The 113,959-nt window shown below is 41.1% G+C and overlaps 1 protein-coding gene and 1 non-coding gene across 2 annotated transcripts; both read left to right on the plus strand.

The window, feature by feature from the left end:
• Positions 1-5,507: 5,507 nt before the first annotated feature.
• Trnaf-gaa (transfer RNA phenylalanine (anticodon GAA)) lies at positions 5,508-5,580 on the plus strand. The gene has a single exon. It is a non-coding gene; the product is annotated as a tRNA-Phe (tRNA).
• Positions 5,581-5,965: 385 nt separating this feature from the next.
• Dct (dopachrome tautomerase) lies at positions 5,966-90,019 on the plus strand. Its single transcript, XM_058582788.1, has 9 exons — positions 5,966-6,075; positions 54,875-55,306; positions 62,751-63,050; positions 65,207-65,307; positions 66,124-66,290; positions 69,501-69,680; positions 71,173-71,308; positions 82,416-82,617; positions 87,126-90,019. Exons 2-9 carry the CDS (start codon positions 55,012-55,014, stop codon positions 87,296-87,298), a joined length of 1,554 nt encoding a protein of 517 aa, XP_058438771.1. The 5' UTR covers positions 5,966-6,075; positions 54,875-55,011; the 3' UTR covers positions 87,299-90,019.
• The last annotated feature ends 23,940 nt before the right edge of the window (positions 90,020-113,959 follow it).

Below are 113,959 nucleotides of genomic sequence, written 5' to 3' on the forward strand. Positions count from 1 at the left end.
ATAAAAAAAAAAAAAAAGAAAAAAAGAAAGGAATTTGATGAAAGGTGAAGAGTATGTTTTATGGGTGAGCAGTCAGTTGTGTATCAAATTGTGTAACTACTATAGATTGGATTGTATCCCCCACATGCCCAATGCATATATCTCAACCCTCAATGTGATTATTTTTGGAGATAGGGCTTTAGGAGGTAATTAAGGTGAAAGAGGTGGTAAAAGTGGGGTACTGATCCAGTAGGAATGAATGCATGTTCTCACACATGCATGGAAGGAAAGAAGGCACTGTTGGCAAGTCAGGAAGAGAGCCCACACCAGAAACCCAATCATCTGGCTTCCTTGATCTTGGACTTCCTAACCTCTGAACTGTGAAAATATTAACTTCTGATTGTCAATTTTAGTCTATGATATTTTGTTATGGCAGCTCAAGCAGACTAATACAATAAATCGCAGCAAGATACTCAGTGTTTCTGGACCTCCATATCCTAATATGTAAAACTTGTGGATCAGGCTAAATAAGCCTAAGTTTTCTTCATGCTCTAACTGAAATAGTTTTGGCTTTAGAAGACAGTGAAAAATATTTGTATTTTTTTTTTTAAATCGAGTTTCAAATTCTCAGAAAAGTTACAAGATGGCACAGATAAAGAAATTCCATACAGATTTTACCCAGATTCATCAACTTTTAATATTTTCCCTATTTGTTGTTTCATATTTTCTTTCTCTGTGTATGTATTTACATATAATATGCACACATTTATTTATTTTCTGAACCATTTAAGAGTTAATTATCCTTGAATACTTTAGTATTTCCTAAAAAAAGACAGTTTTTTGCCCATGGTTGCCAACTTCATGCAACTTAACAGTGATATAACATTTATCTGATCTACAACCCATGTTCCAGTTTCAAGAATTGTCCCAATAATATCCTTTAAGACATCTCCCTCTGGAGTAAAACCAGTACAGGTTGAGACACTGCAATAGGCTGTCATGTCTCTTTAGCCAGCTTTCAGAAGGGGCAGATCCTCAGCTTTACTTTCATGATCTTAATACTTTTTGGTGAATACAGGCTAAAATGACTTTTATTTGGGTTTTGTTTGATGTTACCTCCTGATTAAATTCAGCTTTTGTACCCCTGACTGGATACTCTAAGTGTACGGTGTCCTTTTTAGGGCATCACATTAGGAAGTGCATGCTATTTGTCCCTTTGTTGGTGATGTTAATTTTGATGACCAAATTAAGGCATTGTGGAGTTTCTCTACTGTACAGCTGCTATTTCCTCCCTTGAAGTGTTTTTTTTTTTTTGGTACCAGAGATTAAACTCCTCAGGGGTGCTTAACCACTGAGCCACATCACCAGTCCTTTTTTTTTTTTGGCGTGGTGGATATTGGAGTTTGAATTCAGGGGCACTCAAACACTGAGCCACATCCCCAGCCCTATTTTGTATTTTATTCAGAGACAGTGTCTCACTGGGTTGCTTAGTGCCTCACTGTTGTTGAGGCTGGCTTTGAACTTGCAATCCTCCTGTCTCAGCCTCCCCAGCCACTGGGATTACAGGTATGCACCACCACGTCTTGCTGTTTTTTTGTTTTTGGGTCCTGCTAAATTTCTTAGGGTCTGGCCAAATTGCTGAGGCTGGCTTTGAGCTTGCAATCCTCCTGCCTCAGCCTCCCGAGCCACTGGGATACAGGCATGAGCCACCATGACTCCCCCTTGTATTATTAAGCAAACTATGGAGAGACACCTTGGAGCCATGAGCTGATGGCCTCATAAAACTTCCTACCCCAGACTTAACATCCATTGATGATTCCTGGATGAATCAATCATTACTGGTGTTTGGAAAATGGTGATTTCCAGAGCCACCACTCCCTCCACATTTATCATTTGACCCAACTCAGTCAGGTACAAGCAAAAGCCCTCACTTGGCCCTCACCTCCCTTCCTAGATATTGCACTTGTACTCATGGGTTGATTCTCATTTTACTTAATCCCTTTATACTCCTTGTTTATTGTGATGTTCAGAAAATCCCGGTTTGGGCCCACAGGAGCCATTTAAACTGCTCTTTGTCCTTTTCATATACCCACATCATATTTTTAACCCTTTTGAGAAATACTGAATAATTAATAGCAGAGGCAAATAAAAATAAGTGCTCTGTGTGTCTACATGCTATGGGGTCCCAGGAGCAAAGTTAAGGGCAGATAATAAGTTTACAGCAGTTCAAAAGTTGATCAGATGTTTTACCCATATACAATGTACTCTCTTTACTTTTATTAGATCTACATAGTTAGTTCTCATAATTAGTTTTCATAGGTAATTAGACTGGAGCTGGCCAAAATCCTTGGGCTAATTAGGAAGACAGGACTGCAGCTTACAAAAAGTTCTTTTTTTTTTTTCAACTTGGCGTCTTCAATATTCTTACCCTTATTTTGAATGCCAACATCTTTATCATCTGACCCTTCTTACTGTGACACATGTGCACAAATTTTTGCTTCACTTAGCGCGTGATACTTGGTCTCCACAGATGCTCTGGAAGGTAGCTCTTTTTGCCTTTGCAACTGAGTAAAGCAAAGTTTTCTCCCTAACTCTAACAATTTTCATTCATGAACTTTCTCTGCTCACAATGTTCTTAGTGTCTTGGTATTTTTTCCTAATGCCCCCAGGCCAAAAGAAATACCCAACACTTCCTTTTATTAAGAACTTGGGCCCAAACAGCTTAATAAGTATTTATGTCCCACAGTTATGTAGCCTCTTGAAAAAAATTATACACATAAATTGAAAGAAATGTTGTATTTTCATTCAATTCTTAACCACAATTACTTATCATTGGGATGTGTGTGCACCTTGGGTGCAAAACTTCTCAGGCCAATTTCACAGTTTCTCAAGGAAGAAGATTCGCTGCCTCCACTTGAATTTCCTAATTCCCATTGGTTTTCATGGGCTCTTGCTTTTTATCATGACTGTAGACAGCCTAGCTTTAGCAAAGAGATGGCATCCCTGAAAGAAATGTAGAGTGACCGATGGCTGAAGCTATCAACTGCCTGAAACTTTGCAGTGTCCCCAAGGTGTTGAATATGGCTGTTTTTGTAAGGTGTTCTGTAGAATCCCTGTGGATTTACTGCAGTAACCCAGGACACATGGCTAAATAGTTTAAGAACTGCTATAGTTTGAACCTATGGTATCCCCCAAAGACACATGTGTTAAAGGCTTGCTCCCCAAAATGGAGCTACTGGGAAGTGATAGACTTATAAGAGGCAGGGCCTAGAGAGAAGTCTTCTGGTCATTGGGAGCCTACCCTTGACGAGAATAGTGAGACCCACCTCTTCATCGTGGTCATGAGGTAAATGGACTTCCTCTTCATGTGCTCCCACCATAATGCACTGCCACTCCCAAAGCCATGAATCCACCAACCATGCACTGGAAAACCTCCAACACTGTCAGCCAAAATAAACCTTTTTTTTTTGAGAGAGAGAATTTTTTAATATTTATTTTTTAGTTTTCGGCAGACTCAACATCTTTATTTGTATGTGGTGCTGAGGATCGAACCCAGCACCGGGCACATGCCAGGCAAGCGCGCTACCGCTTGAGCCACATCCCCAGCCCCATAGGGCTAAGTCCCAGAAACTTTCAGTTTTCTTTGTAAAATAACAACAGCAAATATTTGCTTGGTATTAAAAATCTTTGAGCTGATCATGAAACCTGTGTAGTTCATTGTATGATAGCAAACTGAAGTCTTTTCTACAGTGTTTATAAATCAGCCCACTATATTATTTATGTTCTGGTCATTCCAGGGCATTTTAAACTTTTAACAGTGAAAGGGGTACTACCATAGTGGGATTCTGGGACAATACATGTAATAAGGAATATCCTGGAAAAACCAGGACACTGTGGCACCCAGCTTACCCATGACATGCATCACAACCTTACATTCTGAAATCAACCTTTACTCAGCATATGATCCCTATTACAATGTAGTTTCTATTGTCTCATAATTTGCCACAGGATTTTATTAAATTGTAAAGACAATGTTATTGGTTACACTCTTTCTTCTTCATGTGTCTCTTACTCCTGTTCCTCCATTTCCCCTCAGACCCTACACTTTTTCTTACCCCCTGTTCCCACCCCAAATCCCATCAAAAGTTACCTGCCACTTTTTTAGTTACCTAGGGTTTGATTTTCCAGGTAACAACATGTGAAGCTACTGGTTTGCTTGTGTGGCTAGCAGATCAAGAAAGGGCAACACTATGACCTGGATCTCATGTCTATTATTGACCCCCTCCATTGACATTCATCCAAAATACATATTTTCAGGAGAGACTTCCTAGATTAAATGTTAACCTGAAGACATGAATTGTAAAAATCTAAGAAGTTCAGCTACGGCATGATTCAATCCAGGCAGGCAGTTAACAGTAAAGAGTTGCCAACTGGGAACCCAAAGAGTCATTGAAAATAAGTCAAGTCTTTCCTGCAGTATTTTCAGAATGTGAAGGGGACATTGTGAACATGTAAGAAAACCTGTAAAACTCTTCTTTCTCTGCTTCCTTTTAAATGTACGATATTAAGGCGACTGCCCCAGACTTCTTCCACTCTAAAGCTCCCTAAACCTCTGAACTTCTCTAACTCCAAATTCTCTTGGGTCTCTCCCGCCTTTACCCACTGACTTCTAAATCTCAGGTTCTTTGTGTTTGGATATGGCACAACCAAGGAACTCAGAGAGAGACTCTTTTCCAGAAGGGGAGGAGAACTGGTGGTAACAACAGAGACTGCAGACGCTTCCAATTTACTTTTTCTTTCCCCTTTGAATCCATCCATCCATTCATCCAAATTGGTTGAGAAGCTTCCACTTTAATGCAAAGCTCTAATGAGCAGGTTAAAAGGGCGGTAAAGTGAGAGATCCTTGCCATGAGATAAATCCAATTTAATTGGAGAGGATGAAAAACAGAACATAACAATAGGATGTTGGGAGTTGCAGAATGTCCTAGCTTGACACTTAATGGGTACTTGAGGAATATTTGCGACTTGCGTTAAGAAGTAGCACTGACATTTGAGTACTCGTCCTTCGTGAGCTGGCCTAGCTTTTGCCAAGCAGGCTCCATTCAAAGAGATGATAATCAAGGCGGGCGCTCCCGCACCCAGGTGCACCGGAGGGTGCAAACTCCGCACCTGAGGCTGGCGGAACACTATTCTTGCCTCCAAGGCCCTGTCCACTCAATACAACAGTTTTGCGCCAACACCGCTCGTCGCGGGGACCCTGGAACTTTCCCGCACAGTGACGCACGTGTAGCAGGGAATCGGCTCCCTAGGACCCCCAGTTCCAGTCCCCGGCGAGCCATCGCCGGGGCTGCGGGCGCAGAGGTGGTGCGCGTCGGATCCGGGCTGGGGAATGGCGGGCGGGAGGGCGGTTACCGTGGAGCAGGACAAAGAAATCGCGGAACTTTGTAAGTGCTCATTAGAAAATGCAGGTGTGACAATTGGACGTGGAGTGCTCAGTAAAAGCTTAGCCAAAGAACGCTGCAAAAGGCGCCGAAATAGCTCAGTTGGGAGAGCGTTAGACTGAAGATCTAAAGGTCCCTGGTTCGATCCCGGGTTTCGGCAGTCAGGTTTTTAGTTTTAAACGGAACTTCATAAAACCCCCACGTCCAGAGTATCCTGGTGTATTCATTCCAGTCTGCGAAAGGACGGGGGGACGGGGGGACGGGGGGACGGGGGGACGGGGGGACGGGGGGACGGGGGGACGGGGGGACGGGGGGACGGGGGGACGGGGGGACGGGAGGGCGGCAGAGGAACAGACACCGCGGTTCTCAGCCTGGAGGAACGGCAGCCCCTCGGCACGGCCACTTCCGGGTCCCTCTTCTCCGCGTCCGAGGCACTGGCGCGCGTGCGCAGTGGGGAGTCCCGGCGCCGTTAGGGCGGCCCCTTCGCGCTCGGGAGACGGGGACGTCCCTCCCCCTGGCGCGCGCCGCCGCCGCCGCCCAGCCCTTGCCTCCGGCGCGCGCGTGGATTGACGGGGCGGGCTGGCTGGTGCTAGGAAGGAAACACTGTACGCTGGGGCGACAGGACAGCTTCGTCCCAGATTTCATTCCGTTCCCGGTAAGCATCTGCCTTTGAAGAAACAGCAAAACGCTCCCGCACACTCAAATGGGCCCTTCTGGCATTGCCCAGGAAGGGAACCCGATTCTGGCTAGAGGCCCAGGAGCTCTGGCTTTGGTGGCGTAACCACATTTACTTGTCCAATGATAAAAGAGTGGCAGCTCTGCAGCCCCTGACCTTTTTTTTTTTTTTTTTTTTAAGAGAGAGAAATTTTTGACATTTATTTTTTAGTTTTAGGCGGACACAACATCTTTGTTTGTATGTGGTCCTGAGGATGGAACCTGGGCCGCACGCATGCCAGGCGAGCGCGCTACCGCTTGAGCTACATGCCAGCCCCTCACCTTTTAAACTAAGCAGAACTGGTGATTCTTTAGAGTGTGAGCAGCAGCAGCAGCAGCAGCAGCAGGAGCAGGAGGAGGAGGAGGAGGAGGAGCAGCAGCAGCAGCAGCAGCAGCACCGCCTGGGAACTAGTTAGAAATGTGAAATCTGGGCCCTGTACCTGGCATACTAAACCTGTACCCAACATCAGGTGTTCAAACCAATTCACTAGGGAGTTCTCATGTAGCTCAAGTTTGAGATCCACTGATCCACACTTTCCTTTTTATACTAGCATTTTCGTTTGCTGCCCTTTGTGCTACAAGTGTGAAATAAAACTCGGATGCACGCTTTTTCTGAGTGTTTTACCTTTAACATTGTGTGGGAAGCTGGTAGGGTACACGAGGGCATCAAGTTCCCCAGCTATCCCATAGGAGCCCACCCCAAAGCCAAAACAGGAGTTGAGAAGTAAAGAAACTGGAAGCGTAGCTCTTGATTTTATGTTGTGTGACCCGGGAACTGAGCCAGGATCCAGGGACAGAAATTGCAGGGATGTAGATTTGAATTAAAGGAAGAGGAAATTTCAATCTATTGGAATCACTAGAAAATGAACTAATCAGGTTAGTGTGTGTTGGGTGAGCAGATGCAGTTGAAAGATAGTCAGTTATGGGATTTATGCATTGGACCTCGCTTATTTTCTGTTTTGTCATTTTGAAAGATTTAGGAAGTACCATGTGCTCTCTGCCATTCATTCCCTCACTAACTGGCCATGACCTCCAGATATGTGCTGGGCATTATTTGCTGTCACTACCAGCCTGTGCAGTAGTTGTCATCATCCTCATTGTACATATAACAGCCATTCTGGAACTGCAAGGATTAAGCCTGTGTTAATCAGTTTTTTGTGCTCTGATGAGGACAACTTAGAAGAGGAAAGGTTTATTTTGGCTAATGGTTTCAGAGGTTCCATCCATGGTTGGAAACATCATGGCAGAAGGGTGTGGCAGAGGCAAGCTGCTCACCTCAACATAGCCAGGTGAAAAGTTTGTGAGTAACTAGGGACAACATATAGTCCCCAAGTGCACATCCTCAGTAACCTATATCCTGCCACCCTGCTCCACCTGCCTGTAGTTACCATACAATAGTCTACTCCAATGATTAATCCATCAAATGGATTAATACACTGGGGAGATTACAGCTCTCATGATTCAGTCTTTTCACTTCTGAAATTTTCACTGCATTGACTAACGTGAACTTCTTGGGGGAACATTCTTATTTCCAAACCACTTGAGGGTGGTTACACAAGAGAACTACAAGCCTTTGGTTAATCAGAGAGGGTTTTATGGGGGAGTGGGTCTTCTCACACAGAGAAAGATTTCTTAAATATGGAAAAACTTAACTGGAATGCAACTGGCTACCAGGGGTCTAACTGTGGGAGCTGAGGGTGACAAGTACTGCTCCTTTCAGACAACCAAACAGGCGTAAGCACCCTGGCTGGGAGATTAAGTAAAACCAGGCACTAGCTACTGGTGTTGTGGGGGAAGGCTGGAGGCATGCACCTGGTTTTGTCAAAGATAAACAAAGCCAGACACTAGTTAATCTGTAAGGACAGCTTTTAATCAGTAATAATAATAATTACATAAGCAATAATAATTGCAGTAAAGAAGAGGGTCTGGCAGGGAACTGAACTCCCACTTTTACAGAGGTGACAGCACCTTTTAAAAGAGAGAATGAAGGATTAGGGGAAAGGACTAGGGGAAGCTTAGGCAATCAGGGAAGTGAAAAATTTCAAAGGGTTGGTCACTGTAAATGCTGATTAGGCCAGCTGTGTCTGTTGGATGGTAATTATTGAGGTTAGGATTCAATCCTCCCACAGAGACTGAGAGAGACAGGCCCTATCCTTGTGGAGGATACATTTCAAAGGAATGGCTTTCAGGTCCTTGAGAAAGACATTCTCTGAGTAGTGCAGATACGCAAACATCTCAAAGGGACAGAGGAAGGATTCACAATTGTAAGCCCTTTTTAGTTAAAGCTCTGAGAAAATGATCTGGGGCCTAGTTCAGATGTTGGATCGATTTTTTTTTCTTTCCTCCCAGCAACCTTGGGTTTCCTGGCACTGTAAGGGGTTAGGGTCATCCTAGGGACTTGGCCTTGAGCTGTTAGAAACTACATTAGTCTTTTCATGTAGGAGGAAGGCGGTAGACAAAATCATTTGTTCTGAGAGTGGTTAGTTTATAGACCAGGTTGAGGCCTGGTGGGGAAGCCTGACTGGTGTTTAGGAGAGAATCTTTATCCTTAGAAGTGGGCGAAGGCAGGTGGTTAGGCAGGCCTCCACGGGAAGAGTGGAGGTGAAGGGTTTCTTAAGGCCATGTGACGGGGAGGAATGAATGATCAGAAAGCAGGTCACCAGCATCACACACACACACAGGCAAAATAAAGGGAGACCAACCAAAGCAATACCAAAGCAAAGGCTGCTGATTAAGAGGGTCATAGCATGACCTAAAGGCTGTAGCATGGGGACCGCCACCATCACTTGAATTTGGCAGGAACTCAAAGGTGGACAGGAGAGTGGGAGAGCACAGGTATAAAGGGGCAGCTTCAGGAAGCTCTTGGCCTGGGGAAACTGAGGCAGCTTAGTAGAAGCAGGGCAGCCTCTATGATTGGTTAGAGGAGCATATTTGGCTCTCTCTGACTGGTCCTAAATTGGAAGTGGGAACAGAAATTAGGAAAGCTGTGAGTTATTAATCTAGTTCTGTCCAATTGGGGCCAATTTGTTGCAGAAATTTTTGTTTCACCTCATGAATTACTGTTGGAGGTAATAACATGGCTCCCTGCAAGGCTGACGCTTAGCAGGCTGACTTCCAGGGCTGGGTTTTGTAGATACGGCATGGTGGTGTGTGTCCTAAGCAGGCTGCTCTAGATTGTGCCAGAGTTCTATTTTTATAGACTATTTTATAGTGTGACCATGGTCCATTTCTACACTCAGTCTCTCAATACATATTTTATGAAGAGGTAATGTCTAAAAATGTAATCTGATAATTTTTTTTTTCTTTTCCTGTGGTATGGCCTGCGCTGGTAGATATCAAACACTGTCACCTCTCAGAAGAAAGGACCAAAAAAGATGGAACTGAGGCAGGAGTTAAGCAGAAATGGGGACCTTAGAGAATGGGCTCCCACCACCCCAGATCAACACCCTAGGCTAAGGCCTGTCTTATTGTTTGATTTTGGCTGTCTTACTGGAGGGCCCCTCTCACTCTTGGATGCCCATAAATTTAGTTGTCATCTCAGGTTTCCTGGACTACCCTAACAGTCAACCCTAGAGAGTTGTTTTGAACCCAAGCAATTCTTTTGTTTTAAGGAACAAATATAGGACAAACTCTGGCTAACATTAGACCATCTCATTATGGGAATAAGAAATTAAAATTTCATACTTTTAATTGAGTCAGAAAAAGAAAACAATCAAGATATACTTTCCAATGAAAAAATAACATGTTTATATTTTTATACTGTTTTTATAATGTTTTATATTTTTATACTGTTTTCCTCATCAAAACAGTATAAAAATCCAGAGAGCCACCAACTATCCTCTTTGGGACCTCTGTCATGCGATAGGTGCTTTCCTTGCTGGCTTCTAATAAATATGCTACTGAATTCTCACCCTCTGTCGTCTGTGTACTTCATTCTTCAGGTGCATGCAAACAAGAACCCTCCAGTGCTCATAGGACCCTGTGTTACAGAATGTCATATGTCCCCCAAGGAGCCCCACTGACGCCATGCAGCTCTGCCATAGTGCTTTGTAACTGAGGAAGCTGTGAAGGGTGGAAGTGTAGAGTCAGCTCTGACTTTAGAAGAGACAAGCTTTCAGTGGAAAGAACAGCACTGTCATTAAACATTCATAGGTGTTAATGCTCAGCTCAGCATAGTGACTGCTTCCGCTTGCTTTGGTCAGTTTATCCAGGGTTGAAGAGGGTTGAAATCTCCTTAAATTTCCTTGCAAAGCTTTTTAGAAAGAAACCTGGGACATCCGGCTCACCTAAAGAATTTCTAAGGCAACATGCAAGCATATCCCTGAGTAAATGTTTCCTTCTTCATCATTCTGGGTACTTTATTCATTTTAAGCCAGAGCTATGATACAGTGAAGCCATTATAATTGTTACACACGGTAAAACTAGATGAACATTTAATTATTCATTGAGGCCCTTCATGTAATAATGTGTACATACATTAATGCCCATTTTATTAGTCTTGGATCACAGTTCTACTCTTTAAAATGGATCATGGTTTAGAGTCATTTACCTTCATGCTATAATATTTGTCATATCTCAGTTTCGTTTGATATGAGAAACTTAGCTAGAAAAACAGCTCCCACTTGGATTTGTCTCAGATTCCAGGAATAGGGCTGAGGTTGTGGCTCAGTGGTAGAGCACTTGCCTAGCATGTGTGAGGCACTGGGTTTGATTCTCAGCACAACATATAGATAAATATGTAAATAAATGGTCCAGTGATAACTAAAAAAATAATAATAAAAAAATTCCAAGAGTATATGAATTCTGCACCATCATCCTTAATATGTGGTACTGGTGGATTACCTCATTTCTGGCTGCTCACTAATCCAGCTGGTGATCTGGTGGGCCTTTACTGTATTTATTTATTTATATGTAGTGCTGAGAATCAAACCCAGTGCCTCACACATGCTAGGTAAGCACTCTACCAGTGAGCTACAACTCCGGCCCCCAGCTGGTGATCTGGGAGGTGTGTTTGCAGGTGCTGCTTAATATTTGGAAGAGGGCCAGCTGATAGCCTGGGGAATAATTCCAGATACCCTGAGTAAGTGCCAGGCTTCTCAGACTAGAGCACCAAGTCATTAGTTGCATAAATTTCAATTTTCATATAATGAATTGTCTTAAAGCAGGGCTCAGTGGTAATCTACTCTTTTCTGCTGAAATATATTTTACAATATATCTCAAGCCATGTCCCCCATATATCCTAAGTCCAAAATATCAAGAATAATGATGGGTACCATTTATGGGGTGCTCTTTATGGGCCAGGCATTCTAACAACTTTCCATACATAATCCCATAACCTTACCAGGTAGGAAGCAGAGTTGAATATAAATTTAAAAATAACATGTTACACACCAGTGCTGTTGTGAAAAGCCAGCACAATTCTGAGATGTATTAAAATGAGGTATGAGTCATGACATTGAAGTCCTAGTTCTTTTATACATTGCTTAAGTGAGATCCACTGGAGAGCATTTTGTTCAGGTTTTGATTAACTTTGATTAGCTGTAAGAGGGTTAACAAAAAATAAAAGCATGATTAAGGAAGAGGAGATTAATTTTTAAAGGACCACAATAAATGAGCATGAAGTAGATTTACTAAGAAAAAAGAAGCTAAGGGTAAACTGATGAGTGTTTTCAAATTATTGTTTAGGAGTAGGTAATTTTCAGGAAGATAATGCAAGTATAAATGAACTTGGATGGAAGTTGGAGAGATTTTTGTTAGATTAAGACAGGAGCTGCTTGGCTGGGATGATAGGACATTTGATCTAGTTTTCTGATGGATAGTGTCTATCCAGGGGTAAATGAGAAAATCGCCATTGAGTGGATTTGAACGTATAGGGCCTCTAGTCAACTTTTGGCACTTTTAAAAATCTTTGTGTTGGGCTGGGGATGTGGCTCAAGCGGTAGCATGCTCGCCTGGCATTCGCGGGGCGCTGGGTTCGATCCTCAGCACCACATAAAAAAATAAAGATGTGTCCACCGAAAACTAAAAAATAAATATTAAAAAAATTTTCTCTCACTCTCTCTCTCTCTCGTGGTTGTTGCTACTGATAGTTCAGGAAGGAAGGAGATGGGATGGCATAGTGTGTGGACAGTGGGGCAAAGATTGCACAATAGTCTCACTGAAGTGAATCCTGTTATCTCGTGTGTCTTAGCACTAAGTACTGCTGTGTAACAACATTTTGGTTAGTGATGGACTGCCTCTGTAAAAGTGATCCTTAATGATGCTACAGTCATCTCAGTTGATTTATACCAACTCTGTAATGCTTGCACAATGATGAAATCATGCAACAACATATTCCTAAAAACTTATCTCTGTAGTTAGTGATGTATGACCAAATGCCCAGAAACAAATCTGACATCTTTTCCCAGGGCTGTGGCCAATTAGTGTGCACTTCACAATCATGCAACTCATTGAGGTACAAAAGTACAAAAAGCAAAACAAAAAGCACTTTGCATCGTGAGGTTAACCAAGAAAAACTTTCCCATAGGATCTCCCTGTCCGGTTAGGGTCCCCATAAAAAATGAAGCCACAAGTCTTTCCTGAAAGAGATTGATTCTGCATCAGTATTTTATGCATATTCAGTGTTGTTGATAAGTGATGATCATTGTAGAGAAAATGCTGTGACAGAATTGCTATTTTCTCATCGGAAACACTGTTGACATAGTAACATTGTTCAGCTGTGTGTAGATGTGGGCATGTTTTGATTTTCTGGCTTATTTCAGAAGTTCTTGTTTGTTTTTGTTGTGTGTTTACTAGTCTTTCAAAAGCCTGGACTGGACTCCCTTGTTAAACATGAGTGCAACTGAGTTACTTTTTGCTCGGCTCAGTGCATTTCCCAGAGCTGATCTCAACACCAAATATCTGCTTAAAGATGGCCTCAGTGGTAGAAAAGTAAAAATCTGGGATCTTCAATTGAGTTTCAGGCAAATGGAAACTAGGGGAATTGAATGCATGAGGCAGGAAGCAGTATGTGTGAGAGTTCAGATTTAAATTAAAAAAAAAAAAAAAAACATAGTGCCATCTCATAATAGCTGGTGACCTTGAGTGAAGAGAGTAGGCATTTAAAGATGGAATGCTGCCAAGCACAGTGGCTCACACCTGTTATCCCAGTGACTCAAGAGGCTGAGGCAGGAAGATCACAAGTTCAAGGTCAGCTCAGCAATTTAGTGAGACCCTGGAGCAACATAGGAAGACCCTGTGTCAAAAAATTAAAAAAGAGTTTGGGGATGTAGCTCAGTAGTAAAGCACCCCTGTCCCAGTAGAAAGGAAGGGAGGGAGGAGAAAAACCCTTGAGAATTCTTGGTAGGTTTGGAGACCTGGCAATGTTTAAAGTGCGTGTGTAGTAATGCATGTTGTTTCGTAGTGAAGGGGAGGAATACCTGTTGCTAGTCTCTTCCCTGTTATCATTTATGATTACCTGGAGGGAAAATTGGTCAAACAGGACTCCATCCTATTGATTCAGGTGTGGACATTCACCATCCGGAAGGCAAATGAAGCTGCAGGGGTTTTCTAAAATCCAGAGCCCTCCTCTGGATTTTGTTCAGCTGCAATGGCCCCGTGCAGGATTAGGCAGAGCCCTTCCTCCACGGTTCTGTGGTTCTCTTTGAAATTTGAATCCTCCCATGATATTTCTGCTTTACACAAATACTGTGTGTGTGTGTGTGTGTGTGTGTGTGTGTGTGTTGTTGACTCTGCTCCTCAGCCCAGTCCCAGGGCAGGGGTCTTTCCCACACTTGAACCAAGTGAACAGAGGGTTCCTTTTTACAACCCTTGGTATCCAGAGCCGAGCAGCCGTTTCATGCTTTCTCCTTTTCTTCCTCCCATTCTGTCTTCTTTTATCTTTCTTTCCCAATCCAGAGGGTCTAGTCTCACATCTAAGCATTGAAAATTCAAAAAATTATTTTAAATTTTTATTATTTTTAAATTTGTTATTCTCACTTATTGTTTTTCAGGATTTTTCCAAAGCCATGAAATTATAGAAAAATATGAACTTTAATGGATATATAGCATTCCATAAAATATGTATTACAAATAATTTTGTAACAAATTTCTAGATTAAATATATACTCAAATTTTGGTTATTATGAATAATCTTATCATAAAAAATCAGTAAAGCCAGATAATTTTCAGTACCTCTGGTAATTTATTCTGGATAAATACCTAGAAGGCATTAATTAAACAGTCATATATTTACATATACATACACACTATGTATATTAGTAATTCTTTTTATAAAACACATATTTTTATTTTAGATAACATATAAAGTACAAAGAATAAAAAGTAAAAAAATTATTACCCACAACCCAGAGAAAATATTGTAAATGTATTTATTATTATATAATAAGCAGATCTTATGCACATGCTATTTTTTAAAAATTTTTGATTAAAAATAGGTCCTAATCATTATTGTATATCATTTATTAATTTTCTCCAATATAATTTCTATATTTATATTCCTTTGTATAACTTTTCCTCCCAGCTTCATTAAGATAGTTGACAAATAAAAATTATATTTAAGGTATACAATTCTTAATTTATTTTTTAATTAGTGTATTATAGTTAGACTTTAAAATGGAATTCATTGTGATATGTCACAGAGCATAGTTTGGTTAATTTCACTCTGCTGTTTCTCCCCTTTGCCATACCTCCTGCTTTCCCCTGGATCTCCTTCCTCTACTCCACACTGACTTCCTTTCTATCTTATGAGGTCTGATTCCCCCCCACCCCACCCAGCTATTAAATTCTTTATTTATCTATAGCTTCTCTCTAGTTCCATCCAGCAAATGACATGATTTCATTCTTCTTTATGGTTGAGTAAAATTTCATTGTGTTTATATACCACATTTTCTTATCCATTTGTGTATTGATGGACACCTAGGCTGGTTACATAACTTGGTTATTGTGAATTGTGCAGCTATAAACATTGGTATGCATGTGTCACTATAGTATGCTGATTTTAGTTTTTTGGTCAAATACCAAGGAGTGGAGTAGTTGGTTCATACTGTGGATCCATTCCTAGTCTTTTGAAGACTCTCTGTACTGCTTTCCACAGTGGATATAATTTGCACTCCCACCAACAATAGATAAGTGTACCTTTTCCCCCACATCCTTACCAGCATTTATTATTATTATTATTATTATTAGTTTTGTCCTAGAGATTTAACCAGAGGTGCTTTACCACTGAGCTACATCTAGCAGTCCTTTTTATTTTATTTTATTTTTAATTTTGAGATAGGCTCTCACTAAGTTGCTGAGGCTTGCCTTGAACTTGCCATTCTCCTGTCTCAGCCTCCCAAGTTGCTGGGATTACAGATGTGCACCACCATGCCTGGCTTATTATTTGTATTTTTATGATTGCTAGTCTGACTAGAGTGAGATGAAATCTCAGTGTAGTTTTGATTTACATTTCCCTGATTGCTAAGGGTGTTGAACATTTTTTCAAATATTCGTTGGCTATTTACATTTCTTCTTTTGAGAACTGTCTCTTTAGTTTTTTGCCCATTTGTTGATTGAGTCTTTGGGGTTTTGATTGTTTTTGGTCTTAATTTTTTTAGTTCTTTATATATTCTGGTCGGAGGAGCAAAGGGCAATATGTTCTCCCATTCTGTAAGCTCTCTCTTCATGCTCTTAATTATTTTTTCTATGCAGAAGCTTTTTAATTAGAAGCCATCCCATTTGATTTTTGGTTTTATTTCTTGGGCTTTAGGAGTCTTGTTAAGGAAGTAGGTGCCTGTATCAATATGTTGGACTGGTGACCCTATGTTTTCTTCTAGCAAATGCAGTGTTTCTTATCTAATTTCAAGGTCTCTGATACACTTTGAGTTGATTTTTGTGCAAGGTCAGAGATAGGGGTCTAGTTTCATTTTTGTTCATATGGATATCCCAGTTTTTCTAGCACTATTTGTTAAAAATGCTATCTTTTTTTTCCCAATGTGTTTTTGGCACCTTTGAGGAGGATCAGATGACTGTATCTATGTGGGTTTGTCTCTGTGTCTTCTATTCTATTCCATTGATCCTCCTGTCTGTTTTGATGCCTGTATCATGCTATTTTTGTTACTATAGCTCTGTAGTATAATTTGAGATCAAGTATTGTGATGCCTCTTGCATCGCTCTTCTTGTTCGGTATTGTTTTGGCTATTTTGGGTCTTCTATTCTTCCATATAAATTTTAGGATTGCCTTTTCTAGTTCCATGAAGACTATCATTGGTATTTTGATGGAATGTCTTATAACTATCTCTGTTTGCTGATGACATGATTCCATTCTTAGAAGATCTAAAATATTCCACCAAAAGACTTCTAGAATTGATAATAAAATCAACAAAATAGCAGCACCCAAGAGCAACATACAAAAACCAATAACATTCCTGTATCCCAATAATGAATCTGATGAAAAACAATTTCATTCACAATAGCCTCAACAACAACAAAATCCACTTGAGAATAAATCTAACCAAGGAGGTGAAAGACGGCTATGTTGAAAATTATAGAACACTGAAGAAAGAAATTGAATGAAGACCTTAGAAGCTGGAAAGACCTACCATGCTTTTGGAAAGGCAGAATTACTATTGTCAAAATGGCCATTTTAGATTTCCTTTTTAAGAATTATTATGTGAAGTATATGGTGAGCTATTCAATTGGAAAAGAGGGTATAAAATGGAAAAAAAATGGTGGTGTCCCTTTAGCTCGGTGCCTAAGTTCTCTTATGCAGAAACAACCTTTGTTGTTTCTGGTGTGTTGTGTGTAATTTTTATATGTATATGTGCATACATTCATATATGTATATCATTTTACACAAACACCATCTTTACTTGTGCACACTGTTGTAAAGCTTTTTTCTAATGATGTTCATTCTGTTCACACTAACAACATCTACTTCCTTTTTTCTCCCTTCCCCACCTATTTTAAACCCTTTTTAACCATACTTTTTATTCATCTGTAATCTTAACCAATAGCAACTCTGTTTGAATCAAATTCTAAAGATAATATTGTGAAGGAATTTAATATGAAATCCATAAGTTGTATTTAAATTTTAATACCCTGATCTATTTTTTCAGGAACAATTAATTCAAGAAAATTTGGTTTATTTCTTATACAAAAGGAAGGGCTGATCAGTTGTATGGGCCCAGCGATGGCCTGTGCAAGTGAAATCCAGGTGTGCCATAATACAGGAACAATTCTTTTTTTAAGAATCTTTTATGTCAAGTTGGTGAACGCTCATAAAACAATTTAAGCAGATGCCCATTTATTGCACATCTTATTTTCTTGTGTCTTGATTCATACCCATCTTTCAGGTTCTTTCAAGTTTTGCATCCTCATCTTTTAAGTTTTACTATAGTTGAAGCTAATATTGATTCCTCTCCACCTTGACCCCCTGAGTGCTGGACAGTGCATCCCTGTCCACTCTGCTCTGGGCCTGTGATCCTGTCCTGTGTTTTACACTTCATTTTGGGTGTGCTCTCTTTCTCATTGACCAAATGTTACATCTCCACAGAGGTGCCTTTGGCCTCGGGGAGGAATACTTCATTGTGCATGCTACAGTAATAAAGAGGGAGTTTTTGTAACTGAGAATTCAACTGAGCCTCAAGATCATGGGATTGTCTTGGTCTAGCAGAAGACAAGTTGAGGCATTTTGGGGACCATGATCTGCCAGGGCACTAACCCAGGTTAATTTAGGTTGTAAACCCACAAACCAGGATCATAGCCATACATTATATGGTTGACAGTCAATTAATGCCTTAATGACACAACAGAATTCTCTCCATTTTTCAAGTTACCTAAGATGTTCTGACTGCTATTTTTAAAAGTAAGGTTCAAAGAACTTTCTAAATAAACAGTGTTTTGAAAAGCTTTCAGATATAACTGAGAGATTAAAAACTAAATGAAAGTTTTGTGTTCAGAGAAATATAAAGAAACCAAACAGCCCAACACAAATAGAAATGTGTACATAGAAACATTTTACTTAATCCACCAATTATTAATTGAGTTGCTCTTGTAGGAGTGCTGGGTGTGCAGGTGTTGGTCTTCAGCAGGTGTTCTGGGGAGGTTCTCTTCTGAAGAGCAGCTGCTGGGCACCACAGGCCTCAGCAGCTCCCAGAACAATGTTCTGCCCAATGTGTGTGTTAAATAATGGCCCCGGCCATTAGACACATGGAATCTTTGGATCTGTCAACCCTGGATCTCAGACTGTGTCTACCATTGGCCTCTGGTTTCTGCCATGTTTCTAAGCAAATCCTTTGTCTGCTGGATCTTAAAGAGAGGGCTCAGTTTTTCTAGATCTGGAACTTTTGGGTTGTTTCATGGCTTCTGAGCTGATTCTTGAGACCATTTCGGAAGCACAGTCAACTCTTTCGCTGAGTCTGGGTTTGGCTATTTCCATCCTCTCTGAGATGCTTGATGAGGAGCTGGGTTGAGTTTCGTTGTACTCTTCAAAGGAAACCTCCCAAGCACACCCACTGAAGATCTCCGTTGGGTGTCAGGAGATGTTTTCCCTTAAAGATGGCAGCGTAGGCTGGGCTATGTTATTTAAAATACAATGTAGTTTTACTGCTGTGTGAAGTATACCATGCCCACGAGAGTGTAGATGGGGTCATGGTACTGGGAACAACTCAACGGTGTTCTAGCTTTTGACTCGACTATTTACTGAGGGCCTCAGCCACCAGAAAGCATGCCACACCCACCTGCCTGGGGGTGTTCCACAGGTCTGTTCTTCACGCTCTGCTTGATCTCATGGGCCCTGCCACAGTTCTGGCATTCTCTAGAAACAGCTCCTGAAGCTGGACTGAGAAAGGATCCTATTATGTCTAGGGAAAGAAAGCAAGTGAGTCTCACATGAGCTCTAAATAGAACAAATTTCTTTTTTCACTAAAGCAGAGTCACAAAGCAGCCAGCACCTTAACACAGGCTCTGCTTACACGCTGTCACTTCCTTGCAGGGACTCTGAGCCCAACTGCTGGAAGGGTACCAAGGTCGGTGGCAAAGTGAGGGCCTGGGCTTCCCTCACACTGCTAAGAGCCCACAGGCCAGTGATGATGGCCAAAGGCTGGCCTGGCTCAGGATTCTCCATGGCACATGGAGAACCTCCTCATCCTGAGCAGACAGCAGGCAGTGCACACAGCCGGCTGCCTGGCGTCCCTGTCATGCCTGGGACAGTGCTCTTACTATTCATTCACAAGGCACCACAGCCCTTGGGATTGGTGCTGGGTTCTGAGAGAAGTGGAATTCTACCGGGAATTCTTGTTCCAGAGGCCAACCTTCCACATCCCAGTCCCAACGGGTTTGAGTTTAGCAGTTTTCCTGTATGGAGCAGTCTGGAAGGACTTGTCTTGTCCTGATAGAAAGAGGGGGATATTAACTCACCTTGCTGAATTTAAATCCGCAGAGGAACACAGAACCCTTTTGCCCTCTTCCTCTTCTACTCCCAGTGTGGCTTCCTGATTTTGTCTGTATGCCTTACACCCTAGAGTTGGGCACATGAATGGTTACTGTTAGCAAATTCTTTTGCTTTAGGCTTTGAAGATAATGCAATATGGTAAAAACTGGAAAGTATAGATATTTTGGGCCATTTCTCCTCAGCTCAGGGTGCAAGGACATTGAATCACAGGAGGGACCACACTGCTGTACACATTCGCAGCCAAGTGTTGGGGTTTCAACGAGGGATTCAAATGCAGAAGGAACTGTTTCTCCCCCATCAGCCAGGGAGGAGTCTGTCTGATCAGTTGTGCTGCTTAGAAATGGCATAGTTGTCAAACCTCACACAGGGGTTTAGCCAGGAGGCTATGAAGAGGGAAGATTTAACAGAGGAAGGCTTTGCTTCTCCAAGAAGTAAGTCATCCCTAGTAGAAGCTGTGATACATTCACTTTGAGGTTAGAAAATCAGGTCCCCTTCCTCATGCTATCTGGTTCCTGGTGACTACATTTTGCTGGCAAATGGAGGTCATGAAGCTCTTATCTACTCTCAGCTTTCTCCAGACACAAATAGCGCATCCCCAATACCTCGGATCTCCACACTCAACTGTGGACAGTGTCATGGTCACTGCGGCTCACCTGTATTACGAAACACAGGGACTCAACTCAGAAGGTCCAAGTTTGAGTCCCAGGTCTACAGGTAACCAAATAGCAATGCAACTTTTACTGACTCCTAACTTCTCTGGCATCATCTTTAAAATGTAAAACAACTGCCACTTAAGATTGTTGTGAATTGTATATGAAATCACTCATGTTCAAAGAAGAGCTGTGGAGAGTTAAAAATGTAGTATGTCTAAACAAGAGAATATTATTCAGCCATAAAAAGGAATGAAGTCCTGATACATGTGTAACATGCATGCTTGAAGACATTGGCTAAGTGAAAGAAGCCAGCCACAAAACCCTACAAGTTATATGATTCCATTTATCTGAATGCCCAGAACAGGTAAATCTGTGGAGACACAAAGTAGACTAGTAGTTACTTAGGGTTGGAGGAATAGAGGGATTGGGAAATTATAACTAATGGGTACAGTTTCTTTTTGCAATAATTAAAATGTTCTAAAACAACTCTAAGTATACTAAAAATCATTGAAGGGTACACTTGGGGTGAATTGTGTGGCATGTGAATGACATCTCAATGAAGCTATTACCTTTCTCCTGACAAAAAAAGGAAAAAAGCAATTGCAATTACCAAACGGTTCTTCAACATGAAATAGTGTTTTTTTCTTTGAAACTCATTAAAGATATTTGGATTCCTCTATTGATTATAATGGTAGTGGTCTTGGCCCATTTTTGTGCTGCTATAACAAAACCTAAGACTGGGTAATTTATAATGAATGGAAATATTTTTTTGGCTCATAGTTTTGGATGCTGGGAATCCAAGACTGGGGTTCTGGTCTCAGTAAGGGCCTTCTTAACACATCATCCTGTGGAGGGCATCACATGGTAGAAAGGCAAAGAGACATTGAGAGAGCCAAGAGGGTGAACTTGCAGCCTCAAGTCTTGTTGAGGCTCACGAGGGTGGAGGCTTCATGACCTAACCAGCTCCCATCAGGCCCCACCTCCCAACCCTGCTGCATTGGAAATCCAGTTTCCAATCCATAGATTTGGGGCATATGTTCAAACCCCCATAGTAGCTAACTTTAACAAGCCCTCATGACATGCTAGGTACAAAGCCAGGCACACCACCAGCATTCTCTGCTTCATTCTCACAACAGGTTTTTGCTCCTATTTTAGAGGTTCATAGCATAATCTCAGAAAGGTTAAACAACTTGCCCTAGGTCATACAGCTAGTGAGTTGTCTGTCAGGGTTTGAGACCAGGCAGATGGACCATTACCCAGGTCTGCCTTGGGTCTTCCTTGAGAACCTGTGTTGAAATATCTTTACCACCTCAGCAGAAAGTCAGGCCTTCTGACTCTATTCAAAGCCTGTGTATAGACTTGTTTCCAGGCGGGTGGGGGAAGTGGGCTAGGATGATTGTTCCAGGGAATCATTTAACATTTTCATCAGATATCTGGGGCCCAGGATTTGTGTTGGAGCTGGCTGTGAATACAAAAGACACAGCGGATGCGCAGTGTCTCCGCACGCCAGCCATCGCCTTCCCCTTTGACTCAGGGTCAGATGCTGTTCCCAGCCCCGTGGCAGGCCTTGCCACCAGAATAGATTAATTTTGTCATTACCCTTTCTCAATTTCTGCCTTTGACCAGAAAAAAGAGGTTAATTGTGTGCCGTTTCTCAGGAGAATGAGGTATCAGCATTTTAATTCCTGATATTTTATGAATTGTGGGCAGCTAATTAAAACTTAAAGATTAGAGGAGCTATTTTAGCTAAGAGGCCATTTGCAGGATTGTGAAATGAAGAGAACAAAGGGTTGTCTTTTCTTTTTATTCTGCAGTTTAAATGAAACTTCATACTGAAATGGAGACTTGAATTGTTTTGCATACTGAGTATTCATTGTTTGATTCTAATTTTAATTTTGCAGCAGATGACACAATATCCAAAAGCTACTGAGGAGTTAACACAGAGATTGTTGGGAATGTTAAATAGCAAGATTCATGTTCTAAGGCTCCATTTGCCCCTTTTGGACCTCAGAGAGACATCTTAAAGTTAGATAGGGACCACTTAAAGATTCCATTAGATGTCCTTAATTACCATCTCAGAACTCACTGTGTATTTAGATCTTCTCTTCTGTTCACCCTCTCAGTTAACTGTTGAGTTGCTCCATAGCAGATCAATGGACTTCAACAATGGTTTTTTTCTTGGTTTTTCTACTTGCTGGTTATCTTTGGGCATCACTGAAATCACCAAGTATCCCTGCCTTTGAGATGTGAATCCAGTCAGCCACCAGCCCCTACTGCATCTTTGTACAAATTAGAAAAAAAAGACATCTTCAGCTAATGCAGGGGTTTTGGGAGAACATAATTAGCAGAGCTGACCTCATCAGGATAATCATGGAAGGTTTCTTGACAAAATGACATTTATGCTGGAACTTAAAAGATAAAGAAGCATTGGTTGGGATGGAGAAAAAGATAATTTCATCCAAATAGAAGAGTGTGGGCAAAGACCCTGAAGCTAGAAAGAACTGGTGTAATCTAAGCATTGAAATAAAGGCGGAAAGAATGAAGTTCCAAGGGAATTGGGCCAGATCCTGGGGGCCTGGAGTCTGTGCTTGGGATTGGAGATTTATCCAATCAGGAACTGGAATCTATTAGAATATTCAGTTTTAAGCAGAAATCTAAAGCAATCAAACTTGTATTTTAATGATTACCCTGGCCATGAGTAATGAACCAAATGAAGGGGGTGAAGGTTAGAAGCAGAGATCTATGCAGAGGCTTTTGCCTCAGCTCAGGCAATCGAAGATGACGAGCTGAACGAGGCATTGGTAAAAAGTGGGGAAGTGTAAATGGTTTTGAGAAACCTCAGGATAGTGAAGTCAACAGGAATTGGTGAAAGACTGGTCAAGGGGATGAGAAAAAAATGTTCTGGTATGAATAACGTCCTCTTGGAGTGTCTTCACGTGGGCAAAAGAGGGTGAGGGAGCTTCCTTTTGTGGGGCACTATTCCCATTCTTGAGGACTCCATCCTCATGACCTAGCTAGCTTCTAAAAGCTCCACCTCCTGATACTGTTACAGAGGGCTTAGGATTCCAACAGATTAATTTGGGTGGGATGTGAGGTGGGGTGGGCACGCTCAGTCTGTACCAAACTCAATTTTATTTTTTTACCCTGTCACCAGATTAATCTTTCCAAAATACAACTCTGATGATGTTACATCCTATCCTAAAATCCTACAAGCTCCTCACTGTCTCAGTCCAACTTCCAGTCTTCTTTGCTTGCCATACAAGGCCATCTAGCACATTCCCAGGTCTCTTTTCACCACCCCGCAGTGAGGTCCCAAATTGAGGTCCAACCATATTCATGGTTCAAGTTTCCTCTTCTCCTGGCCTTCCTGCATTCCCTTCCCTGCCTAGGTCCTCCCTGCTCTGCCTGGTCCACTCCTAGTTATCCTTTGAGAGTGAGCATGGCCTCTCCAAGGCTACCCTGAAGCCTGGTGTCATGCTTCATCCTCTGATGTTGCAGCCCCCGAACACAGAAATTTCTGGTTGCTCAGCTCAGCCAGGGTGTCCCAACTCACAGACTCCAGGGCACCAGCCACTGACTTTGCTGACTTCTTGACTCTGCAGTGTCACCCTTCTGAGGGAGGAAGGGTGTTTTAGTCAGCTTGTTGGCTGCTGCTATGACCAAAAGACGTAACAAGAACAATTAGAAGAGAAAAAGTTTGTTTGGGAGCTCACGGTTTCAGAGGTCTCAGTCCATAGACAGCTAACCTCATTCCTCAGGGCCTGAGCTGAGGCAGAAAACATCATGGCGGAAACGTGATGGAGGAAAGGAGCTGGGAACATACACCAGAAGCAGAGAGAGAAGGCTCTGCTCAACAAGGACAAAATATAAACCCCAAAGACAGGTCCCCAACGACTACCTCCTCCAGCCACACCCTATCTGCCTTCAGCTACCATCCAGTTAATCCCTGATTAGGTTAAGGCTTTCATAGCTCAATTATTTTACCTCTAAACCCTTTGACTCACACATGAACTTTTGGGGGACATCTTATATCTAAAACCTAACAAAGGGGAACAAGAAGATGTGGTTCAGAAAGTTGGCTTGAACTCGAATGTATTGAGCCCATGGACCGCTCCTGCATGGAAGGTTTGGTATGAGCACCACAAGTTTGTCATATAATTCCTGTTTTGCACCTCCTGCTCCTCTGTCAGGCAACTCGCAAACTTTTCACATCAGGTTTCTTTCTGGTTTTTCATCAGAACTGAAAATGGTAGAAGTACATGGCTCTGTAGGCAGGTGGGGATTTGACTTTGAGGCTAGTCCTCAGAGGTGACTGTAAGCTTTTTTTCTTTTTCTTGTCTCTGATCCCATTTCTTGTCTCTGTCCCAGCACCCTGGCTGTCCTGTCTTCCATCCTTGGTCAATAGGAGAGATGGCATAACTTTGTTCATCCTTCAGCCTGACTCCTTGGTAAAGTTTTTAGGGCCAGCCTACCCACAGTTGGTGGGTCTAGAGTCAGGCAATGTCTTCATCCTGGTGGATTTGTCTCCCTGTAACAGAACACTCCCAATAATCTCAGAAATATAGCACATTCTTAATGAGAGCTGCCCATCATTTTATGTAGTATTTCTGAAAAAAACAGATGATTGGAGTTTACTATATTGATTGCTGGGTGTGCTAGTTGTATTTTAAGCTCAGGACTATTTCACAGACTCCAAGAAAATCATAACAAACCATAGTTATTCCTCAATGTGATAAATTCAGGTGCTCCAAGAAGCTCATTGAGTGAAAGTGTAATTTATGTGCCCAGGTAGACCCAGTGTATAAATCCACCAGCCAACCGCAGTGTGGAATGAGAACTGGGAAGTAGCTGGTTGACATCTCAATGGAGATAGGAAGGTGATGCCACTGGTTTCCTCTCTGAAGGTGGGAGGGAGCTGTAGCCTTGGGCAGGACTTACATTCATGGGGCACATTCTTTCACAGGTGACACGGGAATCCAGACAAGAATCAGAAGAAATGAGGAAAGCAGTCCTTTGTTGTTTTTAAAGACTTGGGTAAGAAGTAGCTTAACAGACCAGCACGTTTCCTGAACATGCTTGCGGCCTCTTCCTGGATTTTGCTCATGCTGTTTCCTCTGTCTGCAAAGCCCTTCTTTCTATCTTCTGGATTTGACCTCCCACATGTTCTCTTCAAATCTCATTACCTGCAGAGAAGGGACATGAGGTTACAGTGATCCATGCTGATCTCTTCCTATCCCGGCGTTCCAATGGGCTGGGCTTCTTAGCTTGGCTTTGTTGTCTTAGCATCTCATGAGTTTCTTTATAGTTCCTGCTTGTTTTCACATATATACACAGAGCTGAGTGTGTATATTTGTGTAGGGATGTGTCATATTTGCTGTTACGCTGTGTGGCTATACTCATATGACATATATATGAAAAGCTGACTTGCACACATTCTCTATTATGAATATTACATGATTTTTGAAATGTTTTTTTAGTTGTAGTTGGACACAATGCCTTTATTTTATTTGTTTATTTTTATGTGGTGTTGAGGATTGAACCCAGGGCCTTGCACATGCTAGGCGAGTGCTCTACCTGAGCTACAACCCCAGCCCTAACTAATTTTTTTGAATTGATAAATTAACATGGTCTATGTGAGACTGGGTGGAACATCCCTACACATAGCATTTTGGTGAATGAAGCCATACTATAGAGAAAGTTTTGGTTTCACTGAATAGTTTGCATCCTTTTCTTACTTCTGGTTTCTCAACTGTTCATAATAATTAAAACCCCATTGATATGTTTTTATTTTTAGATGCCAAGAGCAACACTTTCTTTAATAAATTTGAAGTCTTTTTTGAATGTTGTCTTTCTTTGGGTGGTAGTATTATTTGGAAGAATCATAAACTATTACTGTTTTTTGATGTTATTTCCAATTCCTTTAGATTAGAGAACATGCTCCTTAGTGTATCATATGATATTTAGCACAGTGTGGGCACATGCTTTAATGTTATTATTTTAGGAAATGTTTATAAAGTTTATATTAACAGGCAATAGCTGTGAAGCAGAGTGCAGTTTCTGACATGTGGTAATTAATCCATCCCTGCTGTTATTTTAGCATTTTTTTTTCATTGCTCTTACTATGTATCTGGCACTGGGTGGGGCACTAGGGAGACAGATGGGTTAGGAATGGTACTGCCTTCACCAGACTCATGGTCTGATGAGAAAAGTAGACGAAGCAACAAGACAGTGACAATGCTGCGCCTTGAGGTGGGTGATGGAAGGGGACATAGGCAGCTATTAGAGCATGGGAGGGGGGACCCATGCAGAGCAAAGGGTTGCCTGGTTGGGGCAGGCTTCACAGGGAGGAAGGAACCTGGGAGTCCTGAATTAGGAAATCATGTGGTTGCAGGGGAATAGGCAGGGAGCACAGTGTGGCAAAGATCCGCAACCCCGAGCAAGCCTGGGCAGTTCCATCAGCTGGAGGGACAGGCGCAGTTCCCAGGTCCAGACTGGGAGAGAGAGGGCAGCATCCTGTCATGGCCTGATGGACAAGTTAGGACTTTGGCACTTATCTTCAAGGCCACTGGGAGCAAGGAAAGATTTTTAAGCAGAGGAGATCTGCATTCCTCTGCAATAGATTACAGAGGAGATAGGCTGATAAAAGGAGATGGGGATAGAGATTGTGTAAACAGAGAGCAGTGGGGGCCGGTACAAGAGAGATTTAGGAAGGAGAATGAGGAGGAGTTAGTCCCTATGGTTTGGAGAAGAGGAGGGAATTGAAAGCTTTTATTTGTGAACTAGTAGATGTTCACAAATGCTATCAGAGTAGGAAAAATTTTGAACCAATTTTGTGAAGATGTTATGTTTGTTTTGGACACATGAACCCGGAGTTCAAAACAGAAATAGGTGCTGGAGAAACAGTATCCAAGGGTTAGCAGTATACGGGTGGGAAAAGCCATGAGCAGGACGGGGTCACTCTGGGAGTATGGTAGCAGCTCCAGCTAGTAGGAACGTAATATAAGCCCCAGAGGCCATGTAGTTTTTAAAGCACTGCATTTTTAAAAAGTACAAATAAATAAAGAAACTTAGTTTTAATGATATCTTATTTTACTCAATATATCAAAAATATCATCATTTCAATGTGTGCTCAATATAAAAGTTATGAACAAGTAAGTCCACTTGCTTTTTTTCATACTAGTCTTTGCAAGCAGGTGGGTATTTTATGCTTCAACACATCTTGATCTGGGCTTACCACAATGCTAGCACAAAATGGCCACATGTGGCCAGTGGTCACTTGCTGGACAGAGCAAGTACACAGCAATACTTCTGCCCTTTGGTTGCACTGGGAAACCTTTGACTCTCCTGATGCTAAGGATGCCCTCTGGTCTAATCATATCAGAATTCCTATGGTTGGGCCTACAAAGCAGGTATGCTAATTACCTATTCAAGAGAGTATGCCCCCTGTGTGAGGAAGAGCGAAGATCATCATTATGCCAACCCTCAGAAACAGGAGTCCATACACAGAAGCCCATTGCAGCCTGGGCTACTGTTTAGGTCCGCTGTGGACGGTTACTAGTTTGTCTGAGTTTGGAGAGAGAGAACACAACTCACAACTACATACAGCAACTTATGCAAAGTGGACTTATTACTTACAGATAGGTAGAAGGGGACAAAAAAGCTTAGGATCTATTGTGACCTGGTACCACAAGGCTCAAGAAAGCTGCCCAGGGCTGATGGAACATGACTGTAAATGAGCCACTTGGTACTTGCACCGCAGCTGAGGGACTGTGAAAGGCAGCCCTCCCTGGGCTGTATATCTTACGATCAGTGGGGCTTACTGGGCAAAGCTTTGACATCCTGATTCTAGGGGAGAGAGGAATAAAGCTCAGGGTGTCCCAGACAGGTTCTTCCTAATAGTAGATGTTACTTCCCTAGGAGGGATAGGAACAAAGCCCTGGCTATTCTAGGCAATTCCTTCTCATCTTGTGATATTCCACTCCCAGAACATTCTACAGTTATATTACTAAGAACTACACATAAGAAAGTGGGGAGAACAGGCTAGCCCAAGGCCACCTGAAGAACTGTCCTATCAAACCCATGCATTAGGATTTTTTCAAAGCCACCCAGTGATTCTAATGTGAAGAGAGCCAGAGAATCTAAGTCTGAGAATGTCTTTATAGGGGTAGAAAGAAAATGGAAAGGAGATCAAAGAGTGCTCAGAGAACCAGGAGGAAGCCAGTCAAGAGTGATTTCCAAGGGGGAATTTCAAGGAGTAAGCTGCCACCAGTGAGGTTATGCTGAATATTGTTCATTGGTTTGGCACCAGCATGGAATGTTCTTCTCAAGAACAACTAAATTTATTTTTCCCAAAAATTGTTATTGAGTACCTACAGTGGAGCTTGTGATGTAGAGGTAATAGTCAATAACATTTTTGAGCATTTCCTTAGAAGCTAGGCACAGTGTTAATTTTGAATGAATGAACTCTCTCACAGCAGTCTATAAGATGAATGCTATTATTATTCAATTTTATAGATGAGAAGTCTAAGGTTTAGAGTTAAATAATTGGCTTGAGCCTGCATATCAGTCAGGGTAGGCTAAGTCATGCTGATGTAACAATGCAGATCAAATTTAAGTGGCTTAATACAACAAGATTTATTTCTTATTGCTGATGTACATCCATCATACTTGCTAGGGGCTATGATCTGCATTAACCTCATTTTGAGACCAGGTTGAAAATTATACTGATTTTACTTCTTTCATTTCACTAGCCAGAGTGAATCACATGGCCACCTGTGAGAGAGAGAGAGAGAGAGAGAGAGAGAGAGAGAGAGAGAGAGAGAGAGTGTGTGTGTGTCTCCAAGCCTACCATACAGGAGAAAAGTTCCAGAAATATTTAGGTGAAGAGCACCAATGATTTCCCCACATCCAGGAGAGGGGGAGCCAGGATTTGTACCCATTCAGACTAACTCTGGGGCTATATTACCTATCACACTGCATGGCCTCTCACTTATAGGTAAGGACTGGCCAGGATCTTCAGGGAACAAATTTTAGAAAGGTAAGAGTCTTCCAAATTTTAGACCTCATATAGGTCTCTTGGCACTGAAAGACTTTGATAGAACTTTACCAATAATCTAAGTCAGCCCAAATCCTCAAATTCCCCAAATCCCAAATCCCCAATCCCTCTTAATCCAAATCCCCAGTCATTATTTAAGAGTAAGAAGGAGCCACCTCAGAAGGGCTAATGCAGTGAAAAGCAGAAGCTAAGAATTCTTCATAGGCAATCCTAGCTAGAAGGGACTTTCAAGGTCATCCAATTTAAATACTCATCCCCAGCTTTGAGAGCTGGTCTTCCAGTATCCCCTGTAGCACTCTGGGGACCAGCATCTCCCCAAGATCTCAGGCAGTCACTCCATAACTGGGCCACCAAATTAGGAAGTGTTTCTTAATGGTAGCTGAATCGGGTCTCTGTAAACTTCCACCTGGTGGTCTCCAGCCTTCCTTCTCAAAACACCCAATCCTAACTCCCACCCTTCAAACAGCCCTTCTTGTTTGGAAGAAAGTCTTCTTGTTTCTCCTGAGTTTTTCTCCTCCATTTTGAAATTAATTTAAAACACATCAAGCTGTTCCATTTTTGTTACAACACTGAGATTCTTGATACAATTTAAGGTATTTCATTCCTTCTTTGCTTTTTTCTTTCTCCCTTTTCCCTCCTTCCTTCCATTCCCCAATTCTTCTCCCAATGCTGGATAAAAGGATTTCAAATACATAATAGAATGGAATCGATCAATAGTGTCCACATTGCTGAGACAAGTTGGTTACTTGTTCACCTTCCCCAGGGCTCCATGGAACCCACTCAGCTCTTTCTCTGAAGCCAGATAGTACTAGTGAATGCATTTGCTGACTCATCTCTTCATAGAGCTATTGAAGGAATGAAATAAATAATCCATAAAGTGTTCTGCTTGGTGCCAGGTGTGTAGTCAGAATAACATTGTAGTTATTACGACAAATAATTAGGGCAACAATAGACAGTTTTTACCACCAAGATACTACATAATGATTAGCAGTAATCACTTTTTCCTAATGTCACAAATTGCAGCATGTTTTGTATGCCATGGACATATTTGCCGATAAGTGAGGTTTGACTGTCTGTCATGTGAAAACATTAAAATGTGACAGAAGAGAAGTAGGGCCCTTGATGAGCCCATTTATTTTTTGTTTATGATTCAGATGAGCATTCCTTCACTTAGGATGTGAAGGACAGACACTAAAATTTGTAGATTCTTGACTCTGTAAACTAGAAGGGATTAATTACAACTGAGTTAATGTCTTACAGAAGTTTAAATAAAAATAGTCAATGTGGCAGAGATGCAAACTCCACCTGTTTTTCAAAAGCAGGAAGTCCTTTGATATGGGTTGATAGATCTCTACTAAGGAGAGACTTTTCTGTAGCTTACATCAAAGGAAAGGTAAAGTTCAAAGGCCACCAGGATTCCATTCTTAGAATATCAGATTTTTCTTATTTTTAATAACTTTAGACTTGCAGAATAGTAACAAAAATGTAGAGACTTCCTGTCTACTCTTCATCCCAAGCTTCCACTTCAGTTAATACTTTACATGATCATAGTATAATCACCAAAGCTAGGAATTATACTGATACAATGATATAAGCTAATCTGGAGATTTTACCTGAGTTTCACCAGTTTTCCATCAATGTCCCCCTTCTGATCCCAGATGACAGTGAATTTTCATGTTTCTATAGTCTCCTCTGATTCTTGCAGCCCTTAATCTTTCTTTGTCTTCCATGACTTTGACACTTTTAAAGAATGCTGGCAGTCCAACCCCCACTTTTTTCTACGTAAAGAAACCCAGACTCAGAGAGTCCCATACACTAAGATCATAGGAGCACACTTAATGTGCATCTGATGTCTTTTTTTTCATAAGATAGAAGTTAGGCATTTTTGCAAAAACACTAACTACCAAAATGATGCTGTGCTCCTTTTAGCGCATGATATCAGGAGGTACGTGATGTTGGTATATTCTGTGTTATCATTGGTTACGTTAAATTTAATCACTTGCTCAAGGTAGTATCTAAAAGTTTTTTCTACTTTTAAGAAATGATTTCCCTCTTTGTAATTAATAAGTATCTTCTAAGAAAATATTTTGGAACTATGCAAAAGCACTCTTTCATCATGCAAAAATGATAACTGTGGGATTTGTCTAATGGTTGTTTTTTATTTGCATGGTGTGTTTATTAATTAAATTCTGGAGTCTCAGATCTCCCCCTTACTTATCTATTTAGTTATTTCTTAATGGTAGTATGGACTCATAATTATTTATTTTATTCTGATGGGTTATAATCCTTGACTATCATTATTTATTTTCTTGCTGAAATTATTTCAGATTTGACCACTGGGGTTTCCCTCAAGTTGGTTCCTGTGTCCCTTTATTTTGGGGAGCATTTCCTTACTCTCTGGCACCATAAAATGTAGCAGGCTCTTCTTCTCTCTCTTTTTTTTTTTTTTTTACTAACCCTGGATTCAACGATTTCCTCAAGAGCCCTGGTTTGTTTTAAAGGAGAATGGAATTTGGAAATAAAGATTTGGATGCTAGGTGACCAGATGGAGTTTAAATCCATAAAGTAAACACCAGAAGGGAGACAAAAGGCAGTCACTTGTGTTTAGACTCTGTGGTGGCAGATAACAGATGGTCTGTGAATTTCTTAGTACCAAGTGTATTAGTTATCTATTGCTGTGTAATAATGCACCCCCACATCTAGCAGCTTGAAACACCACACATTCATGATCTCACGGTGTCTATGAGCAAGGAATCCAAGTACGGCTGAGCTAGATTCTCTACTTCAGGGTCTAACAGGCAGCAGTCAGGTTGGCTGGGCTGTATCATCTTAAGGCTCAATTGGGAATGGTTTGCTTTCAAGCTCACATGACTGTTGGCAAAATTTGGCTCCTTCTGGGCTACTGGACTGAGGGTCTTAGTTCCTTGTTGGCTGACAATTGAATTCTGCTCTCAATTTTTTGTCACCAGGGTCTCTTCCACAAGTCAAATTGTTCCAACCTAGAAGGCGATAGAGAGAGTTGGCTAGCAACTAGAAACCATAGCCTTTTTTGTAGAAATCACAGTGACATTCCACCCTGACATCTCTTCTTCCACTCTTTGTCATGCCCAGTCTCTTTCTTCTCTCATTATAAGAACAGACCTTGCTGTCCTCACTTTCTTCCTACAGCCAACAAGAAAAATATGCTACCATGGAAACCAAGATGCACAGCTCACATAGCTTATGTTCTTGAGTTAGGTACATGCATTTTTCTGTAACGCAGTTTCCACAAATTGATGTTAGACCAATTCTAGATTCTGATATTGAATGAGATAATAACTGCTGTTAGAGCATTAATCGAAAATTCAGAAATTGTTTGCACTTGACAATAGGGTGATGATGTCTAAATCTTGTTGTACTATTATTTCCATTTTTCAAGAAAGTAGAATTTTCAAAGCTGAAAGAGACCTTAGGATAATGCAGCTTAAAACCTAACTCCTTCCACCTTCCAGATGAAGAACCCAAGACCTGGTAAGATAATGATAGAACCTAAGTCAAGAACCCTAGGCCAGGATACCAAATCCTGTGTTCTCTCAGAAAGATTATACCAAAGCCCACAGGACAACAAAAGGGATAATTTTGTGTGAACTTTTCTAAACTTCTTGGCTTACCATGCTTTCCTTCACTCATCAAACCTAATAGAGCTCACACTGTGTTCCTACACTATGCCACAATGAATGAAGTGTCTTCCCTGTTCTAATATAATATGGGAAGATGCACATAGGAGCACACATATCCTGATGAAAACAAGATACAAGAGACTTACGCATAAGGTGCCTCAGATACAGAGAGAATACCAGTCACTTTTTTAATATTTATTTTTTAGTGTAGGTGACACAATACCTTTATTTTTATTTATTTATTTTTATGTGGTGCTGAGGATTGAACCCAGGCCCTCGCATGTGCCAAGCCAGCGCTCTACTGCTGAGCCACAACCCCAGCCCTACAAGTCACTTTTGATTGTTTTTCAATCACCTAGTGGCAAATGGTATCACCTTGCCATGTCACAAATGTTGCAATGGAAGGCCTTACCACTATTTTTCACAGTGGTGCTTTGGGGCATTTTGGGTGGGACCATTCTGGCTCCTGTCTGTTGAATGCCAGGAGCAAGTACCTTGCTGGATCAAAAGCCATACCCCAGCTCTGCCCAGGCAGGGCTCTGCATTGATTGAGAAGCTCTATCTGTGCTCACAGACAGCAAGAATCTCCCTGCAGTCAAGCTGCTGAGCTCACCCTGAGAAGTAAATAGAAGCAGTATGCAGCTTTCCAAACATTTTGAAGCATTCAGAAAATAGCATGAATTTGGAACATATGATTTTAGCTGAAGATTAATTACATCTCGCTTATCAAACATAAGCATCACATTCTGTAAAAGAGTTAGGATTGTGCCATTTTACAGCAGCATCTTATTAATTTCGCATCTTGCAGATTTGGCTTTGGATTAGGATGGACTAATGTTTATTTTATCCTTGACTATGATAAATGAGCTCACCAAGCAAAGACCATTACCAAGAGAGAAAGAAAATGTTTACCTCACTTATGCACAACCAACACGTTTCATTTTATAGGTAAACAACAAACATGTTGTTCATCAATAACTCTAATTGTTTTGAAAGCCAGGGCCTCTGCTTGATAATTACATGAACAATTTTTAAAAAGAGAATAATGGATTTTTTTTTTGTATTCGTTTCCTAGGACTGCTGTAGCAAATTACCATACACTACATGGTTCAGAACAATGAGAATTTTTCTCTCACATTGTGGCCTGAAGTCAAGGTGAAGGCTGACCTCACTGTCTCCAGAGACTCCAGGGAGAATCGTTCCTTCTCTCTTCCAGTTTCTGCTGGCTCCATGTTTTTGTTCGCTTGTGGTAGCATTACTTCAGTCTCCATCTTCACATGGTCTTCATCCTGCGTCCCTCTTTTTTTTTTTTAGGTACCAGGGCTTGAACTCAGGGGTACTCAGCCACTGAGCCACATCCCCAGCACCATTTTGTATTTTATTTAGAGACAGGCTTTCACTGAGTTGCTTAAAGCCTTGCTAAATTGCTGAGGCTGGCTTTGAACTCATGATCCTCTGCCTCAGCCTCCAGAGCTGCTGGGGTTACAGGCATGCGCCACCGTGCCCAGCCTGTTCTTCTTATTGAAGGATGCTAGTCATTGGCTTTAGGGCCATCCATATCCATCATCTCAAGATCCTCAGTTACATCTATAAATACCCTGTTTCCAAATAAGGTCACATTCAGAGGGAACAGGGCTTACGACTTGGGCATATTTATTTGGTGGACACTATTTGACCCACTTCAGTGTTTTTTAAAAGTCTTCAAGGAATCAATCTTTTCATTAATTAAGCTAAGCTTTCCTTCCTGTAAGCCTAACTTTGGGAGGTCTCACTGGATCTCTATGGCAGTGGGAATTTGAGGAAACTGGTCTTTGCGGCAGCTGGTTCACCACAGTTGGAAGTTGGATCATTGGTCTGCAAGAGCAGAGATGGGCTGGGACTCAGGTTTAGGGGACAGTGCAATGAGGACAGGAAAGGACAGACACAGCGAAGGGTTGGTAGCTGAGAAAGGACTACAAAGATGACTGAGGAATATTAAAACAGAAGGGGGAAGGGAGAAGAACGAGGTAGCCAGTGACCCAGGAAGGAGGGTACATTAAGAAGGGTAAGAAGGGTCAAGAAACTGCAAAGCTAAGGGTGGCCAAGTCCTCTGTGTTCCATCACAATGAGTGTGTCGGCCTCTGGCAGTTGAGTGTTGAGGATGGAGGCCTGAGCCCAGAGGCAGGAGGTTAAGGAGTGAATGGAAAGGAAGTGGAGGCTGGGAGTGTAGACACTCTCTCAAGAAGTCTGGCTGGGAAAGGGCGTGAGGGACATGACAGTACTCATTGGAGGAAGTCAGTCCCTGTCCTTCCCCATGGTAAAGTAAAATGAAAATGGCAGAGATAAGACACAGTGTCAAGAGAAAGATTTCCCAACGTCAAACTAAAGAGCATTTATGAGACACAAGTTGGTTCCATTCTCAACAGGTTCCTCATGGGTCTCAAAGGAGGCCCCAGCCTTGGGTAGCGATGGTGGCAGCACTGAAATGTGCATCTCCCCTGGTTCTGGTCCTGGTACAGAAGCAGATTGCCAGCTGCTATTGTGGGTTTCCTGCAGTGAACATGCAGGCGAGTGCCCCTGGGTCTGCACAATGCACAGATCTACTTCTGAGGCTCATGTGTGTTTATGTGAGGTATAGGGTCTCTTATGGCAGGAGTGGGCTATGGAAAGTGGACATTGTTGTCTGAAGGGAGTGGCATTTGCCCCAAAGTGCTACAGGGAAACCAAAATAGAATCTCACCAAATTGAGGAAAGCAAAGAGATGGAAATCAATCTACAATCTCAGGGTTAGATATTTTACTGGGGTCCCTCAATAATTGTGCTTTTCATATGGAAAAAAGAATGAAAAACCTCAATATCACAAACGCAAAGACTAGAAGTACCACCCAGATGGGCTCAAGAAAACAATCTGCATAGAAATCACATGACTAACAATTTAGAGGAAAAGAGTGTCTCCCAGCAAAGAGCCACGCGTTGTTTGTCAAGGACTCCAAGAGCCCGGTGCTCTGGAACACGTCCTCAAAACAATAGTATATTACTTGACAGTCTTAGAAATAAAGCCACAAGACATGCATTTAAAAAGACCAACTCCTTAGTTTCTTGTAGAAGAAAATGTTGTACTTTATATGAGTATAGATAAGGAATTCAGCTGACTAGGTTTAGAAAATCTAAATAAGAACTTCATAAATGATGTTTTGATTCTAAATTTTATCAATCTAGCTTAAGATGTCAGCTTATAGTAGGGGACAGTAATTTTTACTCAACTAACCTGGTTTATTGTTCACTTTTTTTTTTTGAATACCAAGGATTGAACAGGGACACTCAACTACTGAGCCACATGCCCAGCCCTATTTTGTATTTTATTTAGAGACAGGGTCTCCCTGAGTTGCTTAGCACCTCACTGTTGCTGAGGCTGGCTTTGAACTCTCAGTCCTCCTGCCTCAGCCTCCAGAGCTGCTGGGATTACAGGTATGTACCACTGTGCCTGGCTAATATTCACTTTTGACAGAGACTGTTTCAAGCTAAACAAATATTCCACAAACAGGAAACAGACACGAAGAGAGGAATGGAAAATGTAGGGAGATCAATACCTTCTTCTCTGGGCTCCCATGGAACTTTCCCAGGTGCCTCTTTAGGATTTTGCTATCTCACTTTCGTAGTGTTTGTGTGTTTTGGTCGGTCCTCAGACTTCACATAGTGTGTAGCCCATAGCAGACTCTCAGAATATGTTTGTTAAATGAATAACCAGGAAGAAAGCCAAATTGTGATCAAAACAGGACAAAGCTCTGCTGAATCCTGAGAAAGAAGCCAATAGATGATCTTTACTTTTCTTCTAGCTTAGCAGTAGGACTTTGGTTCTATATAGATAATTGTCAACCAGATATTCATACATTTTGCAATCTTGGTGCTTTATCAGTTAAAAGGGAAAGCTCAGCATATTGAGCCTAAAATACACCTCACATAAATATCTTCTCTCCTCCACACCTCATGTTTCTCTGCCTTAGCACATCCAAATTATATGACTTACCATCAGCCTATATTTGAAGAAGATCAACATGCCACTGTGAAGTCTCTGAGATGGGTGGACATGTTGGTAACCTGCCAGAATCTGTTCCAAAAACAACTTGTATAGAAAGTTCCTTTTAAGCTCTGAGTTGATTAATCTGGATTGTAAAATACAGGGTTCAGAATGAGGTCAGAAGAGTGGGTAGGGTAACAGCAACGTGCCCTGAAGATAAGTGGATGTTGATGGCAGAGTGAATAGGGTATGGAAAGGCAGAGAGAAGCGCCACTTGTCAGTGACTGGAGGCATGCAGGTGTAATGCTTCTTGCTGGGAAGGGCCAGCCTGGACTGTCATTTATACAACAGCCTTCACATGCAGCTTCCCTGGTCCTGTAGGGTCATCTTTGCAGGAATTCTGAGATGGTGCCATGTCAAATTATTTATAACCAGATTTAAAATAAAGACCTCATAATTGAAATATGTTACACTCACTGCTCCAGAAAGTTTCATACAGTTAAACCTTGTCTCCTTCTCCCTTATAATATCCTCTGTCATCTACAATTGTGGAGTGATTTACAGAGTTACAGTGGGTGACAATGAACTCTTAACTGAAAGTCTATACAATTAGTGCCATGACCTCTTCCAAAAAGGACCTGTGTTCTAGTCTTAGTTTCTCTTCACATTTTTGCACCTTATATTTTGACAAGTGCTGCCAAACTCACTAAAATGTACACTCTGATGATATGTGGAATGCATGGTTTTTAGAATAGTTTCACAGCCCTAAATCTCCCCTGTGCTCTGCCTATCCACCCTTTCCTTCCCTTCACCCCTGATTCTCCCCACCAGTCCCCAGGCAGCTACTGGTCTCTACTGTCTCCATGGTTGTGACACTTCCAGGATGTCCTTGGAATCATATGGTACCCAGCCTTTTCAGACTGGCTTCTTTTGCTTCGCAATATACATTTAGATCCCTTCATGCCATTTCACACATGTTAGCTCATTTCTTTTTATCCTGACTTAATATTCCACTGGAGGAATGTAGCACAGTTTATTTACTTGTCTAGTAAAGAATAGCTTGGTTGCTTCTTGCTCCTTTTTGTCCCCCATAATTGATGTACAATAAATTGCACACATTTCAAGTCTACAACTTGGTGACTGTTCACATAGGATTACACAAGTTAAACCATCACCACAATCAAGATAATGAATACACCTACCACGTTCCTCACAGCCCTGCCTGCCACCCTTTCCCCAGGCAAACGCTTGCCAGCTTTCTGTCACTTGAGGTTAATTTGCATTTTTTAGAGTTTTATATCAGTGGAATCATATGGTATATATTCTTTTTGTCTGCCATCTTTCACTCAGCATAAGCATTTCCACTAGATTGCATACACTTGGAGAAGCTGGTAAATCTCCTTGGGATGGTAACGAATAACAAGGGTCAGAGATTCACCCTTGTTGAGAGCCACAGCTGAAGGGGCCACAGCCGAAGGGGCCCCAGCAAACTTCCAGCTGCCAGCAAACTTCCAGCTGCCGGCTGATGATTGGCTCACAGCGGCCCCAGCAACATCTAGCTGATTGGCTCCTCTGTGGTGATGCTCATTGGGCTGTTTCCCTGCCCTTTCAGACCACGGAGCTGCTCATTGGGGGACTTTTTTGGCTCCGCCCACATGACCCAGCCAATCGGCCTCAAGAGCAGGAGGATTGTGGGAGGTGGAGAGAGAGGCTTGGTTTGGAGAGAGAGGCTTGTGGAAAGCCAGTGGTGGCAGTTGGGGCTCTGAGGGTTTTTCCTGAGAGGCTGTTTTGTTTGGCATGTGTGGTTCTAAAAATAAAGTTAGTTTCTTTTGACAAGTGGCTCCTGATTGTGCCCAGCCAGACTGCGGCATTTGGTGGCTCGCACGGGGAGCGACTGAGGGTAAGTGATAAGGTAAACTGCTCGCCCCTGAGGGCAGGGCGAGAGGATGGGTAGCCATTTTAAGATTCCTCTTTTGTTTTGCTTCACTTTTGTTTTAAGTTGCCTGTCCCTGGAGATGAGTGAGATGGAAGAAAAACCACTCACATCTGAGGAAAAACTATTTGCATCTGAGGAACAGATAGGGAGAAAGGTTATAATGATTTTTTGTTGTTCCATTTTTATTTCATTCTATCTCGGTTTTGTTTGGTGTTATCTTGTTGGGTTGTATTATAGTAGAAATACGGGATCAGAAATTAGTAAAAAACAAACTGAAAGAGTGTTAAGTAAATTGTTAGAGGAAGGAGGCATCCCAGTAAAATCAAGAGCAGTCAGGGCATACCTTATGAGGATCAGCAGCAACAAATTGCATATGATCCTGGTGTATATGCACAAATTGCTGTAGATGCAATTAAGGCATGGAAGACTTTACAAGGACATGGAGGTTTACAAGGTCAATTATCTAAGGTAATACAAGGAGCTAATGAACCTTATGCTGAATTTGTAGATAGGCTTATTCAAACAGCTACCAGAGTTTTTGGGAATACAGAACAAGCAATGCCATTACTAAAACACCTGGCTTATGAGAAGCGAATCGTTGGTGCAGAGATATCATTAGACCATGGAAACATGAAGATTTAAACACATATATTAAATTATGTAGAGACATTAATGAACAAGAGCAAGTCGTGGCAGCTGCAGTAAAACAGGCTTTAGATGCCAGAGACATTAATGAACAAGGGCAAATTGTGGCAGCTGCAGTAAAACAGGCTTTAGATGCCAGGCCAAGAACATGCTACAATTGTGAACAAACAGGACATTTTAAAAGGAATTGCCCCATTGGAGGAGGGTTTAACAAAACTAGGTATCAAAGGAGTAGAATACCAGGTATTTGCCCACGATGCCGTAGAGGGAGACATTGGGCTAATGAATGCCGTTCTCAAACCACCATAGAGGGTACTCCATTATCAAAAAATGAACAAGGACCAGGTGTTTATCCACGATATCGTGGAGAAAGGCATCAGGCTCCATTGCCAAAAAATGGACAGGGGGGCCCAATGCTCCGGGGCCCAAAACCACAAATGTACGGAGCACTGGAGGAACCCAGCAACACCATCAGGGTAGTTCCCAGGACACATTGTCCATCAGATCCCTCATCAGACAAACCAGAGGGAGTGCAGGGTTGGACATCTGCGCCTCCGCCAGAGCAGTACTAACTCCAGAGATGGGAGTTCAAATCATTCCCACAGGGGTGAAAGGACCTCTTCCCAAAGGAAGAGTAGGCTTATTATTAGGATGCAGCTCTTCTACTCTAAAAGGACTTATGATAAGTCCTGGGGTAATTGATCCCGATTATGAAGGTGAAATAAAAATTATAGCCAGTTCTCCAAAGGGTATATCAGTAATTTCACCAGGAGATAGAATAGCACAGTTACTAATAATACCCAGCCTACATGATAAATTTTCCAGTTGTACTGTAGAAAGAGGTTCCAAGGGATTAGGCTCCACAGGTGTAGATTGGGCTATGCTTTCTTTAAATTTAGATTCTCGCCCCGTGCTAAAACTAAATATTCAAGGACATGAATTTAATGGGCTACTGGATACAGGTGCAGACATTAGCATCATCTCTCGTCAAGAATGGCCAAAACATTGGCCATTACAACAAGCCACTCAAACGCTTCTAGGCCTAGGAGTGGTGACTAATCCCCATAGAAGTGCAATGGTATTAGATTGGAAGGATCCTGAAGGATGTGAAGGAACTATACAGCCATATGTATTGGATCATCTTCCCGTAAATTTATGGGGACAAGATGTCCTAGACCAATTAGGTTTGACATTAACAAATAACATCAACCAAAATGCACCCACTATTATGACTAGACAAGGTTTTAGGAAAGGAAAAAGATTAGAAAAACAAGAACAAGGTATAGCAGCACCAATACAAATAGATCAAGGAACAGACAGACATGGGTTGGATTTTCAGAAAGGGCCACTGAGACAATAAAAATTACTTGTAAATCAGAAAGACCAGTATGGGTTCCTCAGTGGCCCCTGACTAAAGAAAAGATACAAGCAGCCCATGACCTGGTCAAACAACAATTAGCAGAAGGACATATACAACCTTCTGTATCTCCCCATAATACTCCCATTTTTGTCATCAAAAAGAAATCTGGTAAATGGAGATTATTGCAAGATTTAAGAGCCATTAATAATGAGATGGTTATTATGGGACCTGTTCAATCAGGGATTCCTCAGTTGTCTGCTTTGCCAAAAACCTGGTATGTTTTAGTTATAGATATTAAAGATTGTTTTTTTTCAATTCCAATTCATCCTGAGGATAGTCCACGTTTTGCATTTACTATCCCTGCACTGAATCATGAAGGTCCTGATCAGAGATATGAATGGAAAGTACTCCCTCAAGGGATGGCTAACAGCCCAACTATGTGTCAAATTTATGTTAACAAAGTAATCCAGCCACTTAGAAATCAAAATCCTGAACTACAAATATTTCACTATATGGATGATGTATTATTAGCACACAAAGCTAAAAACACATTGCTAGAATGTTATGCCACACTTACAAACTTATTAAAAAAATATAATCTAGAGATAGCAATAAAGTACAATTAAATTTTCCAATTAATTATTTAGGAGTTCTATTATCCTCAACCATGGTCCGTCCACCAAAAATTCAAATACGAGTAGATCAACTCAAATCACTTAACGACTTTCAAAAGTTATTAGGAGACATAAATTGGATAAGGCCTTATTTAGGTATACCAACGGGAGAGTTGGGACCTTTATTTGATATCCTAAAAGGTCCATCAGATCCAAATTCACCCCGCATGTTAACGCCTGAAGCAAGAAAGGCATTAAAAATCATTGAAACATATATGGAAAATATGCATTTGGACAGAATTGATATAAGTTTGCCTTTATTATTTATTGTACTACCAACAAAAAATATTCCTACAGGAGTATTTTGGCAAGAAGGTCCATTATTATGGATACATTTATCTTATTCTCCTAATACTATTCTTACTAGGTATCCTGAGGCTGTAGGACAATTAATACTCAAAGGAATAAAAGCAGCAAAGGGAGTGTTTGGAATTTCTCCCAATAAAATTATTACTCCATATACTATGAATCAAATTGATGAGTTAGCTAATGAGTTAAATACTTGGGCAATAATCATGTGCAAATCTAATGTTTCATTTGATAACCACTTACCATCTAATCCTTTATTGTCCTTTTGGTCATCGCATCCTGTAATTTTTCCAAAAATGACAAGAAAAACACCTATCATGAATGCTCCAAATATATTCACTGATGGATCAAATAATGGTACAGCAGCAATAGTTACACCTGATCAAACTTTTACATTTTTAGTACCCAAACAATCAGCTCAAAAGGTAGAGCTTAATGCAGTATTACAAGCTTTTGTGATGTTTAAAGATTCTGTATTTAATTTATTTTCCGATAGTCAGTATATAGTTAACGCTATAGTATCCCTTGAAGATGCTGGTAGGATTTCCCCTTCCTCTACTGTTTTCTATTTGCTTTCCACTATACAAAGTCTAATCTGGGACAGAAAAGATCCATTCTTTATAGGACATATCAGGGCACATACAGGATTGCCTGGAGCCCTTAGTTTGGGCAATGATTTAGCAGATAAAACTACACATGACATACATATTTTCTCTACACTTGAAGAAGCTATAAATTTTCACAAACGGTTCCATGTCAATGCTGATACTTTACAAAAGCATTTTAAAATAACTAAGGAACAAGCTAGACAAATAATAAAACAATGTCAAAATTGTGTGACCTTTTTACCACAAGTTAATCTTGGAGTCAATCCTAGAGGATTGATACCTAACCATATTTGGCAGATGGAGGTCACACACTTGCCAGAATTTGGAAAATTAAAATATTTGCATGTTACAGTTGATACTTCTTCTGGATTTTTGATGAGCTCCCTTCATGCCGGAGAAAAAACTAAAGATGTTATAGCTCATTGCTTACAAAATTTTGCCACTGTGGGTGTTCCAAAACAGCTAAAAACAGATAATGCCCCTGGTTATACTTCTACCTCTTTTAAACAATTTTGCTCAACATTTGGCATTACTCATATAACAGGAATCCCATACAATCCACAGGGACAAGGCATAGTTGAAAGAGCTCATCAAACTATTAAAATGTACTTATTAAAGCAAAAAGACGGAATTGGGAAGGGGTACATATTCCCCAAAGATAAACTTAAAATAACCCTTTTTACTCTAAACTTTTTAAATTGGATTCATCAGGACTCAGTGCTGCGGAAAGGCATATGTGTCCAAAAAATGTGCATAAGCCCAAGGTACTTTGGAAGGATATTCTAACAGGACAATGGAAAGGTCCTGACCCAGTGATTGTCTGGAGTCGGGGGTCTGTTTGTGTGTTTCCACAGGGAGAACAGCAGCCGATTTGGATTCCAGAGAGATTAACCAAGGTCCTGACCCAGTGATTGTCTGGAGTCGGGGGCCTGTTTGTGTGTTTCCACAGGGAGAACAGCAGCCGATTTGGATTCCAGAGAGATTAACTAAAGCGATTTCTACAGACCAAAAAGAAGATGATTTGACTCAAGTCCATAACAGCTGATATCCAAAACTCCAGTTTGGCTATCCTTACATCTGCGATAGAACCAGGATGCTTTTTTCAATATCAATTTTATTATTGCCCTTTCCCACATTCTATTTTGTTTTTTGAGCTCATACAGACCTAGGTTAATGTTTTGCTGATCAGTTCTATTTTTTGACTATAGAGTTTTTAAACATTGCAATGGAAATTTCACCTGTAAAAAGTTATAAGGCCTTTACTATTAGGTTATGTGTTGTATGTATTATATGTGTGCACACTTGTGTTTTGTGTTATATGTTTGAATGTACGTATGTCCATATATCATATATGATGAGCGCTCATGAAAAAATGGATCCAAATATATACATTTTTTTATTCATGTGATTTAAATGGTTTAATTTAAATTGGGTAAACAACTGTTGAGGATTGTTTTAATATGTAAACAAAAAAGGAGGTTAACAGATCTGTTTGTTTACTTTCACCTTTCCTTTTCATTATATTTAATAATTCTCTTAAAGACAATGTAAATTATTAAGAAAATTGTTTTCTTTTAGTGCCTTCTGGAATGTTACATAATTTTTTCTTTAGCCATTATTGCCAGAATTCCTATCTTCATCCCAGTGCCGGTGAAGACAATGTAAATTGTTAAGAAAATTGTTTTCTTTTAGTGCCTTCTGTAATGTTACATAATTTTTTCTTTAGCCATTATTGCCAGAATTCCTATCTTCATCCCAGTGCTGGTGAAGTCAAAGATAAAACCAATCTACAGCTTCTGCAATAGTCATCACTGAACTGCTTGCAGAACTTGCCTGGACACATTGTGAACTCACCTGTATGCATTGTGAACTATCTGTTGGTGCAGCGACTTGTGGTAGTGTTGGGGTATTTTTGCTGATGATGTCATCAGTGGTACAATTTTTCCAAAAGGAGCCGTCAATTGGCTTGGTGTATCTTCCTCCCTTCTGCTTGTCATGATCGTCCAGCTAAAATTTGGGGGCCAACAGAGGTGAGGCTAAGAACCTCACCCCACCGCTGGTACAAAGACCTCTCCACAGGTGTGGCTGTACTGGACCGGTAGTCAGTGACGGGTAAGATCCAATTGCAATGGTACCAACCTAACGGGTAAGGACCATATGTACTATTGGACAACCTAAGGCAGGCACGGTCCCTAAGCCACATGCTTTTTGTTTAAACAGAGAGGGGGAGATGTTGAGAGCCACAGCCGAAGGGGCCACAGCTGAAGGGGCCTCAGCAAACTTCCAGCTGCCAGCAAACTTCCAGCTGACAGCTGATGATTGGCTCACAGCGGCCCCAGCAACATCTAGCTGATTGGCTCCTCTGCGGTGATGCTCATTGGGCTGTTTCCCTGCCCTTTCAGACCATGGAGCTGCTCATTGGGGGACTTTTTTGGCTCCACCCACGTGACCCAGCCAATCGGCCTCAAGAGCAGGAGGATTGTGGGAGGTGGAGAGAGAGGCTTGGTTTGGAGAGAGAGGCTTGTGGAAAGCCGGTGGTGGCAGTTGAGGCTCTGAGGGTTTTTCCTGAGAGGCTGTTTTGTTTGGCATGTGTGGTTCTAAAAATAAAGTTAGTTTCTTTTGACAAGTGGCTCCTGATTGTGCCCAGCCAGACTGCGGCATCACCCTGTTATCAAAGACCCCTTTATAAAGTATAATAATTCTGAAAAGAGTCAAAAGTGTTATTTTCTCCAGTGTCATGATGCAAATGGAGTGTCCACTTCTGAGTACAGATATGAAGCATTTTCACAGTTTGATATAATGAACCTCTAAGCATGATGCACCCCTTGGATGCTGCCACCTCTGTGATGGCCGTGTTTTGATATGACTGCCATGGTTTTGATTGAGTGCAGGTTGTAGATTTTCTTTGCTCTGAACTTTGCTGCAAATTATGGACATGCACTTTAAGTATATAATTAAATGGTGAGTTAAAACTAGATTATAAAAATATGTATACGTGATGAGCATCCCTGATATGAACATCTGAAATCTAAAGTGCTCCAAATCTGAAACTTCTTGAGTGCTGACATGATACCGAAAAGTGGAAAATTTTACTCCAAGAATTTTTTTTGGTGGGGGCACAAAATTATTTAAAAATGTATAAAATTATCTTCAAGTATTGTGTATAAGGTGTGTAATATAAATTGTGTATACTTAGGTTTCATCCTCAGTTATCTCATTGTGCATATGCAAATGTTCCCAAATCTTCTTCTTCTTCTTCTTCTTTTTTTTTTAAAGTGACTTGAAACTTGGTCCCTTTGAGAGTGGGTTCATTTTTTTAATTGATTTTTTAAAAAAAACTAAATGACAGTGGAATGCATTACGAGTCTTATTACATGTATACAGCACAATTTTTCATATCTCTGGTTGTTTATAAAGTATGTTGAAACCAATTTGTGTCTTCATACATGTACTTTGGATGATGATGTCTATCATATTACACCATCCTTGCTAACCCCCTGCCTTCTCCCTTTCCCTCCCATCTCTCTGTCTTATCAAATCTAAAAAAAAAAAAAATCAGAAATCTGAAACCCTTCTGATTTCAAGCATTTCCAATAAGGGATACACAACTAGATTATAATTGTAAGCTTACATTAAAAAATCTATTGAAGGAATGAATAATGCTATTTACCTGGAATGGGAAACACCAAAAGGACAGGGACAATAGGAGGTGAATGCAGTCCCCAGCTACTACCAATCATGCTGCTCTGGAGGACCAGGAGGTGTCCGTATTTCCTGCAAGAAGAGCAGCTGCCACATGAGGAGACTCTAATATTAGAGTTTGGTTCAAAGTAAGAATCTAAGAAGGAAGAAGGAGAAGGTCTAAGTAGAAAGAACCCAACCCACCTCCAACTCAGAAGGAAGCAAAATATCTCTCTGGACCTTTCTGCAGAGATGGAGGGGCAAGCAAATCCCTAGTACACCTACCTGTACATTCAGTTGAAGAGTTTATCCTTAAAGGCATACAGCTTCTCTGTTCTCATGTACGAGTTCTTTAATAAATAGATATTGTTGAGCACTTATTATCTGTCCACCCCTAACTACTGAGTTGGCAGAAAAATTAGGTAAGAGGGGCTTTCATACAAGAGATACTTGACACAAAGGTGAGAAGGAAAAATAACATCTATATCAAGGAAGAGATGTTCATATTTTACTTGTCCCTGGTTGGCTGACTGATGGATATTGAGGCTCCGTCACTAACTAGCTCGGTGGTCTTGAGTAAGTTAAATGGGCTTTGGTTTTCTGAACCAAGAGTGATGCTCTAAATGATCTTTAGCTTCTCCTTTCGATGTAAAATTTATGAGATGATATGGCTCAAAGGGACCATGCATAATACTTACTGGAGAATGCTGACTTGGGGCTCCTGGTACTGGCTGAAGAATGTTAACCTTTACGAAAGTAGATGCTAACCCTTCACCCTTTGGAATTTCAGTAAGATTAGCAGAATTCCTTGTGTCATTAGAAAGCAGCTAAGACTTTCTTCTGTCTCCTCAGTTTTTCTTCTTCATCATTGTGGCCCATACTAACACTCTTTCTAAACCCCCCAAATTTGCAGATGTGTTATGGGTGACATGATTCTGAAGAGAATGAGCTTATGAGCTTTGATGCCCATTTCTACCACTTATCATCCATTACTGGCTGAATTGTGCCCCCTCAAAGTTATATATTGAAGTTTAAACCTCCAGTACCTCAGAACATGATCTTATTTGGAAATAGCATTGTTGTGGATGTAATTAGCTAAGAGGAGGCAATTGTGGAGCAGGATGGTCTCCTCATCCAGTAAACTGGTGTCTTTATAAAACAGAAAATTGGATAGAAATACAAACACAGGAAGAAAGCCATGTGAAGATTCCCCAAGCCAAGGAGCCAGCAGAAGCTGGGGGAGAGTTGGAACACACTTCTTTAGCACCTTCGGAAGGAGCATGGCCTTGCCAACTTCTTATCTAGGACTTGTAGCCTCCAGAACGGTGAGATGATGAGTGATTATCCTTCAGGCTGCTCAGTGGGGGTACGTTGTTATGGCAACCCAGGAAACTAACACACCATCTGTGAGGTCTATCAAAGACATGTAGGGAGACTTATTTATTTATTTTAAAAATGTAGGCATTTTTCTTTACTCTTTAACTCTTCACCCTCTGTGGTCCCCAGTCCCCAAGTGTACCATGACTTTACTCACTCGCCGGCAGCTTCACATTCACTCTGGTCTTTGGTAAGGACTAAATATTTCCGCAAGAGGATGACTGCCCTCCATGATGACTGCACTCCTCTACTAAGTTCTGATCTGGTCTTCAAACCCAAGGTTAAATCCATTTCCATGATATAAACAGACAGTGGACTTTCATAAATTCAATTAATTTCATGACTATAAAAATATGACATCATTCTAAATTTCAATTGAGGGTGAATCAAAGTTTCTAGAAATCATCTCGGTTTGGTTTGTACTTACTACTTTTTTGGTTTGTTTTTCTCTTTCACTAGAATCCTTTTTAGAAATGAAAATTTCATAACAGCAGCATTTGCATTTACTAGGCAGCTGTCTGCCATGATTTGTAAGGACATATTTTCTACTGTTTATAAAATGAATTGAAAGTTTAGAGTTTTGTGTGTGTGTGTGTGTGTGTGTGTGTATGCTCCACTAAAAGTAACCGAATTAGTGCAGATGAGATTAAATAAGGACTCATTATCAAAGACAATGTCAGACAGACACCATGGTTAGACGTTTTCTGACAGCAGTTATAAAATAATGAACTTGGTGTAAAAGCATCAGATGCAGGTCAAGAATTTTTTGAAGAAAATGTTCTCTTCTTTTTAATGATAGAATTCATTTTTGTCAGCTCTTGAAATTAATGATTGGTCTCATATGTAGTTTACCCATAGTCTCTGTAACTTACTTAAAGTTTGTCCTCACATATACTTGTTATAATTACTGGTAGAAATTTCTAAGTTCTAAGCCAAATAGAATAGCATCCTGGTAAACATACTGCCATTCAATTAATTCAGCAGAATCTAAGAAAGAAGAATTACTTTCATTTCTGTGTAGAAGTACCATGCTATGGGCAAGAATATTTGAATTATGCTGGAGTTAGAAATAATGATTTAGTTTCCAGAAAGAAAAATATTATAAAAAGTTCTTACAAGTAGATTATAGGATTAGATGTATATATGTGTGTATAAGTGTGTGTGTGTGTGTAAAAGTAAGTTTTCATAGTGGGCGGATTTTTTGATATGCTAGTAGGATTTCCCCACTTCCTGGTTGTCCATTGAAGAGGCAGTTGCTTAAATTGCCTAGAAGGTAATTGTTTCCCATAGGACAAAAATGGTTCGCCAGTGCAGAAATCTGAGTAGATTATTAAATGTCTAGAGACTGGTGTAGCCTCTTGAACAGATTATTACCATAGAGTATGGCCATAAGAGTAATTACAGTCACCGTTTGCTGGGTGCCAGTGCTGACTGTCCCACTGTGCCACACGTTCAGCTGGAGAACATAAAAGGTGCCATATTTCATCCTTACCATTAAGCTTTATGAAGCAGAGATTATACTCTGGGGGTTGTAGATGAAGAAACTGAGGATGAGTTTGGCTCCAGGTCATTTGTCTCTCCTTATAAACTTTAGAATGAATTTGTCCTTGATTTGGGGTTTCGATCAAAATATACTTTTTTTAGCACTTATATTAACTTTCTCTATTTATGTAATGTTATCTTCACAAATACTCATCATCATAAATTTTTAAAAAATATTTTTAGTTGTAAATGGACATAATACCTTTATTTATTTATGTGGTTCCGAGAATCGAACCCAGGGCCTCACATGTGCTAGGCAAGCTACAGCCCCAGTCCTTGAATTTCTTTTATTAATTTTTTGAGTAACTTCTATACGAACATGGTTCAAAACCAAAAAGTATGAAAGCATGAATTAAAAATGTTTCCCTTCCTTTCTTGTTCTCCATCTTTAAGCCCTCTTCCCAGGAACAGCCACACAACACATTTCTTGTGTTTCTTCTATATATTTACGCATGCAGACAGGCACCAACAGACAGACATGGATATGTTCCCCATCCTATCTCTGTACCAGCAAATGTTAGCATAGTGATCTCATAGTCACATGCCCTATGACAATCTTAATGGCACACTTGGAATCCCTGGCATCTGTGCTAGTACCAAAGTCTAGAGAAAGGTATAGCCTCTTGCAAATGTGTAGGTGGTACGTGCTGGGTTTGACCAGAAGTGGGCAGGAAGGGGAGTTGTTCCCTCCCACAGATCTGTATTCTGAAGGAGGAGCAGCTCTATTACTTATCTCAGGCAGTCATTAAATTATAGGGGGACACATAACAAAAATACAAACTGGATGCCCATGTGCCAGGATGGAGGATAAAAACCAAGAAAATAAAATGGGCACTGGAGGGCACAAGTGTGCTCAACAAAGAACTGAGAGGAATACAAAGACGAGCGATGCAAAATGTGAAATTAAAGGTGCGTTTGATGTATACACACAGTCAGAAGGATCCACTACCCATAAAGTCGTGCAAAAGGGAGAAAATGCACTCGATTGACAAAACGGAAACCACACAGCCCATTCCTAACCCTTAATTCCTCTGAAGAACAATTCACACCACAAGGAAAAGAAAAGCTCTTAGATGTAGAAAGCAAAAGCTTATCAGGACAGACGCCCGGCATTTAGAAAACAATTTGGACACAGGAAAAAAATAATCTCATTTCCCCATGATGTGGCAGCAGAGAATAGATCAAAAAGCATCCGACAGAGTCCAGCAGGGGGCTAAAAAATGGGGAGGATTTTCACATTCAGAGGCATGGGAGAAAAGAGCAGGCGACTTGCTGTCAAGCAGAAGAAAGATGTGCACGCTTTCTCATATTAATCTTAGCAACGGCCCTAAGACATTTACCATCCGATTCAATAGCTCACCAGGTTTGGAGCCATTTTTTTCCTTTGAATGTAGGGAAGGCGGGGGCTGTCATCCTGCTCCAAAGTTTTGCATGCCCAACCTGCATCACCCACTCTTAATTCTCTAAAGTACCTAATTCAATTCGTTTCCATCAACATGCATTGAGTCTTTCTTATGGGCAAGATGGAGCTACATGCTGAAATGCAAAATGAAAATGTGCAGGTCATCTTTTTTTTTTTTTTAAGTATTTAGAGTCTTGCCTCAATTTTTAAAAGAGAGGGTAAAAGGAATAGTGAAAAGGGTACTTTTCTATTCAGTTTATTTAGTTCCATAAAATGCAGCTGCCTTTCTTTACTGGGTTTCAAAATTCTTTCTAACAATCCTTGATTTTATGGCTTTTCTTGGCAACAAAAAGTCTCAATACACCCTGAACTACCTCCTGTTGGATTCTGATATTCAATTCCCATCAGAGTCTCCATTATGTAAATAAGGCAATGCTTAATTGCAACCACAACTATGATCTGGGATCTTCTTGGCTTACGTCCTTAGATCTGAGTTTATGGACATCAATTTCTCAGGGATTCTTCTTGAATTCTTTTCTAAGTTGTGTCTTGCTTACCAACAATGATTTGGCTGGATGTTTATTACTTTTAGATTCACATAGAAATATACGTGTGCATTCATGTACCACTCTGCCTCATTTCTCAAAGGATTTGAGACAGCTGGAGAAATACATAAATTTTCAAAAAGATAAAATAAGAATCCCAGAACTCAGGAACACAAGGGAGGGAAAATATCCAACTAAATACTGCAGAAATACTGCATGATGTGGGGGCTGCAGGTTTGGCATTACACCTCCTAAGTGGCCAAGGCAAAGAAAGAAACTCATGAGATTGACAGTCCCTGAATGCTCAGGACAAGCTGGTTGCTATGAGGATATGCAGCTTTTCTGGATACTGAGTGCTGAGAGAAATCTGTCCACTGTAAGGTGTATCAGATGACATAAAAAATACCTTACAAGCTTCCCATATTTTCTCACCCGTCATAAAGGCTGATGGCTTGATATCCAAAGGTAATTCAGTTAATGACAAGCTAGTAGGGACCCCACCCTCTCTCAAGTACCATCAATTTCATCTATCAATATGAGGATTTCTTAGTAATAATCCGATCTGCTGAGGGCTTCTGTAGTGATATTAAAATAATTCATTTAAATTAGAAGCATTTAAATTTAAATAGTTCCTTATAATTTAAATGAGATCACGGAAGGCAATGAAGGAAATTCATCCCTGTACATTGCATAGAGTAGGAGATGAAGAATTTTGGGGTCAGGTAAAACTGTTCTAAGTTTGCTAACTAAGGTCTTGCAGCCTTGGTTTCCTCAACTGTAAAATCAACATAATAAATGAATAACTAAGTGTTATGCAAAAAATAAAACAATGCAATATGGAAGAAAGCGGGTGGTTAGATGTAGGTGTAGATGTGCTTAGATGAGCTGTAAGGGAAGGCCGTGCTTAAGAGCGAAACCCGAATGACAAGGAGGGACAAGGAGGTTTCTTCTGAGCAGGAATATTCCAGGCACAAGGAACAGCAGTATAAAGGTCAAGGTGGAAACAGGAGGGATGCGTGTGAGTAACAGAGTGATGGCACTATTCTGCCAGTGCAGAGCAAGAGGCAGGGGCAAGGGGCAGATCACGGAGGATCTTATAAGTCAGATCTCAAACGGTCTGTGGTAAGGAATTTTTAAAAAACTATTTTTAATCACAGACCAACCTGGAATCCAAATGCACGTGACCATCTACAGCTCATGCCACATGATCATCACTGTGCAAATTTGACAACGCACTAGCTGTCTTCTGCCCTCTTTAATAAGACTACTGATCATGTGCTCAGTGTGTGCCGCTAATCGCTATGGAAGTTTCTAAAGGCTGGCTCTCACTTTTGGTCCTCCTTGTATTTGATGCAGACCAGTAACACACTATTCATGTGATCCACAGACCACAATTAGAGCAATGCATGGAAAGAACCCTGGATCATATGGTAGGTACATTGGAAAGCATATGTGAGGAAGGGGGTAAGGTAAGAGTCAAAGATTCAAGGGCTGTGATGATTCGAATGTTTACTAAGATGGAGAAGACCAAGGGAGGACAAACAGAAGGAGGAAAAAGTCCTGCTTTGAACATTCTAAATGAGAGATGTCTAGACCTCCAAGGGGTCAAATAGGAAGTTGGAAAGGCAAATCTGGGGTTCACATCTGAGGTCAGGCCAGAGATGCAATTTGGGGGAGTCATGACACCCTGCATTTAGAGCCTCAGATGAACTGAGTGATCTAGCATGTGTCATAATGAAAGAAAAGAGGTCCCAGGACCTAGACCTTGAAGGGGGTGGGGCATTCTGATGTGACGTTGCTGCCTCTATCAGTCGGTATTCAAGAAATTTGATTCTCACTTTTCTGGAACTCCAAAGCTTCATACAATGTAAAATAAAATTCCGAAGTGTTACAGTACTGGCAGTAACTAGTCAGAACGAGATCCAGAATGTCCTTCCTACTCTGAGATGTTATGATTATGTGTCATTCAAGTTCTTTTTTTCCCCCAGTCTTGACGTCATGAATTGAATGGTGGTCCCTCCATGTCCCAGAATCTGTGAATGTGGCCCTATTTGGAAAGAGTCTTCTTTGCAGATGTAATTGAGTTAAGATTCTTAAGATGAGATCATCCTGGATTATCCAAGTGGGCCCTAAATCCAGTGACAAGTGCCCTTATAAGATACAGACACAGAGGGGAGAGACACAGACAGGGGAGGGGATGCCCTGAGATCAGAGTGCTGCAGACTCCAGCCAGGGAAGCCGAGGCCCACGGGCAGCCACCAGAAGCTGGAAGGGGCGAGGGCGCTGGAGGGAACGCAGAGTGCTGACACACACCAGCCCTTGCCAACACCTGGGTTGCAGACTTCTGGCTCCAGAATTGTGGGAAAACAAATTTCTGTGGTTTTAAGCCACCCAGTTTGTGAACATCTGTTACAGGAGCCCGAGGAGACTACTCTCAGGCTTCGGGGCTGTACCTCGTTCTCACTCAGTGGCCTGAAACTTTGGCTGTAGAGTAGGATTGCCTAGAGGATGTATAAAAACTGCTCAGATTATGATTCCATGGGACTGAGCTACAGGCAAGCATTGACATTGAGCCTGACGTGAGAACTGCTATTTAATTGGTCACAACAACTCAATATCAATGGTGAGGGACATGGATGTCCAGGTGGTGGATACCTGTATCTTTTTTTTTTTCCTACCTTCAGAATTTGCTCTGAAATCTAACCTCAGTTCTCTTTCTGTCCAGATATAAAGTGTTTTTATGAACACTGAGGCAGTGTCAGTCAGCGGTCTGTACAGACCCTAGGACACTAATACAGTCCTGTTTCTCCATGAAGGAATCCTCAGATGCTCTGATAGGTGGCCACCTCTGTCCCTCTGGTGCTTTGCTTGCGTCCTCCAGGAGCACCGGGGAGGTGCTTTCTAGACTGGCGCTTGATAATGCCTAGCTTTAATATAAATTAGCAGATTCACCTGGGAGCCTTCCCTCCCAATTCTTCCCTGGCCTTTTCTTTGTAACTAGATAATGGCCATCATGGATTTCTGAGGTGGGCTAGATCACGTAAATGTTTTAAAAAGTCTGCTTCACATTTGCACCGAACAGAGAAGAACAAATTATTATTTGGAAGGAAGAGAATTCATAATTTTGAAACAAAGCAACTCATTGTACACCAGTCCTAAATAAATATTTCTTTTTTTTCCAAAGTGTGTGACCTCCCGTGGTGATCTCTCTTGCACATCATGAGCAGTCACGAGGGCGATGTAGTTAGCAATGCGTGCTTGTCTGCAAAGAGCCTTTGACTGAAGAGCTCACTGCATCTATTGACTCCCTGGGAAGTCTGAGGTCACAAGCTTGGCTGGAGCACATGGGTCCAATAAAGAGGATGGTTTTGCCCTCCTGAAACCAAGCCAGAAACTTTATCTCCTTCATTGTGCGCTTTGGGTCATGTGCTAACGATGAGGATTTCTCTTAATACTAATCCCCCTAATGATGGCTTCTCCCAGCCCTTACACAAACCCCACCAGGCCCCGGGCGTGGCGGGCCAGAAAGAATAAAGGCAGCACGGTGTTTGGCTTTTGAACTGAGTTCAAGGCAATTAAAGTCAAGGACTAAGGAGGAAAGAGGGAGGCTTAGAAATAGCAGCATAATAAGTAGTATGACTGGGGCGCTCTGTAAATTAACTCAATTAGACAAAGCCTGATTTAACGGGGTAAGGATGGTGAGAAGTGCTACCCTCATTAAATTGGGCTGTTAGAGGTGCCTCTAATGAAATTAAATTTGTGTTAGTTGTTTGAATCATAAAATAACATGTGCGTGTGCACGTACACACGGGCACACACATAGCTTCTGATTTTTGTGGGTACTTTTTTTTTTTTTTTTTTTTAGAGGAGAGGAATAGAATGCAAAAACGATAAATACCAAAAAAGAGAAAGACTTGACAAGTGGATGTTCAAGGATTCCAGAGTGGAAGGAGGAGAAAGGCAAGACAGGAGGAGTGTGCCGGGTCCTCCCAGTTCTCAGCCATGAGCCCCATGCAGTGGGGGCTTCTGCTGGGGTGCCTGGGCTGCAGAATCCTGCCTGGAGCCTGGGCCCAGTTCCCCCGGGTCTGCATGACCTTGGACAACCTGGTGAACAAGGAGTGCTGCCCACCACTGGGTGCCAATCCAGCCAACGTCTGTGGCTTACAGGAGGGCCGCGGGCAGTGTGCAGAGGTGCAAGCTGACACCAGGCCCTGGAGTGGCCCGTACGTCCTGCGAAACCAGGATGACCGTGAGCAGTGGCCAAGGAAGTTCTTCAACCGGACCTGCAAGTGCACAGGTGAGGCCCCTCTGGGCAGGTCTGGGCCATGCTCAGAGCTTGGTGGAGAGGGTCTCCGCTGAGACGAGACAGTTAACACAGACTGTCAGACCAGGCCTCGGGAGGCAAACGTGTATGTGTTTTGTAGCTCAGTAAGTCCTGGTTATATCATATCCTCCAGTGTATCCAGTTATGGAAACGAAATAAATATCACACGGGCCAAGCCTGGTTTTGAATGCACGCCAGCATACCTTTGGCTTGTTTGTTGGAGGGGAAGTTAAAGAGCTGGAGAGTAGGCTTTGAAACTCAGAACAAGTCCTTTCAGGATGGATTCGGTGCCCTCTCCTGAAATGGGTTCCCACATGCTAAATGGGGTGTGTGTGTGTGCAGCTTGGCATGTGGACAGGGGCAAGAGTGGCAGGCAGGTATTCCGCAGGCCTGGCCTCAGCGTTCCTCAAGATCTGAACGGCTCAAACAGGCTCCGTCTTTCTCACTACAGCTATGCCTGGGATGTGACCTTGCCAGCTCTGGGGAGACGAGGCAAGACGGCGTCCTCAGTGAGCAGGGGGGGAGGGTTGTTAGTAGGTGACAATGGCTTTTTTTTTTTTTCCACTCTTGTCCAGATTTTGAACTGTGCCCATTACCAAATCTGCTCAGTGTCCCTCCTTTAGATGCTGGTCTCTGTCACAGCTGTTTCTTTGGAATCTCTGTATTGCTCTTTCCTCTGGCTCTTCTGGACCTTCTCAAGTCCTCCTCATGGTGTGTCCCCTCAGTTTCTAGCAGCCATGCACCATTCAGAGGCTGGTGGGGCATTTCAAATACAAAATGCAGTGAAGTCCTTGGATGCTGTGCTTTGGTGGCTTCTGCATCAGACGTTTTCCTTCTGAGAACACCTTATCCTTGTCTTCTCACATGATGCTGGAACATAGGAGAATGATCAAGCTACATGAGGGTCTGAGGAGGATTCACTAAGGGAAGGTAGCCGTGATGTGGGTGTAGGCTGTCTTTGTCCCCAAATCCCTAAAATACTTCTATAGTATTACATGACAAAATTCCCATGACAAGATTCCCACTTTCAAAAGTTGGGAATCTCCATTTTATAGACTCCTGGGGCAGATTTTAGTAATCAGATATAATTGTTGACTCTTCTTATCAATATCTCCCTCATATTTTTGACCTGGCTAGCAAATTTATTTTTAAAAGGTGGAGCTGGAAAGAATAGAGCATGCAGGATGGAAGGAACAACTGCAGTTTCCCTTTGCTGGGGACTGTTTATAAATATTCCTCTAGAGGTGACAGGGACGTAGGGTCACAGTGACCTACTGTCAGAACAAAAGGGACCCCCTTCTCCAAAAGACAATGAGCCAGAATTAAGTCCAGGCTGCAAGGACATCACATGTGCACAGGCCTGTCTGAAGGAGCAGAGCTTTCTCAGGGTACGTGGTCTCCATTCCCAGCCACTGTCAAGGCTATGGCCGCCCCAGGGCCCCATCCTTAGGCTCTGGCTCACCTCTTCTCCGTGATTTACTTTTTCTTGACTCACTCAGGACCGTTACGCTTTCCCATAGCAAGTTCATGTTTTGTTTTCTTAGATAACAAGGTTTGCTGTAGCTATAAATTTAATTTATGGGCTGGGGTTGTAGCTCAGCGGTAGAGTGCTCACCTAGCACGTGCGAGGCCCTGGGTTCGATCCTCAGCACCACATTAAAAAAATAAAGGTGTTGTGTCCAACTACAACTAAAAAATAAATATTAAAAAATTAATTTATTAGACTTTTCCTTTATTACCAGCATTAGTGAGGCAGAATTGGCATACAAAACATTGCACATCCATACAAGTTGGTGCATTTGGACATATGGATATCTATGTTACAGTCACCACAATCAAGGTAACAAACATATTTATCACTTTCAAAAGTTTTCTTCTGCCTCTTAGCCTTTTGCTTTTGTAAGACAGCTTAACACAATTGCTTCCCTGATAGCACATTTGAAAGTGCATGGTACCTTGTTAACTACAGGCACAGTGCTGTACAGCAGAGCTTTGGTACTTCCTCACTTTGTATTGTTGCAACTTGATATTCATTGTGTATCAGCTTCCTGCCATTCATTGTCTACTTCTATACCTTTGACTACTTTTGATGCCTCATCAGAAGGAATCATGCAGTATTTGTCTTTCTGTGACTGGTTCATTTCACTTAGTACAATGCTTTCCAGGTCCATCCCCGTCGTGGCAAATGGTAGCATCTCTTCTTTTTCAAGGCTGAATAATATTCCATTCTGCTTGCATACCAACCTTGAATGGCTTTGGTTATGTTGGCTAGATGGACTTTTTCTTTGAGTCTTAGGGCACCAGACTAAGTCCTTAGAGCCTGAGCTGAAAAGTGTTCAGTAATTATCATTCTGTGATGGGTCAATTGTCCCAAAGCAGGACATATGTCCTCCAGTTGTTTGGAGTGAGGTACTCGCTTTCAGGGATAATTTTTTTTCATGGTTTGAGGGGAGTCTTTAGAGTTTAAACCCGATCTTGTGCTTCCCAAAGACTTTCCTTTCTGGTAGCCTCATAGTGGAGCCCCTGAAATTCTCTTAGCATCCTACAAAAGTTATTAAGGAAGAAATGCTGATTAGCTTTGGCAGTCAACTAATAAGTTAGCTTTTGTTGATGTTTTTGAATTTTTAAAGTTTACTTGGAAAATAAATATCCCATAGTTTCCACAAGCATAAAGCTAGTCAAAGTAATATTGCATAATAAGTAAAAACAAATCCAAATTCTGAGATTAAAAAAAAATCCCCTAAATTCTAATGGTCAAATTCCCCTTAGAGAACTTCATTATTCTCTGCAGGAATAAATTGTAACACAGTGTAATTACTGAACTTAATTGTCAGGAAGAGCTGAATCTCAGTAAATTTTGGCATTAGCCATTCACCTTATAAGGTTTGCTTGCCAGTTGGCATTTAAGAGGACATGTCAGTTGCAGCTGTGTCTCTGGGCTTTTGAAAAGCTTGGGTACCAAATAGTTTTGGAGCAGTTGGCTGAGCACTTCTTGTTTGTACAAGTGACTAAGTGCCTCCATTTTCCAATCTCTGAAATGGGGATAATGATGAAACCGAAGTTGTAAAATCCTTTTGAGCTCTATAGATGAAAGGACCTAGGTAAGTATAAAGTATTGTTATTAAAATAATAGAATCTCTAATTAAAAGGAATAGGCTATTTAGGGTTCCTTGTAAACTCACTAATCGGGGGTCGTTAAGCCTATTTAGCCTAATAGCTTTCTGAGGTTGAGCTGATGCGGTGCGTGTAGGAACGTGTGGGGTTCAGACAATCTAGTCCTAAGTAGGCAGACAACTTTGACTCTTTAAATTTAATTTTTGCTCAAGGACATACTCAATGGTAGATTGGTATCATCTATCCCCACCCCGTCTATTTCCCAGCAAGAACATGATCATTCTAAAATGTCCCTCTTTTTTTTTTAACTACTGGTGGCTTAAGGGAAGAAAATTAATCATGTTAAATTGACCTAAGAGCCTACCAGGAACCAGAATGAAAGAAGCGAATATTTCTGGTGCTGGGTTTTCACGTCGTTACGTTTTCCGATCGACTCCATCATCTCCACAAGTTCTTTAGGCAGGATCTGTAAGCTCAACAACGAAAGAGACCCGGCTGCAGAGATCTGGTGGTTTTTCTGAGACCTGTTGAAACGGAATTGTTCTCTTTTAATTGAGTAAATCTCTGGGTCACAGATGAGCTCAGATGCAGAGAAACGCCTTCTCGTTAGTATTTAGCTGGTAGCTGATCACCACGGTAGGGAGGCAGCTGTGATCTCCTGAGTCAGGCTAATCGTGTGGTCTTCGTCATCCCACGGAGTGTGGTTTCTTCCCATTTCACTTTTCCCACAGACATGAGGGATGCTTCAATGGGCATAAGCCCTTCATCTCCATCAGGCACCAGCACTGTGCCTTATTTGTGTTGGTACCCCCTGGTGGCACAGCCTTATATTTAGCTTTTCACTGATTCTTCCAGTGCCAGCCCAGCCAGCACACAGAGAGGGGGATGAACCCAGTGTCATTCTTAAGATGTGCTTGGTGTAGTGATAAGTGAGACAGATACAAAAAACAAAAACTTGCTATTCTTTTTGATTAGTGGCATCTAAAAATACTAGGGATGCTACCAGACATCTGGTATAAGACAGACTCTGTACCAGGCACCAAGCTGTGCGCTCTGTGTATTAATGTACTTGTTTTTCAGAAGAGCTGGGTGAGATAGAACTCTTGTACCTGACCACAGGCTCTGAGAGGTTAAGTTCAAAGTTGCCAACTCATCTGAATCAAAGTACAAAAAGTTATAGGAGCACAGAGGAAGGCGTGCTGAGATTTTTTTTCTTTCAAACTTTACTTTTAGAACAATTTTAGTTTCACTGTAAAGTTAGCCATTAGCTAACTTTAGGAATTGCCCATACCCCCTGTGCCCAATCCTCCCCTATGCACAGCCTTGCCCACGATCAAGGCATGTCTAGTTTGACTGCTCCACAAGTAGTGATGGTCAGGGAATTATTTCCTTCATAAATTATCAGTTATCGATAATTTCATTTCTATCAACCAAGAGCAATCACAATAAAGAAAGTGTATAGTTGCAAAATTCACCAAATAAAGTTGCAAATTACTCAACTTCAACAACACGACCCCCAAGATTCAAAAACAATTTTTGCACCTTTATCTATTGGTATGTATTGAATTTACTATTATAAACCTTCAGTGTGTTATTTCTTAGCATTTAAAAATATTTTTAGAATGGTTTTAGATTAAAAAAAAATTGAACAGAGAGGACATATACCCTGCACCCCTCCGAGGTCCCCCGCATCCTTCACTGTGCACATCCTTCCTGCACTGGTATGACTGTGTGGTCAGTGACACATCAATATCACCAGGTTTCTTAGCATTTTGCAGCAAGGAACGACTCTCCAATTGTAGAGCAGTGACTGTACATTTACCTCCCATCATCTAACCCAGCTCCAGGAAGACAGCTGGAAGTTTAACCAAATTCTCCTCTGGATAGTTAATACTCTTCAGGCACAGAATTTTGCTCAATCACATGTTGAAAAATTTCCTTTTACTGTAAAATCTGCCAGTCTAGGTTTAATCAAATTTGTTGTTAATAATAGAGATTGTAGAATTTTAGTAAGGTTGCCTGAGGGAAAATGAATAGATTTCAAGTTCCATGAAGCTGGAAGCATCCTGTAAATCGAATAGTATTATAGTATCTGCTCAATAAATACTTACTAATAAATACCATGTATTTAATAGCCTTATTCCAGTCATCCACATACATTTCATTATTTAACTCACACTATTAAAAAAACATGATTTTCAACCTGGAAAAATAATTTTTAAGTATTTTTGCCTATTTTCACTTATGTTCTTGCAGGGTACTGAAACGGGAAAATACAAAAAACTGACATATCTAAGAGTAGCTAAAATATTTTTGTATGTAACAAGGGAGCATAGGACCCAAATAACTATTTTTGTATTTAGTTCTCCCTACCTATTGTATTTTTAATGAAATTTTCTTTTCTATCAAAAAAAAAAATCTGTTGGGTTAATGAAAAGGGAAGCCTCTGCATTTTCTTTGCAGGGTACAAGCACAAATGACTTTGTGTTCATGCTGTTTCCTTTAAAGGATCATACAGGAGGACTTGTCTAGCTAAGCCTGTGTGAGGCCCTGGGTTCAAGGCCACCATTAAAACAAAACAAAACAAGCAAACCAAAAAAAAAAAAGAGAGAGAGAGAGAGGAATGACAGTGTGGAGAACCCCTTGTGAAGCTGCAGGGACCGGCTGGTAGCCGGGGCAGGGAGGAATTTAGCAGGACAGGCAAAAGTATTGCAGGCACAGGGAGGGGCACAGAAGTGCATCTGGAGGCCTGTGGTGGAGGGAGAGGGTGAGTGCAAGTGGGTGGTCTTCAGCCAGAGGAGCATCTGGGCCTTTCCACCCACAGGAGTTAAATCTGCTCTCTGGCTCCTCACCTCCTGAGGATGTCCACAAGCAGAAGGGCGAGAGGGAAATCAGAGGCAGGCTAAAAGAATGTAGCCTGAGGCGCCTCTCAGAGACCTGCCTGGGGCTTGGTACCACTGGTGACAAAGCGGGGACAGAGCTGCTGGCCGGAAACCTGCCCGTCAGGGCCGCCAACTCACCTTTACCACCTGCCGGCCACCCTTGATTTCGTCTCAAGGCCGGCTCCTTGGTGAAGTAAACAGCATTTAAATGTCAGATTTCACCCCAATTCCTGGCGGGCAGCTTGTCTCTTTCTATCTTATGGGTCCACTTTTGCTCGGGTGCATTCTCTTCACTCTCAATGTCGCTGCACAGCTCTGAGCCAGCCCTGTGGTATACGCCACGTGGTCAGCCGGCTCCTTGAGGACATCCCGAGGCGGCATGGGGGGACATCAGAAGGGACATGTCCAATTTATGCACTATGGGTGTGTGCATTTGTAAGGAACAGGTTAGAACACGTTGTACGGTATGCAAGAGGCCGTGCAGCACGCATCGGTTTGCTGGGGCTATGGGAACCAAGTACCATGGTGGGGACAGGGTGACCCGGGTGGCCCCAGTGGCGGGGGAGCTTAAACGGTTCTGGAGGCTGGAAGCCAAGGTCGAAATGCCAGCAGGGTTGGTTTTTCGGAAAGTCTCTTGTTGGCTCATGGATGGCGGTCCTCTCCTGGGTCTTCACAGCTCTTTCAACCATGCATGAGTCTTTATTTCCTCTTATAAGGACACCGATCATGGCGAATTAGGTTCCACTTCAATGACCCAATTTTGTTTTAATTACCTTTTAATGTTATTTTTTAAATTCTTATTCTTATTTTGTGTGGTACTTGGGATTGAGCCCAGGGCCTTGAACTTGCTAGGCAAGCGCTTCACTGAGCTTCAGCTCTGGCCCTTGATTTCCTCTGTAAGAACCTGAGCTCTAAGTACTGTTACAGGCTGAGGTACTGGGGATCAGTACTTGTGCATTTTGAGGGGACACAGTTCAGCTTATAACAGTGCTCATGCATTTCATACCCTGTTTCTTTGCTGGGAATATTTCTAGCCAAGTTATTTCTGATGCTCAGTTCACTTGGATTTTGAGAGGAGACTAAGGGAAGTCAATTGACTATTATTTGTTTTGGACTTTATTTCTTCACATTTGTTAAAGCTGGAAGTCCATGATCAAGGTGTCAACAGCAAGGTTGGTTTCTTCTAAGGCCTCTCTCACTGGCTTGCTTCACTGCCAGGCTTCACCTGGTCTTCAGTGTGTGTGTGTGTGTGTGTGCGTGTGTGTGTGTCTGTGTGCACGCTACACATACAAGTTGACTTGTCTTTACCCTTTTCTAAGCACCTTCATGTTCTCTTCAATTCTACTCCAAGATTCCAATTCAGAAATTTCTTCCAAACTATATAACCTACTTTTTCTTTCATCTTTCCCTTTTTATACTAGGAAACTTTGCTGGCTACAACTGTGGAGACTGCAAATTTGGCTGGTTGGGCCCCAACTGCAATCAGAGGAAGCCACCAGTTGTTCGACGGAACATTCACTCCTTGACCCCTCAGGAAAGGGAGCAGTTCTTGGGTGCCTTAGACCTCGCCAAGAAGAGGACCCACCCTGACTACGTGATCACTACCCAGCACTGGCTGGGCCTGCTTGGGCCCAGTAGGACTGAGCCACAGATCGCCAACTGCAGCATTTATGATTTTTTTGTGTGGCTGCATTATTATTCTGTTAGAGATACACTATTAGGTGGGTTTTCCCCTTGGCGTAAGGTTTATTACAGGTTTGTGTTTGCTGGGGAGAAGGGGTAGGGAGTCTTTTGACACTAGTTAATTAACAAGAGAGCAACCTCAAGGCAGGGCTAGGTTTATCAGAGTCACAGAATCACCAAATGCTACCTGAAGGCAGAAGGCAGCAGTTTCTTCCTGTATGTTGGCTACAGACATTTCAAAGGGTTCTCTCCTCTAGTTTGTTTGGTTCAAAGTCTAAGCTGTTCTCCATGAAGCCCTTAATCTTCAAAGGCATGAGTCGGTGAAGTGAGAGCAAGTTCCTTTCCATTCCAGAAAAAAAAAAAATTACAAATCTGGCTATGGAAGCCCTCTCTGACCTCTTCTTCCAATTAGAGGAATTAACTGAACAAGTGCCAAAGCACATGACGCTCCTTTGTGCAGAACTGGAGTTCTCCTGTGGGAGGTGGGCAGTACTTTAACCTCCCGGGTCTTTAGACTGTAGTTATATCATCACTCATGGTTCCCAGGCTGTGTTAGAAATGCCCAGGCTTTTTGGAGTTGTATTGTCAAGGAAAAATACAAGCTGGGTCACAACAATGTTAGAGTTCCTCCTGTTTGGCCTTGCAGACCACGGTTACGTTGGATGCTTGAGAAAACATGAAATGCAAATGATACTTGAGAAATATCAAGGACCCTTCCTGGTCCTGGACAAGAGTTGGACTGGAAGACTGTCTTCTGTGAACCTCATTAACCAAATAGGTGTAGCTTCATCCTGAGTTATTTATCAGTTGAGAGAAGCCATCAGTTTGTTCCAGGAGAATGGATGCATTCTAGATTCTTCTCATGGCAGCTGTACACGCTTAGCTATACCTGTAACTGGTCCTACTTTGGAGTTCCCTCATTGGGATGAGGGTGAATAGAGACATTGAACTCACTTGAAATGGTGCACTTCTCACTTGGTATTGCCCACCTGTGGGCATTCCTTATTCCTTGTCTCTTATGCCTCCTTATTATTACTTTTGGAGGACTTGAAACTTTGTGCTAGATTAAAACACTTAAAAAAATAAAAAAGACTTTGTAATTTTGTAGCCAATGGCAGCAATAGCAGTTTGCTTTTGGTATAAGTCTTTTAAAAACCTGCCTTTCAGGTAAGCATCTGTCTTTCTTTATCGATAGGGAAGGTGGCTCTTCCAGCTATCAACCTTTATAGTTTTCCTGTCATCACTCTGAGGAATTTTTGCTTTATGAGAGGGTAGTCTCTCAAGAGGAAAAGAAAACTTTAGTTTCTGGTCATATCTAGGAATTAAATTTATATTCATGTCTGTTCAGCTCTCTGAAGTTATTATAGGTACTTTGAAAAAGAACTAAAGTTAGCTAAAGTTTCTACATAACCATCAAAAGCTGTTATGAAAGAGGGAAGAAGGATGGAACAGGCAGCCAGGAAGGCATTAAATTGCCCAAAGCGTTTCACTGAATTGGCAGTTCCAGTGGCCAGCCAAATTGGTTTGGATGTAGTTTTCTCTCTCTGGTCTCAGCAACCATGCTTGTCAGCTAGCTGTTGTAGCTGATTGATGGACAAGGATGAATCCACGAAAGTTCTCTTTGGTTCTACAAAAGCTGCATTAGGACTAAGTGTGGTCGAAGTTGCTATATTATTAATTAATCCTTCCCTTATCAATTTATGCATTTGCAAGGAATGGGTTAGAAGATGTCTTTTTAAAAAGTATATATTTCATTTTGCTCTGAATGGTCTACACTTTGGATACTCTCTTTCTTCTTAATGAATTGCTGTTGTGTAATGGGGCTCTTGATGCTGAGCATGACTTGAATTTCCTGGCTTTCTGCTTAAAATTAGGCTTTTAGGAAATGAAAGGAATTTTAACCTAAAAGTGCTAGTGGCTTCTGAAATTCCTTTGTCATTATTGCTACTGTTGCCTTTGAAGAAATAAAAACCATATATAGAAAAAATATAGATATTTTAGAAAAAATATATTTTATCTTTTGTAAACATATTTTATAAGCATATAAACATAAATATATTTTATATTTTATAAACATATAATTATATATATATTTTTTCTAAAGTATTGTGGCTGTATAGACACATCCCAGATAAGGGTTAACATTTTAAATATCCTATTCTGTGATCTCTAATATGTTTCCCAATTATTTTAGGACCAGGGCGCCCCTACAAGGCCATAGATTTCTCACACCAAGGGCCTGCCTTTGTTACCTGGCACCGGTACCACTTGTTGTGGCTGGAAAGAGATCTGCAGGTTGGTCAAAACTTATATGTTTGATACTTCTAATTAGAAAAAAATATATGTGTGTGTGTATGTATTTAATGAGTACTGTACAACATGATGCTTTTTTAAAAAATATGTTTTAGTTGTCAATGGCTCTTTTATTTTATATGTGGTGCTGGGGATCAAACCCAGGGCATTACACATGCCAGGCAAGCTCTCTACCACTGAGACACAACCCTAGCCCTGCAACATGATGTTTTGACATGCTTGTCTTGGTATCCATAGATAAGTGATAACTACAGACAATAAAATTAACATATTCAGGATCTCATATAGCTAACTTTCTTTTTAGTGAGTGTTACGAGTATCTAAGATCTGTATAGGCAAGTTGCAAGTACATAGTACAATATTATGAGGCACAGTCCTCAGGTTGTACCTTAGACCTCTAGACTGATTCATCCTGCACAATTGCAACTTTGTACCTTTAGACCTGCATCTTCCCTTCTGCCTCCCACTGCCCCATCCCTGGTAACCACCAGTTTCTATGTATTTGATTTTTTTTTTTTTTTTTTTAGTAAGTGAGATCATGCAGAATTTTTCTTTCTCTATCTGGCTTACTTCACTTAGCATAATGTTCTCTATGTTCATTTTTATGGTTGCAAATGGTGGGGTTTTCTTTTTTATAAAGGCTGAACAACATTGCATGAATGTATTTCTTTATTCAGCCACCTGTTATACCTTTAATCTCACAATGCATTTGGTCAAGACACCTGCCGGTCTTTACCTTGTATGCCTTCCCATTGCATCTGAAGAAATTTAACGACTGGACCTGACCTTTGCTTTTAGAGACTCACTGGAAATGCGTCGTTTGCTTTGCCGTACTGGAACTTTGCCACTGGCAAGAACGAGTGTGATGTGTGCACAGACCAGCTGCTGGGGGCAGCAAGACAAGATGATCCCACTCTGATCAGTGAGAACTCAAGATTTTCCAGCTGGAAAATTGTCTGTGACAGGTAATGACATATGCATTGCAGTAGAGAGCCCAAGACTGTCTTATGTGGCTGAGAGATGGATGTTGTTTCATTAGAATGATTTCTTCCTCCCTCCCTCTCTTTCTTTCTTCCTTTTTTGGTACCAGAGATTGAATCCTGGGGTGCTTAACCACTGAGCAATATCCCCAGCCCTTTTTTTATATTTTATTTAGAGACAAGGTCTCACTGAGTTCTTTGGGACTTGCTAAATTGCTGAGGCTGGCCTTGAACTTGTAATCCTCCTGCTTCAGCTTCCAGAGTTGCTGGGATTATAGGTATGCAAACTACACCTAGCTAGATTTCTGTTTTTAATGTACTCTATGTAGGGTTTTGTTAATGTTTCTGAAAATAACTTTCCCTTGGGAGGTGGAATTTTTAAAATTCTAAGCTCTTTAGTAAAAAAAAAAAAGTACATATATCAAAATTACACTGTGAATTGAATATGCTTGGCCATCACTTTGAGATCAACTGTTTTAAAATTAGGAGTAGTTCCTGCATTCAGTCAACCTTTGCTAAGTACCAATCATGTTCTAGGGATGCGATACTGCTAGGAATGCAAGATGACTAAAGTACTGCCTCCCTTTTTATATACTTTTGTATTTTGCAAGATAGATTTCTTGTAATGAATTGCCATTTAGTCTGAGAAGTACTATAACCGGTGCACATGCAAAGCCAGGAAGAGAGTCAGGACAAGTCCCCAACGAGTGGAGATGATTGTTCTGAGACTCAAGAAGGCACAGACCTCAGTCAGGTATCAGGGAGGGTGAGGAGAGTGTGGGAGGGTGGCAGGTGTGTCCTTGGTGGAAGGAACATCATGTGTGAAACTAGGAAAGTCTCTGGAAGCAGCCTGCTGTGTCTGGACCATAAGATGCAGTTGAGGGGGATGGGAGTATGTCCTATGAACCCCTAAAGACCACATTAGAAGGTAAGTGACCTGCAGCCTAGGAATCATTCTTTCCTCAAAGACTCCCTGAACCCATTTCTGTCTCTGGGCACAGTACAGTTATCTGACTTTAGGGGGGATGTGTACCGAGACCCCAGTGGATGCCTGAAACCTTGGCTAGTACTAAATCTTATATGCATCATGTTTTTTCCTAGACAGACATTCTTTTGGTAAAGTTTATAAACTAGACATAGTAAGAGATTAACCATAAGTAATAATAAAATACAAGTATAAAAACACTATAATAAAAGTTATGTGAATGTGTTCTTTCTCTCAGAATATCTTAATTCCTTAGTGTATCACAGTTATATTTTCAGATTGGAGTTGACCTCAGGTAACTGAATCCATGGAAAACAAAATTGCAGATAAGGGCGGACAATTGTATCTCAGAAAACAATTTTCCAAGAGGATCCTCTGCCTGCCTTTATTCATTTCTTTTCTTCCAAACCCCCTTTTATTTTTAGTTGTAGTTGAACATGATATTTTTATTTTATTTATTTATTTTTATGTGGGGCTGAGGATGGAACCCAGGGCCTCAAGCAAGCAAGGCAAGCGCTCTACCACTGAGCCACAACCCCAGTCCCCCCGCATGCTTTTAACCCCACTACTCTGCCTCTCCATCTTTAGATTGCACCTGGGCACTGAGCTCAGCACACCTCCTGGCCCATGGCCAGCACTGAGCCTGGACAGGCATGTGTTCTTAGGACCCCATGCCCCATGCCCCTCGACAGGGACCTCATCTTCCACATCCCTCACATGTCCTGCAGCAGGACAGGGCTCCAGGCTCCATGATAAGTGGAATAACCCATCTGTTTTTATCTGAATTTCTTAATTCTATAAAGTGCCATTTCCCATAGTGTCTTGGATATTAATAGGTGATGTGTCAAGAGGTGTTTGTGATCATGTGTTTAGAGAAAGCTGAATTTAAGAGTTTTTTTTTTTTTTTTTAATTTTAGAATATCTCTGAGCCTTAGCTATCCTTAGATAAATGTACTATTATTCTTCAAGAGGAACCTCAGTTGACCAGATCCCAAGACTCTTATTTCACAGCCCATCTCCCTGTAACACACTTTGGGAAATGCTGACTTGGAGGCCTTTCTTGCTTAGTGTTTGGGTTCTGGCTGCTTCTGTCCGTGTGTGTGCTCATTCCATTCTCCACAGCAGACATGATCCCTTAGCTTTTAAAATTCACATTCAACGTCCTGGATTTGATCCTCAGCACCACATAAAAATAAATAAATAAAACAAAGGTATTATGTCTATCTACAACTAAAACAAACAAACAAGCAAACAACAAAAATCCTTTAAAAACCCTCACACAGTAACCTCTTTAAAGCTCTGTCAGTGAACCAGTGGTCTGAAGGTGGAATTCCAGGTCACCATGGCTGTGCAGAATGTGTTTTATGGGACCTTGTCAGCCCCTTGCTTGCCATGTAGCCATCGCACATTTCTGGAGATGGTGTTCCTTCTTTTAAAATGTTAATTATTATTTTAATTGTATAAATTATGGGGTACAGTGTGATAATTTGATATATGTATACAGTGTGTAATAATCCAATTGAGGTAATTAACATTTCCATCTCCTTTAACATTAAAATAATTTTTTGACAGGGTACCGGGCGTTGAACTCAGGGGCACTCAGCCACTGAGCCACATCCCCAGCCTTATTTTGAATTTTATTTAGAGATGGGGTCTCACTGAGTTGCTTAGCCCCTTGATGTTGCTGAGGCTGGCTTTGAACATAGATCCTCCTGTCTCAGCTTCCCAGGCTTCTGGGATTACAGGTGTGTGCCACCGCACCTGGCTTAAAATAATTTTTTGATTAACCTTTCCTCTGTAGAGTCGCATCTGCTTTTATGCTGTTCATCTCTTGTTTGCCTGCAATTTGCCTGAAATGCTTTCCTATATCTACATAGTCACTTCCACCAAAACTGGCTTGGCTCACTGTAATGTGGCTCCTCCTGATCTCAACTGTGCTGTCCCAGATCCAGATGCCCATCATAGGAGTTGCCATTTTGCTTAAAGGGCCTCTTACTCTCTTTTCAATGGAACAGTAATTATTATCACATTATCCTTGTATTCATATTTTGTGCCTCTTACATTCTTACACTTCTTGATCCGTACTTATTTTCAGGGGTAGTATTTTTAGCAACTAACAAAATTTTTACCATAACTATGAATATGATTGTTTGACCCAAATTTATATTCATGAGTTAAAATATATTATTTTTTAATCTTCTAAATCTTAGTCTGGATGACTACAACCGCCGGGTCACCCTGTGTAATGGCACTTATGAAGGTTTCCTGAGAAGAAACCGAGTGGGAAGAAACAGTGAGAAACTGCCCACCTTAAAAAATGTACAAGATTGTCTGTCTCTCCCCAAGTTTGACAGTCCTCCTTTCTTCCAGAACTCCACCTTCAGCTTCAGGTTGGTGCTCAAGCTGTTTTACAACACCTTTAGATTTTCAGTTTGGAGCTGAGGTAACCTGGAAGGAAATCCAGGGACTGGGATACTTCTCCGAGTTGAGTAACGAGAGGGGCTTAATAAGAGGAAGTAAGGCATCCGCATCAGGGAAGTCTTCATCCACACACTGGAGCCAATGGTAGAGTTTCTTCCCTTTGAACTCAGCTGTCCAAAAGCACCTTTTTTATTTCTGATTTTTCTCTTTATCTAGGTATAGTCTCTGGGACCATGGCATCTTGTTAATTATAGTGCTTTAAAAATGCCCGTGCTGCTTGTTTTTCTTTTCTTCGGTTTTAATGGTCACATTAGAAATTTATCAGCCGCAGACCTTAATATTGGAGTCTAAATTATCGATTCAACTCAAATTATGGCACAGCAATGGCATTCCAGTGCTCAAAATGTGAAGACCAGCTATTACTTTTCTTCCACCCCCAAAAGACTTAGGAAGAATTATGAGAAGTAGTACAGAAATAAGATTTTAATGAAGAGGAAGAGGACTTCCAAAAGGGATGGTGGATATATTTATCGTCTTCTCCAAAACTAGAGTCTCTCTCTTTTAACTTCATGGAAATTGTACAACTTGTCTGGGGCCAAAGGCATAGTAGGCTGAACTGAAGTGCAGAAGCTGTGTAGGTGTAGCAGGGCCCAGTTTCTGTGCGGGAGTTGGATACAGCAGAGTAGTGTCAAAGATAGGTAAAGGGCAACATTTAATATTGTTTTTAAAAGGAACATGCATGTTTTTTATTATGACAAAAATACTATTAAATTAGCTTGCATTTCCTATGGATTAGAGTTAGGAGAGTGCTCCCCCCAAAATGTGGTAGCACTTGGGAATTGGTTAGAAAAATGCAAATTATTGGGACCCAGCCCACACCTCCTGAATCAGATACTCTAGGAGTAGGGGGTGATTTTCTCTCCAGTGATTCTCAGGTGTGCTTAGATTTAATAAGAATCACTGAGTTAGGATATGGACAATTAAAATTCCTGAGAAATTCTTTCCTAAGGCATAAAGAAAGATACTGGGAATACTGGGATATGTTTAGGATATTATGTGTTACAGTCAAGGTGAAGATCTGTTTAGTTGAGAAATATGCATAGGTAAGATTAGATATTAATTTATCAGTCACACACCATCATGGCAGGATATTTGACTTTGGCTATTAAAAAAAGAGGGGGAACTCAGACCCTGACCTTCAAGAGCATGAGAGGCAGGTATGAAGGTAAATAATTGTCATGGAGTATGAAGATAAATTTTAACTGGACAGAGGCAGAAGTAGTGTGGATTAAGAATTCCTTCCCTATGGAAGATTAACATCACGGGTCTGGGCTTACTCAAGTAGCATTGACAGAGCCTCTCATATGCCCTGGATTAGAAGTGGCCTTCTAGGCTGGAAACCATGAGAAGAGGCCTTTCTCCATCTTTGCCTGCTATCTCTGATGTTCTGGTTTCTCTCAGGAATGCCCTGGAAGGATTTGATAAAGCAGACGGGACCATCGACTCTCAAGTGGCCAACCTTCACAATTTGGTCCACGCCTTCCTGAATGGGACAAATGCTCAGCCACATTCAGCTGCCAATGACCCTGTTTTTGTGGTATGTTCCAAGACTCTGAGAATAAGATGGAGAAGTTTCTAGAGAACATGTCAGGTTTACTTATTTTTCAATAACATTAAGGTTTGGTGGGGTTTCATTCTCTGTGGGAACAAGGTGACGTGGGCTTATATAATCCACACCCTTGGGTTGGCGAGCTGGTATTTGAAGCCCCTAATCAGAACCTCATGCTTCTGGGATGAGTAGCTTTTGGATGACCTTGGCCAGAAATTTACAGTCCAGAGTTGAGTTCATAAATTAATGGAGTTATAAATGGTTTCTTGTTGGTTAAATGAGTGGTTTTGAAGTGGGTTAACCACCTTCAATGAGTTAATTACCTGCAGGAAAGAAAGGGTCTGGTAACCTAAAGAGGGAAGGAAAATGGAGATGGGATGCTGGGCAAATCAATTTGACAAACACCTTCAACAGTGGCAAAAAAGACAGAAGCTCACATTTGTGGTACTTTGTTTCTTGGCTTTATACCTCTGAGTTGGAAGACAACCAGTAGAGAGATTTGCGCTTAACCAGGAGGGGCTTCATGGTTCTTTAACACCCCACGTGTGGTAAATTCCTTCAATACAGTTGAGTCTAATTTCTGACTCCCTCTAAAACAAGAGGAAAAAAAATTGGTAAAACTTGACCATGGGATGTAAAGTTTAGAATTTTAAGCTTCTATTTGTCTGTAAGATATGTTCACCAATGGTTTCTCCAGAGACAAACAAAATTAGGGAGTGCCAGTCAGGGCCACGTTATTCAACTGCTGAGTAATCAATGCCCTGTAGCCAAAGTCTTCTGGGAGCACAGCTGTACATTAGCCCCTTGCCCACAGGTTAGTTAGCCATGGCCAAGCATGGTTTGAAAGAAGGGCTAGTACAGTACGGGATACTTCAAGAGGCCACATTCATATGACCTTTCTTTCTTATTGTTATACTTTCTGTATTGTTAATTCTTGCTAATCTTCTACTGTGCCTCCTTTATAAGTTAAACTTTATCATAGGTACATATGTATAGGAAAAAACACTGTGTCTAGGGTTTCTTACTCTCTGTGGTTTCAATCGTCCATTGGGGACTTGGAATGGATGGAGCCTCTGGTTTTCACTACTGTAGTTGAGCACAGTGGGTTTATTACTCCTCATGTGGAGAGAATGGAAGATGGTGGAGAGTCTCAGGTAGCCGATGTTAGAAAGGACCGATGGGACTTGGGCATGTGATAGGTGATTTTGGGGAAAAGATAGAGTTTTGCTCTGGATCAGATGATGTCAGGAAGCAGGGGTAGTTCTATGATCGAAGACCTCAATAGTTCTTCTGCACAGGGAGGAAGGACTAGACTTAGGTTACCAATAAATCAGTGGTCAGGAAGGTAAGAGTCGGGTATTTTGTGGCTTGGGTCATGTTCACATTTTGTCTAGGTTCAGATGTGGCTATGGAGTTGACTGGTTTTTGTCCTGGTTCATCACAGAGTGCCATGTCTGATGTTCTATGGAATTATTTACATCTGACTAGAGGACATCGAGGCTTGGGCGATGGTAGCAGGCCACCTCCTAGATGTTGGGGTCTGCTTTGATCCTCTCAGGTACAGATCAGTAAATTTGGCTTAGGAGGTTTACATAACATAACCTCTCATGTTTCAGCCACTGAACCCCAACAAAGGCTCTGCTTTACAGGCATTCATTTTACCATCATCTATTTTAACATTGTTTTCTGCTTTACATGTCTTAGATGGCTTGGGAGCAATTGCAAGAAGAAATTTCACCTCTTGTCCTTTTTGTTGTTTTGTTTGGGTAGTAGGGATTGAACACAGGCATGCTTTACCACTGAGCTGTATCCCACCCCTTTTTACTTTTTTATTTTTAATTTTTGAGACAGGGTTGTGCTAAGTTGCTGATGCTGGCCTCAAACTTGGGATCCCCCTGTTTTGGCCTCCTGTAATCCTTGGGACTACAGGCGTGTGCCACTTTGCCAGGCTTCTGAGTTTATATTGGACTATGGCCAAAAACACCATTCCTTTTTCCAGAATTTACTTCACCTCAACGTTAATCTTAGTAATGTGTCTTAGTCTTCTCAGTCTGCCCTAATAAAATACTATGGACTAGAGAAATTAAATGACTGACATTTATACCCATCATTCTGGAGAGTCTGGGGTCTAGGATCAGGGTGCTGACTAACCTGGTTTTTGTGAAGGATTCCTGGGGTTCTTCACTGTGACTTCATATGATGGAGAGAGAGGGAGTGAGCTTTGCAGTGTCTTTTCTGATAAAGGCACTAATCCTAACATATCAGGGCCTCACCCCTGTGACCTTAGTTAACCTTGGTTACTTCCATGTTTGGTGGTTCAGGCTTCAACATATGAATTTGGTCTACTGCACAACACATCCTCAAACTATCTGGGTTCCTTGGAGGCTACGTGTCACAGTAAAAAGAACGCTGGGTTATGAGCCAATTTGATTTTTTTAGTCCTTACTTGTGCAACCTTAGGAATGACACTGAATGATGTGGAGCTGCTGTTTGACCTGATCTTGTGGTGATAAAAAGTGTTGTGCTTATTAAAGCAACTCTTGTAGATTAGGATAATATGATGATGCTGTAGAAACTGTTAAGGACAATGCAAATGTTATCATAAAAATAATAATGTGTTTTATGGTAGTCAGTGGGAAGGAATGAGAACTATGAGTTGGGTTTGCATGTCCAAACCTTAATTAGGGTTCCTTATCTTGTTCTCCATAGTAGACAGTTGTACCCTGAGGCGGTTGACTGACAGCACAAAATGAGAGGTATTTCAAAAGTGATTTATTATTTTTGCTGAACCCAGGGTACAAAAAGAGGAGATATTCAGGAGAGTTAAAGTGCAGTTTCCAATGACTAAGCTTGCCTGATGACATGAAGAATGGAGTCGGTCAGGTCTGAGCATCTTTCTGGGGCTCCCCAATGAGATCCAGGAAATCCTGCAATAGAAGCAGTTGGTAGAGCTGGTTCTTCCTTCTAACATATGTTTCTCTGCTCAGCTTTGTGTGGTAGCAGTAAATGAAGGGGTTGTCAGAAGTGCGGCCTCTTGGTCCCACCTGCAGCCAGGCCTGGGGCTTCTCTGCAAGGGCTCCACAGCCATTTTTCCCATCTTGCAGCCTACCTTGTCCAATGGTTCTGACTTGATCTTTCAGATCACTTTCTGGGCTACCATCTCAGCCCTTAGTGCTCAGCATGAGCACTTCTGGTGTCTGCCTTCTCTGCTATTTATCTAACTATATGTCTCGAAATATGTTTTTTATTAAAACATACATTTTCAACTACATAATTTATACAAATGATCATACACATGAGGAAAATGTCACAATACTTCTCATCCAGAATTCAAAAATATTATGAATGGAACCATGGACTCCTGTGACAAATTGAGAATGACACCCTAAACCTTTCTCTACTCCTACAAGAAATAATGGTGGCGCTAGTAATTTGGTTTTCAGCATCCCACCTCTCTAGAACTTCTAGCTCCTTCTTTGGAAGAAGCCAACCAGGTGCACAGGGGAAGGCAACATTTTTCTGCAAGTGGCCAAACAGCAAATATCCTTGGCTTTTGGGACCAGATGGTCCCTATTGCCACTCCTTAGCTCTGCCACTGTAGTATGAAAGCAGGCATGGACGATGCATAAGCAAACAAGTGTGGTGTTCCAATAAAACTTTATTTAAAAAAATAGGGGGCGGGCCCATATGGTATTTTTCTGTGATTGGAGTATTTCATTTAACATAACGTCCCGGGCTTTACTTTGCTGCCCCTTACTCTGGGGAAATCAATGCCCTTTCTATGCAATCAGACTATCTCTAATATTACTCTTTTCCTATGTGAGGTGAAAACCCATATTAAAACTTTATGGGTAAGTAATCCCATGACTACATGTAGTTCAAAGATATTAGTTGTTTAATCATGTTGGTCTTCATTACATTTAATATCTTTGATACTTAAAATTGTGCTTTCTTTGGAGACATGCTATCATATACACATAAATAAACCAAAGCCACAGACTTTCTTTGAAGACTCAGAAGGAATAATGACACTGGTTTTAGAAAGACACCCCTTACCTTAGGCTATTTACAAACAGTTTTATGTAGAAGCCAATTCAGCCTTAAATTGTATTTTGCGTATTAAGATTTAAGTTAAAGCATGTCAGTTTACAGAGTTATAGCTTCTGGAATTTCAAATTCAGGAGGTAATTCTTGCAAAATATATTGCATATGACATTTATTAAAATGATTTTTCCTGAAATATCTTCAAGCAGGAGAAGTACAACATTGTGTATGATCATAATCATGAGTAAAAGAAGGCAGAACATTAGAATACAGGAAAAGCTCTGAACCAATCTCTGAAATTCTAATAATTTTTAAGGTAATTGAAAGAAATGCACATGTCATCATGGAAAATAAGATTAAGCCACAGAAATGCTGAGTTGTGCTGCCTTCAATATTAAATTTAGATATAATCCAAAAAAGAAAAAAAAATAAAGGAAACCAGTAGATCATACAGTTAAATATTTTAACTGCCAAGAGGGAAACTGTGTTAGAGGTTAGTAACATTCTTCCCAATTCCTTAAAAGTACATTTGGATGTGACCGTGAGGCGTTTGTCTTTCTGTGCTTGGCTTATTTCTCTTAACATACTATCCTTCAGGTTCATCTATGCTGTTGCAAATGTCAAAAATTGTCTTTTTGATAACCGTATAGTATTCCATTATGTGTATGTACCACATTTTTCTTACTTATTTATCAGTTGGATACTTACAGAGATTCCATTTTATTTTGGGTATTGTGAATAGTGCTGAATAAACATGTGAGTGCAGATTTCTCTCTGACATACTGAGCTTATTTCCTTTGGATATATACCCAGGTGGGTTGGATCATATGGTGGTTTTATATTAACTTTTTGAGGTACTGTTGTCCATAATGGTGTTACTAATTTTACACCAACAGTGTGCAAGCATTCCCCTTTCCCAGGTCCTCAACAGTGCTTGCTATCTTCTATCTTTTTGATAGCAGTCATTCTGATGGAATTGTGGTGACATCTTTTCACCATTGTCCTTTTTAGTGAGATTGTTTGGTGAGCTCTAAGTTCTTTCGATTCCTCAGTGTCTGGAAGGAACCAGTTAATAGTTGCTACTCACTAAAAAACTCATGTATTTGTTTTTCAGTTTATATACTGAAATTCTACCTGGACTAAGTTACACAAGTCTTATTACCATTTTTTATTTCATAGCAATAATAATCAATTGGGTAAGATAGATTCATTAATTCAGGAATATAAAACAAGAGAAAAGAAATTTCTAAAAACAAATACCTAAAAGATTTCCGAGAGTTAACCCTGTAAGACCACTTCTGATTCTACTGTCCTAGGCTACAATATAGGAAAATGAAAAGTTCTCAATAACAAGCATGAAATACTTCTGAGTTTAGCTGAAGTTTTTATTTTTATTTTTTTTAGTTGTATATGGACACAATACCTTTATTTCATTTTTATTTATTTTTATGAGGTGCTGAGGATCTAACCCAGTGCTTCATACTTGCGAGGCAAGCACTCTGCTGAGCCACAATCCCAGTTCCTAGCTGAAGTTTTTTTTTTTTAAAGAAGTAAAGTATATTGCTTTATTCTCCCCAAGAGTGAAGAACTTAAAAAGTATCTACTTTTTCTTCAAATAACAAAAATCATAATTTGACTGATAGCTTTCAAAATTAGAACAGCATTATTTCATGTCAAATTTTTATTTTGAGTAGGTTAATGCCTTTTTCATTATTTATAATTACAGAAAAGTTGGTTTAAAAAATTTTAAAAGTCCATAATTCATCTCAATTTTTCTTATTATTTTCTCAAGTTTTATACAATTGCAGCTATAATGCACACATTTCATATAATATCTCATCTTCATTTAGTTTATCTAATTTTAAGGTTGTTGCATAGTTCCCTGAATTCTTTATTCATTCATTTATTTTTTTTTTAAGATGTTATGGGCCTTTATTTTATTCATGTATTTGTATGTGGTGCTGAGAATCGAACCCAGGACCTCACACATGCTAGGCAAGTGCTCTTAACCACTAAGCCACAACCCCAGCCCCTTCCCTGAATTCTTTATTTTATTCAATTTTGGTGCTGAGGACTGAACCCAGGTGCTCATGCATGCTAAGGAAGCCTTTTTATCACTGAGATACACTTCCAATCTTCCCTAAGTTTTTTAATCTCAAAATTTTTCAATAGATAATTCACATGAGAATTCAAAAAATGAAGTCCTTGTATCACTACTATCTTCCAGTGACCCATTATAATTTTTCCTCTAATCTTCCAGATGTATTTTATATATACAGAAGCAAAGAGGTTTACATACTTATTAAAATGGAGCATACCATAGATACTTCTGTGCCTTCCTTATCTATTTATTTATAATTATAGATCCCTGTAACAGTTCATTAAGGGTTTTCTTTTTGCCTCCCCCCTGCCCCCCAGCTGTATGACATTCTGTTGTATGGATTTATCCTGAAATTTTTAAATGGTCTCCTATTGCTGGGCATTGTCTTTGCCTATTTTGTATTGCTTTAACAAAATACCTGAGGCTTGGTCAGTTAACAGGAAAGAGATTTTTTAGTGCACAGTTCTGGAGATCTAGAACATGGCATTGACATCTGCTTGGCTTTTGATGAGGGCCTCATACAGAGTCAACTCATGGCAAAAAATGAAAGGCAAGTTGGTAGATGTGAAAGAAGTATGTTTTAAGAGAGCTGAGGCGGGGGGAAACACACTCTCACAATAAATAATCCAGCCTCCCTGAGAGTAAGAACAAACTCACGGCTATGAGGAAAGCATGGTCCACTCATGAGGGTGGATCTCTTATGACCTAATTACCTCTTGAAGTCCCAACACCTCTAGCTTGCATTTAGTGGCTTCTGATTTTTTTACTTTACAAATGATGTTCCAACAAATAACCTTGGACTTTAAAATAATGCAGTCCCTGGGTTGAGGGGCAAATAAATATGCCTGATATTGGATGGATGTTCTAGAATTGCCTCCCAAAGGCAAAGGACCTACCCTCTGCACACATGTACATCAGAGTCACAGCTCCCTCACTCTTAGGATCTTTGTTATTAGTTATCCTACCTTTTCATCTTTGCCAGGTAAAATGGTACCTCTGTGAGTTTTAATGTGCATTCCTCTCCTTCTAAGTGAAGTTCAACATCATTTTATCCATTTCAAATTCTGTTTGCGGCCAGGCGTGGTGATGCACACTGGTAATCCTAGTGGCTCAGGAGGCTGAGAAAGGACGATTGTGAGTTCAAAGCCAGCCTCAGCAAAAGTGAGGCCCTAAGCAACTCAGTGAGATCCTGTCCCTAAGTAAAATACAAAATAGAGCTGGAGATGTGGTTCAGTGGTTGAGTGCCCCTGAGTTCAATCCCTAGTACCAGAAAAAGAAAAAATTCTGTTTGCATTCCCTTTCTTGTGGTCTGTCTGTTCATGTAGGATCAGGACTTCTGGAAAAAGAAAAAACAAAACAAAAATCTATTTAATAGAGTCAGAATTAGTGGAAATGGTTTGTTCCCCATGTAAGTAAATAACAAAATACAACATTCTCTTTAGATATCTTATTTCCTGGAAAACCTAAAAATCTGGTCATAATAAAAGATGTATTTTCTGGGTTTCATGAGTTTGTGGGAAGTGAGTGGGATCATTGACAACATATCCAACCTCTAGAAATGCTCCCGGCAGGTAGTGGATGCTCAGTGAATTTCTGTTAGGGGTTGGGGGTGTAGACAGTGGAAAGTGTGTGTTTAGTATGTGTGAGGCTCAGGGTTAGGAGAATGTTATATATATTATTAAGCCTTTGTTCTGTGACAGCCACTGTGCAAATTTAATGCAAATTTAATCTCTCAACTTCACAAAGCTGTGTATGGTGAAGTACTCTCCTTGTTTTTTACATATGGGGAAAATAGAATCCAGAGAGGCTAAGAAATGTGCTCAAGTGCACACCATCCAGTAAGAGGCTGAGCAGAGACTGTAAGAAGTTTCCTACTCATACATTTCCCCTCGTCCAGCCTTCTCACAGCAATTTTGTCTCTTGTCAGTTTAAACAATTCTTAACTTGATCTCTTCACAATTGCTTTCATTATAGCTGGGATAATTTAGTCCTGTTAGATCATGTTAATCAGAATTAACACTAATTGGAGAAGGGTAGGTCTGAATAATTTTTCATGGCTTTTGAAAAGATGAGGCCACTGGTTTTATTATATGTAGTTACATTTCTTAAATGCTTTATTTACTTTTTTAAAAATATGCAGTTTTAAAGTAACAGACAGGCAGCCACTCTCTCCTGAGCAGCAAACATCTTGGTGAGTTTTAGAAGAGCTGAGGTATCAGAGAGGATGGCTGACCACCTGTTTGGAAAGGACTCCAGGTGGCAGGATTTCTGTGGGCTCAGTCTGGGATGTTTTTGTTTTTTAATTTGGCAGGTGCTAAATGTCATCTGAAGATGTCCTTTCCAACTCTAGGCTTTATAATCTTCCTTACATGTACTCTACTGAGAAGAACTAAGCTTGGGCTAAGAGATGCATTATGTACACTTCATTATCTATGAAATAAGGCATGAACAAGTGGCAAGCCACAACTCATATACAAATCTAAGAGTTCTAGCACTGATCCTTTCTAAAGTTTTGATGATCTAGTGGCCAAGTGTGGCTTGGGGACAGTTCTGCCTCCAGGTAGATTCTCCTCTCACATTACTTTGCTTCTGTCTCCTCAACCTGCCACGTTGCTTATGGATGTATATTGAAGGGGTCCCTTCTTCTAAAGTTGACCCACTCTCAGAAGAACCATGTGGAGTCTTCTGTTTGTATCTGTTCAGGGTTTAATCCATAAAGCAAAGGCTTTCTTTTTCAAGGGACTAACAACTAAATTTCTAGTGCTCTGGCTATTTTTCTTCTACATGATAATATATCTTGGGCAATGTATGTTGTATACATTTCATGCATTTGTATGTATATCTGGATACAGTGCTATTATACACATCTAAGAAGAAGTGAGGGTTTCAGATGTAACTCCTTCAAAATGCTGGAAAAATACTTCCTATTCTTTCTGCTCAGGGTTCAGTGAGTGTAGATAGGGACTAGAGAAAATTAGAGCAAAATGGCAAACAAACCATCTTTGCCGAGCTCTGCCTAGAAGACACTGTTACTGCTCAAATGTCCTTTCCCCCCACAATTGTGTCTTAGTCCACACAGGCTGCTATAACACAAATACCATAGACTGTGTGGCTTATTAAATGTTCATTTCTCACAGTTCTGGAGGCTGGTAAGTCCGAGCTCAAGGTATCAGCAGGCTCGATGTGTGGTAAGGACCCTCTTCTTTCCGTGTCCTCATATCACTGAAAGCAAGGGCTCCATTTTCATGACCTTCACCTTTCGAAGGCCTCACCTCCTGACACCATTACATTGGGGTTAGGATTTCAACATATGAATTGGAGAGGTCCCCTGCTTTCAGTCTAGGCTGGAGATAATTTCTCATGCCTCACTAAAATGTTCCCAGTAAAAGAACTTAGCCAGCTAAGTAGAAGCCTGTGTGCTGTTGAACTATTTCCTGCCTATTACATATGGCTTATTTAGGAAAATGTGAAAGCCACCTTCTGATTATATATTGCTTCAAATCCTTGGTAGAGCAAAGGAAGGATAAATAAATATTTTCATAAAATAACAAGTTTGATAACATTTTTCAAAATTGCCATCGGGAATTGTCTCATTTAGAAAGACTGACCTACCTTCTTATTTTTACCATCTACCTTAAGTTTGAACTTGGGAATTTCCGTGCGCACCTGTGTCTGTGTCTACCATGTGACTTAAGTGATCACCTCTGAATTCCCATTTTGGTTCTGATTCCTAGAGGACTGGAGGAGTCTTGCTTCTTCTCCTTGGGGACCTAGAAACCTTTCCCTGCACATGCTAGAGTGAGCTGGAGCCTGAGACTGTATCCAGGCCTTTCCCCACAGTTCTCGTTACTTAAGAGGTCATCACAACACTTAGTGGCTCGAAGCATCAAGAATCATTCCATTTCTCATGATTTCTATGGGTCAGAAGTTCTAGCAAGGCTTGGCCAGGCGGTGCCAGTTCTGGGATTACGGTGAGACAAGTTATGGGATGCGCCTGGGTCTGTCTGTGTACTTGCACCAGGTGGTGGCAGATGATACAGAAGTCTCAGGACTTTTTGCATGGGGTTTCTCACGGGGGATGGTTTGGGCTTCCTCACAGCATGGTTGTTTTAGAACTGTTGGACTTCTGTGGTGGCCCTGGGGTGTCAATCCCTGGGGCACAGGAGGAAAGAGAAGAAGCCACCTTCCCTCAGCTCCATGAACTTGCAGTCTGCCAACTCTAATCACCAGATACAGAGTCTTGCATTTACATCCTGTTGTAGAGTCAGGGATGCACAAGTGGAGATTTTGCTGTTAATATTTTAAAACACGTTAATCATTGCTGTATTTGAAAAGGACTTTAACAGCTTCTCTTAGAAAATAAAAATGAGCACTGTCTGCATTACAACATCTTTAGATTCCCTATTGCTTTCATAGTACCAAGAATCCAAGTGAGGGATTTATAAAATAAATGAAGGGGTGTTCCTGATGAGGCAAATTTAAAAGTTCATTTCAAAAACATGAAGATTTTCTTTTTTTGCTTGTTACTATCTTTTTATATTACAAAACTGTAATATTGTCACCTGTTCCTCTTTCCTATTAAACCAAAACATTTGAATATTTACTAGCGTATAGATCTCATCATACTTGACATTTTTTTTCTGAAATTAAAAATCAACACACCCGGGGTGAAGGCCTCAAATATTCACAAACCAATATTAAATCTGCAACACATTTTCATTTGTTCACTTGATGAAGGGTCTACAATCCTGTTTGGAGAGAGATGTCCACCATCCCTGAAAACTCAGTAAGAGATGTCAGCGTGTATGTTGTCGTTAAGGGTGAATTGGGCACACAGCAGCTCCTCGGGTCAACAAGAGCTCTATTCCATTTGGAGAAAGCTCCAGTCGGTTGGTAGGTTAGTTGGAATGGGCCCTTCCATGTTAAATGCCATGCTGTGCTGTCTTGCAGGTTCTCCATTCCTTTACTGACGCCATCTTTGATGAGTGGATGAGAAGATACAACCCTCCTGTGGATGCCTGGCCTCAGGAGCTGGCACCCATTGGCCACAATCGGATGTATAACTTGGTTCCTTTCTTTCCTCCGGTCACCAACGAGGAACTCTTTTTACCTGCAGAACAACTTGGCTACAGTTACACCATTGATCTGCCAGGTAGCTAATACAGCTTCTACACGGGTGATTCATTCAACTTCTAAAAGAGCTTACTTTCTTTCTTTCTTTTTAATGTAATGTAAACCAAGACCTTTAATTGAAGCATTCAGGCCTAGTTAAGTTTATTGGCTATTTTCTGAAATATATGTATTTAACAAGATGAGTCGTTAAACTGCCAATTAAACATCAGAAAGGCACTAGTTGGCACCCTGTTGTTCTAGGAAACCGAAAGTTATTAAGGGACCTTATTTCACAGAGGAACTATTGACTCCTCTGCCTGATTTGACAATTCTATCAGAATTAATCAAATGAATCGAAAACTGCTTTATGGCTGTTTCAAAAGCCCAACCAATAAAGTCTAAATGAACTAGCCACATGTGACCTGGACTAGCAGGATGTAGGGATCCTTGCCTGAAGGTGGGGCTGGGGTTATGGTGAGAGAAGTTATGGGATTCGCCTGGAGCCCAAAATTCAAAGGGAGGCCCAAAGCCCAGTAATTGTGGTAAGAAATAATATCAGGCAGTATTTTAAAAGACCAAAATGAATGTAAAAATTTGATGATGAGTAACAACCATCACACTTTTGAATGCAGACAGACTGTTATGTGGGTCTTTTACACACTTATGTTCTTTGAAACTGGATTAGTCCTTTTCATCTGCCTGTACTGTTCACCCTGCGGGGGTAGGTTTATGATGGTTGACATTGGCCTGCCAGCAGATTGGACTACGTGGGGCTTTATGTGATGTTTATAAGTTAATGTTTTCTGAGTCATGGTTTTAAATCATAGAACGTTTATTGACTCATCTCATTTGGTTCAAAATTGGAGAATATTTTTGTCAGCATATACCGGGAAATACTATGTTCTTTTTGCCCAGACCTTAATATGGCTTCACATGCCATTTCAAGAATTTTAGGAAAGTTTGAGAAAGGAAAGATAAAAAAAAAAAAAAAAAAAAAACCATCACAAAAATATCTGAATTTTCAAGAAATATGCACAACAACAATCTTCTGATCACTTTTCCCCATTTGTATCTATTTCATTTTCCCCAAATCTCAGTCTACAAAGAGATCAAGATGATTTCTGTGCTCCCCCATCTCTCTCTGACATCGGAGTCTTTCAGGCACTAGAATCTGTCCCCTGTTTTTCTATCTAGCTCTGCGTCTCCTTATTCTTCTTTGAAGTAACTTTGAATAATTGAGGATATGTCTTTTCAATTTCTCTGTCTTTCCTCTGGGATGAAACAAAATAATAATTGAAAATTTGGAATGTACACTCTGACCTGTTTCGATTTCCTCTGATGACAGTTGATCAACATGTATCATCTGAGTCCAAAATATGCCCATAATGTGCTAACTCATCAGAAGATGCAAATTCATATTCACTTACTGGCTTGACAATGAAATCTACAATCCTGCCTGGGCAGATTTAACTGTAAATAGTAGGGGACTCCTCTCTAGCTCTCACATTTACTGAGTGGTGCCCAGCAAATGAGCAGGACAGAAGGACGATCAACAGCACATGAATTTAATTTGATGTTAGTTTGGATGTGCCCTGGGGGAGCTTTCTAGAAAGGAAGTGAAGAGCCAAAGAAGTAGATAGGCCTGAGAACTTCCATACTGTTTTGTACAAAGAACCAGCAGATGTGAAAGACAAAGGAAGAAGGGGTTTGGACTTCCAAACGTGGCACTCTGTAGGAAGGTAAATGTGTGGAGGAAACTACCAGAGGGGAGGGTCTGAGCAAGGTCTGTGCAGGCTCTGGGAAGGCTTCTTTCTGCATCTACTGAATCTTAATTGCCTTCATTTCTACGTCACCCTCATGCCCAAGGGGTCTGTTCTGGGGAGGCATGTTCTGGGGTGAGGGACTGGGGAATGGCTCCTTGAAGGAGGTGGGCATTGAACAAGATTTTAAGAGACATGCAGAGGAGAGGAAGGTGAGGGTATATGTCAGACTCAAGAAGGAGGGGGACAGACAGGGAAAGGCACATGTGGTCTAACGTGTTTTCTGCATGGGGTCAGAAAAGGGTCTCTCAAAGTGAGACACATGGGCAGGCCAAATGCTTTGAGCTAAAGGAGAACCGAGGTCTCTCTGTCCTTCTCCTGCCCCCTCCCTGCCAGCTCCACCCCTTTTCCTCCCAAATTGCTGAAGGACTGTCTCTGAAGTTCCCCATTCTACCTGAAGGCAGGTCCTCCAGAAGATGAACTCGCAGAACAAAGACTAGAGGTGACGCCCAGTCAGAGCCAGGAGAACTTTGTCCCAGATTACTGTATGTTCTTGGGAGTAGGAATCTCTCTTAAAATCATTCACTCTTTCCCCAAAGTTACCTATAGCCCCAGTTCCCTTTCTCCTGAAAAGAGGGTATGTGAGCATCAAGATGCCCTTCTTTCAGCATGCCTCCTGCGACTCTCTTGCACATATATGTTCATGCTTGTGTGCTGAATCTTTTGTTAATCTCTTCCTTGTTAGTTTCTTTTATAAACTCAAATTATCAAACCTTCATAGAGTGGAAAGAAAGTTCCTTTCCCTCTACACCTGGCTGTAGTGAAAGGCCCGGGCAGGGGATTACTGTGAATTAAGGTCTGACCTGTAAAAAGGCTGATTACAGAGGCCCTCAAGAGCCAGGCAGAACCCCAGCAAGATACCATCTCATACCTATTAGGGTGGCTACTATTAAAAAAGCAGTATATAGTTAGTGTTGGCAAGGATGTGGAGAAATTGGAACCCTTGTGCATTGCCGATGGGAATATAAAATGGCACACCACTATAGGGAATTTCTCAGAAAACTGAATGCGGAATTACCTTATAATCTAACAATTGCACTTGTTGGTATACATCCAAAAAAATCAAAAGAAGGGTTTTGAAAAGATATTTGTCCATTTATGTTCATAACATTATTTTTCTCAATGACCAAAGGTGGAAGCAACCCAGGTGCCCGTTAATAGATGAATGGATAAACAAACTGTGCTATATAAATACAATGGAAAATTATTTAGCCTTTAAAAGGAAGAAAATTCTGTTATGTGCTGCAACAAGAATAAACCTTGAGGAGATTAATGTGAAATAAACTAGACATAGTAGTACAAATATTCCATAATTCCAGTTATTCAAGAATATAAAATAGTCAAATTCATGGAGACAGAGACTGGTTTTCAGAGGTTGGAGGGTGGGGTGAATGGGGAGTTACTGTTTAATGGATACAACATTTCAGTTTTACAAGATAAGAGTTCTGGGGACAGTTGATGGAAATGATGATAATGGCCTCGCAACAATGTAACTGTCCTTAATGCCAACGAGCTGTGGTAAAAAGTGGTTAACATGGTAAAATTTTATGTGTGTATTCCAACACAATTAAAAAAAAAGATCACTATAAAAGCTAGGCAGAGGATTTGGACAATACTAAAAGGCAATCATTTTGGGTGCCTTAATAAAGAAATGGCAGAATAAAAATCTGTTTTAAGAAGATGTAAGATGGTGATGCTCACCTATAATCCCAGTAACTTGGGAGGCTGAGGCAGGAGGATTGAGTTTGAAACCAACCTCAGCAATTCAGCAAGGCCCTAAGGACTTAGAGAGACCGTGTCTCAAAATAAAACTGAAAAAAAGGACTGGGGATGTGGCTCAGTGGTTCAGCAACCCTTGGTTCAGTCCCCAGTACAAAAAACATGGGGTGGGGGGGAAGAAGAGGAAGAGGAGGAGGGGGAGGAGGAATGGAATAATAATAATAATAACAACAACAACAACAGAGGAATCTGGTCAGGATGGGTCTTGGCCTCTATGAAAAGAACAGGGAAGGTAATATTATGTTTATAAGGGTGTAGGGTATAGAACAAGGTACAGAATTTTTAGAAGAGCTGATAGTGGAAAGGATATTTTTTTGAAGAAATGACAAATAGTTCTAAATATATTAAAAATAAAATCACTAATTTTGTGGAAGGGTGCTTATACAATATATGTGAGTAGAGGGTTATATTTACCATGTGGAACATTCAGATTTTACAACTATTTTAATGGGTTACAGATCTATCTAATTCTGCTATTGAATGTCTCTTGTTTTAAGAGCCAGTCTGATCCCTTTCACATTTATCATCTATAAAAAAGGCAGAGACAAAAGCAGATAGTCCTACCTGATGGTTGCATAATTAGGGGTTGTAATTCCCCAGATACCATTTTAGCATGCATTTTCACAAATAAGTTTCTAACTTATAAAATAGTTGTATACTTCCTTAGAGGGTTTATCTGCACAAAAGCACTTATTGTAACAATTTTTAAAAATGTAGTAAGTTGTATTTAAATAATGAGGTGCCCTTTCCAACTTCCTGGAGAAAACAACTGTGGCTATGATGAACAGTTGGTGAGGAAAGAGAACATAAATTCCATTCTGCAAGGGTAGTTTTGCTTTATCAATGAAAATGCATGTGATAGACAAATAAGTTTATTCTTCCCTTTTCTGAGAATATTCAGCTGATGGAAATCCTGATTGTGGAACTTTCTCTTCTGCTTTAATTTCAGTGGAAGAAACTCCAGGTTGGAGCCCAACACTCTTAGTGGTTTCAGGGCTGCTGCTGGCTATGGTGGGTCTTTTTGTGCTGCTGATGTACCTTCAATACCGAAGGCTTCGAAAAGGATACACACCCTTGATGGAGACTCATCTAAGCAACAAGAGATACACAGAAGGCGCTTAGGAGGCTCAGACTCTACCCTAAAGAAGAGTTGGCATTCTGACCTTTAAAATAATAGGACAAGTCTTCACTGTTCTTTAGTTGAAGATCTCTGGCATAGCTTCCCCTCTAGTGATATCATCCCCAGTACAGAAGATGTTTAGCTAAAGATTCTGGTTTGCTTTATTTAACAAACTGCAGCTAAAGTGCTTGGGTCCTATCTCTATTGTTAAATTGAGGTAGAGTTGACAGTTTGTGGTATCTGATAAGAATTCTCCAAATAGAAAGCCCCCCAAAATAAATAAGTGAAATCATTAAGCGGATTTATCGAAATATGCAGTGTAATTTGAGACCTGGACAAGATCGTAGTTACATTTTGCTTAGATCAAGTGTCTTTGGCATGGAGGTGAGAAGTGTGTATCAATTAGCTTTTCATTATTATCCTAGAATACCCAAGGCAGGCTAACTTTATAGAGAAAAGAGTTTTATTTGGCTCACAGTTCTCTAGGTGCAAGATTCAGGGGCTACATTTGGTGAGGGCCTTATTGTTGGTGGAGTCCCCTGGAAGTGCATGGCAAGAGACAAGGAACACACCTGTGTAAGCGTGTCTATGTATTCTCTCTCCCTTCTTTTAGAATCTCTAGGACTCAGTCATGGGGTGCCCCCGTGGTCACATCTAATTCTAATTGCTTCCCAAGGGCTCTACTTCTAAACATCAGACTTGAATTGTTTCCACTCTCTTAATACCTCACAATAGGGACTGCATGTCAACATGAAGCCTTGTGGGGACACTCCAACCACATTCAAAGCATAGCAGGGCTGCAGGTACGAGATGAATCTCCAAGGTCCCTTTTAATTCAAGCGATGCTTTAGATTCCCTCCTGTCTGTCTTCCTTGGGCATCTTTTTTTTTTCTTTTCTCTCTCTTTTCCTCTCCAGTGTTAAAGATGAAAATAAATCTTATTTTCCAAAGAATGAATAATGATTAAGTCAGTTTTCTTTATACATTAGACTTTACAGAATGTATTAAAAATGTGCATTTCTTAATCATGGACTTACTATAAGATTCTATAGCTGGATAAACATCGATGCTATAGTGATAAGTAAACAGATAAGGGAATAAAATTATAGTGCTTCCTTGTTAATTAGCATGCTGTTCTAAACCTATTAACAAGGATGGAATCACTCTTTCCAGGGAAGGCTGACTGGAGAAGCCTGGTGAGGCTATAATCCCAAGAGTGAGACAATTTGATTGGTGTCCCATTACTCTCAGGTCTCCTTTGTCTTATCCTCAACCAATTCCTTTGCTAGGTAACTTCCAATGAAATTTTTTTTTTTACATGTAATGCATTAGGCTTATTTTTTAAGAGTTGACTCTAGATTCATTAATGTTGCGCTGTACTGATAGTAACTCATGAATACTAATCAATGAAGTCTTATTGTTCAGAAGCAAACCATCTGTTTTAAATACAACAATTTAGAATTAAGTGACTATGTTCTTCTAAGTAATTATCAGATCATGAGAAATAAGAATGAGGCCTTTTTTTCTATGATGTTCAGACTTATCCTGATGTTCCCCACTTCTGAGAAGTTAATGGTTATTGAGATTTCAAAGCAAATTCATCTGCTCTTGGTGTCTGTGCCTCCTCAGGAGTGGGGCTGAAGTTCTAGAGCCTGGCTCTTCTGTTGGCTTGTTGCCCCTCTGTTACAATGACCATGAAGCTGTCTTCCACATATTGGGGGACCAAGAAGGGAGAAGATTCAAAGAACCAGCATTTTACTCTGGAGTGAATTCTAAAGCCAGAGAAATGGACAATACTCCGTTGCTACCGAATTTGAAGGTGAATCTCATAAAGTTACAGGTGTATCTGAGAGTAGGCTCAGCAATAACAACCCAGGTAACCTGGTGTCCTTTGTAGATTGAGCTTTTTAGTCACAGTGCCACATGTGTAGATCCGATTTCTGCTATTAACAGTATTCATGGAAAACATGGCCATGCATTGTTCATATGGTCCTTTCTGGAAAGTTTATGCTCTGACTCAGGATTGTTGGGGAACACATTTTTACCTCCTGCTTTTAAACAACAACAAAAAAGGAAATACATTAAATAAAGATATAATTGTACATGGAAGATATGTTCCTGAAAAGTTCTATATAAATCAATTATATGTTAAAAACACCCAGGAAAATCACATTTTTATAGATGAACTAGTATGAATAATTCTATAAAGCAAATAACCATCTCTAGTTTATCTTTCAGGTATATCAGAATGTTCATACATCATATTTTCATAAGATTCAATTAAAGAAAGACCTACTTGAGGTAGAGATAAATAGTAATCAAATTACACTTGTGCAACTTTCTATAAATATTATGTTTTATAAAGTCTTCCTGAAAGAAATAATTTCCTAATTTTGTAGTTCATAGAAGAGGAATAAAATTTTGTAACATTTTCTAATCTTACAGCAAATCAGTTAAGAATGCATTTTAACTACTCTAAAGGTAGGATAAACTTACAGAATAAAAAGTTGGGGTTAACTTACATTGAATATTATGCAAATAAACTCAGAAAATGTCACTGGGCATTGCAGGAATGTACTTTTCAATGAGGGAGAAAAATATTTAACCTTGAAGAAAATGAACAGATCACTTTATATGCTTATCCTGAGTACTGGGAAAATTATATGTATATAAATTATGATTTTAATAGAAATGCTTTTATAAAGGTGATATTCAGAAGTGAAATGCAATCCTGTAACATGTTTCCTTTATGAATTTTGAATTATCTTCTAAGTCTAAAATTTTGATGTTTATTTGTATCTTGCTTAAGATATAACATTATTAGTTATAATACTTCAAATGAATAATTTTAATCTCACATTAACAAGTATTAGAAGACTTATTAAAGAGGAAAATAAAAATAAATGCTGTTTTGCACATTGTGTTTGTTGTTTGGAAGTTATTTTTTTAGTTTAATTTTTAAATTTTGATTAATTTCCATCTTTTGGGCACTTGTCATACATATATTGAAATACAAATATGTAGAAAATAGAAAATAATGACTTCACGTCTGAAAATTAGTTCCCAAACTGATATGCTGCTTCTTGGGTGAGTTTCTGAGCAATGGCTGCTTTCTGGATGTCAACTGTTCATGTCAAAAAAGGAGACTGCAGCCTTTCCCAGGTGAGGGGTTTTGCTCAATATCCCCCATTTGAATGACTGATCCTGAGGTGGGCAGCTGCTTCCAGTCACTGGTGAAGGAGGATGGGTGCAGGAGCAGCTCACTGCTGATCCTCCAGGTGAGCCTTATCCATCGATCCATCTGTTGGAGACCTCCAGAAAAGGGAAGGTGAGGCCAGTGGGTGATGGTTGTACAGTGTTCACTTGCACATCTCCATGTGAACTTGGAGGTCAGTGGCACACTTCACTGTACAGCTCCAATAACCAATTGATACAGGGTGCATAAGAGTTACCTCCCCTGCCCAGTGACAGGTAATCATCTAGCCCAATGCAATGGCAAATCCCAAGGTTTAAGTCTTCCTATTTCTACACTGCCTTGCACATCCTGAGTACTCTATAAGTATTTTTGAATGAATGAATGGATACCTGAGCCAGTCACAAAGTAGAACATTTCATTGAGGGTCTCTGGCATGTGTTTTAATGTGTACTGGGTAAAACATGAGAGTGGAGTCTTATTTCCCAGCTATGAAATTAACAACCACTTATCCTTCAGATTTTGAGTTGTACTTCCATTGGGTGGCATTTCACTCCATGCGACCTAACACAAGGGGACACTTTGGCCTCATTCTCTCTCTGGATGCATCTCCTTCCCACCACTGGCAGGTCTTGATTTTTCCATTGAGAGGGACTAGAGTAGAACATTAAGATCTTCACTAACTTCTCCCCAAATTTCTTACGCATGTCACTTTAGGGCCCACCGTTGTCTGATGTCCTTCAGGTGGAGAGAGTTAATGGGTGAATCATTTACTCAGGCAAACCAGGGCCTCTCTCACACTGATGGACCCCAGCAGCATCACTCTGGAAAACTTGGTTCCAAGAACACTTGGGACAGCTTTCCCTGGGTATGTGGGTGGGGATTCGTTCTAGGATCCTTTCCACCATGATACTCAAACCTGAGGATGCTCAAGTCCTTTATACAAAATGGCATAGCATTTGCATATAAACTTCTGGTATCCTGCTGTATACTGGAGATCATTTCTGGGTTACTTGTCCAGTGTAAATGCTACAGAAATAGTTATTACACTGTATTGTTTAGGGAATGATGACAACAAGAAAAAAGAACTCTGCATGTTCTGTACAGATGTAATTTTTCCCCAAATAGTTTCCATCCTTAGGGAATGCTGAAGTGTAACCACAGATGCAGAGGGCCCAGTGTACTTGGACTTCAGCTGTAATAGCAGTTCAAGCTGAAAATAACCTCTGTGAATTTAATTATGTTTTGGCAGGTAGTTTACAGAAATCTTGAAAATGACACACTAGAAAATTGTAAGCTCTGGAATGTGTTAAAGTTTCCTTAAACAAAATGAAGCAGATGAAAACATAAAGTGCCTATTCAAGGCCTATAGGTGCTGGGAGCCATTAGCCAAGTAGGTATGACAATTTCCTTGCCAGCGTACCCCATGTTGCTGACATGTTGCAGTGACATTGAATGTAAGTGACCTTGCTCAAGGACCAAGGCAGATTAGGGTGTTCCCGGTTTTAAGATAATCGTGTTTAGGGCATTCCCAGTTTAGGTTCCAGGTTTAAGGTTTAAGATTATTCCTGCTGGGAATAGGGCGTATCCTGCTGCCTGAGTTCCCCTTGAGTTCTCATGGGATTCAGACAATATATTTTGGAGATAGAAGCCCAGTGGAGGTGGATTTGGGCAGAGAACGTGGATTTGGGCAGAGAAGGTGGATTTGGGCAGAGAACGTGGATTTGGGCAGAGAACGTGGATTTCCCCAGAACGTGATTGTAGACGGCTGGTGTGAGTTCGGGAATAAAGAGTTGCTGTTTGAATCTACAAGCTGTGTGGTGGCTTGTGATTGTGTGCCCAGCCAGACTGCGGCATTTGTGCCCAGCCAGACATTGGCATATAGGCTGTGAATATTTTCACCTGTACTACACCTTTCTGGTAGAAACCAATAGCCCACTTGTGTTCTTTGCCACATCCATTGAAGTCAGACTTCTTGGATATAACATGATGGAATTTGGCCCTTCCTTGTTTTAGCCATTCTATTCTCCCATGGCAGTTTATAAACATACACTAAAACTATGACAGTGTCTTCTAAGTGTAATTGTTCTCTGTCTTGTAAATAAGGCTAAAGAGAAAGGCTTCAGCATGGCTTTATTAAAACAATAGAGTTTTCATTGCCAAAGTTACCCAGCATGAATACTCATTCACTTTGTATGTTATTGAGTGTTTCTGAATTTGCAATTAGCACAATGACCACCTTGATTGCTAGCAGATGGAATTAGGCTTACCATAAAGCAAAACCTGCCCTCTTGTGTTTGATTAGAAAATTGCACAATGTGGTCAAGTTCTTATTGCTCTCTTCCACAATGGTTAATTGCCCAACCAAGTAGGGATAGGGGAGGACTGGAAGATTTGCCCTAAATTCAGAAATCAGAACAGACAAAGCATAATGTTTAGAAGGAAGAAATTTCCAGTGCTGGCTCTCAGAATTTCATTTGTCATTTATCTTGAAATGGTAAATGTTTGCAGCAAGCCATAAAAGCTGGGGTAACCTTTCAACCTGCTGGACAAAGCTCTTTTATTCTTGGCAAATACTCAGAAGGTATAATTTATTTAACTATTATTTACATCACCGTATTGTAGCTGGAAATTTGGAAAACGTCTTTCCTAAAAACTTATGGAGAAGCCAAATTTTTGAAAAGTTTTTAGAACAAATATTGGATCAGTGAATTGGGAATGATATATATATATATATGGTTAAATCAGATACACACACACACATATTCAGTTTGGTGTGAGTGTGTGCAGTATCAGAAAACATTCTTCACTGAGGAAATTCACTCTTCCAATCTGGATTACTGTCACGATGGTGGTAAAAGCAAATATTTATTGGGTGCCAATTGTGAGTTAGGTTAGGTGGACAAAAGAGGGATTTGGATGATAAGGAAAACATGGCCTCTATTTGGTTTTTGTAAAGCTTTCCTTTCTAGGACACATTTATGGGTAAAGATTGAAGGGGAAACCCAGGGGCAGATCATTTATTTGCCAATTCTGAGAAATTTTGCGTAAGAGGAGAAAGCAGGGGGCCAAATTCAAAACACGCGGTTGCCTGCAGAGGCAGTCTTCCCTCGGGGAGAACCACTGACTTCCTCCCTGTTGCTACTTAAGGAATTATGGGACACATTTTGCTGAAGACTCCATTTGGAAAGCAGCAAATTTATTATTGGCATTCTTATTTTAAGTTTCATTTCTAATATTTTCATCTGCTTCTTTAAATGCTAAGCTTTGTCTTGATTATTGGCAGTTTTTTTTTTTTTCTTAAAAAATATCTTTGTGTCCCAGAAATCTTCCATTTTGAATCAAGGAGCCAAGTTTGCTGCAACCTACATGTTGGCTTATTGTCACTTGATCTATTTATACAAGGAAATGATTAACCTTGAAAACAGAAATGTAATCTCAATCTTTTTTTTTTTTTCCCCTTCTTTTCTGGTACCAGGATCGAACCCAGGAGCACTCAATCCCTGAGCCACATTATCAGGCCTTTTTATGTTTTATTTTAAGACAGGGTCTAGCTAAATTGCTTATTGCCAAGGCTGGCTTTGAACTCACTAACCTCCTATTTCAGCCTCTTGAGCCACTGGGATTACAGGCATGTGCCACCATGCCAGGCGGTGATCTCAATCTTAATCTGTGCCTTTAGCTCTCTGTGTAGTGGTGACTCTCTTCTTCAGCTCACAGCTCCTGCCTTTGCCAGCTCCAAAACTTGTATGTGAGCTGCACATTTCCTCTCCTTCATCATCTTAGGGTTCTGAGTGTGGGAAAGTTTGTAGACTCAAGGTCACTGTCTTTCTTTCTGTGCATTTCTGTGCCTTGTGTTTTAGCATTTTTACTTGAGATATTCTCAACTCTTTGATCCCGTGCTGCCTGCACCCTTTGCTGTCAGCCACTCTGAGGGAAGATCTTGTGCATTTCAGGTGCCGCTCAGGCTGCCAGGCTTTTGACAGCATTATCAGGCCTCTCCAACCATCAAAGGTCTCTTACAACCCAGTAACATGCAAATTTGTTCCTTTTCTGCCTGACTGTCACCATCTACATTTTCCAGCTTAGCTGCACAAAAGCAGGCACGGTAAAAATCATCCTGAGGTCGACTGCTGGGCATAAAGGATGTAAATTCACTGTTTTTAGACAACTCCCACTCAGACTCCAATTACCACGAACTCGCCTTGCAGCTAGATGGCTGCCTCGGACTTGGTATTCCCCTGGTTGGAGAAAAGATGCAATCGAGGGGCTTTTATCCCAGAGCAATCTGCTGGCCTTTGTTGTAGCTGTCCGAAAGTAAGCCCCTGGTGTCCTCCAGGTTTGCTGAGGCTTCTGGGTATGTGCCTCATGGTGCATAGTCACAGGAGAAGGCTGACTCTTCTAGGTGCAGCTGTTGTATCTCTCAGCCTCCCCACTGTCCCCCAACTCATTCCCTCCATAGAACACTGAAATGCCACTAGGGTATCAGGTAAGCACTGGACACTTTTCCCCCCATTTAAGCCACCAAAAAGGAATTTGACCTTAATCATTTCCCTGTATGAAATCTCTGGGAGTCCAAGATAAGGGTCTTCAGCTCCCATGAATAACTTCATGTTTCCTGAGCCCCGTCACAAGTTGCTGTTCAATACGCTGTGGAGGTCATTCTCTCGGTTGACATTTGGCAGGTTTTTTTCCCTGCCCGGGGGCCCTGGCACTGCTTCAGTGGTCAGGAAGGGCTCCTGAGGGTGCCTTCCAGAGCAAGGGGGCACTTCAGGGGGTGAGATACCAACTGGCTTCAGCTGCTGAAATGCATTTGGAGAATTTTTTCTTTTACTCTTTAATTCCTTTTTTTGTGTGTGGCAAAATAACTATCACATAAAATCTGACATTTGAAACAGCCTACAATTTAGTGGCATCCAGTAGACGTTCTACAACCAGCACCGCCACTTGTTTCCAGAAGTTTATCATCCCAAATCGGAACTCTGTGCCCCTTAGATGCTAACTCCTCATTCTCTCTCTCCCGGCCACAGACAGCCTCTAACAAGGGGTGGAAATGTCCCCCCACCTCCACCCAGAGACCCTCAGCTCTTTGATTTGGGTGTAAACCGAATTGTGGCAAACCAGTCACCCTGCTCCTTACCGTTGGTCACAGTGATGAGGTCATGAATGTGAAACAGAAAGCCAAGCGATGGGTTCTTTGCTGAGAATTCTGGGAGATAAAGCCAAAAGCCATGGTCTCACCTCCGAATCACATGTATGAAGATGTGAGCTCTGGTGTTGCAGCAGCCATTTTGCCTGCTTGAGAGAGGAAATGTGTACTGCGTTCAATCTCAAAAAAAACCCCCAAATAAATAAATAGATAAATAAATAAGAAAGAGAGGGAGAAACAGTGGTGCTCGCTTATTTGTGTATTTATTTATTATTTCCAGATACCATAAACCTCGACTTTAACTAAATAATTTTTTTTAAGCACCCACAGAGAGAGAGCAATGCCTTAACACACAGTGAAGAATGCCTCAGAATATACAGGCAGAGCAGTGTTCAGTGGTTCAGCTTATGGCCTCTGGAGGCAGACAGAGTACAAGCAATTAAATTCTAGCTCAATTGCTTATTTACCATGTAATCTTTTCCAAACTTTTATTTTTTTAACCGCTCTAGGCTTTAATTTCCTTATCTGCAAAAGGATATTAATAATGCTCTTCTTGTTAACACACACACACACACACACAAGTTGTTTGAATAAATTGAGTTAATATATGTAGCTTCTTTAAAACAGTACCTGCATATTAGATGAGGTAGTATAAACAGTAGAAATGTATTTTCTCACTTCTGGGAAGCTGGAAATGCAAAATGTAGGTGCTACCAGCAGAATTGCTTTCTCCTGGGTTAGCGGATTTCCATCCTTCTGCTGCCCCCCTCCCCAGTGCGTGTTGTGTGTGTCTGCATCCCTGCTGTGTCTTTGTGTGCAAATTTCCTCGTATAAGGGCTCTGGTCAGAGTGCATTACGATTCACCCTAATGGCCTCGTTTTCAATCACATCTTTACAAGGCCCTGTCTCCAAATGTGGTTACAGTCTGAAGTACTTTAACATAGGAATTTGAGGGAACAGAATGCATCCTATAATAGCCTGGAAAAGAGAAGTTGCTCAGTGAATGTTGATTTGTCAGATCTTTTTGGAGTGCTTGGAGTGGAAGCAACACGGCCAGCTAAATTCCACTGATCAAGGCAGGAAATCCTGGCTCTAGAACTTGAACATGGGCTCTGCTGTAGAACCTGAGCTCGTGTCTCTATTTGTGGTGGAAGGACCTGTGTGATTTCTTGCTGCTCACTTGGGTCACTGGGGATGCATCTCATTGCCAGGTGAGGAGGAAGAGAGAGACAGAGAGACGTGCTTCAAGAAGAGCCAACCATCCAGCTAAGCCCCAAAGGGCACCGTTACCTTTTTCACTTGGTGGAGAGAGAACTGGAATGTAAATGGTGTGTGAAATGTTAAATGTGAGTGAACTTTAAGCAATTGACATGGTGCTTCTGCTTCATTACCGATTACATTTTTTTCCTGCTAGTGAAGTCAGAGAAAAGGTTCCTGGTTTCTAGTCCTTTCCCAACCATGAAGAACTTCAACGTTGAACTCAGGTTGCATTTAACACGGATGCGCCTTGGATAATTCGAGCTTGCCCTTTTCTTGGTTTGTTTCTCTTGGCTTGGATTTGGGGTGAGAGAGCAACAGAAACCATGTGGGACAGGGAGGAAAAGGACTGACTGGCCCCCACCTCACTCACAGGAAGCAGAGTCCCCTCTCTGCTTAGCCATGTGCCCAGATACTTGCTAACTATGATTTGCGGTGTTCACTTTCCAGGGGTCGTGTACTTGATTTCACTGTTTTGTCTGCGGCCTTTCACACATCCGACTGTTGTAGACGAACATATTCTTCCAGAAATCGTTCATTGACACTCTCAGGCTGCCTTTACAGTTGCTTGTTGGGTTTTATCATTGAACCCAAAGCACCAGTCACCATCTGCCTGCCGCACAGCACCTGTTCCCACAGAATCTGAGGTTCCCCCTTCCTGTAGTATTTGTGCACCTATTTGAATATTTAATTTCATGTTTACTCCTCAATATTCTTAAAAAGCAAATAAAAACGGAGCAAAACCAAAACAAATAAATCAATCAGGAAAAGGGGGGGGGCGTTAATTCCAATAAGTTTCATGAACTTAATACATTTAGAACAAAAATGGAAATCAAATGGGGGAAGTTTAGCCTCAGGAGATAGAATATAAGCTGGTTAACTGTGGGTTTAGTTGTAAAGGAAAAGAGTGGTCAATACAACACAAACCTTGAAAATATATCATCAGCAAGTATATCAAAATGGTGGAGTGTAGTTGTTATGGTTTAGACATAAGGTGTCCCCTCCAAAACTCATGTGTGACACAACTCAGGAATGTACACAGGTGAAATGATCAGATTATGGGAATTGTAACCTAATCAGTGAATTAATTCACTGATGAATTAACTGGGAGGTAATGTAGGCAGATAGGGTGTACCTGGAGGACATAGATCTTGAGGATGTGCCTTTGGGGTTTATATTTTGCCCCTGGTGAATGAGCCTTGGCTCTCTGCTTTCTGGTTGCCATGTCCTGAGCTGTTTTTCTCCACGCCCTTCTGCCATGATGTTCTGCCTTACCCCAGAGCAATGGAGTTGGCCCACCATGGACTAATCTTCTGAAACAGTGATCCAAAATAAACTTTTCCTCTTCTACATTGTTCTTGTCAGGTCTTTTGGTCAAAGAAATGTAAAATCTGTCTGCAATAGTAGTTAAGAATTTTAGTTTTTCTTAAACTCTCTGGGAATTTATATTTATTTATCTCCAACTTCTTTGGTTATTTATTATCACTAGAATTAAAATGGCTACTTTCAGACCCATGGTATTTGGCTGAGGCTAATTTTAACCTATAACCCCAATCTGAACTTTTCTTTTGCAGTCTGTGAGAAATCATCAAAATAATGTGTATTTATTTAAACTGTTAAATCTAAGTAAATTAAACTGAATTTTCTCCCTCTTTGCCAAATAAAATTTTAAAAAATCAAAGGCAGGTGTAACTGGGTCATTTTACCAGTCATGGATGTTACCAACTCAACACTCGAAAGTTGAATTCCTAACCCTAATTAAAAAGTATTTTTCCAAAAATACCAGGCACAACTGGGATTGTAATCTTGGGGTCCAGAAATGATCATATCTCCTTTTTTCCTATTAATTGCTATGTGACCCACTTGCTAAATTAATAAAAAATCTAGAATTTCTTTCTTAGCTTTTCCCTTCTTGAGTTACTAAAAAATCACCTTGGGATTATGTGACTCTGTCTGACTTTCACCCCTAAAAAAAGCACTAGTAATTTCTCAATCTATTCTTGCTATAATTCTCATTATCCTGTGGTATGGATTTTGAAAGTGGTGGTACCCAGCTACTTGGGAGACTGAGTCAGGAGGATTGCAAATTCAAGGCCAGACTAGTAATTTAGGAAGATTCTGTCTGAAAATAAAAACATAAAAAGGGCTGCAGAGGTAGCTTAGTAGCAGAGTGCCCCTGGTCCAATGGTTCAATCCACAGTGACACACACACACACACACACACACAGAATTGATTTAAAAAAAAAAAAGAAAAAGAAAAATGGTAAATGGTTCAATAGATAGCTCTCTTTCACTGTTCTGGAAGGATCCATGCACAGTTGGTTACCATTGCCCTTTGAGATGGGAGAAGAAAAAAAATGGTGTAAGCTTCATGAAGACACAAATGTTTGTTCATTTGCAGTGCCCAGAATGGTGTTTAGAACAAAGAAGTCTCTTAGTAAATATTGGTTGAATAACAGAATGAATACATAATAACAGCTTTATTTGATTTAATGACCTATAGGAATTACAGATACAAAGTTGCACTTAGGAAGAAATTCAGAGCTGGAACTACCATGGTAGTTTGGGAATAATTTACAGGTGGTGATCACCAAACCTTGTTAAATGTGAAGAAATCAGCAACATGGCCCTAGAAGTCAGGAAGATGGGAACAATTAAACCACAAGGGGGCAGTAGACTGTAGTCTGGACCCGGGGATTGACTGCAGAAATCTAATTTTAATTTTTTTGTTTGCTGGTAGAGTAATCTTGAGTAACCAAGTTGGCCTCTCTGAGCTCATTTTGCCTATCTGTAAAATTGGGGATTTGGGATTAAATAATCTTCAAGACCCCTTCAAAGCTTAAAAGGAGAAACAACATGCTTAACAGCAGAGACCCTGAACTAAGAAGCAGAAGGATGTGTCTAAATTTCTTTACTAACCTTTTGGTTTTAACCTTGGACAAATCTTGTATGCTCTCTGAACCTCAAGTTTCTACTATTGCAGAGTTGCAAGCATCAATTTAGGCAACGTGTATAAGGAGACTTAAAAAGAACAAACGTCAAGCAGAAGGAAAGAAGAATTGATGATCCCTTATCCCTGATGTAATTCAGTTACATTTGGACACCACTTCTAGCTCTGAGTTTCTTAGTGGCTAAATGAAACCTAGGAATACTTTGGCTTTTATAATTAGCAACAGAACCTTCAGGAAAGCACACACACTTGTTTATAGAGGAGTTTCTGTGTGTGGCGGGTATGTAGCTGGTCATGCCAGTCATTACATCATTGTGCAGGGAACACAGGCAACCTTGGGCAGTGTCTTCAACTGTGAATTGATAATTGTTGGGAACCAAAAAACCCACAAAGATGGAGTAAAGCTTTTTATTTATTGTTTGTCAGGTTTGGTGTTCTGAGACTTGGAAGATGCGAGTGATTTCAAAAAGGAACAATAGTAAACTAGCCTGGGCTTCAAGGCATAGAAAAAAGAATGAAATAAAAACTGAACTCCATAGCCCCCCTTCCCTCCCCTTAGTTTTCAATAACTCTTGATGTTACCTTTGAACACAGAACAGACTCTCCTATTTAGCACACAATTTTTATTTTTATTTGATACTGGGGATTAAACTCAGAGGCACTCAACCACTGAGCCACATCCGCCGCCTTATTTTGTATTTTATTTAGAGACAGGATCTCACTGAGTTGCTAAGCGCCTCGCCACTGCTGAGGCTGGCTTTGAACTCGCAATCCTCCTGTCTCAGCCTCCCGAGCTTCTGGGATTACAGGACAATTTATATTTTTAAACAAACAAACAAGATTCTTCTACACTGTTTTAGATTGTGAGAATTTCATTTGTCGTGTGAAAACAGAAACAATTTACCTAAGGAATAAAGATTGTATATAACTTGAACGCTTTAGACACAGTGTGAGTTGTCTCCATTTTTGTCCATGAAAAAATTTAACAGGGCTCTTGCCTTCCCCTCCACACTGTACTTCATACATTTTTTTTAAATGCAGAAAAAAAATATTATGATTATGTTTCGAGCATTAAGAAAAGATGTCACAGCAGGTTCTTACTAGACTCTTGAGTTAGGACTTCGTTATCCTTGCAAGGAAAAAAAGCAAAATGTGAAGAAAAGATAAAATCAGGAGGAAAATGAAATGACCCAAAAGTCAACTTCAACTTTATAAACTTCTGTACACACGTACTAGTTATATACACTGCATTACAAGTGAGCAAAACAGGGAGGCTTCATTATCTCATAGTTCTTGTGGGTCTGGAGTTCAGGCCCAGCAGTCTGGTTCCCTGCTCAGGGTCTCACCAAGGTGTGATGAAGGCCTTGGCGGGGGCTGGGGTCTCACCTGAGGTTGGACACAGGGAGAATCTACTTCCCAATCCACGTGGTCATTGGCAGATTTCAGGTCCTCCTGGCCTGTCCAACTGGGGGCCTCAGTTTCCTGCTGGCTGTATCTAGAGGCTGCCCTAAGTTTCCTCCTACCTGGGCTTCCCAATATGGCTGCTGGCTTCCTTCAAGCCCTCAAGGGAGAGAAATTTTGAGGAAGACAGGCATCGCAGTTTGATTTCATATAAGGTGCTTCCCTTTACCATTGAAGCTTTTTATTGGTTAGAAGCAAGTCACAAGTGCCACCTGCCGGAGAGCAGAGTGGGGCCCAGGGGCATGAAACCAGAGACCATGGGGGCCACCTGGGAGTACCCTAGAGTCTGTCCTTCACCATCCACAAATGTGAGTCACAATCCATTTCAGATAAAAGATGTGCAAATGGTTTTTCAATCGACAATCAAATCTGCAGAGGCAGCAATCAATTAATAACCAGTCCTGGCCTCTGGCTTCTCTCTCTTTTTCTTTCATCCACCCCTCGGAGCCTTCTGCTGACATCACTTTGGGCTCTTCTTCCCTCCCTACCTGCACTCAGTTTCTGGAAATTGCTTCCTCTCATTTTTCTGAAGTTTAAATTCTTGTTCTCACCGACAGAGTTCAAACAGCAGCACCTCTCTCCCTCCTTCTCCAAGCTCCTTATGGGCTGCTTCTAAAACAGGCTCTCTGCCTTCTACCTTCTCTTGTTCTGTTTACCTCCGTGGCCCCTCTTCAGTCTTCGTGCTTTGAAGAGTTTTCCACTTCAGACTCTGGAGATTCCCTCTTTTCTTCAAATCATTCCCCGTAGGCACCATTGATTTTGAAAAACCTGCGGATGTTCCTCTCTTTCCAAAGACTTCGAGCTTGGCTTTCTTTTTCTTTTTCGGTGCCGGGGATGGCATCCCGGGCCTCATGCATGTTAGGCAAGGGATCTATCACTGAGCTACACTCCCAGACTTCAGTGCAGTTTAAAGAAACTTCCTGTAATTTGCTCAGTTAGCTCTCAGTTAAGGTCCAGAACTTTCTTTTGGATAACTGGCACCTACCCAGGCTGAATGACCACATTCACCATTTCAATTGCTCATTATTTCCAGTAAGTGGGGCCTTGTTTTCATGAGTTCCCTGTCTAGGTTAGGGAGTGTTTTCCATAAATAATTATAGAAGCTCCACATGGGTTCCAGGCTCGTGGCCCAGCCTGGGTTTGTATGCCAGGGCCAGCTCCATGTGTGTGACCTATACCACTGTACTATGGTTTGAATATGGATTATGTCCCCAGAGACCCCAAGTGTTAAAGGTTTGACCCCTGGCAGCACTACTGGAAGGTGGTAGAACCTACTGGTACATCCTTAGGTCACTGGGGACCTTAAAGGGGATTCTGGGTCCCCAATCTCCCAGTCTTTCTTGGCTTTCTGGTTTAAGATATGAGTTCTTGCTCCAAAATAAACTCATGCAATTGCCAACCAGTGCCCTCATCAGAGGTCAAACCAATGGGGCAGCCCAATTTTGGATTTGAATCTCCAAACTGTGATATAAATAAATCTTTTCTCTTCATAAGTTAATTGCCTCAGGTATTTTGTTGTAGTAATACAAAGCTGACGAATACACGTCACAAAGAGTCTCTTGCTCAGAGCACCCCATACTAGCTTTAATGCTCTATTGCCACTGTCTTGATATTTTTATTTGAACTTGTGCTTTGTACTTAAAGTCTGATGGGACAATACAATATATATGTGAGCAGGGGATATATGGAGAGCATGCACATCTGCTGTCCCTTATCCCCTCTCTCATGTGGCACATGCAATGCCCTGTGTGCATAAAATTCCAGTGGACCTATGTGATGCACAGGGGTTTGGTAAATACTAGTAAGTGTTTTACATGCATGGATTAGTCAGCAGGGGTGCGGGTGCATGGCAGACCTTGCTTCCATCTGCATGAGAACTGGCCTCTGTGCAGAAGGACAGCAATGGTGTTCTGAGTGCACAAATGACCGGGCAACCTTGCTGCTTCTCTTCTTACTCATGGAACTTCCCCATTTATCAACAACTAACCCTGAAAATGATGACAAACCTCCTTTTCCACCCTCTCAGTCCTTTTTACTCACCCATAAACTGAAGGCAGGAAGTGAAATGAAAACTGGGAGCTGGCTGTGGGCAGCGTTGTCATTGTTCTGGCGAGGACAGAGCACGTGGGCATGTCCCTGCCAGAGGACGCAGGTCATGCATTCTCAATCATTTCCTCAGTTAAAAGCTCTCATATTTTCATTTGAAGCTGGCAGTGCCCAATACAAAGGTGGACAATACAATTCACACAAATATTTATTTATTTACTTAGAACAGCCCCACAGAGCGAATTTTGAGAATTCCTGCTATGACACAGTGAGAGACAGAGCATGGAAGAAAGGTGAATGGTTTCGATTTTCATACCTGTTTGCCTGTATTTTTCTCCATCCCCCTGCCCTTTCCTTTCAGTGGGCCTGGTGAGTGGTGTCACTGTGCCTGCTGGGGGTCCCGACGGAGACAGAGGTAGGAGTAGAATTCCCTGCATTCAAAAAGGCATTGATGACATCTGTTGGGTTTTTGCACCAACGAAAATCTAGATGAAGACTCTGGAATATTCCTTACGAAAGCTCATCGCCCTCCCTCTTATTCCTTAAAGCAGAGGTACAGGCAGCCGAGGTACTGATTTTCTCAGCCTTCAGCTTGTGGGCAGGGCCAAAGCTGGTGAAGAGCCCTGGGCTGGGCTCCGCTGGGCCCCAGCAGTCTCAGCCACATATATGGAGGGCAAGGTTGGGAAACATTACCTCGGGTCCCATTGTGGTCGAGATCAAAAGACATTTTTACAAAACCTGTAATCTAAGAAGCTAATGAGGAGAAGCTGTCTCCTCTAGAATGGAGATGATCTGGCCTCAAGACCCTGCTAATGTTGTCAGGTAGGGTCAGAGCCTGCTGGGTGGGGAAGACATGAAGCCAACAATTCTGACGATAGAGTCGATCCCCATCATTCAGGGTAGTTCTGTAAAGTCACGGGAAGACTGAGTAGGTAAATTCCGCATCATTGTCCTCAGGGGAAATACAGGGCTAGCGGCCTACAAACCTCTGATCATAATATTTTCATCAACCGGTTGACACAGAAGTTTGTTCTGTGCGCATTTCTATTTAAAGACAACTCCGAATGCATACAGAGTTGATTCATTGACATCAAACTCCCTGCCAAGAATTCTAGAATATTCCTGAGGCAAGCTCGTCTACCATGTGAGACCCAAGACAGACTCCTTGACTTTAGGAACTCCAGACAGCACTCAGCACCATGCTGGGGGGGGGGAGGGGGGAATTTTATTTATTTATTTGTTTCTTAAAATTAAAAAAAATTTTTTTTTTGCAGCTGTAGATGGACAGCATGCCTTTATTTTATTTGTTTCTTTTTTATGTGGTGCTGAGGATCGAACCCAGTGTCTCACTCATGCTAGACGAGCACTCTACCTACAGCCCCGAGGGGGGCCATTTTAAACCACAAAATCACCAACAAAAAACATGAAAATGTGAACAACGAGGCGCCCAGTAGACGGTGAGGACAGGTTGACTCGAGAGCGCCAGGGAGAAGGTAGGCATCCCCTGGCTGAGCTGGCCACGCCGGGCATGGGTTGACTCATTTTCCCTGCTCCGAGCCTCCCCACGTCTATGAATGACTGAATGCACCATGAGAACTGATTTGGGGGTTACAAATGAATTTGAGCAAGCAGCTGAATTTGAAAATAGGGGATCCATGAATAAAGAGGACTAACTGTGTTAAGGGAAAAAAACCCGAAAATGATAAAGGACGTGAAGGGAGCAGGAGGCAGGACACCCGATTCCATGTAATTCTTGAAGGGTTATATGAGAGAAGAAAAAAACTTCTCCCTTACCCTCTTGGGCAAAATTAGGCCAAAGCCTGAGTGCATGTTTCATAGAAAAGAAAAGTGTATATACAACAATGTAAAAGACTATTCCAGAGTTCATTTCTATTGCTGATCTCATATTTGAATAAATATGGCAGGAAAATTTTCCAGGTCCGTGGCTTGAGTTAGATAACATGCCTTAATTGATAGGCTCACCTGCTAAGGTCCCAGGATTTGCTGGTTAGGATTTTGTAGGGATGCTAAATTCTCGCTGGAAATGTGGATTGGAAAATAGGTTGAGGGTTTAGCCACCTATTTTTAGGGTTTTGAAAGGGGGGTTGCAAACTGGTTCTGAGGAAGGGGATTCCTGCTCTTTACCAGCTGTGTGTTGAGTGCATTCTTTAGAACTGCACAGAAATTCTTCAGGAAGAACTGGCACCTGCACCTGGCTCACCTTTCAGGTCGCCGCTCACCTCGCACCTTGCAGTTCTCACACTTGCGTCACCTGGGCCATCAAGGGGGCAGTTCTCTGGGCCACCCCCAGAAGCCACTGTGTTCTTGATAACAGAGCAGAAGTAGGAGCCCTCTGTCTGGCACTGTCCCTGCAGTTCTCTTCCCTCCCCTGTCCAGGACAGAGGGGCTTTGCTGTATTTTCCTGTATTTCTCACAGTCTTGACTCTCCCTAGTTTGGACTTTTCTGCATTTGGATCTTACTGTTTTGAAATAAGAAAAGACCTAATTATAGCAAAAGGATGCATTCAGATGAAAACCAGAAACTTGAGGATTTAGAAACTCTCTGTTCTTTATCCTTTTCATGGTTCACAATGTGGGAGTCCACACAGAACCTTCGCCATTTCTTACTGCTTAATTAAGAAACATTTCAGAATTTTCTCCCTATTAGTTTCAAGCAGATTAGGAGGAAAAAAATATTTTAACAGATGCTGAAGAGTCTTTCCAACAATTTGAAGATTAGGAAAATGCCTTTTTATAGAGCTCCCAAGTGTTCCCTGGCTGCTTCTGCCAGAGTTGAAAAGAATTTAGTGGCTGACTATTTAATGGAAAGCCAAGATGCTCTGACAAAGCACTCCTGGGCAACTATTACTCTGACTCCAAAGAGTTATTGCAAATTGAATTTTATTCCTGTCCTTTATGATCTATATCAGATAGTAGGAGTAACAGCATGACTGAAATATTCTTGTCTTAACACTGCTGTTAATAAAAGTACCCATTCATTAATACATGTGGACCGGCAGGGAAAATGAAGCAGAGTGTTCCAGTTGAAATGCCAGATATTGTATTGTCAACTTTGTAGGCAAAAGGCAAGGTAAATACAATCCCAGAGTTTGGGGACAGGGTAATTACTGTCTCCATCTGGTAGCGCTTTCTTTGTCTGAACTCACACCTCTTTTGTGTTTTAAGTGCTTGTGGGGCATCTAGCTAGGCAACCTAATAAAGGATTACTTTTTAAATGTTACCTTGAAAGCTTTTCAAGACTGCCTTTGACTAATGACACAATATCACATCTGGCATGATTGCCATCGCTGTAAAGCAAAATCTTTTAATAGTATTTATTAAGCACTTTTTCTGAAGACGCATAATCACCAACGTGAGTCAGTGTTAATAGAGACTCATTAGTCAGCTCGGTCTTCAATATTTGTGGGAAAGACCGGCTCAGCAAGAAACACATAATGAATGTAAAGCAAACACAAAACACAACATCCCTGCAGTCTGACTCTTGCCCTGAGGGATGGGAAACAGCGCATGTCATGGTCTAGCTGCTTGGTGATTTCTGAACACTGTCTCTAAAATATCTGGCACCGAATATCATGAGCTAAACAAGTACGAGGAACACAGCAGCTACAAGGAGCCTTACGGGGAGCAATGGTATTTACTTTAATGACCGTGGTTTAGGAAATTGCCATATTCCATACTGGGTTAATAAAGGCTCAGGGCCAAGTGGAGAGAGAACCACAGGCAGCGGTGTGGGCTGAGATGGTGGAGGAAATGTCAAGCTCCATCTCTGAAACATCAGAACTCTCCCAGCCCTCTGCTCCTTCCCCAGCCCCACAGGCCTGGAGCAGGGCTGGGCAGGAAGAAGAATTTCCATCAGGGCAATTCTGCAGTAAGGAGGTGTTTTCTGGCAGCATCTGGATAATGGCGTGCTGTACACAGGGTGGTAAATGGGGATGTGGTTCTAAAGTGCTAATCCAGTCAGGAGGCCCAGGGAGTCCAACAGTCAGCGCAAAGCCTCTGTGGCTTGTCTTCTTGTCTTAGATCATCAGGAACTTGGGATGGGGCACGCGCTCTTCTGGTCAGTATTTTGCCTTGCTTGTTTCTTTGGGGTCTAGGGAGTGGGGTTAAAACCAGGTTCCCACTGGAACAATTATTCTAAACCATGTATAATATCTCTATGTGGGTGTGTAAGTCTTGGTATATATCCTCCTAAAGCTATGCAGTCTCCCAGGCCCCAGGACATAGGCAGAAGACACAATTTTTAACATCCTGGCCGTGTTAAAGCATACATGGAAATGGCATGACCTTTGACTATTTGTCTGCCAACCATGGAGCCCACACTAGACCTGTATTTCCAAAGGCAGGCTCTTCCTTCACTGTGCTACCACACAACAGAGTGCTTTGCCTCCGGCTCTGACAACTCTGCCATTTTTCTACCTGCTAATTTCTAGCTCTGTGGGACCTTGGGTGAGTCATTTGACTTAACCGAGGATCACTTCGGTTTCCTCATCGATTTAGAACAACATTAATAGCTACTATTTTTTTTTTTTAGAATGTCCCGTTTTTAGAATGAGTTAATATATGGGAAGGGCTTTGCCCAGTCCCCAGGTTAGTTATTGTTGGTGTCGCTTTTGTTCCAATCTTTAGTAGGTGTCATATTTTTCTCCTTGAGGAGAGAGGGTGTCTTGATCAATTATGTAACTTTTCAAACATAAAGTCCCACTGCAGGGCTAAATGCATGAATTGAATTGCAATCTCTGTCTAGACTCATGGGTCTTGTATAAGATTCCAAATTCTAGTAGAAACTTTCATCACTCTTCTGTAGACAATGTGAATGCACACATTTGTGCCCAACTGATACTTAAAGAATATGTTTAGGAATCAGTAATCTTGCAAAAGGAAGCCTGAAGCATCCTATGAAAGGCTGGATGAGTGAGTCAAAGGGTAACTTCCTTTCGGACACTGGCCATCAATCTAAGAGGTTTTTGTTTTTATGTGTTGGGTAGGTGGCACTTTTGAAATGATACTTTGTTCTCTTTGGAACACATCATCCTAGATGACAAGTGGAGCATCATAAGGGGGTTATGACTGCAGTATAGGCATTGAATGGAAAGCATCACTAGTAGCTTATGAGAAATAATAACTGTGCAATGGCATATGCCTGTAATCTCAGTGGCTCTGGAGGCTGAGGCAGGAGGATTACAAGTTCAAAGCTAGCCTCGGTAACTTAGCGAGGCCCTAACAGCTCAGCAAGACCCTGTCTCTAAATAAAATATTTAAAAAGGGCTGGAGATATGGATCAGTGGTTAAGTACTCCTGGGTTCAATTCCCACCTACTCCCCAACCCCCCCCCCAAAGGAAAAAAAGAATGGATGAGTAGAATCTGTGAATGACTTTCTATAAGTTGGAGTGGATTCATCATTAACTGGATGATAACCTCATGCCCGTTACTTTCTTGAGTTTTAGTTTGCTCTTTTGAGTGGGAGAGAAAGGGGTGGGGTTACATTTAGTACATAGAAAACGACTGATACCAACGGATGTGAATGTCCCAGGTCCTGTGTGCTAGGGCAGGGCAGAGGGGACATCTGGTGTAGCTGGCCAACTCAGTAACAGTGGCAAGAAATTAATCACATGTGTGACTCAAAAAAAAAAAAAAAAAAAACCAAAGAAATTGCTTATAGTTGTTCTGGGACTGCTAAGATTGGCAAATGGAGAAAATGAGCCTCAAATTACATCTCTCGACAGCAGTAAATGGAGCAAAAATACAACTTCTGGAACAGCACCAATTGTCAGTGGTTTTCCACTGGCGTATCCAGCAAAATGGTTTGAACACCAGTAAGGGTCAATCACCTGGGGTCGCGTTGCAAGTGTGTGATCTGTTTTGAGATGAAAGTAGGCTGGTGTTTAGGACTGGGCATTTTGAGTTGAGAGTAGAGAGGGTACTGGGTGATGTCATGATTGTTTTTGGGTCCTTGGTTCTAATTTTGATTCCAGATGTTTTTCAAGACAAGCAGGCAGATTTAAATAGGGAAGTGCAGAAGAAATAGAGCATTACCTAGTACTTCTTCCAGCTGGGTGGGTGTCTTGAAAAATTCTAAGGTGTCACATCCATTTGAGTGTAAATTGATTTGTGAATAGCCATTATTATACCTAAGGTAACCATATCATTTATCATTCAAACCAGGGGACACTGTAGAGAATGAAAGGGATGCTGTTGATGGAAGTTATATGGGACAGCCAACATAACGGGGACTGTCTCAGACAATTTGGGACATGAGGACTTGTGATTTATACCTGATGAGTGGAGAAGAGTATTCATTCAGTGTACCACAGATCCCATGATTTGGTTTTATATTTTTCATCAAGTACCATTATTTTTTATTACCTGTGGGGAGTCTTCCCTTTGAGAGAGAATTTCAGGATGGTGTCCAGCAATGGTCAGATAAATAGAGGTCATTTATCTTGGGTTTTAATGGCACTAGATTTCATTCATTTCCCTTTCTTCTTTTTACCTTCTCTTGGTCCATCCCATGTCACTCCCTCCCTGATCCTAAGACACCAGGAGGGGGAGCATCAGGCCTGCTCCAGAGGCTGGAGGGTTTCAGGTATGGCAAACCATCTTTTCCTCAGAAAGCCATGTTGCTGGTGCATTCCTCCTGGTTTTATGCTCTCTCCAGAAATATACTACTGGATGTGCACTCTTCCCTCAAATAAACAAAGACCATTATGTTCAGAAACAAACACATGTATGGAACCCAGGTGTTGAGAGCCACAGCCGAAGGGGCCCCAGCAAACTTCCAGCTGCCAGCAAACTTCCAGCTGCTGGCTGATGATTGGCTCACAGCGGCCCCAGCAACATCTAGCTGATTGGCTCCTCTGCGGTGATGCTCATTGGGCTGTTTCCCTGCCCTTTCAGACCACGGAGCTGCTCATTGGGGGACTTTTTTGGCTCCGCCCACGTGACCCAGCCAATCGGCCTCAAGAGCAGGAGGATTGTGGGAGGTGGGGAGAAGCTTGTGTGGGAGAGAGAGGCTTGTGGAAAGCCGGTGGTGGCAGTTGAGGCTCTGAGGGTTTTTCCTGAGAGGCTGTTTTGTTTGGCGTGTGTGGTTCTAAAAATAAAGTTAGTTTCTTTTGACAAGTGGCTCCTGATTGTGCCCAGCCAGACTGCGGCACCCAGGCATATTTGGTGATATAAAAATAGCCTGTACATGCTGATTCAAATTCAATGGTTCAAACAAAAACCAGTAAAATTACTCGTGTGTCACTAACAAGTTTTTAATCATACTCTTGGCGTACTATAAATTGGACAAACTCATTTCTCACATTCAAGAACTCAGTATATAATTCACAACCTATGATTCGGAACTGGAGCTGAACAGGAAGATGGATGGAATGTCATTCTACCAGATTTACCTTGGAGGACTGGTTCCTGGGTTCCTGTGGCTGAACTGATGGTTTGGTTCCACAAACCGATAAGAGGTTAATAGGAACCAGAATGATTTATATTCCTGAGGATTTGGGTGGGCCAGGGATAAGGGATAAAAAAAAGAAGGGAGAGGATAAACCAAGGCAAGGGGAGATGTTGGCCTGTGCAGCTTCTCAGATTTGTGCAGAAAGGACAGTGGCTCCTGCCTGCTCCGTGAAATTATGAAAGTGAATGAAATTAGAAAGCTGCCCCAGGGTGGAATGCTCTATGCAAATGCAGGCATGTTATGTCAAGAAAGAAATCAACAGAATTTTGTGGCCAGACCTTTCCCCAACTTGAAGGACACGATTCAATCTTGGAAGGAAGGCGGTGACCCTGCCTTTTAAGCAGGACAGGTGAAGGTCGACAAGGGAAGGAGCTTTAACTCCAGGTAGAGGAAGGGCCCCAAGATCTCCACAGTTTTATTTTAACCAAGGAAACCATCACCAGGACATAGACTGGGCGTGGTCTTCGGTGTCACCAGTACTTCTGATGCTTTCCCAATTTAGTCAACAAAGAAGCCACACTGTTTGAATTGACTCAATGTTGAATTATTTTGAGTTTCATTTGGGGTCAACTTGACCTTCATAATAGATAAATAAACCACAGACAGGGCTAGTGTGTGGGAAGAGTCATGGGGGACGGGCTAAGCACCAGGGCTACTTGCTTTCCGTGAATGTGATGTCTGGGCCAAATTGTCAACAAGGGGAAGGCAGAGTTGACATGTGTCCCTGTCCTAGCCATCACACTTTGGTTCATGGCAGCTAAAAGTTCAAGATTATGCAAGAACCCAGAATTGGTAGTTTAGCTGAGGTATACTGTCATTTAGCTGCTTTCTGTCTTAATTTTTTTTTAATCTCTCTCTAAAAAAAATTAAGACAGAAAGCAGCTAAATGACAGTATATCTCAGAAATAAAAATTAAATGTATGTCCTCTGAACAAACAAAAATCTATGGATTCCTGTTCTCATTCTTGTTGCTATTTTGTATACTCACTGCCAATTCTCAGAGCAGTTTCTGATAATTCAATTGAATTTGTAATTAAAAAGCTAAAATTGTTCTCATATACCTTCATTTTTCTGTCTAGTTCCTACAGATCTGGGCTCACAGCACGGTCTCCTTTCTTTGACTGGACAAGTTAATTAATCTTACTATATCACATTTTATTTATTATAAAACAAGTGTTATTATTCTTATCTCCTAGAGCTTCATAAAAATGAAGTACATAATGATCTTGGCAGAGTTCCTAATTAAAACATATTTAAAAGTGTCAGTCAGTACTACCAGCAGGGTTGCTGGCAGGGCTGTGTCCTCTTAGGCCTTGGGCCTTACCAGGGGCTAAGGGGTTCAGCCCTTAAGCTTAACATGGCTGCCTGTTGAGCTCATTCATCTCACACCAGGGGCAACTCACTGACTGGGCTCCAGACCCACTGAAGTACAGAAGACCATTCCTGGGCTGAGACCTTTGCGTCAGCCTGGAAATCCCTATCCCCAGGTCTGCTCATGGCTGTCTCCTATCATTAGGTCAGAGTTAAAAGGCCATCCCTTGAGGAGACCCTCCTGCACCACTTCTTGATTTATGCCCTCATGGCACTGCCCCGTTTCTAGTCACCTGTTCACGGGTTACCTCTGGGCTGTCTCTTCTGCTACTGCCAACTAGGATAAGTCGTGAGGGAGCAGAGGTCTTGGTGTCTTGCCTTTGCAGCCAGAAATGTGCCTGGTGTCTGGCTTAGGATAATGGTTCATGTCTGTTTAAAGAACATAGTTGCCCAAATCAGCTTTTTTAATTTCAAAAATCCTCGGGTGCTTGTTTTCACTGGAGAGAGGACATTAGTCAAGGTAAATATCCTGCATTCTTGACTTTTTTGTAAATAGAACTCTTTGTCTCCAAACTTGAACACTCGGAGGATAACATTTCCCTTTTCTTGCTCTGCTTTCTGCTTCGAGGTGTGCAGAGCATGAGCCCCTGAGGTAGACTACAAAGGCAGGCATCTAATTCCTCCTGGCTTCACTGTGTCCCATTTACGAGCAGACAAAATATATTCCGCCACATTTTCTCCCAGCAGGTAAATGTGTTGTGTAATGGAGATGGACTGGCACCACATTAATTGTGAATTCTGTTCAAATACACTTGAACTTGTGGCTATGTCTTTAGCTCTCCAGATATAAAACAATACTCCACCACTAATCACCCCTATTTTATAAATTGGTATTTTTATAATCACTGTCATTTGGATACACTTATTTGTGTATATATTTTAACTATTACCCCAATCCATGTATCCAAAGAGGAAATTAAAAAATATTGTTGTTCTCTGATAAAAAGGATATGTGGCTTATTTTTTTCAAATCCATTGGGATATGTTTCCTTGCCAATAAGTTAGTTTACTTTCAAATCACATTTGCTATATTCTGATTTAAAAAATTATATATATATGTATATGTGTGTGTGTATATATATATATATATATATATATATATATATATATATTCGTTGTTGGACACAATACCTTTATTTTATTTATTTTTATGTGGTGTTGAGGATCAAACCCAGTGCCTCACACGTGCTAGGTGAGTACTGTACTGCTGAGCCACAACACCAGCCCCCATATTCTGATTTTGTAAGTGGAATTATCCTAAAGTTCCTTCATTGTCTTGTAAAAAATCACTTTTTTTAGGTAAAAATGAAGATGGCAACAATGCAAGTTAAATTTCAGTATCCTTTGCAGGTAAATGCCTCATTCTTGATAACTTTACTTATATGGGTTCCTTTATGTAGAAATAAGTGATGCATATGTAATAATCATGGTTAACTGCATTAGGGAATGAATAATTTTCAACTGGGGGCTTCTGACAACCAGTGATATAGCACCAGAGCAGGGCTGGCAGAGAGGAGGAGTTCAATAAATGTTTGTTACATGAATCTTTAGTAAGTTATGCAATATTTAGCATGCCTGAGAGTGTGGAACATTTCAAAATGCAAAAATCAATGCAATTTGTTAAATTTGGAGATTGTTAGTCCTTTCACATATAAGCTTATTTTTCTTTTCTCATTTATATAGTACTAAGATCAGTTCTAAGCCATTAAAGTTTTTCTTCAAGAAGAAACCAATACAGTAGAAGAGAAATTAGAAATTTCCCGTA

This window comes from Marmota monax, unplaced genomic scaffold (assembly GCF_021218885.2).
Source record: "Marmota monax isolate L192 unplaced genomic scaffold, Marmota_monax_Labrador192_F-V1.1 WCK01_AAM20220418_F8-fsc00026, whole genome shotgun sequence".
NCBI classification, from domain to species: domain Eukaryota; kingdom Metazoa; phylum Chordata; class Mammalia; order Rodentia; family Sciuridae; genus Marmota; species Marmota monax.

Coding starts and splice junctions, on each gene's coding strand:
- Dct (XM_058582788.1), top strand. CDS start 55,012: ATGAGCCCCATGCAGTGGGGGCTTCTGCTGGGGTGCCTGGGCTGCAGA. Junction 65,308..66,123: donor GGCTGGAAAGAGATCTGCAG/GTTGGTCAAAAC, acceptor CTTTGCTTTTAG/AGACTCACTGGAAATGCGTC. Junction 69,681..71,172: donor AACTCCACCTTCAGCTTCAG/GTTGGTGCTCAA, acceptor GGTTTCTCTCAG/GAATGCCCTGGAAGGATTTG.